Source organism: Heteronotia binoei, chromosome 13, assembly GCF_032191835.1.
Source record: "Heteronotia binoei isolate CCM8104 ecotype False Entrance Well chromosome 13, APGP_CSIRO_Hbin_v1, whole genome shotgun sequence".
Taxonomy (NCBI): domain Eukaryota; kingdom Metazoa; phylum Chordata; class Lepidosauria; order Squamata; family Gekkonidae; genus Heteronotia; species Heteronotia binoei.
In genome coordinates, this window is record NC_083235.1 from 18,484,832 (window position 1) to 18,606,727 (window position 121,896).

Genomic DNA, 121,896 nt, shown 5'->3' on the forward strand with positions numbered 1-121,896 from the left:
CAGGCCATGTCGGGTTCAGCCGAGCCATGTCGGGCTAGGCCATGTGTGTACCTATTTAAGATTAGGTAGCAGAGATATAAACTTTATAAAAGACACAAACACAATTAAATATTTTTTAAAAAAAACTTAAAACATGCTTAAAACGTTAGCACTCCTTGGTCTTAAAGGTGCTTTCTTTGTATTTCTTCCATGGGATCCAGGGAACTGGGCAAAGGAAGCTCTGGCTCTTTCCTTCCTTCCCTGGGGACTGGACGGGGGAGGGGAGCCTCAGCCAAAAGAAGGAAGAGTGTCTTGGCTCAGTAGCTCTGCTGTGCAATTGAGAGAGCCTGGCAAAGCAAGCTCTGCCTCCCCTCCTTCCTCCCCAAGGAGCCATAGCCAATGGAGAAAATAGAGGCTTTGCCCTGTAGCTCCTGTGCAATTGAGCAAGGCTTGCAAAGCAAGCTGTTATGCAGAAGGAAGCAAGATATAGTGAAAAGGAAGCAGATGACATCCAGTTGCTTTAGGGGCCTGACAGGAGCCCTCCAGGGGCCTGATTCAGCTCCTGGACTGCATGTTTGACACCCCTGTTCTATTGGGCACTGTTCAACTGGCATTCAGGAGGACAGAGACCAGGGAAGCCACCTGGGCAGGACTCTCCTTTTTGAGCCTGATATAGGCTGGTGAGTGCAGCAACAAAATAGCTGCCGAAAGAACAGGAGGCATCTCCAGCCAGCAAATGGCTATTGCCGCTTACCTTCACTCCCACACCGAAGTGTTGAAGAAGAAGATGATGATGATATTGGATTTATATCCCGCCCTCCACTCCGAAGAGTCTCAGAGCGGCTCACAATCTCCCTTACCTTCCTCCCCCACAACAGACACCCTGTGAGGTGGGTGGGGCTGGAGAGGGCTCTCCCAGAAGCTGCCCTTTCAAGGACAACCTCTGCCAGAGCTATGGCTGACCCAAGGCCATGCTAGTAGATGCAAGTGGAGGAGTGGGGAATCAAACCCGGTTCTCCCAGATAAGAGTCCGCACACTTAACCACTACACCAAACCAGCTCTCCACACCAAACCAGCTCGGGCACCCACAGGCACCATGTTGAGGACTCGTCTTCTTGATTCTTTCAAGCCAAAATCAAATCAGTGTTCCCAAAGCAAGCTGTGGTGGAGGGCTACATAAACCCGCTGGCGTGTTGTGCATCAAGGGGACACTGATTCGCTAATTCGTAGCGAATAGTTCACCCACACAGCGGAATCCAGAATGCAACATTTAGCATTTAGAGAAAAACCAAACACAGAAGAGGCGGGGTGGCAGGAGGGGGGGAATCACGGTGTTTGCAATTGTACATCTTTAATTGTGCATTCACTTGACACCACATTAGACCGTTCACATGATAAAAAGACTGTAACGCCGCTCCCTGCGATTCCCCTCGACGACTAGTAGCCGAACGCCAGTGTTCCCGTAACAACGCTTTGCCCCGGCGAAAGAAATTACCATATTTGTTAAACACAGTGCTCCACAAACGTACCACTTCTTAAAATTAAAGAGAGAGAAAGAGAGAGAGAAGGAAAAGACAAGTGTTAGTTTCGTGCCGCTCCTGAGCGCTACGACCGGACGTGGAGACTGTGACCTGGAATGTTAGCGGGACGGGCTCTACCCGCAGCCGCGCCTGCTGGACTTCCTCCAACCTGAAAGGTTGTGGAACGTGAGCCTTCCTACAAGATGGAGTGCTTCTCAAAGGGAATAGTCAGCTCCTTAGCTGCCGGCTCATCCAAAAACCAATACACCTTCCCGGTATGAGGCTGGACCAGAGCAGCAGGCAGGGGGTTTTCTTCATCGCCTTCCAGGATGCGCTGCCCCAAAAAACAGAATGTTAAAACCTTGTTGCTTAAAATCCAACACTTTGCACATTGCACTCAAAATACAGAAGGAATTGCAGAAGCTCTTCTGGCCCATCACTCCTTCCCATGTTTAAACAGGATAAACTTCCATTTCTTTTTCGTTTAGAGGAAAGCATGTTCGAAATCCAGTGAGTTGGTAGGTGTAACACACAGAGTTGTCAGGTACCCCGCTGACAACTGGGGTGGTTGGGTGAGGGCAGCAGCAAATGGAAGCCGAGGTCTCTGTTTCCAGCAACACGAAGATGTCACTTTCTGCGTGCACGTAACCGTGTTGCCAGCACTGCGGGAACACGCTGGTATTTGGGCAAAAACTCTACGGCAGAAGCTGTTTTTAATCATAGAGTGTTTTTCCCAAATACCAGAGCGTCCATGCCTCACTGGCAACATGATGATGTCATTTCCAGTGCATGCCGGAAGTGATGTCGCTGCATCTGCCAGGCTTCAGTTTGCTCCTAGTAAATCCCACTGACAGCCAATTGAACAGCCCTGGAAGGAAGTGCCCCAAAGCAGGGAATTCCCCACCCCCTATGGTGTTTGGGAACCACAGCAATGCACTAAGTGACTCTGTTCAGATGCAACAACAAAACCGCAGTTTGTTGTTACGGAAACAAACCCTGGAAGCAGAATCATAGAATCGCAGAGTTGGAAGGGACCTCCAGGCTCATCTAGTCTAACCCCCTGCACAATGCAGGAACTTCACAAATACCTTCCCCCCACCCACCCCCTTCCTGCCCTCCTTCTCGCAATCTGCCTAACTCACAGAATCAGCATTGCTGTCAGATGGCCATTTAGCTTCTGTTTCAAAATCTCCAATTTCAAGTAGTCGGACTTGAAATTCCCCTCAGTCCTGGTTCAGACGCTAAAGACTTCCTGGATCCAAAACCAACCCACTAGGATGAGACTGTCTCTCAGTGGCAGAGTATCCTATGTATTTACATGCAGACATTGGATCCAGGGCTTTTTTTTGTAGCAGGAACTCCTTTGCATATTAGGCCACACCCCTCTTATGTAGCCAATCCTCCAAGAGCTTACAGGGCTCAAACAACATGGTTGTATCCTCTTGCCTCTCAAGCAGACTTTCCAATACTCGATTCCAGGGCTTTTTTAAAAGTAGGAACGCACAGGAATGCAGTTCCAGCTGGTTTGGTGTCAGGAGGTGTGGCATAATATGTAAATGAGTCCCTGCTGGGCTTTTACTACAAAAAAGCCACGTGAAACAATGGTGACATCAGGAGGTGTGGCCTAATCTGCACATGAGTTCCTGCTGGGCTTCTTCTACCAAAAAAGCCCTGCTTAATTCAAACTTGGTTTGCAAGGATGAGAACAAACCACAGTTTGAGTCAGATACTGCCAGAAACCCACATGCTGAAAACCACAAAGTCTTCATTTTCTAAGAGAAGGTTGGGAAAAGATAAAAGGGAGCAATCTCTCTTTGGAACAAGGGGACCCATTTTGAACCAGCGATACCTCATTCGCTCTGGCAGCGGCTGCTCTTCCCTTATCAGGCAAAGGCAGCCAACGCCAGAGTAAGCGAAGGGCTGCTCTGCTGCCGAACAGCTGTGAGCTGCTGGTCTCAAAAGGTTCTTCCCCTTCCATGCTTGGGAAAGGCAATGGGGGTTAGCTGGTCCCAAAAATGCTGTCATCCCTCTGGATCAGACCCCAAAAGGCATATCTGCAGAGGGAAAGATAGCTCTACATAGAGCACAAATTTGTTGCTTGGGAAACCCCAACAGCATTTTAGGAGCATTTGGGGCCACAGAGGGAGGGAGGCAGTAAGATAATCATGCTTTGCCAGCAGAAATCCTTCCTACCCATGGAAATGCTCCAGTTAATCCAACCCTCTGTGTTTTTTTCCCTACAGCTTCTTGCACAAGGTTTTTTGCTGCTGCCTGTAAAGTTCATAAGGATATTTTAGATAATGCTTCAGTTTTTTAAAATTTATTCATCTAACTTATAACTCTCTATTTTAATTTGTTTTTATATCCCATTTAACTGATGGACCACTTTAAAAATTCTGAACGGTGTGTATAACGATCTGTGCTGGTTGTGGACCGTAAGAAATAATTTGAAATTGAAATCAAAATCAAGTTGAACCCTCTTTTTTACAGCAAAGGAAATCTGCTTCTTTCTTGGCCTTTCCAAAAGAAGCAATCAGAAGGGTAACGCAGACACAGCCAAAGATCCGATTTAACACCTAAGCAATATGGCTCAACCCAGCAAAGCAAAATATGCTAACCGGTGGGAGGTTTCTGGCATTTACCTTTATCACAGCAGCCTTGCTGTCCCCGGTGGCGACAAACACCACACTCCGGGCCGCATTCAGAACCGGCAGGGTCAGCGTGATCCGCTCGGGGGGCGGCTTTGGCGAATCGCTAACGGCAGCCACTGTCTTCTCTCGCTCCTACCAGGGGAAAAGAGGTCACGAAAGGGTAGGAGGGTTGGTTGGTTAGGGGGGCCTGCCTGGGGCAGCACCATGTAGGTCCTACGGGACCGATCCTCCCAAACGGTCGTCTCTGAGTTTCTGCTCAGTTTGTGCACAAAGGCTTATTCCGCAGGCGACCACCTCTCATTTGTTCTCTTAAAAAGACAAATCGCTTAAAATAATAACGCACAAAACCCAATATACAGGTTAACGTCATAGGCCACAGTTTGGCACAGTGGTTTAGTGCACGTACTCTTATCTGGGAGAATCGGGTTTGATTCCCCACTCCTCCACTTCCAGCTGCTGGAATGGCCTTGGGTTAGCCATAGCTATCTCAGGAGTTGTCCTTGAAAGGGCAGCTTCTGTCAGAGCTGTCTCAGGCCCACCTCCCTCACAGGTTGTCTGTTGTGGCGGGCGGGGGGGGGGGAGTAAAAGGAAATTGTGACTGCTCTGGGACTCTGAGTATAAGGCGGGATATAAATCCAATATCTTCTTCACAAATCATGCCAGCCCCTTAGGGTACAGATCATTGAGTTTGCAGTGGACTTGGGAAAGCATGGTGAGAAAAAGGCAGGAATATGGACACACAGGGGTCAGCAAATGATCTTTCAATAGTATGCACGGATTTATCAACATTCGAGTCCTGCCCTTCCCTCCACGGACAGAGCAACATCCTTTGCTCCCTCTCCTCTCCTGTTTTATCCTCCCAGCGCCGTTGATTGCACGGCTGGATAGTTGAGCCATTTACCTCTGCTTCAGTATTGGAATTAGGGTTGCCAGGTCCAAGTCAAGGAGTATGTGGGGGTTTTGAGGGTGGAGCCAGGAGACTTTGAGGGTGGAGCCAGGAGCAAGGTTGTGAAAAGCATGATTGAACTCCAAGGGAGTTTTGGCCATCACATTTAAAGGGACAGCACACCTTTTAAATACCTTCCCTCCATTGGAAATAATGAAGGATAAGGGCACCTTCTTTTGGGGCCCCCTTGTCCAATCTTTTTGAAACTTGGTGGGTGTTTTGAGGAGAGGCACTGGATGCTATGCTGCAAATGTGGTGCTTCTTCCTCAAAAAACAGCCTCCCCAGAACCTGAGATACCCACAGATCAATTCTCCATTATACCCTAAGGGAATTGGTCTCCACAGTGAATAATGGAGTGCCCAGCAGACATTTCCCTCCCCACCCACCCCCCCCGTTTTCCGGTGACCCTGAAGCAGGGGGAGGGCCTCCAAACCAGGGGATTCCCTGGCCCCACCTGGGGATTGGCAACCCTAATTGGAATGCAAAATACAGTTTTTAAAGTTGTAAAGTTCAGTTCTCTCACACTCGCTGTCAGTCATACGTGCTCCGTTGTTCTCATTGCACGGTCTTAAGTTGCACAATCTGCCTTTGAGTCCCAAACGAAGGAAGTGAAAACGCCAAATAAACATGACAAGGAACTAGGCTTGTGGAAATTAAAACAATCCAGGGACCTGAACAGAAGTGACCAGGGGTGGAATTCTAGCAGGAGCTCCTTTGCATATTAGGCCACACGCCCCTCATGTAGCCAATGCTCCAAGAGCTTATAAGGCTCTTTTATGTAAGCTCCAGGAGGTTTGACTACATCAGGAGGGTGCGGCCTAATATGCGAAGGAGCTCCTGCTAGAATTCCACCCCTGCTTCTAACAATGGCAATTTTGCTTATTTTTTCTTGGCCAGATCTTAAACCACCTTCCTTTACTGTAATTTAGGTGTCCTGCCAATGCATTTAATGTGATTAACTGATTAAGAGACTTATGGTTTAATCAACCAAGTGGTCTTTAAATCAGTTGCTGGCTTTTAAAAAAAAGAATCAATCCCCCCCAAACTTTCCGCTTTAGAGGAGAAAGACCTCACAGCAAGGGAAGCTAAATACATGGTAGAGAGGGAGGGATGAAGATGGTCAGTCAGAAGGTGCAAGGAGAAAGAGGGTGAGAGCAAACATCTGGTCAGTATCTGGCAGAAATGCTTTGACCCTATCCATCAGCATGCCCTGGCTTCTACAGCTCCCCCTAGTGGATCATGACGCTGGACTTTAAAACATCTTGCAGTGTAACCCTATGCAGTTATTCCAGTTAAGGTCAAGTATTTCAATTGACTCAAGATTGGAATAATTCTGCATTGGGTCGCACTGTCAGTTCCCTAGATGGCAATGGAGACAGGTGTGACAACGGCTAAGGGATGTTCTCATGCAGTACACTGACTGCTTAAATTTACCATGATTCTTTCCTGGAAGAGCTTTGGAGAGGGAGTTGGCAATGACGGTGCCACCAAAGAAAAGGCCCTGCTCCCAACCAAGAAGCTAATCCAAGCAGGGCCCTTTCCAATGACCCAAGCTTGTAGGGGAATTGCTCGTACCAGGAAGCTACATTCTCCACAGGGGAGTCAAACTCATTTGTTATGAGAGCCGGATCTGACATAAACGAGACCTTGTTGGGTCGGGCCATGTCAGGTTGGGCTGGGCCATGTGTGTACCTATTTAAGATTAGGTAGCAGAGATATAAACTTTATAAAGGACACAGACACAATTAAAGATCCCCTGGGCAAGGTAAGCTCTGGTTCTTTCCTTTCTTCCCCAGGGGACCAGGAGAGGGAGGAGCCTCAGCCAATAGAAGGATGAGAGGCTTGGCTCAGTAGCTCTGCTGTGCGATTGAGAGAGCTGGCAAAGCAAGCTCTGCCTCCCCCCCCTCCTCCCCAAGGGAGGAGCCTCAGCCAATGGAGAAAATAGAGGCTTTCCTAAGTAGTTTCTGTGTGATTGAGCAAGCCTTGAAAAGCAAGCTGTTATGCAGAAGGAAGCAAGAGGGAGGGAGAAGGAAGCAGATGACAGCCAGTTTTTCGGGGGTCGAAAGTCTGACACCCCCACTATAGGATAAACCGGCCCAAGACTGTTATAGGGCTCAGAAGGTTATGAACCAGAGCTCTGTTTTAAAACAAACTGGGAGCCAATGCAGCCTCTGCACACCTGTGAATGTCCTGCTGACAGAGCCATTCCTGTGCTGTGTGTTGGTTAAGCCGCCTCTTTCTAAACCTCAGGTTGTCTTAGGGCAGAGGTGTCAAACATGTGGCCCATGGGCCAGATTAGGCCCACAGAGGGCTCCAATCAGGTCCTCCAGCAACTGGCTGTCCTCTGCTTCGTTTTCCGTTGCCTGCTTTTTTTGGTCACCATTTTGTGTTTCTCCCCGGATAAGCCAGAGCAGCAAAGCAGCCTTTCCCTCTCCCCCCCACCACAACTTTTTTTAAAGGGAGGAGGAGGGAGGAGCAGCCTCAGCCAATGAGGGAGCTTGTCTCTATAGCTCTGCTGGGTGATTAAGTTTGCCAGACTCAATTAATCACCCTGCAGAGCTACTGAGACAAGCCTCTCTTCCATCTAATAAATGGCTGAGGCTCCTCCCCCTCCTCCTACCATGGGGAAGGAAAGAAAGAGCCAGAGCTTCCTTTGCCAGTCCCCACCATCACAGGAGAGCTACAAAGAAAGCTTTTACGACTAGCAACGTTTTAATGGAGGTATGAGTTTTTTGCCTTGCTACAGAGAGAGAGAGAGAGAGAGAGAGTTTTGTTGGGCTTGTTATGGGTATCACTGGGTTCCCCTCCTCTTTTTCACTGTACTCATGCCCTCCATTCTTTCTCAATAGGAAAACATGTGAACTATTTAGAAGAGAAATATCAGCATTAGGCTGAAAGTGTATTCCACCTCAGAATTACCCAGCAAATTTTCCTTAATTTTTCTTTCATGCTTTCCTTTGATTGGGGGTCTTGAATTTAGACTTCCCAGATAGTAGGCTGACACTGACCACTGTACATGGCTGTCTCTCTGTTCTTGTAGGGTTTTTTTTGTGGGGGGGGGGAAGTTGTAGTCATTTTTCTGGGGAAGATTATAGTTTTGTAGACAAGCACATAGCCCTCAGTCTGTGCCATGGTGCCCTCACATGTTCTTGACTGGTACATGAAGCAACTTCTGAACAAATGTTCACAATGCCCAGCTGCTTCATGTTCCTCTGGGTCTCAGGCTCAAAGCATTGACCATGAGATGTCTGTAATGAATTTCAATGAATCAAAAGTAGGTTTGCAACTTACAGATGTGCACACCTGAACAGCACAAACATTGTCTGCAGTTTTTGATGCAATAATTCATAGCAAGAGGTGACATTTATCAGAGACTGTAAAACAAAATATTGCAAGCGTGCTAATATGCTAAGCATGTTTTATTTTAAGTAAAAAAAAAATCTTTAATTGTGTGTCCGTGCCCTTTATAAAGTTTATATGTCCGCTATCTGGCATTACATTTTAGGATACACCCGGCCCAGCCCGACAAGGTCTCATTTATGTCAAATCCAGCCCGCATAACAAATGAGTTCGACACCGCTGTCTTAGCGTCAGACCGAGATAACCCTTACTTAATCCAATTCCATTCAGCCGCTTGGTAAATCCAGCTCTGGTTTCCTGGGTCACCGCTAGCCTGCCCCGCCCCTTCTTTACCCCTAGGAAGCGTGACCTCTAGTCAGACAGCAGAACGACAAGCAACCCTGGCCTCCCCTCCGGCCCTTGCCCTGACTTACCTGCAAGACGGGATGATCTGGAAAGAGAGAGCAAGTGTGTCCGTCAGGTCCAACTCCCAAGATCAAGAGGTCAAACACAGGCATATCTTCACCCTGAAAAGCCTGGCGGGGGGCAAAAGAAGAACCATCAGCGCACCAAGGGAGGGGACAGGGATTGTTCAAGAGATTGAAACAGGGGTGACCAGGGCTTTTTTTTTTAGCAGGAACGCACAGAAACACAGTTCTGGCTGGCTTGGCATCAGAAAGTGTGACCTAAAAGCCGCCAGGCTTTTAGTTGAGGCTGCGGGCGTCTATTCTTGATCTGGTTGGCCTCCCCTATCGGCACTGTCAGCCGTGCTATAAAACGGAATAACATCTGCCATCTCTATGAGACCTCATGACGTGAGACGGCCAGGCTGGGCAATAGGTGATGATACGGGAAAGTTTTCTGAGTGCTGTTGAGTTGTCTGTTTATAAAATGTTTTTTATTGTATTTTATTGTTTTATCATTCCCTACGAGGAATGGGCAGAATAGAGGTATGCTAAAATAAATAATAAAATGAGCACCTGCTGGGCTTTTTCTACAAAAGCCCTGTGTGAAACAATGGTGACATCAGGGGTGCGGCCTAATATGCAAATGAGTTCCTGCTGGGCTTTTTCTACCAAAAAAAGCCCTGGGGGTGACCTCACCTTGCCGACGTTTCCCCCCAAAGGCAGCATACCTAGTAAAGCCATAGCCCACTGGCTGTCCAAAGGGAGTTCTAAAACCGTCTGAAACTGTACCGCCACTTGCCCGTTGAAAGATGAGATCTTCCTGTTGCCTGCCCCCACCTTCTGACTGCTGCTTCTGTTGTGGTTATTTTGATGATGATATATCCCGCCCTCTACTCCGAATTTCAGAGTGTCAGGGCGGTTCACAATCTCCTTTATCTTCCTCCCCCACAACAGACACCTTGTGAGGTGGGTGGGGTTGAGAGGACTCTCACAGCAGGTGAGAGCAGGTGTCCTTTCAACAACAACTCCTACAAGAGCTATGGCTGACCCAAGGCCATTCCAGCAGCTGTAAGTGGAGGAGTGGGGAATCAAACCCTGTGGTGCTGAGAGAGCTCTGACAGAAGCTGCCCTTTCAAGGACAACTCCTATAAGAGCTATGGCTGTCCCAAGGCCATTCCAGCAACTGTAAATGGAGGAGTAGGGAATCAAACCCAGTGGTGCTGAGAGAGCTCTTACAGCAGCTGCCCTTTCAAGGACAACTCCTACAAGAGCTATGGCTAACCCAAGGCCATTCCAGCAGCGACAAGTGGAGGAGTGGGGAATCAAACCCTGTGGTGCTGAGAGAGCTCTGACAGAAGCTGCCCTTTTAAGGACAACTCCTGCGAGAGCTATGGCTGACCCAAGGCCATTCCAGCAGCTGCTCTCAACCCAATATTCCTTATTGCACATCTGGCTAGGCCCACTGAGATGGGAGTGCCAGATTCTGTTAAGATGTCATCAGCTGGGAAGAGTCCATGGTCTTGTCTCCCCTTTCAGAAACTGGTTCGCTTTGTCTGAAGATTCTCACGCCTCACAGTGCCACTCATTTGAGGATGCAGCATTGCTTAGGACAGCACTGTTGGACTACAGAACAGATAAAAGGAAGTCCTTCTTCATCAAAAGGGTAATTAACCCATGGAATTCACTGCTGCAGGAAGTTGTGGTGGCTGTAATCATAGCCAGCTTCAAGAGAGGACTGGATAAACATATGGAGCAGAGTTCCATCAGTGGCTATTAGCCACCAGGTAGAGGTGGAACATTATTCTATCTGGGGCACTGATACTCTGTATTCTTGCTGCTTGGGGGGCCAAAGAGGGAGGGCTTCAGGAGTTCTGGGCCCACTGGTGGACCTCCTGATGGGTTCTGAATTTTGGCCACTGTGTGACCCAAAGTGTTGGACTGGATGATCCAACATGGCTTCTCTTATGTTCTTAAGTAGGGATCTACATGGAATCACAGGAGAGGGAAAACTCTACCCCCAGACACAAACACTTTGCAGTTGATGTTCTTTGCCTCCCCCTGCCCACCAGTCTGTCATAGCAGGTTTCATCCCTCACCTCCCTGCTTTCCCCACACCCGCATCTGCCTTCCTGACTCCTTCCTGCCCATATACCTGCTTCCTCTTCCCTCTCCTTTCCAGCCCACCAACACAACTGGAGTGACTCAACCAACAGTTGCACCAATGTAGCAAAAAAGAGAGAAGTGGTGGTGATGGCTACAATCACCTTCCCCTCCTTGGCTGCTTCATGCAGAAATTGCCTCACATTTTCATGCAGAACAGTAAGTTACAGTGTAATTACAGTCCATGAATGGTGAAAAACCTTTTCAGTCCAAACGAGGTGTTCCATAGATGTAGTCCCAGCCCCATACCAAGAATGGAGTAGAGTTCTTTCCTCCTTTCTTCCACTAGCCAATGGGACTTCTCTTGAACAAGAGACAAGATTCTGAAAAGGAGACAAGGATCCCTGAGCCCGATTTGTTATTAGAATATGAGAAGTTTGGTGTCTTCCCCAAGAGCTCCGTCCTTTCTCATTAGTGTCTCCAGCAAGTTTTCTTCTGATGGAACCCAGTAGCCTCCGGCAGTGACACAGAGCATGAGCTTCACTGGTTTCTTGTTCAAGAGAAGTCCCATTGGCTAGTGGAGGAAAGGACTATTTCATTCTTGGTATCGTCTTCTGTCTGGTGCAGTGCTGCTCTGCATTCTTGGTGCTTGGGGGGCCAAAGAAGGAGGGCTTCTGGAGTTCTGGCCCCACTGGTGGACCTCCTGATGGGTTCTGTTGTGTTATTGCATCCTGATTTTAGATGAACCATTTTTTAAAAAAAAAAGCTGCCTCGAATCCTACTTTGCAGGAAAATAAAGTGATAAAAGTATTGAACGAAATTTTTTTTAAAAAAAGATCTGTCTTTGTGATTGTGTAGAACACCTCGTCTGGACTGAAAAGGTTTTTCATCGTTTGTGGACTGGAACTACACTAATATTTACTTACTGTTCTACAGTATAATATACTTATATGTATGCTTGTTGTAAATTGCTTGGTATCATCGTGGTATTATCATAGTAATATACGAGGATACTCAAGAAGGCTGAAGATATTGGAAATTTGACATTAGCACCAAACGGTTTTATTTTGTTATAATTGTTGTTCTAAAACATAATGTGGTTACTTGGACTTGCCCTCCGCTCTTGCCCAGTAGCATACTGGGCACCTTCTGACCTGAGGGGCTCGTCTTCCAGCGCCATAAAACATAGAACCGTTGTTGTTCTATGTCTTAATGGTTAATGTGCTGTATTGTAAATGTCTTTATTGATGTGAACCGTCCTGAGTCTGCTTCGGCAGGGAGGGCGGGACATGAATCCAATAAAATAAATAAATAAACTGGTTTTCGTCTCACATTTTCGTGTGACATTTTCCATTGTTCCTCAAGTTGACACCAGGCATGGAGGAAAAGGTCCCTTCTCTTATAATGTTTAGAATGTGTAGAAACGGGCAGTGAAAGCTTTTCATGGCATGGAGGTAAAGGACATCCCATAAAGGGATAGGATGTCCCCCCCCCCCCGAGCTTGTGGGTAAAGCTGGTTGTTACAGTAACTGCAAATGCCGCTGAAATTCCATTATTTCCTTTCAAGGACTAGCAGGTGCTGCTATTACTTGGGTGTGGCTCAGTGGAAGAGCCTCTGCTTGGCATGCAGAAGGTCCCAGGTTCAATCCCCGGCATCTCTAGTTTAAAAGACCAGCTAGTTTAAAAGACCCCTCAGCTGAAGAGCCGCTGCCAGTCTTGAGAAGACAACATAGCCTCAACAGACCAATGGTCCAGTCCAGAATAAAACTGCTTTATGTGTATCTCCCAAATTTTAAAAAAACTGTGCAAACTTGGGGGGGGTCTCCCAAGTTTGTAGAATTCTGTGTCTTAGCTATGACTGGCCCTACTGTGCGGATCTGCCTGTCAGCACAGCAGTTGGTTCTAGTCTAAAAGATACAGGAAATAACCTCAAAAATGAGGTTTCCCAGCAGGGATTCATTTGCATATTAGGCCACACCCCGACATCATCGTTTCACACTGGGCTTTTTTGGGGTAAAAAACCTCAACAGGACCTCATTTGCATATTAGGCCACATCTCCTGCCACCAAGCCAGCTGGAACGGCGTTCCTGCTTGTAAAAAGCCCTGAGGTTTCCATTTATATGGTCATTGTCAGGTGGCAGTTAGAGATCTGCTAGTTCTATAGTTGATCTCCAAACTGCAAGGATCGGTATCCCTGGAAAAAACGGTTGCTTCGTAGCAAATTCCACCCCCCCCCCCCAATTTTCAGGTATTTCTCAACTTAATCCTTCTGAGATAGGGGTGGCCAAACTTTCTTAACGGAAGAGCCACACAGAATAAATGTCAGATGTTTCAGAGCCTCGACACATAAACATCAGATGTTTGAGAGCAGAAGGAAGAAAGGAAGATGGGGGAGAGAGAGGTAGAAAGAAAGCAATTTTAACTTTAAAAGCATTTCAAGTGTTCAGTTGCCAGCTGCCTTGGCTTGGAAAAGTGATTTAAAGAGACAAATGTCTTCTCCAAGCCAGCCGACGGACTGGTAGGGGCTTCGAGAGCCACACAATATGCATGAAAGAGCCACATGTGGCTCCTGAGCCACAGTTTGGCCACCCCTGTTCTGAGAGAAGAGATTCTCCAGGAAGTCTGGGCACCTTCTGCTACGGACGTAACCAGGGCTTTCTTTGTAGCAGGAGCTCCTCTGCATATTAGGCCACACACCCCTGATGGAGCCACTCCTCCTGGAGCTTACAGTAGGCCCTGTACTAAGAGCCCTGTAAGCTCTTGGAGGATTGGCTACATTAGGGGTGTGTGGCCTAATATGCAAGGGAGTTCCTGCTACAAAAAAAAAAAAAAGCCCTGGACATAGCTGTATTTCAAATGTTGAGCTCTTGGTGCAAATCAACCCACAAACACGACAGTCCTGCAAGCCTACCAGTCCCAGGAATCTTTGCATACAATTAACAAACAAAAATGGGCTCAGCCTTTTCATACCCCCGTTAAGATGTGCTCGGGAAGGATGCTCAGTAGAAAATCGAAACTGGCCTTCCTCATTCAAGCTAATGCCACGCAGCCCATCTATTGTTGGTGGCAGGATCATCTACAAGGGAGTTCCCGACCACCCCGTGCTCACCCACACCTTCCAGGCCTACCTCTTTCAGCTTCGTCGCATAATCCGCAGCTGCCTCCTCGACAGGTAACGATGGGTTGATGACGACAATTTGGTCCTCGGGGATGGCGATTTTAGAGAAGAGATAAGTCTGAAGCAGAGAAAAGAAATACGCCCCCGTCACAACCTGCTTCGGCGGGGAGGGCGGGGGAGAGCCTGCTTTGGCGGGGAGGGCGGGATATAAATCCAATACAATAAATAAACCAACAAAGGACTGATCCATTGGGGAGGGGCTGCGGGTCATCGGTACAACCTCTGCTTGGCACGTGGAAGGTCCCAGGTTCAATTCCCGGCATCTCCCGTTAAAAAGGATCAGGAAGCAGGTGATGCGAAAGGCCTCTGCCTGAGATCCTGGAGAGCTGCTGCCAGCCTGAGTAAAGGGGAGGGATGGTGGCTCTGTGGTAAAGCATCTGCTTGGTAAGCAGAAGGTCCCAGGTTCAAACTCCAGCATTTCCAACTAAAAAGGGTCCAGGCAAATAGGTATGAAAAACCTCAGCTTGAGACCTTAAAGAGCCGCTGCCGGTCTGAGCAGACAATACTGACTTCGATGGACTGTGGGTCTGATTCAGTATAAGGCAGCTTCATATGTTCATATGACAATACTCACCTTGGTGGTCTGATTCAGTATTAGGGTGCTTGATGCATGGATGTGCATGTATGCCTTTGATGGTTTGCGCACGTTGGTTTATCTGTGCACGTGTGCCTTCGATAGTCTCTCAGGTTTGCCTAGCAAACAATGAGCTCGCTGTGCAAACATTTGCAGAAGCTTTTAAACTGGCAGTCTGGTAAACTTCAGCAGAGACACCAGGAGAGGTGTTTACGCCTTCCTCAGGACATGGATTAAAATTCTCTAACCTGAGAAATTATGCAAAAAGAAATCTGGCTCCCAAGAGCCATCGAGAGGAGCACAGAAGTCTGGCAGAGATCTGACCGTCGTCCTGAGATTTCCAGTTTAAAAGGACCAGGCAGTAGGAAATGTGTAAGAACTCCATCTGGGTCCCTGAAGAGCCACTGCCAGCCTGAGTAGACAATACTGACCTTGATAGACCAGTGGTCTGATTCGGTATAAGGCAGCTTCATGTGGTTCTCCATCGTCTTATCAGAAATCTAGCTTAGCCTAACTCCGACGAATTTGAGCACATTTCAATACAACCCAGTCTGCACTGCATCCTAATTTGTTGTCTCTTATGAATCCTGACCTTGAAATCTGGTGAGGTGAATCAGATGGAACAAATCACAAGGGTTCCAGTTGAAAAACCACCACCACCATCACATAAGACTGACTTATACATGCTCAAGGGCACTCAGCAGCAAGACTGAATGCAAGAACGGTCGGTATTCCCAACAGGTGGTTGAAGGCTGGCTCACCTAAGGACCACTAGTGGACCGACTAATACCGGTTAGTGTTCGTACTTGGTTAGTACTTGGATGGGAGACCACCATGGTTTTCCTGGCCGATCGGATCAGCTGATTGGCGGGGGGCATGGAGGTTGGTCTGGAAGGTGCTTCATCTTTCCTGGCCTTAAAGTGGTAAAAACGGGGCAGTGAGGCTGTGCGGGGGTGGGTGGCAAGGCTGCAGGGGCAGGGCAGAGGAGGGAGGAGGAAACAGGGGGAGGAGGAGGAGGTGCCATGGGGGGGCGGCCGCCGGCTCTGGGACAAAAAAGGTTGGGGGCCACTGCCCCAAAGAGCTTATCCATTCAAAAGAGTGCAGCTCAGTCTTCTTAACTCAGCATACAGGTGTAGTCCAGTCCCGATTTTCGATGGAAAAGCGCAACAGCAGACCGGTACCCACACTGTTTCCCACCGAGCTTCCTCAGGCACATATACGATACTGAGATGGTGAGCGTTCAGGGTAACAGCAGCATTATGCAGGACTCGAAATGAACCTGTGACTGTATCACCATCTCAACATCGTACACGCGCCTGACGAAGCTCGCTGGGAAACAGTGTGGATACTGCTGTCGCGCTTTTCTATCTATCTTCTCTAGATGGCTTCTTTGAATCTTTTTTCGGGTCTGCAGTTTGTAACTTGTAACTGTTTTTACAGTACACAAGTATACGAGTATTCAAATTTAATATCTGAAATACAGAAAACGTTTTGCAGCAATTGTCCGTGAGCTTAGCTTTTCCTTTTGATCCATTTACACGGTCTTCTCTCGTGTACACGTTAAAGCACAGACATCTTGCACGTATACACATACATCGGTTTTGAAGAAAGGGCCCTCGCACATTCATTTTAAGAATACAACTGGGGACCGGTGCCTGAAAAAAATATTTAAAATTGTATATTCAACCATATCTGAGTTGAATCCACCGTCAGAATTATTCAATACATGTAGAAAGATAAACTGTAGCTCTGACACATTCCAACGAATGCATATAATGCAATTATGCAAGGCAATAATTGCGGACACTGTAATGTAAACAATATACAGTAATATTACTGTTCTACTGTTTATTGTTTTATTTAATTTCTTAGATTCATACCCCGCCCTATCCTGCGAGCAGGCTCAGGGCGGCTCACGACAATAAAACTACAGAGTTAAAAGCAACATCATAAAAACAGACATTCCAAAACAGGAGCAGCACAGTAAACAGTCTTACAGACATAGGCGGTAAACAGCATGCGGCTGATAGCTAGAAGCACGACATAACACCATAATGGTGAAATGCTGGGGGAAGTGATGTCTTTCAGAGGACCCCTGCTGGATTAATTAAAAGCCTGGTGGAAGAGCTCATTCCACCAGGTAGGGGCCAAGACCGAAAAGGCCCTGGTCCTCATTGAAGCCAGCCGGGCATCCTTAGGACCAGGGACTATGAGGAGATGTTGAGCAGCAGACCTCAGAGCCTGGGGGTGGGGTGGTGGGGGTGGTGTTCATATGGGGAGAGGTGGTCCCGAAGGTATGCAGGCCCCTGGCCATAAAGGGCCTTAAAGGTAAGGACCAAATTATGTGCATACGTCTGTTGGGAAGTAACAGCCACTGCGCATTCCTTTAGAAATAAAACCAAGAACCAGTACTTATAAAATGCAATGTACGGTAATATTATACAGTAATATACAGTAGTAATTCATTAAGTCTAAGAAGACTCGGGAACTTGTTTCACACTTACTACCGGCCACAAGGTTGGTATTTGCCAAGCATTAGAAAACATCTCCTTATGCAAAGGAAACGAATGGGTACACAAGCTTCAAGTTTTGTTCAACAACAGAAGAATAAAAATATGAAGGGAAGTAATGGAAATGCACATATGTTGCAAGATATGTCAAATGATGATGGCAACAAACCAAGGGAGCATATGGGTAAGTCTGTAAAAAAAATTATGTGCATACGTCTATAGGGAAATAACAGCCATTGCGCATTCCTTTAGAAATAAAACCAAGAACTAGTACTTATAAAATGCAATGTTTACAGCCTTGTGTATGTTCCGGGGGATCTGCATGCATCTATGTACATTTTTATTTCTCTGTATACGTATGCTGAATAAATCTTAGTTACTGCCAATGCACATAGAAGAAGAAGAAGAAGAAGATGATGATGATGATGATGATGATACTGGATTTATATCCTGCCCTCCACGCCGAATCTGAGAGTCTCAGAGCGGCTCCCAATCTCCTTTATCTTCCTCTCCCACAACAGATACCCTGTGAGGTGGGTGGGGCTGAGAGGGCTCTCACAGCAGCTACCCTTTCAAGGACAACTCCTACTAGAGCTATGGCTGACCCAAGGCCATTCCAGCAGGTGCAAGTGGAGGAGTGGGGAATCAAACACGGTTCTCACAGATAAGAGTCCGCACACTTAACCACTACACCAAACATAGAATTATAGAATAAAAGAGTTGGAAGGTCATCTAGTCCAACCCCCTGCACAATGCAGGAAAATCACAAATACTCCCCCTAAATTCACAGGATCTTCATTGCTGTGAATTAGGGGGAGCATTTGTGAGTTTCCTGCATTGTGCAGAAGGATGGACTAAAAAAACCAGACATATAGCTGAATGTGTGATTCAAGCCACAAGGTTTATTCAGTAGCAGTGCCCCTGTTTTATTTAAAAAACAAACAAGCTCATGGTGGCCTTAGACCTTTTCAGATATTACAGTTGTTGTGCGACTGAACGACAACACACGGCAGGCGCATACCAGCCTTAGGTAACGGAAGCCACACACTGCTCACAATATTCACAACACATGCTGCAGAGGCAATGTATGTATTCACCATGTAGGTACAGCTTCAATACACGTGGAAAAACCCAGCGATCAGTTCATGCGTATGAGCCCTGCAATTGTTTACGCAACATGGTGACTGCGCAGAGCAAAAGGACGCAGGCAATGCACGCTCCCACTAGATGCTGTCGACAGGTTTCCTGGTAGGCGACTAACATCTGAAGAGCTCTCTTGTAAATATGTGTGCAGTCATGCGCAAACAGAACCTAACAGCACAGTTCAACTGCAGGTGTACTGACTCGCTCAACTTGCACACAGGTTGGAAACCGCATATGTGCTATGCATTCATATTAGGGTTGTTGTGACCCCCCCAGGAGATACCTGGAGATCTCCCACTTTTCCAACAGATCTCCAGACGACCAAGATCAGTTCCCCTGGAGAAAATGGCTGCTTTGGAGGGTGGACTGTTATACCCTGCTGTGGTCCCTCCTCTCCCCCGACTGCACCCTCAAAATCTCCAGGTATTTCTCTACCCAAAGCTGGCAACCCTATTCATTGTAACGTGCAAAGATTACACAGGCATTCATGGTAACGTGTGTCTAGAGTTTCACAGTCCTCAGATACAGGCACTGGGCGGGGGGGGGGGGGGGAACACAGCCAGAGTTCTTTCTTGAGGGAATTCTCCTAGAAAGCAACCCCACAGGAGGCAACAGCCCCGCCCTGCCCCTCCCCAATTCAGTTCCTCTCTTGAGCCTGTCTGTCATTTCCCTAGGGTTGCCAGTCTCCAGGTGGGGCCTGGAGATCTCCCACTTTTACAACTGATCTCCAGTTGGCAGAGATCAGCTCCCCTGGAGAAAACGAGTGCTTTGAAAGGGAGGACTCTATGGCATTTTACCATGCTGAGGTCCCTCCCAAACCTCCGCCCTCTCCCGGCTCCACCCCCAAAGTCTCCAGGTATTTTCCAAGTTAGACTTGGCATTTTATACGGTTCCCAGCCTCCAGGTGGGGACTGGAGATCGCCCACTTTTACAACTGATCTCCAATTGGCAGAGATCAGCTCCCCTGGAGAAAAGGGCTGCTTTTAAGGGTGGTCTCTATGGCATTGTGCCCTGCTGAGGCCCCTCCCCTCCCCAAACCCCACCCTCTTCTGGCTCCACCCCCAAAGCCTCCAGGAATCTCCCACGACAGACCTGGCAACCCTCCGTGCCTTCCCCGCCCCCACACACACACCTTGTAGGCGCCGTAGTTGCTCTCGGGGTCCTCCAAGGGGACGCGGCGCTCGTCCACGAAAGCCACGAGCCAGCGGGCAGGGGCGGCGGCGGCGGCCGGCAGCTCCTGGGCCAGGATCCGCACCAGGCTCCCCCCCGACAGGCCCAGCGAGAAACGCCCGGAGGGCCCGGACTGGGCCTCGCGCTGGGCCACCAGCTGCGCCAAGGCGGAGCCCAGCTCCTGCGGGGAAGGGAAGACCGAGACTTGAGGCGAAGAGGCGGGGGAGGCGGCCGGGCCGCGCCGGGGGACTGAGGAGCCGGGCATGGCGGGCCAGAGGGGGAAGGAGCCGACAGGGGGAACTGAAAGGCCCGGCCGCGGCGCCCGGGGGACCCCATAGAGCGGGGAAGAAGACCCGGGCGGAAGCGCAGGTTGTAATCCGGGACACGGGCGGAAAAGGGGAGGGGGTAACGTTCCTGTGCGCCGCGGGAAGTAAGTGAAGGGATAGCCAGGGCTGCGTGGTTCCGGGCGGAAAAGGCGAAGGCCGTGAATAGAGCAGAGAGTGAGGAGTACTGGAAACGACACCGGAAGTAAATAGGAAACGGTCACAGCGGAAGTTTATGCAATGTGTGTAACCCAGGCAACCATTTCTCTCCTGTCTTTGGGGCAGCCGCGGCTTTGTGGGAGCAAGGGTGTGACAAGCATAATTGAACTCCAAAGGGAATTCTGGCCATCACATTTAAAGTGACCGCACACCTTTTAAACGCCCTCTCTCCTTTGGAAATAATGAAGGACACCTTCTTTTGGGGCTTATAGAATTGGAGCCCTTGGTCCAATCCTTTTGAAACTTGGGTGGTATTTTGGGGAGAGGCACTGGATGCTATGTTGAAAATTCAGTACCTCTACCTCAAAAAACAGCCCCCCCCCCGGGAGACCTAGATACGTGTATTAATTCTCCATTATACCCTATGGGAATCAGTCTCCATGGGGAATGATGGAGTGCCCAGCAGACACTCCCCCCCCCCACACACTTTCTGATGACCCTGAAGCGGAGGAGGGCCTCCAAACCGGGATTGGCAACCCTACGCAGAAATGTAGCACCTCAGGCATTTGCGGGCCTTGTTTCAAATTCCTTTCTTGGCTCCCCACAACCACCAGATCATCCCTCCATCCTCACCACACGGAAACACCAGGCGGGTTTGCCAATGAAATAAATATACTGTCTTCAGTAACAAAAAACAAGGTAAAATATATTTGCAAACGAGGGAGTAGAAATTAAAGGCATCGTGAAGATAAGTCGTAAGTGCATCTGCTTTTAAGTGTGCTGCTATAGACCTGTATTTATTGAAATATATCTACCCTACTGTTCTCTATGGCAGACTGAAGGCAGCTAAAAAGGCATAGACAAAAGTGTAGACAGTCCAGGATCCACTGGGCTGACTCACTCGGGCCATAGATTTCAGGGGTCAAGGAAACAGGATCAGTCCTTAGTAGAGTTACATTGTAAGCCAAGGGTGGCCAAACTGAGTCTCAGGAGCGGCATGTGGCTCTTTCACACATATTGTGGCTCTCGAAGGCCCTAGCACCCTGTTGGCCAGCTTGGAGAAGGCATTTGTCTCCTTAAATCACTTCGCCAACCCAAGCCAGCTGGCACCTTGGAGAATGCATTTAAAGTTGCTTTCTTTCCACTTCCTCCCTCCCCATCTATTTGCCTTCCTTCCTTCAGCTCTCAAACGTTTATTCTATGTGGCTCTTACATTAAGCAAGTTTGGCCACCCCTGTTCTAAGCCCATTGATTTCAGTTAACTTAGAAAGGGTGCAAGTCTGTTTAGGAGGGCAGCTTCAGGAGTACAAACAAGGACTAGCCACCCTGTAGTTTAAAACTAAACCTCTGGTTTCCTGGACACAGGGCCTTCTCTGGGGTGGCACCCTGCATATGGAATTCCATCCCAAAAGTTTAGGAGGTACAACTTTTATTACTTTTTTAGACCTGGAGCAAAAGAAGATATTGGATTTAAACCCCGCCCTATACTCTGAATCTCAGAGTGGTCACAATCTCCTTTACCTTCTCCCCCCACAACCCACCTGTAAGGTAGGTGGGCCTGAGAGAGCTCTTACAGCAGCTGCCCTTTCAAGGACTACTACTACAAGAGCTATGGCTGACCCAAGGTCTTTCTAGCCAGGTGCATGTGGAAGAGTGGGGAATCAAACCCGGTTCTCCCAGATAAGAGTCCACTCACTTAACCACTACACCCAACTGGCTCTAGTTACTCCTTTTCCTAGCATTGGTTTTTATAAGTTTTTTTTTTAAAAAAAAATTGCTGCAAACAGTGCTTTTCTTTCATTTCTTTTGTAGTTATAAATTATTAACCCTCCTGAGTCTGCTGATCTGTCCACACCAATTCAGACTTCTGTAATCTCTAAAGTGGATTGCTATAATGTTATACGTAGGGCTTCCTTGAAGATGTCAGAACGTGGCAGCCCATCAGTCGATTGCAACCAGCGTTAATTTCAGGCTATTACTAAAAACACAGACACGGGCTTCTAAGACACCTCCTTCCTTAATTCACGGTGCTTTTTGAAGTTAAAACTTTCCATGGCCTGGGACCCATCTACCTGAGACTCAAATTTTCCCTGCCGTAGCTTGTGCATCAGTTGCACTCAGTCCAGCAAGTTCTGTTTGTGGGGCCTTCGTACCATTCCACCTGCAGTCCTGGTACTCACTCAAGATCCCTTTTTCCTTTCTGTCCTGGCTGTTACTCTCTAGAATGGGCCATGGCTCAGCGGGAGTGTGCTTGGCATGCAGAACATCCCAGATTGAGTCCCTGGCACCTGTCAAGAGTCACTCCATCTTGTTCCTCTTGTCATGTATATCCAATTGTATAATGCTAGGCTGTGCTTTCATGCTATGCTATTCTTGCTATACCTTTGATATAACTGTAACTTGTTGCTTATCTGGAGGGTGGATGGCAGGTCTGGGAATTGGGTAGTTGCTAGGTAACCAAGGGCAAGGGCTGGAGGAGATGCAAACCATGAACTGATAGCACCTGCAGTGATGAGAGCTTTGCAAAAACCCCGCGCAAAACCCCCGCTTTTGCTTGGCGTGCTTTGGCTTAAATTATAACGATCAGGGCAAAGGTTTATAAGTTGGGGGAACTGACAGAGAGGTCAGTTCCGACAACGCGTGTGTATGCCCATGAAGCTGGAATAAAGATCTTGAACTTCAACTGTCTTATCCTTGACTCTGGGTCTGACAGCGCCTCCCATTTAAAAGGCAGTAGGTGATGTGAAAGTCCCGAGACCCTGGAGAGCTGCTGCCAGTCTGAGTTGACAATACTGACTTTGATGGACCGAGGGACTGATTCAGTAGAATGCAGCTTCGTGTATCTTCTCATGTATGTTGAGAGAAAACAGGAAAAGAAATTAATTCAAGACACTCACTTTAAAGTATCTTTATTCTTTTAAGTTTTGAATTTCCAAAAGCAAAGTTATATTTCGACGACGATAGCGCCGTTTTGAAAATGTAACTTTGCTTCAAAGAACCGAGTTAGTCAGTGCATGATTTGCATTTAAAACCATGAAAGAGCTTTTAGTATTATTTTTTTTAAATCAAGGTCAACCATTTTCACCAGCAGTTCACTCGGCTGTAGGTACCTTTGTCTTCTCTGAGAATTAAAAATCACACCGTTAGGTTTATTGCAAATGTTAACTTCAGCTATGCCTGGTTCTGACACAAAGTTATGAAAAGGCACATTTTGGGGGGTCTTTAAGAAAAGAAGGAGGGGGGGGGGGAGAACAACCATCTGGTTTTTGAACTGTAACCAAGGTTAAGGTAGAACTAGAAGACGTGCTCAGCGAAATGACAGAACGTTATTCTGCACGAGTCCTTGTGACATTTGCTTTATGCAAAACTCTGTCCCTGCCAAAGAGAATAAAAGTTCCTCAAAGTCAAATGCTGGCCCCTCCAAAGGGTGCAGGGCAGAAAGAGAATGGCACAATGCCAGTAAGTTACTGTGAAATATTTCAATTTGGTAATCGGGCCTCCCAGGGGGAACCACATCGGTGTTGGCATAGAGTTCTTCCACCCTTATGATGATAAGAAAAACATAAAAGTGCTTCCTATCACATGGTCACCCTGAACACTTCACAGCCTTCCCCTTTCTTTCTTGGAATCGTTCCAAGACTAGATGATACATCCGGGGGCAGAGGGGAGGGGAAGCAGAACCGTTGGACACCAACATCATGCTGCCAATCGCCTTTGATCGGCTGTCTTGCGCTTCCTGCAGAAAGGAGACCCGGATCGGCTGGACAGGGCAAACGTCACAACAGAACTGCTCTTTAGTAATACTGAACCATTTTCCCCCCTGAAATTCCAGATCAGCAGAACTCTGTGACTTTTTAAACATCACGGCCACAGGCCAGGAACTGCCGTTGGCATTGGCAGGCCCTTAAGCCAGTGAAGTGAGGAGATACCAATGTCTTTCCCCCTGCAAATGCACGGTGCAGACATTTGCAGAAGTATGGAAGCTTTTGAGCATCACAGAGGTCTTGTTCAGGCAGGTCGTCAGGAGCAAAGGGCATTTCTTCTGTGCCTAATTTCCACTATTTTTTTTTTTGCTTTTCACAATAGCTTTCAAATTTTGAAATAAAAAAAAAGTAATTTTTTTTTAAAAAGACCAGATGAAGCCAGCGAGTCCCTGTAGAAATAGAACCGCTCTCCCGCTGTTGACAGTTGAAGGTCTACAATGTGTAAATTCGGAGTGTGGAAATCCCAGAGTGACTGGACGCTTTAACGGCACGCAGAACTGCCTCAGGACAGGGAACAAAGCTATTGCTAGCTCAATTAACTTGCATCGAGGGCTTTCAAGGTTAATAACGCAGTTCATCAATTCTTCCTGGTTTGTACGGAGTCCCTCGATACCATGGTTACGAACCATTCTAAAGACTGGACTGTTGAAATGGGTCCCACTCTCGTCCCAGGGAAGGGTTAATGTGCTTTTCGAAAAAAGGAAAGGGCAAGCCCAGCCTCACACCATGGCTGGTTTCGTCTCTGTGGCAGACGTCATGAGCAAAACCCTTGGATTGCCTCTTCTAGCCAAGTCTGTCTCTCTACCCAGGCAAGGTTTCCCAGCAGCCAGCTATTTCGGGGGTGAAATCACAGAGACACCTTCCCAGCCTGGATCCTCTCAAACGTACTCTCATCCAGTGGCAGGTACTTGCCAAGTTTTACATCCAAGAAGTATAACCGATCGGATGTCTGGTGTGGGTCGTAGTTTTCCCTTTGCAAGCGGGTCTTCTGGATTTTGAAAGTGCCTAGAGGCAAGAAAAGAAAGGTGAGGAAATTAAAAAGAGGTCGTTTACAGCAGGGCAAATTTCCCCAGTGTGGACCATAGCATCAGAAGAGCCCTGCTGGATCAGACCAGTGGTCTATCTAAGTCTAACATCCTGCCTCACACAGTAGCCAACCAGTTCCTCTGGAGGGCCAGCAACAGGGCAGAGAGGCCAAGGCCTTCATAAGAACATCAGAAGAGCCCTGCTGGATCAGACCAGTGGTCCATCTAGTCCAGCATCCTGTCTCACACAGTAGCCAACCAGTTCCTCTGGAGGGCCAGCAACAGGGCAGAGAGGCCAAGGCCTTCATAAGAACATCAGAAGAGCCCTGCTGGATCAGACCAGCGGTCCATCTACTCCAGCATCCTGTCTCACACAGTAGCCAACCAGTTCCTCTGGAGGGCCAGCAACAGGGCAGAGAGGCCAAGGCCTTCATAAGAACAGCAGAAGAGCCCTGCTGGATCAGATCAGTGGTCCATCTACTCCAGCATCCTGTCTCACACAGTAGCCAACCAGTTCCTCTGGAGGGCCAGCAACAGGGCAGAGAGGCCAAGGCCTTCGTAAGAACAGCAGAAGAGACCCGCTGGATCAGACCAGTGGTTCATCTAGTCCAGCATCCTGTCTCACACAGTGGCCAGCCAGTTCTTCTGGACGGCCAGCAACAGGGCACAGAGGCCAAGGCTTTCCACATTTTACAGAGCAACCCTGGAGAGCCTGGCAAATGAGAACAAGGAGCCAATTGACCTTTATGCCAGCTTAAGTGCATGATAGACCAGTGTAAGGGAGACTTACGCTGTCTGTGGCCAGAGGCAGCGCTGCACCGAAGGGTCACACCAGCACAGCTGTACGGTGCTCCCAGGCCGGTGGTTCAGCTGCTTGAACCCTGGTGCCGACAGAAATGTGGGTACGCGGACAGGAGTCGGTTGCCTCCATAAGCAAGTTCTGCCTAGGAATGCTCTCATGCTGTTAAAAATGGTAGTGCAGCCCATTGTCACCAGTGGAAATTCCCTGGTCACCCTTTCCCAGACACCTGCAGCCACGCCCCCCTAAGCACCCACGCCTAAGCAGCTCAGGAGCCTAAGAATTCACCCAATCACTGTGGCTCCCACATAGGGTCGCCACCCCAGGGATGGTCCCCGCCCTGCTAGTTCATACTACAACTTCAAAGATAGGCTGCGTGGCACGGGATGCTATCAGGCAGCTCTCAGCCATGCAGACTTTTATTGTGTGAGCATGCACCCACCTTGGTGGCCAGAAACATAGCACAGGGCGTCTGCCGTCCTTGGGCAAATACCTGGAAGGAAGGAAGGAAGGGAGCACGGGAAGGGCAACCTCCACACTCCGTGCCTGAGCTCTCCCCAGTATCGGAGGCTACAGGATCTGGGATTGCGAGGGGTGACAATGCACCAACAGGGAAGCTGTGAACCCTGTCTCCCCCCTTGGCCAACACCAGTAGCATGGGGGGATGGGGCGGCAGCCTCTTGTAACGCAGGGAGCTGGGCAGAGCCTCAGCACTCTGTGGGGCGCCAGCTTCAGGTGGTGCCAGGGTTCATGGATGTCACCTTCATGGTGGACAGGGCCCTCCTGGCCTCTGACAGGGGGTGGGTTGCCGAATCACAGTTGGGAGTCTCCAGGAGATCTGGGGATGGGGCCTGGGAATCACATGGTCCTCCGTGGGATGGGGACCCAGGGAGTCGTCCCTCCCTGCATCCTTTCCTGCAGCCTTCCCCCCACCCCTCACTCAGCCGCCATGTAACTAATTCCTTGGGGAGCTGACTAGCAGCACCGCAGCTGTGGTATTGGCCAGCTGGCGCAGCTCAGGATTGCACAATCCCTTATTTCCTTCTGCCTGTTCGGAATCTACTGCCCTTCAGCCTCAATTGATGCTTTTGAATTTTAGTAGGTCAAGGCAAATAGGCGTGAAAAACCTCCGCTTGAGACGCTGGAGAGCCGCTGCTAGTCTGAGAAGACAATACTGACTTTGATGGACCGAGGGTCTGATTCAGTATAAGGCAGCTTCATATGTTCACTACAGCTTCTGACTGGCTACTGCAGATCTGATTGGCTGTATAAAAAAATTAGTATTCAGAAAGACGGTGAGGGACAGTGGCTCAGTGGTAGAGCATCTGCTTGGGAAGCAGAAGGTCCCAGGTTCAATCCCTGGCCTCTCCAAAAAAGGGTCCAGGCAAATAGATGTGAAAAACCTCCGCTTGAGACCCTGGAGAGCCGCTGCCAGTCTGAGAAGACAACACTGACTTTGATGGACCAAGGGTCTGATTCAGTATAAGGCAGCTTCATATGTTCATATATGAGACGGAGAAAAAGTTCGCTTTGTCAAGTCTCTCCACCCTGTGCGTAATTTTAAAAACCTCTGTCATGCCCGCCGTTCTGTTGTCGTTTTCAAAACTGAAAAGTACCAGCCTCTTCAGGGACCACAAAAGAAATGGTTGTACCCAGGGGCTTTTTTTGAGCAGGAATGCACAGGAACACAGTTCTGGCTGGCTTGGTGTTAGGGGGAGTGGCCTAATATGCAAATGAGTTCCTGCTGGGCTTTTTCTACAAATAAAGCCCTGGTCGCCCCTGTACTACAGAGTTGGATGACCCAGGCTGGCTCGATCGCATCCAGTCTCGAAAGGTGGACCAGAGGAGACTGTGCCGCAGAGCACCATTACAAAATGCACCCGAAACTCATAATCAAGCAAGATTCAATGAAAAGCTCCACAGGGAAAGTTAAAGCATTTTAGGCTACTTTATACATTTGGGGGGCAGGGATATTTGAGATGCAGTTAATGCTTCTGTACTGTAAAATGTGGCGAACCATTTATCTGGCTCAGAGTATTAAGCAAACATGCAGCCAGACTCAACCAGGAAGCAGGCGATCCATGAAGGCTCCTGGGGACTCCCAAGCAGCTACTGCAGTCTTGGAAGCGTTTTACATAGCAAAAAAGATTTGTTGTTTTCCACCTATAAAGGGTTAAGGAACTCTTAAATATTTCACATTTGTCAATTTTATTGAGTGTGTGTAATCGGGGCTTTTTTGTTGGTTTTTTTGGCAGAAGCTCATTTTTTTCAGAAACTCATTTGCATATTAGGCCACGCCCCCTGACCTCACCAGTGTTTCACGCAGGGCTTTTGGGGTTATTAAAAAAATGGATTCTTTAGTAGCAAACTTGGAACGCCTGCCTGCTCGGAAATCTAGACCTCTTGAAGAAACCCACTCAAAACACATTCCGCCAGCAGGAACTCATTTGCACATTAGGCCACACCCCGATGCCAAGCCAGCCGGAATGGCGTGCGTGCTCAAAAAAAGCCCTGAGTGTAATTATAATATCACTAGCCTCAACCTGCCTAGACCCAGAGCTCAGGAAAAGCCGCATGACAGTCACATGACAGAAAGAGGAGAAGAAAGAGTCTCGGAACCTCCCTGTGAGAATGCCCCTTCACCTCTTTGATACAAAGCACAACCTCTACAGCCGTCTTTTGCTCTTAAACTTAGCCAAAGGTACCAGGAAAGGAGTGACCATCTATCTATGTGAATTCCACTTCCCAGTAAATTTTGGTTAATTAGGTCAATCTCCAAGGTTGCCATCAAGGATGTAACAACCCTTGGCGGCTGCTCTGGAAACGGCAGCCAGATTCTGTTTGAGCCTCATCCAATCCCCGCGTGCACCAGCTCAACAGTTGCTACTTTTGCAGCGGAAGATCAAACTACACTTCTTGCATTTTGTGTACGTAAGGCTTCCACCTGAAGCACCAATTCTCTCCATCAGGCAATCTGTGTCACATGCTGCTTCCCATTGTGTCAGTTTTGGATACAACTTTGTTTTTGTGCCATGGGAGTGGAAACTTCTCTTTTTCTGGAGGGAGAAAAAAAACAACGGAGGAGAGTTTCCAAAGCCAGTCCCAATTGCAAAAAAGGCTGTTAATTCCAGCGTGAGGGAGTGTAAGCAGGCATGCCAGTGTGCTAAAGCGAACAGGCAGTTTCTTTGTGGACGCAGACAATGGATTCTTTAGTAGCAAACTTGGAACACCCGCCTGCTTGGAAATCGGGACCTTTTGAAGAAACCCACTCCAAACACATCCTGTTTTCCCTTCAAGCAAAACTGAGAACTGAGCATTCCATGCAGACAGTTACCCGTCGACGAACGGGCTCGGATGTTGAGAGACGCACACATTATATCCACGCACACAAGGGCCAATTCCCACAATAAATTCTCCGCTTGTTTAAACATGTGTCTGCAGCCACTAGGCTGGTAGGTCAGCCACCCCCAAGAGCTGCTTTCTATAGATCAGGGGTGGCCAAACTGTGGCTCGGGAGCCACATGTGGTTCTTTCGCACATATTGTGTGACTCTCAAAGCCCCCATCAGCAGGCTTGGAGCAGGCATTTGTCTCCCTGAATCATTTCTCCAAGCCAAGCTAGCCAGCAACTTGGACAATGCATTTCAAGTTAAAGTTGCTTTCTTTCCACCTTTCCCCCCAAAGCCAGCTGATGGGGGCTTTGCCTTCCTGTCCTGCAGCTCTCAAACATCTGACACTGATGTCATGTCAGTGTCAGATGTTTGAGAGAAAGGTGGAAAGAAAGCAACTTTAACTTGAAATGCCTAAAAAATTAGCAAAGATGAATAACAAGATGCCAGACAGGTGTTGGAAATGTAAAAAGCATGAAGGTTCTTTCTACCATATGTGGTGGACTTGTGAAAGAGCTAAAATGTTTTGGCAGATGATTCAGCAAGAGATGTCTAATATCTTGGGATATGAGTTTAACAAAGTTGCAGAGACTTTTCTGTTGGGATTACAAATGGAAAAATTTCCAAAAGAAGATAGAACTTTAATCTGGTACTTGCTCTCAGCTGCTAGGACATTGTATGCGCAGTTGTGGAAGCAAGAAAAAATACCAGAGAAATGGGATTGGATTATAAAAGTCATGTCATGGAGTGAAATGGACAAATTAACAAGAATATTAAGAGACTATGATTTAGAAGTTTTTAAGATGGAGTGGAAGAAGTTCAGAAGATACATAGAAAAAGAGTGGAAAATAAGAGGACATTGGACAATCTTTGATAATGATTAAGTTTTTTTAAAAAAACAAGAATATAACTTGGTTTTTAAATAGTTAAGGGTACCTTTAATATTTGTTTTTCTTTAAGTAAATAACACTGGCGGGGGTCAAGTAACAGGGGGAGGGATGGGGGGAAAAGTAAGATATGGGGTAGGTAAAGCTTTCCTTTTTTAAGTTGTAAGATATAGATTTGCTACCATATGTTACCAATAAAATTGCTTTAAACTGAAAAAACATCTGACACTGATGTCTTGCAGCTCTCAAACATCTGAGGTTTATTCTATTTGGCTCTTACATTAAGCAAGTTTGGCTAGTTTTAAAGGTAAGTTGCTCTCATCCCGTTTCTTTCTGTTTTTCTTTTCTTTTCTTTTCTTTTTCTTTCTTTTCTCTTTCTTTCTTCCTTTTGTCCCTTTCTTTCATTCCTTCCCTCTCTTTTCCTTCCCTCCTGTTTGTTTTCTCTTTCTTTTTTCTCTATTTGTTTTCTTCTTTCTTTCTTTCTCTTTCTTTTTTCTCTATTTGTTTTCTTTCTTTCTTTCTTTCTTTCTTTCTTTCTTTCTTTCTTTCTTTCTTTCTTTCTTTCTTTCTTTCTTTCTTTCTTTCTTTCTTTCTCTCTCTCTCTCTCCCACCCACCCCCTCTCTCTTTTTCTCTCTTTCTGTTAGTCTTTTCCCCTGTCTTCCTTCCTTCCTTCCTTCCTTCCTTCCTTCCTTCCTTCCTTCCTTCCTTCCTTCCTTCCTTCCTTCCTTCCTTCCTTCCTTCCTTCCTTCCTTCCTTCCTTCCTTCCTTCCCATTGCCAATCTGAGTAGACTTGAGGCAGGGGAGAGGGGGAGAAGCTTGAAATGTCCTGCCATTTCATGTTTTCCCAGGCTGAGAGTATTTTATATTTTGTTTTCTGCTGTGTGATTGTTGTGCTTTTTCTTGATGTTTTAGTTTTAAAATTGTATTGCAAAATCCCACTATTCTCCTACCTTTCCTAAACAAAATATTGCAAGTGCTTTAAGCATGTTTGTACATCATTTGCTGTCTCCCAGCTGCACCTCTCAAATTTTAGTGGGCCACGAAGGAGAATTGTAAAAATAACCAGGCTACAGGGGGAAAAAAGTTTGGGAAACCCTGATTCAGAGGATAAGGTAGAGGTTTATTAAACTATGTGTAGGGTGTAGATATTTTTTCCTCCCTCATGAACACTAGAACAAGGGTGGCCAAACTGTGGCTCTTTCACACACAGGGGTAGGATTCTAGCAGGAGCTCCTTTGCATATTAGGCCACACCCACTGATGTAGCCAATCCTCCAAGAGCTTACAAGGCTCTTTTTTGTAAGCTCCTAGAGGATTGGCTACATCAGGGGTGTGTGGCCTAATATGCAAAGGAGCTCCTGCTAGAATTCCACCCCTGTTCACACATATTGTGTGGCTCTCAAAGCCCCCACTGCCCCCTCGGCCAACTTGGAGAAGGCGTTTGTCCTTTAAATCACTTCCCCAAGCCAGCCAACTGCTCGGAGAATGCATTTAAAGTTAAAGTTGCCAGGGTTGCCCTGCCTCCCTCCCTCCCTCCCTTCATGCCTTGCAGCTCTCAAACATCTGACATTCATGTCTTGTGGCTCTCAAACATCTGTCGTTTATTCTATGTGGCTCTTATGCAAAGCAAGTTGGGCCACCCCTGCACTAGAACTCAGGGGTATCCAATTAAGTTAATGGGCAGTTGATTTAAGAGTGACCAAAGGAAGTGTTTCTTCATTCAAAGGCACTTGCAGCTACATCAGTCTGTAGTAGCAGTGGATTCAGGACAGAACAAAGGAAGAATTCCTTCAGTCATGAGATGCTTTCAGAGAGTAGCCATGTTGGTCTGTAGTAGAACAGCTACATTCAAGTTCCTTTTACAGAGGGTGCTTTGACTCTCAGAAAGTCATACCCCCAAATCTTGTTGGTATCTAAGGCATTACCGGACTTAATTTTAGCCATTGTCTCAAAAGAGTAGAAGATGATATTGGATTTATATACCGCCCTTCACCCTGAATCTCAGAGCAGCTCACAATGTCCATTACCTTCCCCCCCCCTCTCACAACAGACACCCTGTGAAGTGGGTGGGGCTGAGAGAGCTCTCAGAGAAGCATCGCTTTCAAGGACAACTCCTACCAGAGCTATGGCTGACCCAAGGCCATTCCAGCAGCTGCAAGCAGAGGAGTGAGGAATCAAACCCGGTTCTCCCAGATAAGAGTCCGCACCCTTAACCAGTACGCTGAACAGGCTCTCATTAATACATGGCATGGGATGTGTAACAATAGCCATTATATTAGTTGGCTTTAAAAGGCATTCAGCCAAGTTCATGCAAGACAGGTCCATCAGTGGGTATCAGCTGTGATGACTGCATGGAACCTCCATGTTCAGAAGCAGCAGCCCTCCCCAAATACCAGCGCTGGGGGACATCAAGAGGGGTCGGCTTTTACTGACCGCATTCCTTCTTATTCCCTGTTTGCTGCTTCTGTAACCCTCTATGCCTGCTGTCTCGCCCTTTAAATTCAAATTACAAAGCTCAAACTGTACCTTTTTGTACCCTTATGAGCTGTACGTTCATGCTCTGCACTCAGCAGTATGCGAATTCAAGGTTATATGTGTTTGTGTGCCTAGCATACGCCTTCTATCGATGGTCTGTTATACTTTGATCGCATTTACGTTATTGTATGTTCTGCAAATCTTCAAGAAATAGATTATTTTGTTTTTAAAAAGAGGGGTTGGCTTTGACCTCTGTGCCTTTCCAGTGTCCTCTAGCTGGCCACTATGCGAAAAGAGGAAACTGGGCTAGATGGACCATCGGTCTCCTCTGGCTCACACATTTTTGTCTTAGCTCAGGAAAAACAGCCCCAGAGCAAACTGATTTATGCAGTAACTCACAATTTTAATGCCAGTAGCTCATAAAGTAGAATTTTTGCTCACAAGACTTCATGGCTTAGAGAGAACATTGGCCAAGGGTGGAATTCTAGCAGGAGCTCCTTTGCATATTAGGCCACACACCCCTGATGCAGCCAATCTGTCAAGAGTTTACAAGGCTCTTTTTTTGTAAGCTCTTGGAGGATTGGCTACATCTGGAGGGTAGAATTCTAGAAGCGGCAGTGAGGATGAAAGTTAAAGTTGAGGATGAAGAGAGGCTGCTGAGATCAGCTCTTCAGTTTAAGAACAGCGCAAAAAGGCAGTGACTTAAGACACCATGGGTTGGATCCTACCAGCTTTTCCAGCAGGCGAAAGCAAGGAAGAAGAGCCACATGGACAAAAGCCACACAGGACGGGGGTGGGGGGGGGAGGGCTGCAGCACGGAGGGGAACTGGGAGCGACACGGAGCAGAAAATCTGGTCAGATCCAACCCTTCCCTAAGCAAGACCTTGCTGCAAACATGCCAGTTACCTGTGGTGTCGACCTGAGGCAAGAGTCGAAGGAAGATGGGCCGCGCGTAAGGGGGCAGCACTTTCTGCATCTCCTGGTACAGCACGTTGGGGTTCAGTTTGGCTTCTGGGTCAGCAATGGCTGCCATTCCAGCTTTACCTTCCACACCTGCGTTTTTATTTTTTAAAAAAATCAACCAATCAAGAGTCCAGGAAAGATGTCCAGACTTCCTCCCCCGCCCCCCCCCAACAAAAAAAAGGCAATGAGCACCCATCTTGTCTAAATTTACAGCTGGCAGGTCACCCCCTCTCCCCCCCCAGGAAGGATGCCAGGAAAGGAAAGTTCATCCTGGCCCCGACTAGATACAAAATGCCGATGAACAACTCCTCGCTTAGCCAAGGCATGGTCAAGACTGAACTTTATATCCTTTGTAGCTGAAGAAGTGTGCCTGCACATGAAAGCTTATTCCCAGAATACAACTTTGTTGGTCTTTAAGGTGCCACTGGACTCCGACTTTGTTCTGAACTCCTTTAGTCTGCCTTTTCCTCGCACTGCCCCTTCCCTTTTCAGTTTGCCAGTCGGGGTCTTCCTGCAGTTGATGCACAGCATCCTTAAAGAGTACAGTGTTTTGCATTTTAATAGCTCAGACTGACTTCTACACGGCTGCCGTTGGCTTTCAGTCAGTGTTAGGCAGACCAGCAGGGTTCAGATATAATTACTGAAATGCCCAGAGGGACTGGAGGGTGTCTGACTAGGCGCCCTCCACTAGCCTGAAGTACAATCTCCACTCGAGGATACTTGCTACCCTGCTTTTCAATTTTTCATTCTGGCCCTGTTATGTCGACTGCTCTCCAGCGACTCAACATAAAGGAAGAGTCTGTTTGGTTTCAGCGGTTCGTGCCAGAAACCCAGGCTGTGCCACCGAGAAGTCCGTTGGCAGAAGGAATCGACTCCCAGCCTGTACGAACTAAGAGGGAAGTTTGAGTGCGCGCCACATCTCTATGAGAATGCTGTCTAAGTGAAAGCTGTGGGATCCTGGCTGCAGAATGGAGTAGCTTGAAAAATAATTTAATTTTCCATTTTATTAAAGGTTCAAAAGGCTGCTGAAGGAGGAAAAAAAGAAATCACTAGATTGTCTTTCTGAAATGCTTCTGTGATCTCAGAGGTTTTCAACTTTCTGTGGAACCATGGAACGGAAGACTGGCCTGATCTTGTCAGCTCTCGGAAGCGAAGCGGGGTCACAGACTCATAGGATAGAGTTGGAAGGGACCTCCAGGGACATCTAGCCAGGGGTGGCCAAAGTGCAGATTGGGAGTCACAAGTGGCTCTTTCACACATATTGTGTGGCTCTTGAAGCCCCTACTGTCCCGTCGGTCAGCCTGGAGAAGGCATTTGTCTCTTTAAATCACTTCTCCAAGCTAAAGTTCCTTTCTTTCCACCTCTCCCTCCCTCCCCTCCATCTTCCTTCCTCCCTCCCTCCAGCTCTCAATCATCTGATGTTCATGCCTTGTGGTTTTCAAACATCTGACGTTTATTCTATGTGGCTCTTATATTAAGCATGTTTGGCCATCCTGATCTAGTCCAACCCCTTGCACAATGCAGGAGATTCACAAATCGATTACAATCGATTACAAGATTATGCATGGGATGGAGAGAGTAGAGAAAGAAGTACTTTTCTCCCTTTCTCACAATACAAGAACTCATGGGCATTCGATGAAATTGCTGAGCAGACAGGTTAAAATGGATAAAAGGAAGTACTTCTTCACCCAAAGGGTGATTAACATGTGGAATTCACTGCCACAGGAGGTGGTGGCGGCCACAAGCATAGCCAGCTTCAAGAGGGGGTTAGATAAAAATATGGAGCAAAGGTCCATCAGTGGCTATTAGCCACAGTGTGCGGGTGTGTGTGTGTATATATATATAATTTTTTTTGGCCACTGTGTGACACAGAGTGTTGGACTGGATGGGCCATTGGCCTGATCTAACATGGCTTCTCTTATGTTCTTATGATCGGTACTTGGATTGTACAAGGAAGACTCTGCAGAAGAAGGCAACAGCAAACCACCTCTGCTTGTCACTTGCCTTGAAAGCCCCTTGCTGTGGTCACCGGATGTAATTTGTGACTAGATACATATGGGAACACTACTTAGACCGCTGGCAACATCTGGCCGACAACAGTTCTCCGGAAATCTCAGGCACATGTTCTTCCCTGGCTCTCCCTGCTTTTAGAGAATATTCGGGTGTTGTTCTTTTTCTTGCAACAAATTGCATCGTGTAAGTCGGTGTCCTTTGTGTGTACAACCTCTGAAATGGGAAGGGACATCTTTGCTGGATGTAGCTTTCTTCAATGTGATTCTACCTTCCCCACTCCACACTGTTCTGCTTGCCGGACCATGATTCCAAAAGAGGACAGGTGATATGTAACCACCTCAGACAGCTGGACACACCTTCTCGCTTCCCCCAGTGCCGTCCCTTTGTCTTACGGAAGAAATGAGATGCAATGGAAATTGTGGATTTCTGCTACTGTTATCTGAACTGGGTGCATTTCTGATTTTAGTTGCAACCAACTGGGGAAAGAAAAATGGGCTTCCACACACACAGTAACCAAAAACACTTCCTGCACTGCTATTAGGTTTTCAAAAGGGAAAAATAAGATGGCCACGCTTTTTTCTTTAAAGAGCTTTAAAAGCATGGGGGGCAGACAGTTTTACTTTTAAAAACTTGTGAAAAGGTTTTTTAAAAAACCCACTTTTCCTCTTCCTGCACAACCTGCTGCAAATTGGGATCCTATCCATCTGTATGGTTTAAAAGATTCCAGGAAGGTCCACTCAGGAACCTTCAAGTGTTTCGCCTGATCTCATCCTGTACCTTCCAAAATGGTTTCTATTACCTGGCACCTCCACCCCGTAAACTGCAACGTCTGTCTTGCTGAGGATGTGACTCAGGATCCCTTCAACTTCCGTGGTGGAAACGTTCTCCCCGCGCCACCGGAACGTGTCGCCACTCCGGTCCTTGAAGTACATATAGCCAAGCTCATCCATCACTAATACATCTCCTGGAAAGAAAGGACACTCTGAGTTAAACATTTAATCAAACGACTGTGCTGCCTGCTTGTCGGTACCAGTCCCTCTGCACAGCCGTGCTTTGTTTCTGACTGGGGGATTTAGCTACTGAAGAGTAAAGCAAACTTGTCGCTGCCCCACCATAAACAGAATGGAGTACAGACGAAGGAAAAAAGAAGGAAGAGGAGGAGGAGGAGAAGAAGAAGAAGAAGAAATTGGATTTATATCCCACCCTATACTATGAATCTCAGAGTCTCAGAGAGGTCACAATCTCCTTTACCTCCCCGCCACAACAGACACCCTGTGAGGCTGAGAGCTCTTACAGCAGCTGCCCTTTCAAGGACAACTCAATACAAGAACTCGTGGGCATTCGATGAAATTGCTGAGCAGACAGGTTAAAACGGATAAAAGGAAGTACTTCTTCACCCAAAGGGTGATTAACATGTGGCATTCACTGCCACAGGAGGTGGTGGTGGCCACAAGTATAGCCACCTTCAAGAAGGGTTTAGATAAAAATATGGAGAACAGGTCCATCAGTGGCTATTAGCCACAGTGTATGTGTGTATATAAAATTTTTTGCCACTGTGTGACACAGAGTGTTGGACTTGATGGGCCGTTGGCCTGATTCAACATGGCTTCTCTTATGTTCTTAACTCTGCAAGAGGAATGGTTGACGCAAGGCCATTTCAGCACATGCAAGTGCAGGAGTGGGGAATCGGTTCTCCCAGATAAGTCCACACACTTAACCTCTGCACCAAACTGGCTCCCAGTGCTCAGAAGATAGAAAAGAAGAATGGATTCCCACTATCCCACAATGATGGTTGTCAGAACAAAACCAGTAGCCCGTTTTAAGGACAGAAACCATGAAGCCGTAGTCTTATCTCAGGACAAAGGCAATAATCCTAGGAAAAAGTGAAGGTCTTAGGAAAAGAGATGGACTGACTCTATAAAGGAAGCCACGGCCCCCAACTTGCAAGACCTGAGGAAGGCTGTCAATGATAGGACATTCTGAAGGCCATTAATTATTAGGGTCACCATAAGTCAGCAGTGACTTTACAGCAAATAACAAAACATTTCAGGTAGACACTTGAAACCTCCATGTAGAATTACATTTGACTGGGCACATCCATGGTTAAGTATTGCTTCCCAGAGGCAATTACCATGCAAGAGATAATGCAGTTAATAACTCTCGTGCTTGAGGGAATCGCCACTTAGCAGCAATGTTTACAACCATGTCTACAAGCAGTGTTTGCAACCAAGCTAGGCATTTGCTTCCTGCAGATAACTGCACCCATGGAGCTAACCAGGCCCTGAATTCAGCAGAAGCACAGCTCCTGAACCTTTCTGAGGGTTCCCCCTCCTCCTCCCCACCTACCTTGTGCATTGAATAGTAGGTGCAGCTGCATAACAATACCTGGATTAGGAGAGTGGGCAGCCAGCCAGCCACCAGGGGCTTTGCCACACCCCCAGCAGTCCTCATTAACCCCTGGAGAAGCCCATGCTGCCCTTTCTCCACTTCCTATGTGATTTTGGGCAATGGGTGGCTTGCTGGCCTTTTGACTGGGGTGGGTGGCAGCCCAGGAGAGCCCCAGGTGAGCGAGGCCTGCTTGGGCTGGCTGGATCTCTAGCCAGCCCAAGCAGTCTTCGCTCACCCGGGGCTCTCCTTTCTTGCACTGGGTTGCTTTTGTCTGGGGGTGGTGGTGAGTTAGCTAATGAGTTATGCTAATGAACTCCCCCACCTGTTTTTCTACAAAATGACCCCTGGAGCTAACCATGGGAGAGTTTTCAGATACCTGCATATAACTTCAGTGGTGGAAGAACACATGATGGGGATGTGAATTGCCTTGCACACGTTAACGCTGTTCCTCCATTCCAGGAATGGAAAAGTCCATAACTGCTACAGAAAAAAAGAGGGGGCTGGCTATATTAATACCTGAAAGGTAGGCCTGGTCCCCTTTCTTGAAGACGTTGCAGGCGATCTTTTTGTTGGTGGCACTCTCGTTGACGTAGCCGTCAAACCGACGCAAGGGATCCTCCTGGTTTATTCGGCCCACAAGAAGCCCTGGCTCTCCTGGGAAAGGAGGGAAGAGAGGTTGGTGGAGAAGTATCATGTTAGTTCACGCCAATGATTTAGCATCCAGCTTCCAACAGCAGCCAGTTAAATAGCACAAGGACAGACAAGTGTGGCCTGCTGGCAACAACCTTCACTCTCCGGCAGAGAGTTCCACCAGGTGGGGGCCAGGGCTGAGGAAACCCTAGCCCTAGTTGAGGACAGCCGGATCTCTCACGGACCAGGGACCACAAGTAGGTTCCACGAGCATGAGAAATGGGACTGTGCTGTAACAGTGTGGTTCAGGAAAAAGCCTGGGGTAAAGGGTTAGAGATTATAGACTATACACTACTGTGTTTTAATTTGTACCACGAGTAGGTTCCTGTGTAATTTTTACATTTGCTTTGTGTGTCATGTTCATAAGAACATAAGAGAAGTGGCCCATCCAGTCTAACACTCTTGTCACTCAGTGGCCAAAAAAACACAGGTGCCATCAAGAGGTCCATCGGTGGGGCCAGGACACTAGAAGCCCTCCCACAGTTGCCCCCTCCCCAAGCACCTAGAATACAGAGCATCACTCAAGGTCACCTGGTGAAAATGACTGGCAGTAAATTTAGGCAGATCATGAAAGGGAGCGATCTACTCTTATATGGCCCTTTCTTACACTCCCAGGGTGATGCTGATCGTCGCTTTAGGCGTCAGCGGAGAACGGGACCACGGAGGTAAGGAAACTGTGAAATAACACTCTCACTCCGTGTAGAAAAACTATACAATTGTATTCAATATGTATTCAGTCTTCTCCAAAACATATCCTCTTGTAAATGTCTCAATGGTACAGACAAAAAAAACCCATCTCGTGCACAACACTACTACTGTCCAAACAAATCAAAATTAAATAAAGTCCAACTAATCGGGAAGAACCCTTCTTCAGGGGACCGCCTTTTATATTTATGGGTTCAGTAGTGTTGTAGTGCCGTATTTCATAATTCATTTGCCTTCCAAATTAATATTTTATATAGAATCTCTTATTGGAACGCCACTGCCAGTCTCTATCCTGCAGTCTCTACTGAACCCATAAATGTAAAAGACGAAACGGAATGGACCGGTTCTTTTTACGATTTGTTGGGCTTTAATAAATTTTGCTTTGTTTGGACAGTAGGAGTGTTGTGATGAGATGGTTTTTTTGTCTGTACCATTGAGATATTTACAAGAGGATATGTTTTGGAAAAGATTGAATACAATTGTATATTTTTTTCTACACGAAGTGAGAGTGTTATTTCACAAATTGTCGCTTTGGGGTTCGGAAGGAATTTTCCTCCAGTCCATATTGACCCCAAGGATCCTGGAGGGCTTTTTGCTTTCTTCTGGGCATAGGAGCAGAGTGGGAGGGGGTAGCTGTGAGTTTACTGCGTTGTGCATGGAGTTGGACTAGATGACCCTTGGTGTCCCTTCCAGCTCTATGTTCAAGAAGGGGGTGTGTGGAGAAGAAGTATTTCTTCATACAACTGATAAGCTGATTTGTACAACTCACTGCCAAAGGATGTGGAGATGGCCACTGGCTTAGATGAGTTTATAAAGGGGTTCTTGGCAGATTTAGCTCTGTCACTGGCTACCTGGATGGAATCTCCAGATTCAGAAGCAGAATAACTCTTGATTCAGAAGCAGAATAACTCGGAAGCAGCAGCAAATTTCATGCCCTGCAAGATTTACTACCCTTCCGCAGGGCAAGCAAAGCAGAAATGTTCTGCCAGGCATTTAGTTGAGGACAGCAACGGGACAGCACATCGTCTGCCACTCTCTTACTTTCCCCCCTTCTAGGGAGAAAACCCAGTAGGCCTAGAAACTGCATTTCTGCCATCTGCAACTGGGAAGTGGGAACCCTTTGTACTGGATCTGATTTTAATGTTGGTTTAACTTAGTTTTTTGTGTTGCAAATTGTAAGCCGCCCTGAGCCCTGTTTGCAAGGAACGGGTGGCCAGTAAATCCAATGAATCTGAATGAATGAATGAATGAATGAATGAATGAATGAATGCAAAAGGCAATCTGGAATAAACAATTTTGCACACTTTGCAGAAAGTGGGAGCTTTCTCAACATCACCAGGCAGGCCAGTCCATAAAGTCCGGGCCACAACAGAGAATGCAGATGTACAGGTAGCCTGAGCCTTAGAGAAAAAGAGGCTTGATGAGAGAAGTCTGCCCCGATGAAACCAGCCAGAATTCCAGAGAGGAGGGCATGGGCAGGCATCAGCTAGTGGGAATGAGGGTTGTTAGCCTCTGAATAGCCCCAGGAAGTGACAGCATCCTGCCAGACATGAGGTGGGACTTGGGTTGGTGAGGTGGGGAAGGGTCAGGAGCAAGAGAGTCCAGGCTCAGGAGTGGCCAAACTTGCTTAACATAAGAGCCACATAGAATAAACGGTAACCGTTTGACAGCCATAAATGGTAGATGTCTGAGAGCCACAAGACATGAAGATCAGATGTCTGAGAGCCAAGAGGAAGGAAGGGAGAGAGAAAGGAAATAAATACAAGGGGGAGGGGGATGGAGAGGTTGAAAGAAAGCAACTTTAAATGCATTCTCCAAGCTGCCAGCCAATGGGGCGGTAGGGGCTCCAAGAGCCACATGTGACTACTGAGCCATAGTTTGGCCACCCCTGGTCCAGCTCCTGGGAAAACCCTTAAAGGCCATAGACCAGCGGTGTTGAATTCATTTGTTATGAGGGCCAGATCTGACATAAATGAGACTTTATCCAGCTGGGCCATGTGTGTTGTAGAATGTAATGCCAAGCAGCGGAGACATAAACTTTATAAAGGACACTGACAAACGTAAAGGGTTTTTTTTGTTTTTTTTAAAAACTTTTTAAAAGCCTGCTTAAAAGATTAGCATTCTTGCAATATTTTATTTAACAGTCTCTGATAAGTAAAGGAAGCAAGAGAGAGGGAAAAGGAAGCAGACTTGCTCGTGGGCCTGACAGAAGCCCTCCAGGGGCCTGATTTGACCCCTGAGCCATACGTTTGACACCCCTGACCAGAGGAGCTTGGGGGCCAAAATGGTATAGTAAAGAACAGGGTGAAGGGACTGCCTGACGCCAAGGGTGGAAGGCAGCTCTGCAATGCAAGGAGGAAAGAAAGCTATTTGTCTCGCATGCCTGAACTCCTGTCTCATTTCTGGGGAAACCTGTGGCGAGACATCCCGCCCACCCACCCCCACCCCCCAGCCGCTGCACTTACAATTGGATTTGTACAAGTGCAAAAAAAGAGCCATTTGATGCAATGTGGAGGATGGGCTGAAATCTTGAGACAGATTAGGAAAGTAAATCAGATTACAAGACGACAAAGTAGCCCAAGTGCAGTTTCTACTCAAAGGCACTGCTGGGAAGGGCCATCATTCAGCGGCAGAGCACTGTGTGGTTTGCACACAGAAAGTCCAGCTATTGGCATCCCCAGTAATGTTCCCTCTAAGCTGCAGAGTCTTGTGAGCAAAAATTCTACTTTGTGAGCTCCTGGCGCTACTGCATAAATGATTGTGGTCTGGGGTCCTCCTTCCTGAGCTAAGACAAAAATGTGTGAGCTGGAGGCTAAAAATCTGTCAGCTAGCCCACACTAACTCAGCTTAGAGGGAACACTGGTCCCCAGCAAAACAGATTTGAAGTACGAGAAAGATCACTCTGCCCAAGCCCCTGGAAAGATGCCACCAGACAGAATAAATGGAACTTAAGAAGGTGGATTTCAGCATCAGGAAGCTTCGCATTGATATAATCCAGGAGACGTAGTTAGAAAAACGTCTTTTGAATGGGCGCACAAGTGCAATTTTATTTAATCACATCATTTGTGTCCTGTTCTTCTCTCCCCAGCTGGGGCCGAAAGCAGTTCACACCATTCTCCTCTTTCTCCTCACAACAGCCCTGTGAAGTAGATCAGGCTGAGAGTGTGTGACTGGCTCAGGGTCACCCCACAAGCTTAGAATGGATAAAAGGAAGTACTTTTTCACCCAAAGGGTGATTAACACATGGAATGCACTGCCACAGGAGGTGGTGGCAGCTGCAAGCACAGACCACTTCAAGAGGGGATTGGATAAACATATGGAGCAGAGGTCCATCAGTGGCTATTAGCCACAGCATATTGATGGAACTCTCTGTCTGGGGCAAGTGATGCTCTGTATTCTTGGTGCTGGGGGGGGGGGGGCAACAGTGTCCTGGCCTCATTGGTGGATCTCCTGATGGCACCTGATTTTTTGGCCACTGAGTGACACAGAACGTTGGACTGGATGGGCCATTGGCCTGATCCAACATGACTTCTTTTATGTTCCGTGGCAGAATGGTGATTTGAACCTGAGTCTCTAACTGCTATACCATACTGGCAGTGGTGCAGACTCACAAGACGAGAGTGAGTGAGAGAGAAGAGGTCTACCAGGAGAAAAGGACATTGGCTTGAAATACAGGGCAGCAAAGACCTGTCCAGACAGATCACACAGACGTGGAGTTGCTAACAAAATGCAAACTCTGGCAAGAGAAAAACAGAACTGGAACATAAACACTGACGTTGAAGAATGCATTGCCAGTGCCATAAACTCTTTACCCGATTTTCTGTACTGGATCACAAGACAAAACAGGACACCACTCGGCCATAACCTTAGAAGACCTGCAGGCTAGACAGACACGTATCTTAACACTGGGCACGTTGACTCAGAAGAAAGGCTCTCCGAGTTCAACGGAACTCACTCCCAACTAAATGCTGAAAGAAAGACTGCTGCTTTTGAGCTGATTTGCACTATGCACCCTCCCACAACTCTTGTGTGGTGTTCCCTTCACACTGTATTTGTCTGAAGGGGTTTCACATACACCACGCAGTAGTTCTGTTAGGAAACGAGTAGCAACGATGGCATCCCCCCCGCCAAAAAAAAAAAGATAGTAAGAACATAAGAGAAGCCATGTTGGATCAGGCCAATGGCCCATCCAGTCCAACACTCTGTGTCACACAGTGGCCAATATATGTACACACACATATACATACATACATATACACACATATACACACACACACATACACATATATATATATGTGTGTATAGTGTGAGAGACAAACCAAGGAGCACCAAAAGCAGCAGAGGACGGTCTGAAAACACATGATGTAGCCACCTTGCTCAATCCAAGCAAGTCTGGGGGCTAGTCGGTGTCTGGATGGGGGACCCCATACCTTGAAGGTTGGAATTTGCCATGTTCTAAGTTCCAGTCATTACGGGGTTAATACTGTTACCTGTTTCTCTATTGTCTGCCTGACCCAGGAAGAAGAACTGGGCTCCCAGCCAATAAAGAGAAAGCCCTGGAAAGATTGTTTCCTTATCTGCGTTAATTGGTCAGTCAGGTGACTTCGTCATCTAGGCAGTCAGAGGTCAAGGAGGAGGAGGAAGTATCCTCACTCTTAGCCGTGTGTCTTCCCTTGTGAGATGTAATCTTAGTGCTGTGTTGTTTTCTATCCCAGTTTCCCATTCCCTTGTAGCAATCAAGTTATGGTTTTCTGCTTTTACACTAAATGGCTCTCAAATCTCATTTGATCCACCGATGCATTGAACTGCTAGAGTCACAGAAACTGAATTTCAAACAGAAACCTCTAACACTGAATTCCATAATGGAAGAAAGGTGGGCTGTAAACGTAATCAAAGACAATTGGCTCCATAAAGGCAACAACATGGGGCTAAGCCGAACAAGAGCCAATGGGTCTGCTCAACTGTCTAACGTGTGATGCAGATGCTGCATGTGGATTACAGGCCAATAAACTCAAGGGACTGAGAAATCCAAGAATCTGGGTTCTACCTAGGTACTAAACTCTGATCCCCCTCAAGTCGTTCCTATGTCTGCAGGACCTTTCTGGTGGGCAGCTCAATTGTGCTGCTCAGAGCTTTTATTGTAGCAGGAATTCCTTTGTCTATTAAGCCACACACCCTGGATGTAGCCAATCCTCCAAGAACTTACAGGGCTCTTTGTACAGGACTGGCTACATCAGGGTGTGTGTGGCCTAATATACAAAGGAGTTCCTGCCACAAAAAAAAGCTCTGGTGCTGCTACTAGCAAAGAGGGAAGAGCTCCAAGAAGAAGAAAAAGAAGAAGACGACTGCAGATTTATACCCCGTCCTTCTCTCTGAATCAGAGACGCAGAGCGGCTTACAATCTCCCATATCTTCTCCCCACAACAACAGACACCCTGTGAGGTGGGTGGGGCTGAGAGGGCTCTCACAGCAGCTGCCCTTTCAAGGACAACTCCTGCAATAGCTATGGCTGACGCAAGGCCACTCCAGCAGCTGCAAGAGGAAGAGTGGGGAATCAAACCCGGTTCTCCCAGATAAGAGTCCGCACACTTAAGCACTACACTAAACTGGCTCCAAGACCTGGAAATGAAAGTCCATCTGTCTCTTGATACTGGGTTGGATCCAGGCTAAATTTTCCAAAGGCAGAAGGGGGCTTTCCTGCTCCCCACATCCCACTGCAGCCTGCTGACCTCGGTATGTTGTTCAGTTTCATTGGTTCGGTTTAAGCCAAGGGTGGCCAAACTTGGTTAAGGTAAGAGCCACACAGAAGAAATGTCAGATGCTTGAGAGCTGCAAGACATGAGTGTCAGATGTTTGAGAGAAGGGAGGGAGGGAGGAAGGAAGGAAGGAGGGTGGAAATAAAGCAACTTTAACTTTCAAAGCATTCTCCAACCTGCCATCTGGCTTGGCTTGGCTGATTTAAAGAGAGAAATGCCTTCTCCGAGCCGGCCGACGGGCTGGTGGGGGCATTGAGAGCCACACAATGTGCGTGAAAGAGCCACATGTGCTCCTGAGCCACAGTTTGGCCACCGCTGGTTTAAGCTGCAAATTCTGGCAGGCCCTTGTCCCGCCTGCTATTGAAATCAATGTGGCTTGCTTTTTAATTACATCCACCTGTGGGCCTTTTCCCTTTCAAGAGAACCGTCCTTGGGATCCTCCCTGATATTTTCATGCTAGCAGTGCCATAAGAACATAAGAGAAGCCATGTTGGATCAGGCCAATGGCCCATCCAGTCCAACACTCTGTCACACAGTGGCCCCAAAAACCCAGGTGCCATCAGGAGGTCCATCAGCGGGGCCAGGACACTAGAATCCCTCCACTATTGCCCCTCCCAAGCACCAAGAATACAAAGCATCACTTGCCCCAGACAGAGAGTTCCAACAATATACTGTGGCCAGTTAGCTAAGTGTGCCCTGGCTGGCTAATGGGGCTCATGGCCTGATGTGAGGAACTGAGGATATCTGAAAGGGTGGAGGGTTTTTTTTGTTTTTTTGCCTCTCATGGGGGCAGGGAGAGGGGCTCGCTGTTTAATATCACAGCTTGTGAGCACATTTTTTTGTTTGTTTCCATCCTCTTTTTCTGCTTGGATGACCAAAATTGTGTGGCATAGAATGAACTTTTCTTTCTTGAGCCTGCCATTAAGAATATCATGCTATGGAACTGCATCAAAGAAGCGAATTAGCAACCTTTTATGGTTTTAGTAGCTTAGCCTTCGGCTAGTACTGTATGCTTTCATTGCCCTGGCTTGTGATCATAGAGTGAATCCTGGGAAAATTGTATTTAAGTTTATCAAACTAGCTGTTCCCAACCTTTTTGGCAACAGGGACCGGTTTCCTGAAAGACCATTTTTCAAGGGACCGGAGGAGGGGGAGAGTAGAATGCAGATTTATACCCCGCAGATTTATATCAGAGACTCAGAGCGGCTTACAATCTTTTATATCTTCTCCCCGCACAACAGACACCCAGTGAGGTAGGTGGGGCTGAGAGAGCTCTTACAGCACCTGCCCTTTCAAGGACAACTCCTGCAATATTTATGGCTGACCCAAGGCCATTCCAGCAGCTGTAAGTGAAGAAGTGGGGAATCAAACCCGGTTCTCCCAGATAAGAGTCCACGCACTTAACCACTACATCAAATTGGCACCAAACTAGCGCTGGGCCCGTGTCCCTGCCCCCCTATGGGGATCTGTAAATGTGGGGGGGGGAGACTGGGGCTGATTCTGCCACCTCCCCACTAGGCGGCAAGGGGCAGAAGCAGCCAATCTGTCTCCCCCTCCCATTTAAAGGCCCCCACTGATCAGCTGATCGGTGGGGGTCTTTAAATGAGGGGTAGGGGAAGGTCGCTGCCATACTGCCCGTTCTGCCCGCCCAGACTGGGCAGACGAAAGAGGCGGTGTGGCCTCGCTCTGAGGCTGCCTCCCCGCGCAAGCACAGGCAGCTTTGGAGTGAGGCTGTGCTGCCTCTTTGGTGTGCAGAGCCAGTTTGGTGTAGTGGTTAAGTGTGCAGACTCTTATCTGGGAGAACCAGGTTTGATTCCCACTCCTCCACTTACAGCTGCTGGAATGGCCTTGGGTCAGCCATAGCTCTCATAGCAGTTGTCCTTGAAAGGGCAGCTGCTGTGAGAGCCCTCTCAGCCCACCCACCTCACAGGGTGTCTGTTGTGGGGGGAGAAGATATAGGAGACTGTAAGCCGCTCTGAGTCTCTGATTCAGAGAGAAGGGCGGGGTATAAATCTGCAGTCTTCTTCTTCTCCCTTTGTCTGCTTAGTTCCTGCGTTCGCAAAAGGGGTGGTGTGGTGCTTCTGCCATGCTCCGAGGCTGTGCAGCTCAGTTGCTAACAGGCCATGGGCTGGTACCGGTCTACAGCCTGGGGGTTGGAGACCCCTGTATTAAACTATTCAAATTATAAAGAGTGCTAAGCAGGAATCACTCTACGGTGGCCAAACTGTTGCTCCGGAGGCCTATAATAATTAAGTGGAAGAAGGCTGCCACTCTAAGCTGCTGAGCAATACCATCAGAAGGACCACTAATAGATAAAAAGAAGAACTGTGACATCAATGTAATCTGACCCGCCTACATTAAAATTCTGGTACAGCACCAAATATTTAGTTTAAATCGTTATTTGTTCAAGTTTTATCGCTTTTAAAATTGCAACTGAAATTGCTGTTTTTAACGTGACTGTTAGCCGCCCTGAGTCCACTTGTGGAGTGGGCGGGATATAAATCTAAGGTAAATAAAATAAATAAATAAACAAACACGTGGCTCTTTCACACCTATCGTGTGACTCTCAAAGCTGCCCCTCCTGTTAGCTGACTTGGAGAAGGGATTTCTCACTTCTCCAAGCCGAGCCAGTTGGCAGCTTGGAGTGTGGAATTCACTGCCACAGGAGGTAGTGGCGGCTACAAGCATAGCCAGCTTCAAGAGGGGGTTAGATAAAAATATGGAGCAGAGGTCCATCAGCATATTATTGGAACTGTCTGGGGCAGTGATGCTCTGTAGTCTTGGTGCTTGGGGGTGGGCAAAGTGGAAGGGCTTCTAGCCTCACTTGTGAACCTCCTGATGGCATTTTTTGGCCACTGTATGACACAGAGTGTTGGACTGGATGGGCCATTGGCCTGATCCAACATGGCTTCTCTTATGTTCGTAAAGTTAAAGCTGCTTTCTTTCTACCTCTCCTCCCTTCACCATCTATTTGCCTGCCTGCCTGCCTTCCTATAACAGAATTGGGTGTCCCTGAAAGCATCCACAGGGTGGATAAATGACATGGTGGGAAATGTGAGGCAGAAAGTGGGAATCGATGGGGAACGCCAACTTAGTCTAGATTCAACCCATTATACTGAAATCATTATAGCTAGTTAGGTTGCGAAGCCATTTGGAGACAGTGATACTCTAGGGAGGTCTCCTACAAGCTGCTCTGAGCCCACCAGACAGACAGGATACAAATCAAGTCAATAAATACTGTCTGTATCTTCCTCCAATATTGTTCTCATTCAGGGCGGCGGCAGTGAAAATTACCTGGGCGGCAGGTGATGCAGAGCCCATTTGAATCCCGTATCAGCTCCATGGTTTCCTCGTTTACTTTCACCAAGCGGATAGGATACACATTGGGCAGGATCCGGCTGTTGAAGCCACAGGCACCGACCTGCCAAGAGCCGGAGAGAGAGAGAAAACTTTTTTGAACAAAAGGTAACAAGAAGCTACTGCTAATCGTTTGCCAAATCGCTTCGTGCCGTGATTTTCCAACCTGCAGAACGGTCTGCCCAGAAAGAGAATTATTAACGTTCTAGCCAAGGTTCACAAAAGGCAAGCGAGTGCAGACAGACACCGGACGTTTGGGATGGAAAGGGTGATAATCCTGGCCAGTAAGATGAGTGGGTCAGTGGACATGGTCCTTTCTAACCCGTCTGTTCTCGTGACAAGCAGTGACCCTCTCGGTGAAGAAGGGTCCGGATTTTCCAGAGGCGAGTATCTGCTTTGGCAATTCAGGTCATTTTCTCATTCCCAGTACCTAGGAAGTAGGTTTTTCAGCAGCTTTTGTGCTGAGAGCCAGTTTGGTGTAGTGGTTAAGTGTGAGGACTCTTATCTGGGAGAACCGGGTTTGATTCCCCATTCCTTCGCTTGCAGCTGCTGGAATGGCCTTGGGTCAGCCATAGCTCTTGTAGGAGTTGTCCTTGAAAGGGCAGCTGCTGTAAGAGCTCTCTCAGCCCCACCCACCTAACAGGGTGTCTATTGTGGAGAGGGGGGAAGGTAAAGGAGATTGTGACTGCTCTGAGACTCTAAGATTCAGAGTATAGGGCAGGATATAAATCCAATATCTTCTTCTCCCCCTACCAGCCCAGTGTTGAAAATGGCAAGGTTTCTTGTTACAGAGGGTTGACAAAATATGGGTTCAATGGCAGGGTTTCTTGTTGCAGATTGTTGGCAAGACACAAAACACTAAATTGTTCAGGGTGGTGAGAACCAGAGAGGATGGTGAGGCACTCCAAAGGGATCTGTTGAGGCTGGGTGAGTGGGTGTCAACGTGGCAGATGAGGTTCAATGTGGCCAAGTGCAAAGTAATGCACATTGGGGCCAAGAATCCCAGCTACAAATACAAGTTGATGGGGTGTGAACTGGCAGAGACTGACCAAGAGAGAGATCTTGGGGTCGTGGTAGAAAACTCACTGAAAATGTCAAGACAGTGTGCGATTGCAATAAAAAAGGCCAACGCCATGCTGGGAATTATAAGGATGGGAATTGAAAACAAATCAGCCAGTATCATAATGCCCCTGTATAAATCAATGGTGCGGTCTCATTTGGAATACTGTATGCAATTCTGGTCACCGCACCTCAAAAAGGATATTATAGCATTGGAAAAAGTCCAGAAAAGAGCAACTAGAATGATTAAAGGGTTGGAACACTTTCCCTATGAAGAAAGGTTAAAACACTTGGGGCTCTTTAGCTTGGAGAAATGTCGACTGCGGGATGACATGATAGAGGTTTACAAGATAATTCATGGGATGGAGAAAGTAGAGAAAGAAGTCCTTTTCTCCTTTTCTCACATTACAAGAACTCATGGGCATTTGATGAAATTGCTGAGCAGTCAGGTTAAAAAGGATAAAAGGAAGTACTTCTTCACCCAAAGGGTGATTAACATGTGGAATTCACTGCCACAGGAGGTGGTGGCGGCTACGAGCATAGCCAGCTTCAAGAGGTTAGATAAAAATATGGAGCAGAGGTCCATCAGTGGCTATTAGCCACAGTGTGTGTGTATATATATATATGTGTGTGTGTGTGTAATTTTTTTTGGGCCACTGTGTGACACAGAGTGTTGGACTGGATGGGCCATTGGCCTGATCCAACATGGCTTCTCTTATGTTCTTATGGGCTCAGCAAGCCATGCATGCAACAGGTTCGGGGGATGCTCATCCCAACCTCTGCACTCGGTAGAATTTGTTCAGCCAACCTATTAGAAGAGATGCTCCCTGAAGCTCGCTGTCCTCGCCCCACCCCCCATGCAAACCCTGCCAGAGCAGCAATCCGCCGGCGCACCTTGCCGTCCAGATTAGCGATGCTGCAGTTGCATTCTGTAGCTCCGTAGAACTCCCCGATCTGCTTGATGCGGAAGCGCTGGGTGAAGTCTTCCCAGATGGTGGGCCTCAAGCCGTTCCCTATCGCCAGCCGCACCTGGTGCTGCATTTCCACCTCCCGTATCGGTTGATTCAGCAGATACCTGCAGATCTCCCCAATGTACTGGATAATCTGAAGGCAGGAAAGAGAAGCCAGATTGGAAGGAATCCCCTGCCAGAACCTCGCAGCAACAGGTCCTGAAGCTCCCCACCCAGGGAGAGGGGTCGGGGACAGGAAAGGAAAGAAAGTAGTACATTTTTGCCTATTTTTAAACACTGTATATATGGAGAAAAACGGCAGGAGGGGGATGAGCAAAAGGTATATGCATATCAAAACTATTTTATTAGTATAATTTCCTGTTACAAATTATGTGACCTAAATCAAAGCTATTTTTAAGTGCATTATCTAAATCTTTAAAATGCTGCATGTAATCTGACTTTGACTCAGATCAGGGGTGGCTAAACAATAGCTCAGGAGCCACAGGTGACTCTTGAAGCTCCCACCACCATGCTGGCTGGCTTGGAGAATGCATTTGAAGTTAAAGTTGCTTTCTTTCCACCTCTCTCCCCCCACCTATTTGTCTTCCTTCCTTCCTTCCCTCCTTCCTTCCTATCTTGTGGCTCTCAAGCATCTGATGCTTGTATCTTGTGGCTCTCAAACATCTGACATATATTCTATGTGGCTCTTACATTAATCAAGTTTGGCCACCTCTGACTCAGATATTAAGGAGCGGTGTAATTTTTTTGCATCTTGGAATTCAGGAAAAAGTGGTAGGGGAAAGTGCTGTCAAGTCACAGCTGACCCCATAGGGTTTTCAGGGCAAGAGGCTAACAAAGGTGGGTGTGCCATTGTCTGCCTCTGCATAGCAACCTTGGACTTCCTTGGTGGTCTCCCATCCAAATACTAACCAGGGCTGATCCTGCTTAGCTTCTAAGCTCAGGGAGTAGGGAAAAGAATGTATCCAAAATAGCATCGTTAGTACTGTACAAATCAATGGTGTGGCTTCATTTGGAGTACTGTGTTCAATTCTGGTCACCACACCTCAAAAAAGATATTATAGCATTGGGAAAAGTGCAGAAAAGGGCACCTAGAATGATTAAAGGGTTGGAACGCTTTCCCTAGGAAGAAAGATTAAAGCCCTTGGGGCTCTCTAGCTTGGAGAAACATCAACTGAGGAGTGATATTATAGAGGTTTACAAGATTATGCATGGGATAGAGAAGGTATAGAAAGAAGCACTTTTCTCCCTTTCTCACAATACAAGAACTCGTGGACACTCAAATTGCTCAGCAGTCAGGTTAGAACAGATAAAAGGAAGTCCTTCTTCACCCAAAGGGTGATTAACACATGGAATTCACTGCCACAGAAAGTGGTGACGGCTGCAAGCATAGACAGCTTCAAGAGGGGATTGGATAAACATATGGAGCAGAGGTCCACCAGTGGCTATTTGCCACAGGATATAGATCAGGGGTGGGGAACCTCTGACCAGAGGGCCATATACGGCTCTCGAGGTCACTTGGTGTGGCCCTCGGGGATTGTGGGGCCGAACCGAGCCATGTGGCAGCCTCACTGGGGCCTGGCTGGCCAGCCAGAATTGCTGCAGGGCCTGGAAAAGTTACTGTCACAGTTCAGTTTGCACTTGATTATCCCAGATAATCTGTGGCCTGATATGCGAATGAGTGGGTGACCTAATATGCTAATATTAGGGATTGTCGTCTAATTTGCTACTGAGTTCCTGCTGGGCTTTTTCTACAAAAAAGCCCTGGGCCTAGGCATTTGCTTAGGGTGGCGGGCCGGGTGTGTGTGTGCACCAGATTAGGCTCTCCCCACATGACTTCAAATAAAAAACCCAATTATTTGCATTAATTTTGCTGGCCTGAATCATTCTCCCTTGGTGGAGCACTGTTTTTTAAGTTGATAATTTTTACAGTCCGTGAATGATGTTATAAATATCCATATGGCCCTTGGCAGAAAAAAAGTTCCCCACCCCTGGTATAGATGGAACTCTCTGTCTGGGGGCAAGTGATGCTCCATATTCTTAGTGCTTGGGGAGAAGGGGAAAAGTGGGAGGGCTTCTAGTGTCCTGGCCCCACTGGTGGACCTCCTGATGGCACCTGTTTTTTTGCCATTGTGTAACAGAGTGTTGGACTAGATGGGCCACTGGCCTGATCGAACATGGCTTCTCGTCTGTTCTTACTACATCTTCACCTAACAATTCAGGCTCTTCCACCTGAATGCTTCTCCCTGTAATCTTAATGCTGAAACAAACAAACATTCTCCAATGTATTTTTCCACAGGAACGCTTTCCCTATGAAGAAAGGTTAAAGCGCTTGGGGCTCTTCAAGCTTGGAGAAACATCTGCTGAGGGGTGACATTGCTGAGGTTTACAAGATTCTGCACGGGATAGAGAAGGTAGAGAAAGAATGATTCTTATCTCCAAACAAATTGCCCTCCTCACACAGCCACATATACGCATTGAATCTTAGGCAGGATAGCCCCGAGGGGAGGACATTACTGCAGCGCTGAAAAACGAGTCCATGGAAATTTTTATTAAGCACCTGCCCACGTTAGCCGTTTGTTGTACAAAACGGAAGAAAACAGGAAGTCTTCCAGATCGCTAGCCCCCCCCACCCCAAAAAACCTTCCCCACTTTAATTTTTACACGTCAACACAAGCGAGTGGCTATTTATAAGCCTGATTCTTGCTTTGGATAATTCGCACTGCAGGGTGCTCATTTGCACCCTGCCCCTGTATGAGTTTACTCGGGGGTCATGTCCACTTTGCTGAATGAGACGTGCTCCTGGTCAATGTTCCATTTAAGCTGCAGAGTCTTGTGAGCAAAAATTCCATTTTGTGAGCTGCTGGCATTAAAGCTGTGAGCAACCGCATACATTATTGTGCTCTGGGGTCCTCCTTCCTGAGCTAAGACAAAAATGTGTGAGCTGCAGGCTAAAAAACTGTGAGCTGGCTCACTCTAACTCAGCTTAGAGGGAGCACTGCTCCCAGTGTGCACGGGGGGCTGGAGCCTGGAGCCTGAATCGGGTTTTTCAAAGAGGAAGGGAAGCCAGCAGCACTAACAGAAGGAGTAAAGGTCAACCCTAAGCCGCCAAGAGCAGGAAGAGAAACTGAAGCAATGTTTCCCTTGACCGGTGTCAAGCAAGACCCTGCCATGCTACCTAAAATAGCTGTGTCTGGCATGGGAGGGCAGGCTGCCAAGGGATTTCCTGCTGGAACCTTCCTTTGCAATAAAGATCTGTCCTCAGGAGACGGCCAGGAGGCTATTAAACTCATGGCATGCCATCTGTGTTTACCTGAACCCGATAGGAACAATCTCATCTGCTGACTCTACATCTTCCCCCAGAGGCATCAGTGCCAGGATTTTGGAAACAGATGCTAAGATGCTGATGGATCTGAATCCAATGCCCAGTTTTCTCTAGAGGGGGACGCCTTCTGGATGAACTGGGGTATCAAAATGGGCTTAGGCTGCCATTTATTTCAGAGTTAACTCAAACAGTTATTTCACTTCTAAAGCATCTGCTGACATTAATCATCCGGATTGTCATATTGAGGACGGTGTGGATTTGTTTTCTGCGGCCCCGGAAGGCAGGACCAGAACCAACAGGTTGAGATTAAATTAGAAGCGTTTCCGGCTCAACATTAGGAAGAACTTCCTGACACAGTTAGAGAAGTTCCTCAGTGGAACAGGCTTCCTCGGAGGTGGTGGGCTCTCCTTCCTTGGAGGTTTTAAAACAGAGGCGAGATGGCCATCTGACAGCAATGCGGATCCTGTGAATTTGGGGTAGGTCTTTGTGGGTTTCCTGCATTGTGCAGGGGGTTGGACTAGATGACCCTGGAGGCCCCTTCCAACTCTATGATTCTATGATTGCCTTCAAGCTTATTCCCAGTTATCCCTCGACTGGGCCCAAAAGCTCCCAAGTGCAGCAAGTTATCCAAATCAATAGCACAGAGTGAAAGGGCTGGACACCGTGACGTTTGTGAAACAAGTCTTTATCCAATGACTTCCACCCACCGAAGAGAATAAAAGTACTTTCAGCTTCAAGGAATGTTCCCAAGTTTCAGTGCCAACCAAAGAGGTAGTTTCTGTATGTTCTTGGCCTGGTCCATGGTTCATCCACCCACTGGCAGGAAGCTAGCCTAAGCCAGCCGTGGTTCATTCACCCACTGGCAAGGAGATAGGGCCAATTTAGCTTGTGGTAACCCAAAGAAGCCTTGGTGAGCTTTCATACCCGAAACCTCGGCCAGGTATTTCCTGCTCTTGTCTTTTCCACATTTAATTCCCTCCTTCACCAATCAGACTGGTCCTCTCACTCCTTTTGGTCCTCACCCATCTTGCCAAGTGGACTTTCCCTGCAAACGCCTCTTCTGCTCCCGCCTTCTACAAACTGTGATGCCTACAAGCCAACATCGGATCTCTCCTTACCGTGCACTTGTATTTCACGCAGTCATCCCAGAAGTTACTGGCGGAGAATTTCTTCCTGATCACCACAGTCAAGCCGTGGATTATACACTGCCCAACACCCATGATGTTCCCTAAGAGAAAAAAAAAGATAAAGTTTGTCAGCAGGAGAGGGCTGGGAGGGAGCAGACAGAAATCAGTGGGGTGGAACCTACACCCCTATACAACCGCTCCAATTGAACAAAGTTTATGTATTTATTCATTAAAATGTTTTCGCCTCACCTTTCCTTTTGGCTCAAGTTCGACGCCTTCCTCCAACTTAACTGGCTCTTCCCTTGGAGAAAATCTAGATTTGAGTCCAGTAGCATCCTAATGACCAACAGATTTCCAGGGTATAAGCTTTCAAAAAACCTCTTTGGGGTCAGAAAGCAATTTTTCTCCAGGCCAGTTTGATCAGGGATCCTGGAGGGTGGGGCCTTCCCCCCCCCATCTGCTAGCCATGGAGCTGGGGTCATTGAGAGTGTGTGTGTGTGGGGGGGGGGGGGTATTTGTGATTTTCCTGCATTGTGTAGGGCAGTGGTCTCCAATCTTTTTGGCACCAGGGACCAGTTTCATGGAAGACAATTTTTCCAGGGACCGGGGGGAGGGGCAATGGTTACGGATTGTGCACTGGTTTGGTGTAGTGGTTAAGTGTGCGGACTCTTATCTGGGAGAACCGGGTTTGATTCCCCACTCCTCCACTTGCACCTGCTAGCATGGCCTTGGGTCAGCCATAGCTCTGGCAGAGGTTGTCTTTGAAAGGGCAGCTGCTGTGAGAGCCCTCTCCAGCCCCACCCACCTCACAGGGTGACTGTTGTGGGGGAGGAAGGTAGAGGAGATTGTGAGCCGCTCTGAGACTCTTCGGAGTGGAGGGCGGGATATAAATCCAATATCTTCTTCTTCTTCTTCTTCTTTTTTTTACTATTATATTTGCAATATATAATGAAATATTATATAACTCACAGCCCAGTTGCTAATAGGCCACGGACCGGGACCGGTCCATGGCCCAGGGGTTGGGGACTCCTGCTGTAGGGGGTTGGACTAGATAACCCTGGAAGTCCCTTCCAACTCTAAGATTCTAAGAATCAAATGCTCCAAATTTATGCACTGGAAACCTTCTTGGTCCCTAAGACGTTACTGGACTCTTCTTTTGCTACCCACCTGAAACTATCTTCGCTGGAGAAAGAGTCACATGATTTGAAGGAAGGTTCTAGGGCTGGAGGATGACTACTGGAGGATGGTTGGAGATACACTCCAACATCTCAACACTGACACCAGCCCTAGTCAACAGACAGCTCTTGCTTACCTGCTGAATGGTACAGTGGCAGGCAGTTATAGATTATGTCATCAGGAGTCATTCTGTAGGCATAATATCCAAAAGCTGCTATTCGGTAATATCTGAAAGGAAGCAAGGAAAAACTGAAGAGTCTGGGTCTTCTCGGTTTTGAAAAGAGGCAACTTGGTGCTGGGGGGGGGGTGGCACAGTGGGAGGGCTTCTAGTGTCCTGACCCCACTAATGGACCTCCTGATGGCACCTGGTTTTTTGGCCACTTTGAGATACAGAGTGCTGGACTGGATGGGCCACTGGCCTGATCCAACATGGCTTCTCTTATGTTCTTAACTAAGCAGAGGGGGTGACAAAAGTTTATGAGCTGTGCGCAGGATGGAGGCGGTTTTATGAATTGTGCATGGGGCTTATGAATTGTCCATGGGGTAGAAAAAGAGAACTTATTCTCCTTTCCCAAAATACTAGAAACTCTAGGGCATAAGTTGGTTGGCAGTACATTCAGGATGGGCAAAAAAATAACTTCTTTACACAACGAGGGACTGAAGTGTGGAACTGGCTGTCAGAGGAGGCAGTGATGGTCACAGACACAGACAGTTTTAAAAGGAGGTTAGACAGATTTGTAGAGGATAGGTCTGTCAGTGGCTACTGGGCATGGTAGCTAAAGGAACCTTCATGTTCAGAAGCAGTAAACCTCTGAATGTCAGTGCCAGGAAGCAACGTCAGGGGAAGGCCTCAGCCTCTGTGCCCTGAGTTGCCCCTTTAGAGGAACTGGTTGGCCACTGCGTGAGACAGGATGCTGGGCTATGGACCATTGGTCTGATCCAACAGGACTCCTCCTGTTCAAAAAGCACAATGAATACAGGATGAATCGAGATCTTCCCAGAGACAAAATTTTGGTGAAAGCAGAGCTACTTCAAAGTAAAAACTTTTAAAAGAAACTGGGCTTGTGTGCGTGTTGTCAGATCTGGTCCCATATTGTTTCAGTTTATTCGCTGATTTTTTAATTAATTTCAATATCCTCCGATTTCTGATACATTTTTCTGCCTTTAGTTTTCACTTCAGTTTTTTGGTTCCCCCGCCTCACCAGCGTTTACGCCCGCTCCTTTGCGACCACTTTTACCCTGATGTTATTCTAGAAGCCAGTGCTGAGACAGTTGTTTCCTAGTCTATAATGTTTCTATCAGTTTTTGATGTCCCACTTATCTCAATCCCACTTTTCATTGATTGGCTGTCATCATTGTTAAACCACTCCCCCTCTCTGCCTTGCCCCAAATACAAGTGATTTTGTTTGCTTGTTTTTCAAAAAAAGCCCTAAGCTATCACTATATCACTGTAGTGTTGCGAGGATAGTTTAAGCAGGTTCTCTGAATTCCCAGCTTTCATTTTTTTTTTTAAAGTAAGCCTTTATCCTCTTCTCCACAGAGATACAAGGAAAATGGCATATCTCTGCAATGGAAGCTTTCCCTATGAAGAAACACTTGGAACACTTTCCCTATGAAGAAAGGCTGAAACACTTGGGGCTCTTTAGCTTGGAGAAACGTTGCCTGCGGGGTGACATGATAGAGGTTTACAAGATAATGCATGGGATGGAGAAAGTAGAGAAATAAGTCCTTTTCTCCCTTTCTCACAGTACAAGAACTCGTGGGCATTCGATGAAATTGCTGAGTAGTCAGGTTAAAATGGATAAAAGGAAGTAGTTCTTCACCCAAAGGGTGATTAACATGTGGAATTCACTGCCACAGGAGGTGGTGGTGGCTACAAGCATAGCCAGCTTCAAGGTGGGATTGGATAAAAATATGGAGCAGAGGTCCATCAGTGGCTATTAGCCACAGTGTGTGTATTTGTGTGTGTATATATATATATATATATATATATATATATATATATATATATATATATATATATATATATATATATATATAAAATTTTGGCCACTGTGTGACACAGAGTGTTGGACTGGATGGGCCATTTGCCTGATCCAACATGGCTTCTCTTATGTTCTTATGTTCTAAAGGAATGGACCAGAGACTTACTTTTATAAAAAAAAAAGAGTGAGAGAGCTGGAAATTCAGAGAACCTGCTTAAACTATCATTACAACACTATAGCCTGTATCGATATTTTAGGGCCTTTTTAAAACAAAACAAGGGGATCCTCTGACGTCACAAACAACAACACTGCTGATGAGAGCACTGTCCCTTGAAAATCCTCATTATTTAAGCCACATGCAGAAAAAAATAAACTGATTCCACAACTGTAAAAATGCACAGGGAGGGCAGGTGTGTGAAAGAACCCGTCCAGACCAATTCTGAGGTTTATGGATCAACTTTTAAGAAAATCAGGAGTCATTCATGCGTGCAGAAAAGGTCACATCATGATGAAAATGTTGTAGAGACACAGCAGGGTTTTCTTGACATCTCCTGGACCCAGGAAGATACGTAAGGTCCCATCTCAGAAAATGCACAGCTCAGAAAATGCAACCACAATACTAGAAGACAACTGCAGATTTATACCCCATCCTTCTCTCTGAATCAGAGACTCAGTGGCTTATAAGCTCCTATATCTTCTCCCCCCACAACAGATACCCTGTGAGGTGGGGGAGGCTGAGAGGGCTCTCCCAGCAGCTGCCCTTTCAAGGACACAGTAATTTCACACAGAAGCTTCCACATGATTCCTTGAAAGCATATATTCATGAGTTCCAAAATAGCCTCAAGAGACAGTGGGCACAGGAGACCATATTCTTAGGGCGAGAGAGAGAGATTATCTATGACCCCCTAAATTGGTGCGAGAGGGGGCTCTGGCCTCCTAAGTTGGGGAGAAAGAGCATTGCTTAATCCCCCCCCCCCGGTTGCAAATGGGATAAGAAATTAGAGGCGAGCCACTGACTCTTTCCCTGCTTTCTGCATGGCTTAAAGGTACAGGATTTGGATGAGGGAAAGGAAACCTTAGCAGAGGGGGGCCACCTGTTTACACAATGGGAGGCAAAGAAAAGTTACGCTTCACAGATGCAGCTGCCTAGGTAAACAGACCTAGGAAAATGGACCCCCTTGCTGGATCCGATTGGTGGTCTATGTACTCAGCATCATGTTTTCACAGAACAGCCAACAAGATGCCATTATGGGGAACAAGCAGGGCAGAGGCCAAGGTCTTCCCGGATGCTGCTTCCTAGTAGTGAGTTTTAAAAGAGCCAGTTTGGTGTAGTGGTTAAGTGCACAGACTCTTATCTGGGAGAGCCGGGTTTGATTCCCCCCTCCTCCACTTGCACCTGCTGGAATGGCCTTGGGTCAGCCATAGCTCTCGTAGGAGTTGTCCTCGAAAGGGCAGCTTCTGTCAGAGCTCTCTCAGCCCCACCGCCCTCACAGGGTGTCTGTTGTGGGAGAGGAAGGTAAAGGAGATTGTGACCGCTCAGAGACTCAGAATCTAGGGTGGGATATAAATAAAATAAATAAATAAAAAATAGAAGTTGACTGCCTTGAAATTTGCTAACTGAAACAAATTTCGTAACTGAAGTAAGAACGTTTAGGGTAATTAAAAATGCACATCTCGGTTTTATGATCGTAAATTGTACTGGTTGATTTTATGGTGTAATCTGTTTTTAATTTTTTTATGTGGTTTAATTTGCTGTTGTTAGCTGCCCTGAGCCCACCAGGGGAGGGAGGGATATAAATTTGATCAAATAAATAAATACAAGAAGAGTCCTGCTAGGTCAGACCAGTGACGCATTCATCAGAAGATCACATCAACAGAAGGTGCGTTACGTTACTTCTGCCAACAACTGCAAGGGACAGAGAGGAACCAGGATGGTCTCCTCTCCCAATACCTGGCTTTACAGAGGGGCTGTTCCCTACTCTGGTTCTCCAGTAACCCATGTACAGAGTAAAAATGTCCATGAACACTGGCAGGAAACACCCAGCGACCAGACCTTACACGCAGATGCCCCTCACCTGCTGTGCACCACGATGGCGGCCTTCGGCATTCCAGTGGTGCCCGAGGTGTAGATGTAGAACAGTCGATCTGAGGGAGAGAGACAAGAATCAGGTAGGAGCGGGCAGCATGCTCAGCTTGGCAGAGTGCCTATCTCCCAGGTAGCTGCTGTAACGGTGCAGGCCAAGACAATCAGCGGAGACGCTGCTGAGCCAGCAGACTCCACCGGGGACAGGTCCCAGCCCACGTTGCGAGAGGCAGTTCTCTTTGAACTGATAGCAGGGCCACCTGAAGGGACCGAAAACTAAAGGATTAGGTGCCTGACTGAGACATCTGAAACGTGAATCTGGAAGAAAGGTCACGTGGAACCCACGCCCAGGACAGGCAACCCTGAAGGAAGAATTGCTGACATCCCTGCCGGAGCCTGCAGTTAAATCTGTGAATCACTGGAGAAAAGGTGTATGACGTCTTCAAGGCAACCTACCATCCAATCCCTTCGCTGAAACCTGAGCCGGAGGAGATTTCGATGCCAAAGCCAGTAGAGGATCCAGATGCTTTGTGTCCGAAGGAATGGATTCGGGACTTATGTCTCCGGACCAGAACTTGACCATATTTTTCCCCAGCATGCCGTTCACCTCAGAGACCGCTGCAACAACAATAACAAAAATCAGGGTCTGTTACAAGGAGCTCTGAACTACAGACACCCGGCGACCATGTGGTTTCCTAACAGGGTTACCAACCTACAGGGGAGACCTGGAGTTCTCCTGGAATGACAACTGATCGTCAGGTGACAGAGATCGGTTCCCCCAGGGAATATGGTGGCTTTCAGAGGGCAGACTCTATGACATCACATGCCTTCTAAGCTCCCTTCCCCTCCATATACTCAGGGCCAGCTCACCCACTAGGCAAAACAGGCAATTGCCTAGGGCACCAGGAAGGGGGGTGGCAAATCGGGCTCCCCCCCCCCCACAAAGACAATTGCCTGTTTGTCTCCTCCCCTACCAAAGCCGCCACCACCTGCCCCCTCCCTTCTCTTCCCTTCCCTAGCACAGCACAAGGAGTTGACACTAAATGCCAGTTAACCATGGCTGATTATGATGATGATATTGGATTTAGATCCTGCCCTCCACTCCGGATCTCAGAATGGCTCGCAATCTCCTTTATCTCCCTCCCCCACAACAGACACCCTGTGAGGTGGGTGCGGCTGAGAGGGCTCTCACAGCAGCTGCCCTTTCAAGGACAACCTCTGCCAGAGCTATGGCTGACCCAAGGCCATTCCAGCAGGAGCAAGTGGAGGAGTGGTTCTCCCAGAAGAGCCCACGCACTTAGCCACTGCCCCAAACTGGGCATTTCCAATGCCCTGGAAACATTTTCCTCATAATAGATGCTGCTGGAAACCAGTTTCAAGTCACAGCTGACACGTCAACCCATAGCTGACGGAAGGCTTTTCAAGGCAAGAGACTTCAGTTCTGGAAGTGAGGGGGAGAAGCCTCTAGTGCGCTCTTCAAACTTAGAAGAAGCCCAGGCACTTGCGAAGCAGGTAGGGCCAAGCCTCGTCACTGCACTCCTCTGATTATGCCGGTGGGGGGGGGGGCAGGTGACGGAGTGCAGCGCCATAGTTCGGCACTGCAGAGAGCAGGCAGCGGGGGCAGTGGGGGGGGGGCAGCGGGCAGGTAGCCTGCCTGGGGCATCACACACCCTAGCACTGGCACTGCCTATACTCTGCCCTCCCAAAGGTCCTTCCACCAAATTTCCAGGAATTTCCAAAGCCTATAGAGGGCCACCCTATTTCTAAACGTCACTCTGAAGAATGCCCAAAAAATGGCACAGAAGGAAGGGGGTGGGGGACAATGTTAGAATAGTCACCCGGCAGAGTAAACAAAGCTGCCGTAAAGACATTCAATTGACACCAAATGCCAGTTAACCGTGGCTCATTATACCAAACTGGGCATTTCCAATGCCCTGGAAACATTTTCCTCATGATAGATGCTTCTGGAAACCAGCTTCAAGTCACAGCTGACACGTCAACCCATAGCTGACGGAAGGCTTTTCAAGGCAAGAGACTTCAGAGGTGGTTCTCCCAGATAAGAGTCTGCACACTTAACCACTACACCAAACTGGCTCTCATGGCAGAGAGTACTACCTCATCACTGTGTTTCAAGACTGCTGTGTACAAGATATATTGGATTTATTCAAACTTGAACTGCGACGTGGTTTCCTCAGGAATTGCAGGACCGAGGATTCCTCTGAAACTGAAGGACTATTGGATATACTTTAGGACTGTGTCTTTAAATGATTTCATTTATGTCCTTCCATTGCACTTATTATGGGTGTTCTGTACATAGAATTCTAAAGTTGGAAGGGACCTCCAGGGTCATCTAGTCCAACCCCCTGCACAATGCAGGAAACTCACAAAGACCTCCTTCTAAATTCACAAGATCTTCATTGCTGTCAGATGGCCATCTAGCTTCTGTTTGTTTAAAAACCTCCAAGGAAGGAGAGCCCACCACCTCTTGAGGAAGCCTGTTCCATTGAGGAACCGCTCTAACGGTCAGGAAGTTCTTCCTAATGTTGAGCCGCAAACTCTTTTAATTTCAACTCATGAGGATATGTTAATTGAGAAAAAAATTATATGAGAGTGTCTATAATTATAAATATTTTCCATTCTTTGTAAAAAAAAGAATTCTTTCTGAGGCTGGTTGTCACGGAACCTTTGGGTTTTCTCCTGTCACCCACCTGGAGGTTGGCAGCCTCAGGTACACTCCTCCCATTGCTCCCTCATAACAATCCTGTCAGGCTGAGAAAGAAAGAGAGGGAACGAGTGGCCCAAGGGACAGCCAAGTGGGGAACTGAACTTAGGCTGGTTGTATCTCTTACCAGGAGACCGCACTGGCTGTGCGTGAATCTTCTGGTTCGAGATCACAGGCACAGTCAACAAAGGAACAGAAGCATCACATCTTCTCACCACACAAAGGTTGTGTGAGCACTTCCTTGAAACATGCTGTTCAGGATCACCCTCTTCAAGATGCGGCATATATGGCCAAGAACCCATTTAACCCTCGCAGATCCCCAAATTAGGGCAATATGGGTAGTCGCGTCAGTCTGCAGTGGTAAAAAAAGAACTAGACTCGTCTTCAAGGTGCTACCAGGCTCTTGCTCTTTTCTACAGACCCCCAGCAGGGTGCCCAAAGGAACAAGTGGCTTTCAAGGGATTGGATAAACATCTGGAGCAGAGGTCCATCAGTGGCTATGAGCCACAGCGTATTGCTGGAACTCTCTGAGGCAACAGTGTTCTTGGTGCTTTGTTGGGGGGGGGCAACAGTGGGAGGGCTTCTAGTGTCCTGGCCCCACTGGTGGACCTCCTGATGGCACCTGTTTTTTTTTGCCACTGTGTGACACAGAATGTTGAACTGGATGGGCCACTGGCCTGATCCAGCAGGGCTTCTCTTATGTTCTTAACAACTATGCTCCACAATGCAGAGTACTACCACTATACAATGTTAGAAGATGGGATCTGCAACACTATGGTAGTATTTGAATGTATTATCAATGTTATCTATCAGTTTTGTTGAAACTACTTGTAGTAAGGGGGATCTGTATGTGTATGAGTGAAAGGGGGACAACCGTAAAATGAACACAATGGCAAACCTGCTTAACGTAAAAGCCACACAGAATCATCAGATGTTTGAGCCACGAAATATGAATGTCAGATGTTTGAGAGCCACAAGACAGGAAGGAAGGAAGCCAATGGAGTGGTGGGGGCTTCAAGAGCCACACAAATTTGTGTGAAAGAGCTACATGTGGTGCCTGAGCCACAGTTTGGCCACCCCTGGTCTGGAGGAAAAGGATAATAATGGTACTAAGGGGGAAATGTTACTAAATTACGTTTAAGAGAAATCAAAATGTTAGAAGACTAGACTTTCAATATTGTGACAATAATTGAATGCACTGTTAGCATTTTATATGAGTTGCACTGAAGTTGTAATTGAAGAAGGGGGATACTCGTGTATTTATATTTTGTTACTTTCTATTTTTCCTCCCCCCCCTTTATTTCTTTATCTTTGAGTTTTATTCTTCTTAAATGAAATAAAAAAAATTCTGAAAACAAAGGACTACGCTCCAAAGACGTTCCTCCTCATCACCTCTCACCGCTGAGGCTCTGCCTGAAAGCAAACAGACGAATGTCCCACCTGCTGACAGTTCTCCACCGAAGATGAGGGCTTTTGCGCCTGAGGTTTTCACGCAGTACAGCAGCGAATCGAGGCGCAAGTTGAAGTTGATCAGGGCAGCCTCGATGCCCACTTTGGCCATCCCTAGCCAGAGGCCCACAAACTCCGGGCGGCTCTCCATAAAGATGGCAACGACGTCACCCGGGAGAAAGCCCTCCTGGGAGAAGAAGTTGGCCACGGCGTTGGAGAACTCATCCAGGCGCCGGAAGGTCCACTTGTCGTCGGTGGCCTCGTAGATCAGGGCCAGTTTCTCTGGGTTCCGGCGGACAATGTCCCGGAAGATCTTGGGCACGTTGCTGTCGGCTTTCCGATGCCGCTGCAATTCATACTTGACTTGAATAAGCACTGTCAGACCCCTGCAACAAAAACAGGAAGGCCTCAGTAAGATCGTAAGGCTCCCAACCGGAGAAGAAACGGCTGCAGAGTAACCCAATACCAGAGGGATTGTCTCGTCCAAATGCTCGCCCTTTGAGAGGCAGAAGCTTCAGACACATTACTTCAACACAAGACAGGAAGGAAGGAAGCCAATGGAGTGGTGGGGGCTTATAATAATAATACTTTTTATTTATATCCTGCCCTCCCCGCCGAGGCAGGCTCAGGGCGGCTCACAACACATAAATACAATGTACAATATATCGCGATTGCACTGCAATCAGGTTTTCGTAGTCAAACCTTGCAAGTTTATTTATTTAAAACATCGTTAAGTTTCCTTTCCACCCAATTTTGGGTCTTCAATGTAATGAACAATAAAGCAAGATTAAAAGCATATATAAAAACAATTAGAGCCTGCAAAAAAACCCACACATACAACCATGGAAAAGGGTCGGTGAGAATTAGTGATGGAATGCCTAATAAAATGAAAAGGTCTTTACCCAGCGGCAGAAGACAAGGATGCGGGGAAGCAGACAAATCTGACTCCAGTAAATCCGAAGCTGATATTTTTATTTATAGACGTGATGTTAATTTGAACGGAGAGCAAAGGCAGCATGGAATAGCTCGATCCTGTCACATCTCAGAAGCTAAGCAAGGTCAGAATGCATCAGGGGTGGTCAAACGGTGGTTCGGGAGCCACACGTGGCTCTTTCACACATATTTGGCTCTCAAAGACCCACTGCCTTGGAGAAAGCAAACTGTCTTTTAAAATCACTTCTCCAAACCAAGCCAGTTGAGCCTCGCCTCCGTGACTCTGGAGTTCTAAACCAGGGGAGTCAAACATGCGGCCTGGGGGCCGAATCAGGCCCCCGAGCAACTGGCTGACATCTGCTTCCTTCTCCCTCTCTCTTGCTTCCTTCTGCATCACAGCTTGCTTTGCCAGGCTTGCTCAATTACACAGAAGCTGCAGAGTAAAGACTCTGTTTTCTCCATTGGCTGAGGCTCCTCCCTTGGGGAGGGAGAGCTTGCTTTGCCAGGCTCTCTCAATTGCACAGCAGAGCTACTGAGCCAAGCCTCTCTTCCTTCTATTGGCTGAGGCTCCTCCCCGTCCTGGCCCCATGGGGAAGGAAGGAAGGAAAGAGCCAGAGCTTCCTTTGCCCAGTTCCCTGGATCTCAGGGGGGAAACACAAAGAAAGCACCTTTAAGACCAACAAATGCCAATGTTTTAAGCATATTTCATTTTAAGGTTTAAAAAAAATATTTAATTGTGTTTGTCTGTGTCCTTTATAAAGTTTACATCTCTGTTACCAAATCTTAAATAGGTATATACACGGCCCGACCCAATATGGCTTGGCCCGACAAGGTCTCATTTATGTCAGATCCAGCCCTCATAACAAATGAGTTTGACACCCCTGTTCCAAACAGAACCAAGGAAGGAGGAGAAACAGAACCATTCGCATTGCAACCCACATCCCACAACCAGTCAACTCCTTGGCTCATTCCCCTCTATCCACGGCTTTTGTTTGTGCAACAAGAGAGAACGAGGCCTGCCAACTCCCCCTTTCCCCTGCAGAGAGACATACTATTTCCAAGAGAGAGGAAAGGAAGGGAGCCAAAGAACAATTCCTTGCAGTTGTTTGGATCCAGTGCTTTTGGGACAGCAGCAAATGACGACACAGCGCAGGGAGAATGAAATTGCAGAGATCCTCAGAAAGGCTACAGTCAAGAACCAACTTTCTCATCGTGCCTAGACCCAGATCCAGCAGAATGCCCTTTCCTTCAAGCTTTCAATTTGTCCTCAAGAGGACATAGATGCTAGCCCCTCCAGGTGGGACCTGTGGATGCCCTGGAATTACAGCTCATCTCCAGATGACAGAGATCAGTTCTCCTGGAAAAAATGGATGCTATGGAGGGTGGACTCTACGACACTGAAGCTCCCTGAGGTCCCTGTTCTCCTCAGTCTCCAACCCTTAATCTCCAGAAGTTTCCCAACCTGGATCTGCCAACCCTAGACCCCTTCCCCCATCCTTGCCGGTGCTACAAGACGACCATCAAGAGGGTGGGAAAAGAAGCAGCCAAACACCATCCACACAGAGGAAGAAGCCCTGCCAGTTTGGTGTAGTGGTTGCGTGTGTGGACTCTTATCTGGGAGAACTGGGTTTGATTCTCCATTCCTCCACTTGCATCTGCTGGAATGGCCTTGGGTCAGCCGTAGCTCTCACAGGAGTTGTCCTTGAAAGGGCAGCTGCTGCAAGAGCTCTCTCAGCCTCACCCACCTCACAGGGTGTCTGTTGTGTGTGTGTGGGGGGGGGGAGGAGAAGAAGAAGAAGATGATATTGGATTTATATCCCGCCTTCCACTCCGAAGAGTCTCAGAGCGGCTCACAATCTCCTTTACCTTCCTCCCCCACAACAGACACCCTGTGAGGTGGGTGGGGCTGGAGAGGGCTCTCCCAGCAGCTGCCCTTTCAAGGACAACCTCTGCCAGAGCTATGGCTGACCCAAGGCCATTCCAGCAGGTGCAAGTGGAGGAGTGGGGAATCAAACCCGGTTCTCCCAGATAAGAGTCCGCACACTCAACCACTACACCAAACTGGCTCTAGCGACCACTCTGTGATTCAGAGTATAGGGCAGGATATAAATCCAATATCATCTTCTTCTTCTGCCCACTGACAATGCCTGGCTGCCAAACCCTTGCCGGGGGGGTTTGGTTTCCTGCAACAATAGCTGTGACAAGAAGGCCTTGAAGGCTGGGAAGAGGATACTGGAATATGTGCCAGCCGGCTTCGGGCATGTTGGTAGTATGTTGTATTTTTGATGGAGGTTGCAAAATCCCTTCAGGGCCAAATATGGTGAGGTTAAAAAAAAAAACCCTTTTAACTAAAAATAATAAAATAGGAAGCCCAAGTTCTGCGCCCAGAGTAAGTAACACTAAAATTGCATGGACAACTTGCTTTTTTGGTTGGGGGGGGGGGGGCAGAGGGGCGAATGAACCTGCTCTCTTTGCATACTGCTGACAGTTTTGTAACCTGGAAGGGTTTTTTCTAGTAAGAAGCAACCCGCTGGCCAAACCGGCTCACCCAGGGCTTCAATCAGGCCCGGCCTCATTTGGAGTACTGTGTACAATTCTGGTCACCGCACCTCAAGAAAGATATTATAGCATTGGAAGAAGTGCAGAAAAGTGCAACTAGAATGATTAAAGGTTTAGAACACGTTCCCTATGAAGGAAGGTTGAAACGCTCGGGGCTCTTTAGCTTGGAGAAACGTCGACTGTGGGGTGACATGATAGAGGTTTACAAGATTATGCATGGGATGGAGAAGGTAGAGAAAGAAGTACTTTTCTCCCTTTCTCACAATACAAGAACTCGTGGCAATTCAATGAAATTGCTGAGCAGTCGGGTTAGAACGGATAAAAGGAAGTACTTCTTCACCCAAAGAGTAATTAACATGTGGAATTCACTGCCACAGAAGGTGGTGGCAGCTACAAGCACAGACAGCTTCAAGAGGAAAATGGATAAGTATATGGAGCAGAGGTCCATCAGTGGCTAGTAGCCACAGCTTTTTGTTGGAACTCTCTGTCTGGGGCAGTGATGCTCTGTATTCTTGTGCTGGTGGGGCACAGTGGAAGGGCTTCTAGCCCTACTGGTGGACCTCTTGATGGCACTTGGGTTTTTTTTTTTTTTTGGCCACTGTGTGACCCAGAGTGTTGGACTGGATAGGCCATTGGCCTGATCCAACATGGCTTCTCTTATGTTCTTATGATGACTGCAATGACATTCCCAGCCCCTTCTGCCTTCTCTTTGCAGGAGCTAAAGCTGAAAGCAAAGCTGCAAAGAAACTGTGGAATAGATTTTCCACTCAGGCTTATGGGCAGAGCAAATGTGAACGGAAAATCCACTCCACGTTTTCCTTCCAACTTTGTCTATGTGTTTCAATGGAGAGGTACTTCCCAGCATTCCTATGGCCAGCTGAAGCTTTCTGGAGTTGTGTCCTTGCAAACCAAGCATTGATGCCTTGAACCAGCTATGTCTCTTCTCAGTGGAGTAAAAACTATTGCCTAGTGAGTACTCTAACTTGGGAACCCACAGCCAAAGAGGGATATGACACTGGAGAGCTATTGCTAACCTGAGTAGACCTGGGGGAGGGGGTGGGGAGGAAGAAGCTTGCAATGCCTTGTCATTTCATGTTTTCCCAGGCTGAGAGCAGTTTTTTTAGTTTCTGCTGCGATCTTTGTGCTTTTTCTTGATGTTTTATTTTTAAAATTGCATTGCAAAATCCCACTATCCCCCTTTCTGTTTTAAACAAAAATATTGCAAGAACTTTAAGCAGGCTAGTATTTTAAGTTAAAAACTGATGTAATTAATTGTTGGCCTGTGTCCTCTATAACAGTGGTCCCCAACCTTTTCGGCACCAGGTACTGGTTTTGTGGAAGACAATTTTTCCATGGATCGGGGGTAGGGGGTCGCACAATGGTTTCAGGATGACACAATTGTGCACTTTATTTCTATTAGTTTGGTGTAGTGGCTAAGTGTGCACTCTTATCTGGGAGAACCGGGCTTGATTCCCCACTCCTCCACTTGCAGCTGCTGGAATGGCTGTGGGTCAGCCATAGCTCTCACAGAGCTGTCCTTGAAAGGGCAGCTTCTGTGAGAGCTCTCTCAGCCCCACCTACCTCACAGGGTATCTGTTGTGGGGGAGGATTGTGAGCCGCTCTGAGATTCGATTCGGAGTGGAGGGCAGGATATAAATCCAATGTCATCGTCATCTTCCATTGTAATATATAATGAAATAATTATACAACTCACGGCTAACAGGCCACAGACTGGTACCAGTCCATGGACCAGGGGCTGGGGACCTCTGCTCTAGATATCTCTGCTATCTGGCATTACATTTTAGGACACACAAGGCTCGGCCCCATAAAGTCCCATTTATGTCAGATCCGGCCCTCCTGACAAATTAGTTTGACACCCCTGGTCTAGAACCTCCCCCCACTTTTTTCTTTTTTGGCTTCCAGTGAAAGCTGAGAGGCTTAGGAATTCAGATTCTTCCCCGCATCCCCCTGTAATCTCAGGACTCACTCATGTGACCAACTGGGCTCCTGGTGATCACTTGAAACAGCTATCCATTTCAGCTTCCTGGCCCACAGCTCGCTGGCCGCCTGCAGCTGTCAGGCACAGACTTAAGCTTTGCATTCCACTGCAGATCTCCACGGGTGTAAGCGGTGGGTGGGGGTGGAATAAGGATATTGCAGATACTTGCGGGCTTTGTCCTAAAGAGTCTCATTCCTCCCCCGCTTTCAGTCAGGTCCACTTCGCAAGCCCCCCCCTCCATCTGTGGCCAGGACCTTTCTCTTTAAAGAATGAGGCCAACGGAATGCCCAAGAAAGTGATGCACATAGGGTGGCCGGTCCCCAGATGGGGGCATGGGATCCCCTGGTTTGGAGGCCCTTCCCGCACTTCATGGTCATCAGAAAGTGTGGGGGGGGACATGTCTGCTGGCCACTCCATTATTTCCTATGTAGACCGATTCCCTTACGGTACAATGGAGAATTGATCAATGGGTATCTGGGACTCTGCGGGGGGGGGGCTGGTTTTTGAGGTAGAGGCACCACATTTTCAGCATAGCATCTGATGCTTCTCCTCAAAACACCCTCCAAGTTTCAAAAAGATTGTACCATGGGGTCCAATTCTACAAGCCCCAAAAGAAGGTGCCCCTACCCTTCATTATTTCCAACGGAAGGAAGGCATTTAAGAGGTGTGCTGTCCCTTCAAAGGTGATGGCCAGAGCTCCCTTTGGAGTTCAATTATGCTGGCCACAACCTTGCTCCTGGCTCCACCTCCAAAGCCTCCAGATATTTCTTGAATTGGACCTGGCAACCCTAGATGCACACACCGCTCTTCACTGCTCTTCTCACCATAGCTCAGCCAGTAGAGTGCATGCTTTACATGCAGAGGGCCTTAAGTTCAAATCTAAGTTTGCCAGCCCAGCAAGGACTCATTTGCATATTAGGCCACACCCCCTGCTGCCAAGCCAGCCGGAACAGCGTTCCTGTGCATTCCTGCTCGGAAAAAAAATATTTTAAATAAGAAGTGTGTCATTTCTTCCAGTATCTTTGAGTGATATCGAGGCTGGGTGTCACGGAGCCTTCGGGTTGCATATTTACCATCTGGAGGCTGGCAACCCTAAATAAGTATGGAGGTCTGAGCTGGGTGGGAACCATGGACACCTTCGGGGTTTAAGAGGCTATCAGCAGGGCTGCCAACAGACTGCAGAAAAATGTCCTCCTGTCCCTGCAGAATGTGATGTGATCGACTTCCACGCCATGAAAAGCTTTTGCTACCCATTTTCGCATGTTTTAAAAAGATGCTGTCAAGCTGCGAGCAGCTCTCTACAGCCCCAAGTAGACAAACAAAAACCAGCTGCAGAGCACAGTGAAACCGAAAAAGTGGCACGATGCTATCTATAAAGGAAGGAATTCAATTATGCGCACAAAATGTAACATCGGTAATTTAATATTTAAACAAATCAAAACCAAAAAACAATTCTGAGTAGAAAATATGATAATGCACTCTGTCGAAGATAATAAAATGGAACCCCAAACGCCTTTTGGCACTAAAGTTTCAAAGTTCTATCCCATGGGATTTTCAATGTGAGAGCCGTTCAGAGGTCTCCATTGCATCTGGAGCTGGGGAAGGGAGGGGAGCAGGGAAAACTAACCCTGCTTCTGCTTTGTGACCCTAGACTTCCGTGGTGGTCTCCCACCCTAATACTGACCAGGACCTGCGCGGCTTAGCTACCAAGGTCTGATGAGATCAGGCTAGTCTGGTTAGGGGAGGGATGGTGGCTCAGTGGTAGAGCATGTGCTTGATAAGCAGAAGATCCCAGGTTCAATCCCTGGCATCTCCACTAAAAAAGGATCCAGGCAAATAGGCGTGAAAAACCTCAGCCTGAGACCCTGGAGAGCCGCTTGCCAGTCTGAGCAGACAATACTGACTTTGATGGACCGAGGGTCTGATTCAGTAGAAGGCAGCTTCATATGTTATTAGGCGTGCTCAGGGCTTGTTTGGTAGAAAAAGTCCAGCAGGAATTCATTTGCATTATTAGGCGGCACCCCCTGACATCAACATTGTTTCACATAGGGTTTTTCTGTAGAAAAAGTCTGGCAGTAACTTATTTGCCTATTACGCCACACCCCCTGATGCCAAGCCAGCCAGAACTGGGTTCCTGCTTAAAAAAAAAAACAACCCTGGGCATGTTACCTATTAAGCAAGACATCATTAAAGGGCAGCTCATTTTTCTCCAGGCCTGTTGGCAACCCAAGCTATCCCATGCCTGACTGCTGACATGTGGATCTGTTGAAGATACTTGATTTTGTAACCCTTTCTTCCCAACTTCCCTCAAATAAAAGCAAGCCGTTTCACAACCCAACTCTTCCAAAGCGTAAATACGCACTGGTCCTTTACACGTGAGCAAAGTCAGATGAAGACGGAACAGCCCTGGTCTTGGCGGCCAACCCCATTTCCTAAAACGCAGCAAGAGAACTATTTTTTTTGGCACAAACAGCATTTTGTGGGAAGAGGTATGTGTAATCCCCACATGATTGCATTTGCAGAGCATCGGCCTGACTGCGTGCCGCGCACATTGCAATGCATGTGAAAGGTGAAAAAGAAAGGAAACGGGGGGGGGGCGGGGAGAGAGAAGGGAGGAAGGGAGAGAGATGCAGTTTGCAACTTTTTCAGTCTCCATTGTATCTGGAGCTGGGGAAGGAGGAGGGGAGCTGGGAAAACTAACCCATTCATCAAGCACTCTGTGTCCTGAAATAACCCTACCACACACTCAAAGCTGAATGAAACTGCAGATTCTTCAGTCGGGTTTCACACTTACTATTGAGTCCCCCAGGATGTTTTTGAAAGTACTGCGGTGCCAACAGGAGCACAAAATGTGTAGATCAAGATGGGAAGCTGTGTTAGCCTGTGTGTAGCAGCAGCCTTGGAGTGCAAGAAGATCCAATCAGTCAGTCCTAAGGGAAATCAACCCTGACTGTTCCCTGGAAAGTCAGATGCTGAAGCTGAAGCTCAAATACTTTGGCCACCCAGTGAGAAGGGAGCACTCACTGGAGAAGACCCTGATGCTGGGAAAGACAGAAGGCAAAAAAAGAAGGGGATGGCAAAAGATGAGATGGCTGGACAGCATTACAGACGTACAGGGGTGCAATGCTAGCAGGAGCTCCTTTCCATATTAGGCCACACACTCCTGATGTAGCCAACCCTCCAAGAGCTTACAAAAAAGAGCCTTGTAAGCTCTCGGAAGATTGGCTACATCAGGGGTGTGTGGCCTAGTATGCAAAGGGGCTCCTGCTAGAATTCCAACCCTGCAGGTGTAACTAACATGAATCTGAGCAGACTTCGGAGGATGGTGGAAGACAGGGGGGCCTGGTGCGACTTGGTCCATGGGGTCGCAAAGCGTTGGACTCAGCTGTGCAACTGAACAACAACAAAGCAATAGAAAAGAACGAGAGATCAGCAACACCTTAAAAACTAACAACATTTGTGGCAGGGTACGAGCTTTCAAGCATCACTGCTCACTTCTTCAATTACTTATCTGAAGAAGTGAGCGGTGACTCACAAAAGCTCCTCCCCTGCCACAGATTTTGTTAGCTTTGAAGGTGCTCCTGGACTCTTGCCCTTTTCTACTGCTATGGAATGTTTAGAACAGGGGTGGCCAAACTGTGGCTTGGGAGCCACATGTGGCTCTTTCACACATATTGTGTGGCTCTTGAAGCCCCCACTGGCCAACTTGGAGAAGGCACTTCTCTCTTTAAATCACTTCTCCAAGCCAAGCCAGCTGGTAGCATGGAGAACACATTTAAATTTGCTTTCTTTCGACCTTCTCCCCCATCTATTTGCCCTTCCTTCCTCCCTCCCTCCTATGATGTTCATGTCTTGAGGTTCTCAGACATATGATGTTCACATATTGTGGCTCTCAGACATATGGCGTTTATTCTATGTGGCTCTTACATTAAGCAAGTTTGGCCACTCCTGGTTTAGAATCACTTCTACACTGTACATTTGGTCCACCTTTGCTGATGATGCGTTCTCTTGTGCACCCCTTTGAGCTTTTCTGTGATCTTCCCTAAACTTGTTTTATTATTATCTTTTAGGGGCAGAGCTGCCATGTGGACGGGAGAGCCTGGATCTTCCTGGACACCTTCCACACACACCGGTTCAGTTTCCCCAGCCCAAGTTCTCCATGGGAACCAATCCCTTCGTTTACCACTTGAAGGCTTTGTGGAGCAGGGAGACTTTAATAAGCAGCTGACAAATTGTTATAGCGTTATAACGATCTGTCTGCCATGTCCTCTGAATTCCCAGCATCCGTTAAAAACAAAATGAAGTCTCTAAGCCTTTCCACTGTGGACACATGCTTTCCCCTTTATATCTCCACAATGAAAGGGGCTACAGACTTCCTTTGTTTTTTTTCTGATGAATGCCAGGAATTCAGAGGATGTCACAGAAAAATTGGTATGATGTTATAATACCTCCAGTAACCGGGGGGGGGGGAGCACAATAATCATGGGGGACCTGGGAAGTGGGCCTGTCAAATCTGGCTTGGGAAATTCCCAGATACTTGGGGGGCAATGCCTTTAGAGGGAAGCTCAGTGGAGATGGGATGCCATAGACCCCACTCTCCAAAGCTGCCATTTCATCCTTGGGAACAGATCTCTGTAGTCCGGAAATCAGTGGTAATTCTGGCAGAAATCCAGCCCCCACCTGGAGGTTGGTAACCCTACTGAGCAGGGGAAATGGCCATGTGGAAGCCCTGTTGCCCCTGTTCCTGAGTCACCAGCAGCAACGAGTGAGTCACGAAGCACCGGCATCACACGGACGTCGCCTTGGTCCTCAGCAAAATGCTACAAACAGCCAGAAGCTTAGGTGTCTTTATGCAAATGCCCCACAGAGTTTACTGGGATATACTCCCAATTACACATAGAACTGCAGCCTCTCATTTACTTTTTGTAGACCTGAACTCTGTATCAGGGGTTTCCAGCCTTTTTGAGCCTGCAAGTACCTTCTGAATTCTGATATACGGTGGTGAGTGCAGCCTGAAAATGGCTGTCACAGAATAATTGTTTTTTACGCCCTGTTTTACTCTCCCCAAAAGAGTCTCAATGTGGCTTACTATCGTCTTCCCTTCCTCTCCCCACAACATGCACCTTGTGGGGTAGGAGGAGCTGAGAGAGTTCTGAGAGCACTGTGACTGGCCCATGGTCACCCAGCAGGCTTCATGTGGAAGAGGAGTGGGGAATCAAACCCAGTTCTCCAAATTAAAGTCCACTGCTCTTAACCACTACACCAAGCTGACTCTCTGTCACAGGAGGTGGAGCCAGTCACACAATAGCTGCCGAAGGTGATCTTCAGTCACGCAGTGAGGATCCTTTTGCTCTGGTGGCAGCTGCTGCTAAAACGACATTTAAAAAAAAAAATCTGAACAGCCAATCCACTCGCCAATGGCCAATCAGAAGCCCTGACTGAATGCCCCACTGGAACCCACCCACTTCCTAAAAACACTTGGTGGAACACCAGGAAAGGTGTTGGCGGGTGCTGTGTCTATCTCATACCCTCCAGGAAGCTCAATCCCTAACAACCTTCCAGGGCTGTTGTGTATGTGGACTTTATGTTTGTAGGTAGTTCCTGCCTGGCTCATTGGAGCCTTAAGGACTGAGCTTGGGAACTGGAAACAATGGGAAGCAATCGCCAGCCCCCTGCTGGTTCAAATGACCCAATATCATTCTAGCACAGGAACTTTGCAGTGTATATATTTGGCCCCGTTGGCCCAGTTCAGTAGTCTTAGTTTAACCGTTGCCATGCTGTAATCACAATAAAGAGCTTTGACCCCTGCAACTTTGCCTCTTCATGTATCGAGGAAAAGGAAGCAAGCACCAGTCGTTTCCAACTCCGGGGTGACGTTGCTTTCACAACGTTTTCACAGCAGACTTTTTATGGGGTGGTTTGCCATTGCCTTCCCCAGTCATCTACACTTCCCCCACAGCAAGCTGGGGACTCCTTTTACCAACCTCAGAAGGATGGAAGGCTGAGTCAACCTCGAGCCGGCTACCTGAACTCAGCTTCCACCAGGATCGAACTCAGGTCATGAGCGGAGGGCTCCAACAGCAGTACTGCAGCTTTAACACTCTGCGCCAGGGGGCTCTTCATGTATCAAACCCACTAGCGAACGAGGGCGATACTGTTTCAGCAGCTCCAGTGCTACTGACAAAATGCAGGCAAAAAATCCAAAGGAATTGTTCCAACAACATTTGGAGTGCAGGCAGCTGATCAGTTCACTGCTGTTTAAGTTATGTGTTACAGCCCTCATTTTAATGCATAGCCCTACTCAATTTAAATTCCAGCAACCCACCAAGACTCCAAAGGAAGATAATGTTCCTGCCCGGGAATTGAGATCAAAAGGAGAAGCCTTTCTGACTTTCCCATCAAGCAAAGAAGCTTATTTGGAGCATATATGAGACAGGGCCTTTTCAGTGGCAGCTCCACAAGTATGGAACAACCTCCCCAGGGAGGTGTGTCTGGTCCCCTCACTTTCAGTCTTTAGGAGGCAGCTGAAGATGGTCTTATTTAGGGCTGCATTTGATTAAAGGAGTCCTAAACTGTGGTTCTAAATGTTGGCTTTATGTATTTTTATGTACTCTATTTTATTTGTATTGTAAGCCACCTTAGGAACCCCATGGCGCAGAGTGGTAAAGCTGCAGTACTGCAGTCCTAAGCTTTGCTCACAACCTGAGTTCGATCCCAGCAGAAGCTGGGTTCAGGTAGCCGGCTCGAGGTTGACGCAACCTTCCATCCTTCCGAGGACGGTAAAATTAGTCCCCAGCTTGCTGGGGGGAAAGTGTAGATGACCGGGGAAGGCAATGGCAAACCACCCTGTAAAAAGTCTGCCATGAAAATGCTGTGAAAGCAACGTCACCCCAGAGCTGGAAACAACCAGTGCACAGGGGACTACTTTTACCTTTAAACCACCTTAGGGCAGGAAGGCAGTATGATATATCCCAGTCTCGTGAGAACTCGGAAGCTAAGCAGGGTCAGTACTTGGGACAGGAGACCATCAAGGAAGACTCTTCAGAGGAAGGCAAGGGCAAACCACCTCTGCTTCTCACTTGCCTTGGAAGCCCCTTGCTGGGGTTACCAGAAATTGGCTGCAACTTAACAGCACTCTAACCACACACAAAAGCCATCTTCAACTCCATAAGGAAGGAAAATGGCTAAGAAATGTTATGAATAAATTAATGTCATGGCACTGGGACAAAGACCAGCTGTACCACAATTGGCAGATTCCATCTCCCCAGATGCAGAGCAAATACATCGCTCTGCCTTCCTTTAGCAGTGGATCAAGACTCTCCCCCAGGATTAAACCACCCAAACAAATCAATAACCTTTTAAAAACTGACTTGAGTATCCAAAGCAGGAGCTTAGGAAAGCAGGGGGGGTGGGGGTACGGGAGAAGATGAAGATATTGGATTTATATCCCGCCCTCCATTCCGAATCTCAGAGTCTCAGAGCGGCTCACAATCTCCTTTATCTCCCCCCCCCCTCCACAACAGACACCCTGTGAGGTGGGTGAGGCTGAGAGAGCTCTCCCAGCAGCTGCCCTTTCAAGGACAACCTCTGCCAGAGCTATGGGTAACCCAAGGCCATTTCAGCAGCTGCAAGTGGAGGAGTAGGAAATCAAACCTGGTTCTCCCAGATAAGAGTCCACACACTTAACCACTACACCAAACTGGCTCTCTCAAATAAAGAGTGGCTCTAGAGAGTGGCTTTAGGAATCAGCTGGTGGCCTTTTGCCAAAGAAGGCTGGCCTGTCACCGGGACCTTACCCCCGAGCTCTGCCAGAAAGAGAACAGAAGAACCTTTTCAAGCACTAGCTGCGCTTTCCGTATTCTTCAGAGGGGCTTTAATCCCCGCCATCACTTCTCACTTGCCATGCACTTGGGAGGAAGCGGAAAACCAGAGGACAGTGACAGCCACTGTAAGAAGTAAAGCTTGCTTTTGTTAAGGTACGGCGGCCCCAAATCCTTTGACTAAAACAGAAAGGAACCCCCAGGATGCATGAGCTTGCAGGAAACAGGTGGCGATTTCAACTCAGGAAGTGCACAGGTTAAGAGAATGAGGAACGGTGGGTTGTACGTTTTGCATTTCTGACACAAAAATCTCGCCTGTGTAAGAAGTTGCATGCAATGGATACAAAGATCACCTAACAGGAATGCTCTAGCTGGATAAGAAAAAGCTGACAAGGGACATAGCTGCTCCCTTTAAGTACCTGAAAGGCTGTCGCTTACAGGAGGGCAGGGGAGCTGTTCCTGCTGGCAGCGGAGGAGAGAACTCACAATAACGAGTTCAAGTTATGGCAGAAAGGCACCATCTGGATATTAAGGAGGGAATTCTCTCACAATTAGAGTAGTTCAGCAGTGGAATCGGCTGCCTAGAGAGGTGGTGAGCTCCCCGTCACTGGCCATCTTCAAGCAGAGGCTAGACCAGGGGTGGGGAACAGTGGCTCTCCAGATGCTTTTTTCCCCCTACAACTTCCATCAGCCCCAGCCAGCATGGCCAATGGCTGGGGCTGATGGAAGTTGTAGGCAAAAAACATCTGGAGAGCCACTGTTCCCCACCCCTGGGCTAGACAAATGCTTGTCAGGGACGTTTTAAGGCCAATCCTGCATTGAGCACGGGGTTGGACTAGATGCCCCGTATGGCTCCCTCCAACTGTATGGTTCTACTTCCTGCTTGTAAATGATTTCCATGTAAGAAATGTGAAGACTTTGTGAACCTCAGTACGGCACTCTGTGGCATTCAGACAGGTTTCTCTCCGCCTGCCGTCGCAACAACCCTGTGGAGTGGGTCAGGCCCAGTTCACAACCATCCCAAGGTCACCTGGTGAGTTTCACAATCTAAGCAGGGATATGAAATCAACTTTCTCCAGTTCAAGTGCCAAAACTACAAGTTACATTTACAGCGTCATCCTAAGCAGAGTTATGCCCTTCCAAATCCACTGAGAAAGGTGCCAACTCTACTTAGGGTTGTTTTGTAGAAAACAGGGGTCATTTTGTAGAAAAATGGGTGGTGCAGCAATTAGCATATGCTGCCCCCCCTCACCAGCCAAAAGCAACCCTATGCAAGAAAGGACAGCCCCGAGCGAGCAAGGCCTGCTTGGGCTGGCTAGAGAGCCAGCCAGCCCAAGCAGGCCTCGCTCACCTGGGGCTCTCCTGGGCCGCCCCCCCCCCAGTCAAAAGGCCAGCAAGCCACCCACCACCACCTAAACTCACATAAGAAGTGGAGAAAGGGTGGCATGGGCTTCTCCAGGGCTTAATGAGGGCTGCTGGGGGCATGGCAAAGCCTCTGGTGGTTGGCTGGCTGGCTGGCCACTCTCCTAATCCAGGGATTGTTATGCAGCTGCACCTACTATTCAATGGACAAGGTAAGTGGGGAGGAAGAGGGGGAACCCTCAGAAAGGTTCAGGAGCTGTGCTCCTGTGAGTTCCTGCTGGATTCAAGGCCTGGTTGTACCCACAAGAAAGGAAAAATGTTCACAAGTGTCTGGGATTTTGAGGATGGGACTTGCAGGGGAAGAACAGATTCATTTCCCCCATATCTCCCCCCCCCCCCCACCGCAGCCTAGATAGCCCAGTTCAATCTCATCAGATCTCGGAAGCTAAGCAGGGTCGGCCCAGACTAGGATTTGAATGGGAGACCACCAAGGAATACCAGGGGCGTGTCTGTCCATTTCTTGCCTTGAAAACCCCCCAGAGTCACCGTAAGTCAGCCATGACTTGATGTCACTTTCTACCAACACCCCATAAGAACACAAGCTGTAAGAAGATGATTCTGAGCAGATAACTGACTGGCGGCAACGGAAGTCCTCTTTCCCTGGGTCTTTCCACTGACACCCTCATCTCTACTTGGGTGTTTTTTTTCCTTGACAGCCAGTTTGGCGTAGTGGTTAAGTGCATGGGCTCTTATCTGGGAGAACCGGGTTTGATTCCCCACTCCTCCACTTACAGCTGCTGATGTGACCTTGGGCCGGCCACAAGTTCTCTCAAGGCTGTTCTGCTCAAGAACAGTTCTGGGAGAGCTCTCTCAGCCCCACCTACTTCACAGAGAGTCTGTTGTGGGGAGGGGAAGGGAAAGGAGATTGTAAGCCGCTCTGAGACTCCTTTGGCTAGTAAAGAGTGGGGTATAAATCCAATCTCTTCTTCTCTTTTTCTTTAAAAAGAAAGGGGGGGGGACAGAACCATGCAACTACATACAGTGTGCAGGTTAGCTTTTGGACCAGACTCACATTCAGATCCACATTCAACCACAGAGCTGAGCAAGTGTCCTTGTGCAGTCCCTGGTTCTCAGTCTAACCTACCTCACAAAGTTTTTTTTTAAAAGTAAAGGCAGTCCCCTGTGCAAGCACCAGTCGTTTCCGACTCTGGAGTGACGTCACATCACGACGTTTTCATGGCAGACTTTTTACGGGGTGGTCCGCCATTGCCTTCCCCAGTCAGCTACACTTTCCCCCCAGCAAGCTGGGTACTCATTTTACCGACCTCAGAAGGATGGCTGAGTCAACCTTGAGCCAACTACCTGAACCCAGCTTCCGCCGGGATCAAACTCAGATCGTGAGCAGAGCTTGGGCTGCAATACTGCAGCTTACCACTCTGTGCCACGGAGCTCTTACTCACAGAGTTGCTGCAGGGCTAAAAGGAGAGGAAACTGGGTCTTGTAGAGTCTCACAGTTACAACGAACCTCATGTTTGAGATTGTATCTTCTAAGATATGACCGTACCTGCTCTAGCTACCAGGTTATATCAAAACAGAAACAAGGCTGGGGAATTAAGATTTTATCAGAGTTTCATTCCGGCAACATCTTTGATTCTTTTGGCTAGAGGAAGATGTTCCATCCCTTTACCAAAGGCTGAATGGAATGTTATATAACAGGTAGCGTTACTTACCTCTATGCTATTAAAGAGCTTTGAGCTGCTCATTTCCACAGATGAAGCCTGTTTAAGGCACAGGGTATTTTTATTCAGGCCTGTTGAGTAACTCTAATCTTCTAGAGGGGCTGTCTCCTTAAGATGCCTGGGCTAACCCTATCTCATCAGATCCCGGAAGCTAAGCAGGGTCAGCCTAGGTTAATACTTGGATGGGAGACCACCAAGGAAGTCAGGGTCACTACGTATGGAGTGGCAGGAAATGGCAACCCACCTCTGAATGTCTCTTGCCTACAGCAGGAGGTCCCCAACTATGGTGGTACTGGTGACATTTTTGGTGCCTGCCAAGTGTTTGTAGAAAGGGGGAGGGGGGGCTTCTGCTCCCAGCAAGCCTTCTGATTGGCCACTACAGATTTGATTGACTGTGCAAATTTTCAAAAACATTGCTTTTGGTAGCAGCTGCCACCAGAGCACAAAGATCTACGCTGTGTGACTGAAGGTAAGCTGTGGTAGCCAGTTTGCACCTGGCTCCGCCTCCTGCAGCAGCCATTTTGTGAGTCTGACTTTGGCATGCTGTTTCAGCATTCCAAAGGTGCCCGCAGGCTCATAAATGTTGGGGACCCTTGCCCTATGGCGGGGTGGCCAACGGTAGCTCTCCAGATGTTTTTTTTGCCTACAACTCCCATCAGCCCCAGCCAGCATGGCCAATAGCTGGGGCTGCTGGCAGTCGTAGGCAAAAACATCTGGAGAGCTACCGTTGGCCACCCCTGCCCTACGGGGTCACCGTAAGGTGGCTATGTCTTGATAGCAAAAAAGGGGCATATTACTTACTTTGTTCTGGGAGCACTTTTTGCCACACGCCCAGGGCTTTTTCTGTAGCAGGAATTCCTTTGCATATTAGGCCACACACCCCTGACGTAGCCAGTCCTCCTGGAGCTTACAGTAGGCCCTGTACTAAGAGCCCTATAAACTCTTAAGAGGACTGGGTACATCAGGGGTGTGTGGCCTAATATGCAAAGGAGTTCCTACTATGAAAAAAAAGCCATGCACACGCCATTTGCTACATTTCACGCTAAGAAAATTTCTTTTAGTGCAAGTGAGCCATCCAACTCTCCCTTGACCCCTGGTAAACCAAGCTTCAGAAACCATCTGCTTTTCCTCATAGACTTAGGAAACAGGAACAATATTTAGCACAAGTTCCATCTTGACACCTCCGGGACTTAACAGCAACAAATCCAATTTGGTACAAGCTTCTGTTCCAATCCACCCCTGCCCTGGACAGAGGAGAGTTCACACCCTAAGCCCCATTAAACTTCTTAACACTGAAACAAGGAACAGAGCCAGGGCGCTTTTTTTGTAGCAGGAACTCCTTTGCATATTAGGCCACACACCCCTGATGTAGCCAATCTTCCAAGAGCTTACAGGGCTCTTAGTTCAGGGCCTACTGTAAGCTCCAGGAGGATTGGCTACATCAAGGAGGTGTGGCTTAATATGCAAATGAGTCCTTGCTTCAAAAAAAGCCCTGGGTGTAGCCAATCCTCCAAGAGCTTACAGGGCTCTTCTTACAGGGCCTACTGCAAGCTCATGGAGGATTGGCTACATCAGGGGTGTGTGGCCTAATATGCAAAGGAGTTCCTGCTCCAAAAAAGGCCCTGAAAGGAGCCATTGGGTGAAAGAGCTTCTGGTTCACCATCCAGCACAAGGCGCTTGGTACTTACAGAAGGTCCCTCAAGGCCGTCTTGAAGATGATCCGGAGAAATCTCCAGCCGCCGCAGCCAATGTAGATGCCCAGAGCGGCCGCCACGCCCCAAGGCCAGGGCATGCCGAAAAACCGCATGAGGCCAAGCGTTCCAAATGCAGCAGTACAGACCCCAATCATGTACATTCTGGAGGGAAAAGAAAGAACATTCACTGCAGTCTTAACGACTGGAACAACAGAATGTTTGTCGGGCACCAACAGTGCATTAAGTAGGGGGGACAGAGTATGAACTGGATGGCCCAGGCTAATCTACTCTCATCAGATCTTGGTAATTAAGAAGGGTGGCCCTAGTTTTTTACTTGGATAAGAGACACGCCCATGAAGCTGCCTTATACTGAAAGGGACCCTCAGTCTAACAAGGTTGGTATTGTAGACAACAGTGACCCGGCAGACATTTTATACTTGAAACTTTCAAGAGGATGGGTTCTCTCATGGATTAAAAACTGGTTGAGTGACAGGAAGCCAAGAAAAAGAACAAACAGAGAGTTCTCACGATGGAAGTAGGCAGCGGGGTCCCACAAGAATCAGTATCCGGGTCGGTACTATTTAATTTATTCGTAAATGATCTGGAACTAGGAGAGAGTAGTGGAGTGGCCAAGTTTGCAGATGACACAAAATTATTCAGGATGGTGAAAGCCAAGGCTGACTATGAAGAGCACCAAGAGGATCTCCGCAAACCAGGTGAGCAATTGTAGTAAATCAAGTTTAGTGTTCATAAGAAGAGAGAATGCATTTAAAGTTAAAGTTGGGTTCTTTCCACCTCTCCATCCCTCCCCCATCTATTTTCCTTCCTTCCTTCCTTCCTTCCAAATATCTGATGTTCATGTCTTGCGGCTCTCAAGCATCTGATGTTTATTTTGTGTGGCTCTTATGTTACGCATGTTTGGCCACCTGTTATAGAATCTTGAAGGAAGAGATCGGGCTAGTGGGAAGCGTAGAATGTAAGGAGAGCTCAAAAGTTTGTTTTCCCCACCCTCTCTGCAATGCCTCATGGACTCCCAGCTTGTCAGAAACTAGCTGCGCATACAAAACATGCCAAACAAATTGCAGAGCTCACAATAGTTAGTGTACATAAACCAGGAGTACAAGAAGATGAAGATGAAGAAGATATTGGATTTATATCCCGCCCTCCACTCCGAAGAGTCTCAGAGCGGCTCACAATCTCCTTTACCTTCCTCCCCCACAACAAACACCCCGTGAGGTGGGTGGGGCTGAGAGGGTTCTCACAGCAGCTGCCCTTTCAAGGACAACCTCTGCCAGAGCTATGGCTGACCCAAGGCCATGCCAGCAGGTGCATCAAACCCGGTTCTCCCAGATAAGAGTCTGCACACTTAACCACTACACCAAACTGGCTCTCAGATCCATCAGGAGAGCCCAAGGAATACAGGCGGCCTACTGGAATCAAGAGGAGATCCTAAAGTGATGACAACTTATCAATCCCATCCCTGACCTGGATAGCCCAATCGCATCAGATCTCAGAAGCTTAAGCAGGGTCAGCCCTGTTCAGTATTTAGATGGGAGACCACCAAGGCAAACCAACTCTGAATGTCTCTTGCCTTGAAAACCCTACACACAGGATGTCAAACATGCAGTCCGGGGACTGAATCAGACCCCCAGAGGGCTCCTATTAGGCCCCCGAGCAACTGACTGTCATCTGCTTCCTTCTCCCTCTCTCTTGCTTCCTTCTGCATAACAACTTGCTTTGTAAAGCATGCTCAATTGCACAGGAGCTACAGAGCAAAACCTCTATTTTCTCCATTGGGTGAGGGAGGAAGGGGAGGGGAAGCAGAGCTTGTTTTCTCAGACTTTCTCAATCGCACAGCAGAGCTATTGAGCCAAGCCTCTCTTCCTTCTATTGGCTGAGGCTCCCCCCCCCAAGGTCTCCTGGGGAAGGAAGGAAAGTGCCAAAGCTTTCTTCGCCCAGCTCCATGGATCCCATGGGAGAAATACAAAGAAAGCACCTTTAAGACCAATGAGTGCTAATGTTTTAAACATGTTTTGCCTTTTAAAAATATATATATATTTAATTGTGATTGTCTGTGTCCTTTATAAAGTTGATATCTCTGCTACCTAATCTTAAATAGCTACACACATGGCTCAGCCCAACAAGGTCCCATTTATGTCAGATCCGGCCCTCATAACAAATGATTTTGACGCCCCTGCCCTACAGTCACCATAAATCAGCTGCAACTTGACCACACTTCCCACCGCCATCGATCCCACAAGAAATACTTCACAATGCTTCTTATTATATATTTATCAGTTGGAGATCTTGAATGTCAGACTTCCCCGCCACAGTTCTTTCTTGACTTTGTTGCTGTTTTTGCCCTCAACTCACAGCTGACTTATAGTAACCCCATAGGGTTTTCCAGGGCTTTTTCTGTAGTAGGAACTCCTTTGCATATTAGGCCACATACCCCTGAAGTAGCCTATCCTCCAAGAGCTCACAAGGCTCTTTTTTGTAAGCTCTTAAAGGATTGGCTACATAAGAGGGGTGTGGCCTAAAATGCAAAGGAGTTCTTGCTACCATCCACCCCCCCCCCGGGTTTTCTAGGCAAGAGAAGTTCAGAAAGAAGATATTGAAGAAGAAGATATTGGATTTATATCCCGCCCTCCACTCCGAAGAGTCTCCGAGCGGCTCACAATCTCCTTTACCTTCCTCCCCCACAACAGACACCCTGTGAGGTGGGTGGGGCTGGAGAGGGCTCTTACAGCTGCTGCCCTTTCAAGGACAACTTCTGCCAGAGCTATGGCTGACCCAAGGCCATTCCAGCAGGTGCAAGTGGAGGAGTGGGGAATCAAACCCGGTTCTCCCAGATAAGAGTCCACACACTTAACCACTACACCAAACTGAAATTATTTGCCATTGCCTGCCTCTTTATCATGACGGTGGTATTCCTTGGATGTCTCCCATCCAAGTCTAATGAGGGTCGACCCTGCTTAGCTTCCAAGATCTGATGAGACAGAGCTAGTCGGTGTTATCCAAGTCTCCTTCTTGACAGAGAGAGCCCTTTAACTCAATATACTTAATACCAAGTCATGTCTTTTAAGTTACAGATTAATGGGTTGGATACCACACAGCATTTCCACAAATGGAAGTGACCTCTATCTGCAGGGAGTGACTTTCTCTCCTCCACCGCACCTCCCCACACACACACTGCCACCCAAAATGCCCCTCCCAAAAATGCTGCTCCTACAAGGCAACGGACCCCCTCAAGAATCATGAGTGAAGGAATCAGAGTTCAACCAAGGGGAGGAAGGATTCAGTGACAATTGCTTCCACTTTTTTTAGGGGGGGGGTATTTTTTGGGCATGGAACAGGGGTCACTAGTGGGGAGGTATCTGTGAACCACCTGCATTGTGCAGGGGATTGGACTAGATGGCCCTGGAGGTCCCTTCCAACTCTATGATTGTACCCACAAAAGTCCTCTATTGTAACTTGTTGACCTTGTTTGCATCAATTTTGTTTTGAAGAGAGAAAGAAAGGTTAACAATACTTAACAGAGCCCAGCAGCTTTAGCTTCTAAGATTCCTGGACTTTAACCGACAGTGCTACCTGTTTTAAATTTATTTCGTTCTCTTAATTATTGGACTACTGTTTTTCTGTAGTATACTCTTGTTGTGATCTGCCCCGAGCCCACTTGCCGGGAGGGTGGAATAAAAATCAAAACAAACAATTTTAAAAAAAAAATTCTGAATCAACCATTCCAGTGGGGGTTTTTTGAGGGGAGGATTCTTCAGTTATTACCCACCATGTTCAAGCTTCAAAATATACAGCTCTGTAAGTAGAAAGCTGCATCACCAGCAATTAACTGGTTGGGAAGAAGTTGAAAGGTACACACATCCCATGAAATTATGCGATGGAGAGGAGATCCAATTATTAAATTAAACTGAGGAAATCCAAAGGGGAGGCTTTGACCTTTAAAGCTCTAAGCCAGGGGTGCCAAATGTCCAGCCTGTGAGCCAGAACAGGCCCACCCAGAGCTTTTTTGTTTCCACCCCCCCCCCTTCTTCCCCTCCTGTCCTCTTCCTTTGAAGCTCTGAGGCTGAGGAAGTTCTCTGCTCTTTCGGTTCCCTGCCTTGTCTTTGCAGGCTGAAGCAGGAAGCAAAACTGCAAGGAAAATGTAGAATGGATTTTCCATTAAGGTCTCTGTGCCCAAACAGAAAGGGCCCAGAGACCTTAATGGAAAACCCATTCCATGTTTCCCTTGCAACTTTGTCTGTGCAATGTGTTTCAATAGAAGAAGAAGAATTGCAGATTTATACCCTGCCCTTCTACCTGAATCAGAGACTCAGAGCAGCTTACAATCTCCTATGTCTTCTCCCCCCACAAAAGACACCGTGTGAGGTGGGTGGGGCTGAGAGGGCTCTCCAAACTAGAGTGGAGATAGTTTCACTTTCAGCATTCCCATAGCCAGCTGAAATGTATGCTTCCTGGAGTTGTGTCCTTGAAGATAAAGGGTTGATTCTTTGAGCCAGCTTGTCTCTGCTGAATGGACCTAACCTAGTGAGTACTCTAACCTGGGAACCCAGGTTACAATCTCCTATGTCTTCTCCCCCCTCAACAGACACCCTGTGAGGTGGGTATGGCTGAGAGGGTTCTAACAGCAGCTGCCCTTTCAAGGACAACTCCTGCGATAGCTATGGCTAACTCAAGGCCATTCCAGCAGGTACAAGTGGAGGAGTGGGGAATCAAACCCGGTTCTCCCAGATAAGAGTCTGCACACTTAACTACTACACCAAACTGGCTCACCAAACTAGAGTGGAGATAGTTTCACTTCAAGCATCCCCATAGCCAGCTGAAATGCATGCTTCCTGGAGTTGTGTCCTTGAAGATAAAGGGTTGATTCTTTGAGCCAGTTTGTCTCTGCTAAATGGACCTAACCTAGTGAGTACTCTAACCTGGGAACCCACAGCCAACATACTACACTGGAGAGTCATTGCCAATCTGAGTAGAACCTGGGGGCAGGGGAGAAGCTTGCAATGGCATTTCATTGTTTTCCCAGGCTCAAAGCATTTTATATTTTTAGTTTCTGTTGTGATCCTTGTGCTTTTTCATGATGTTTTATTTTAAAAACTGCATTGCCAAATCCCACTATTCCCCCACCTTTCCATTTTAAATAAATATTGCAAGAGTTTTAAGCGTGTTTGTATTTTAAGTTCAAAATATTGTCTGTGCCCTTTATAAAGTTTTTATGACACATGGTCCGGCCCCACAAAGTCTCATTTGTAGAGCCTTCCTAACAAATCCAGCCTTCCTAACAAATGAGTTCAACATCCCTGGGGCATTTGAAGGAATACCTCGCCTCTGTGAACACTAAGATCAAAGGAGGCATTTCCCAGAATAGTCTTCTAAGGATAAGAAGGTGGCTTCAAGGAATAACATTTCTCCATATAGAACAACATTTGTATAATATAGTGGGTTCAATGCAAGGAAGAGGCGAGGTGGTAGTGATCATAGCTCTTTTATTGTACAGCAGGGGTGGCCAACGGTAGCTCTCCAGATTTTTTTTGCCTACAACTCCCATCAGCCCCAGCCAGCATGGCTAATGGATAGGGCTGATGGGAGTTGTAGGCAAAAAACATCTGGAGAGCTACCATTGGCCACCCCTGGTGTACAGCATAGTATAGGGCTGCACTCTAAGACTGGAGAACTGGGCCAACTTATATACACTCAGGGTTCCTGCGCAAGCACGCTATTGGACCATTCAAACCAGCCGGGGGCCTGTGATTGGAGCAGGGCTCCTACTGTCCATTGTTCCTGAGTCCCCAAGCTCAGTCCTACAGGCTCCAATGAGCCAGGCTGGAACACCATTAAATATACACATTCCAGTTCACATACGCAACAATTTGAGTCCAGTGGCACCTTTAAGACCAACAAAGTTTTATTCAAGCTATAAGCTTTCGTGCGCATGCACATTTCTTCAGATACAGTGAAACCACTGCATACGGGAGGGGAGTTAGTTGATAGAAGAGCTAACAGATGTGAGAACAGAAGTTTGAGCCAGTGGCACTTTTTAAGACCAATAAAGTTCAATTCTGGGTATAAGTGAGAATGGAGGGGGAAAGCGGATACTTTTCTAAACATTTTCATTTCCAGGTTATATTTCCGTTGGTTTGCCCCTAGCACAGTCGACCTTGAGGCTTCGGACAAAGGCTGTTTTATTTCAGGAAAATCTACATGGCTCTTAGGTTTCTGATGCATAATTTAACTTATGATTAATGAGGCATCTTATTCCTGCAATTATTTTTAGCTATGCTTAGATCAATGTCATTAGCCACTGGGCCGGAACTATTTTAATTCATTTAATTATTTATACTCCACTTTTTTCTCCCATGGTGATGCAAATCAGCTTAAAAAATCATTTTCCTTGCCTCCATTTTATCCCTGAGAGGTAGGTTAAGCTGAGAGTATTGGGTAGGGTTGACAATCGCCAGTTGGCTATGACCATTTCAGGGTCATCAGAAAGTGAGGGGGGGAAATGTCTGCTGGGCACTCCATTATTCCCTATGGAAAATAATTCCCATAGAGTATAATGGAGAATTGATCTGTGGGTATCTGGGGGAGACTGGGTTTTTTTTGGTAGATGCACCAAAATTTCAGCCTAGCATCTGGTGCCTCTCCTCAAAATACTCCCCAAGTTTCAAAAAGATTGGGCCAGGGGGTCCAGTTCTATGAACCCCAAAAGAAGGTGCCCCTATCCTCATTATTTCCAAATGGAGGGAAGGCATTTAAAAGGCATGTGGTCCTTTTCAATGTGGTGGCCAGAACTCCCGTCAGAGTTCAATCATGCTTGTCACACCCTTGCTCCTGGCTCCACCCCTAAAGTCTCTGGCTCCACGCCCAAAGTCCCCGGATATTTCTTGAGTCAGATTCGGCAACCCTAAGTGTGGGTGTGGCCCAAGATCATCCATCAGTCCTCCATGGGCACAGTGGGGATTTGAACCAGCGTCTCCTAGATCCTAGCCTGACACTCCACATACTATACCACACCAGCTTTTAATGAACATATTTCTTAAAAGTTGAACAAAGCAGGAGTCAAGCTTCACCTTTAAGACCAACCAATTTTTATTTAGAACATAAGCTCTTAAACACACTTCATCAGATGAGGAATCCAGCACAGTAAGCAAAGCCATACATAGCTGGTAGGCAGTGGCCCAGAATGCAACATAGTACAGATTTAATAATGACAGTGAAGTAAAATTATCTGGTAGGCAGTGGTTTAGGATGTAAAATGGTACAATGACAGAATAGGAAAATTACTCAGATCAAAGGTCTGCTCAATTTGTTAATTTTACTGCATACTGCTATTTTGTTGCTTTCGCATGCTCATGCTACTCAGATCAAAGGTTTGCTCAATTTGTTAATTTTACTATTCTGTCATTGTACCATTTGGCATTCTAAAGCACTGCCTACCAGATAATTTTACTTCACTGTCATTGGTTCTTAAATCTGTACCATGTTGCATTCTGGGCCACTGCCTACCAGCTCTGTATGGCTTTGCTCACTGTGCTGGATTCCTCGTCTGACGAAGTGTGCTTAAGAGCACACGAAAGCTTATGTTCTAAATAAAAACTGGTTGGTCTTAAAGGTGCAACTTGACTCCTGCTTTGTTCAACTGCTTCAGACCGACACGGCTGCCCGCTTGGATATTTCTTAAAAGAAAGTATCTAGCCTTGATAACGGCAAAAAAAAAAAATTAATTAAGAGCCCAATCCTAAACAGGTCTACCCAGGCTCCCACCCAGGCTTAATCGTTGGGACTTACTCCCAGGAAAGTGCACAGAAAGAACATCTGCATGATACTGGTAAAGACTCTGAAACTTGAAGCAACTGGGCCGATCTCCAGGGGCCAATGCCCTGCAGTGCACCCTGAGTCACTTCTCACATAGGTGATATTCCCTGACACCGGATCTAATCCCAGTTCAGTGCTTTCTTCGGCACCCTTCCTGCTTTCCCCCAAAACAATCTCCCCTACTCTTTGGAAACCTCAATCGAAACGTAGCTATACAAAGTTACTGGATTCATACTATTCACTCGCAGAGCAGAATCTGGGCTCCCTGGCATAGAATTGTACATTTCACTGTGATATTCGTGCCATTTACTTAGATCCTCTTCTCTGAAAGCATGAGGGACAATCTAGTGGTGGTAAGACGCTCTTCCTATTGTCCTCTCATAACCCTGAGGTTATTGAGACTGTGGCTAAGTATCTGTTCTGTGCTTCGAAGAGGAGAGGAGTGTTTCAAATGTTGGGGTATGTTTCCTCCCTTGCTGACTGTGCACATCTATGCTGTTATGCCAATAAGAAGAAGAAGAAGGAGATATTGGATTTATATCCCGCCCTCCACTCCGAAGAGTCTCAGAGCGGCTCACAATCTCCTTTACCTTCCTCCCCCACAACAAACACCCTGTGAGGTGGGTGGGGCTGGAGAGGGCTCTCACAGCAGCTGCCCTTTCAAGGACAACCTCTGCCAGAGCTATGGCTGACCCAATAAACAATCATTGTTGTTGTAGAATTCAGACATTCCGGGGCAAAATTGGTTAGGGTTTCCTGGTTCCCTCTGGCCACTGGCAGGCAACTGCAAGGGGGGGGAGAGTTGCCAGATCCAGGCAAGGAAACTCTTGGAAATTTGGGGATGAAGCCTGGGGAGCCTCAGTGAGGTACAATGCCATCAAGTCTACCCTCCAAAGCATCCTTTTTTCCTCTATTTATTTACTTTCCATTTATATCCCGCCCATTCCAAACGGACTCAGGGCAGCTAACAATCGTATAAAAACCAACATCTCAGTTTCAAATATAAAGCAACAGGACAGTCAGTTATAATGTAAAACCATTTAAAACAAAGTACTGGTGCTATACAGAGTATGCAATTTATCTGTCGGTGGAGTTGCCCAGGAGCATAAAAGCGGCAGCCTTCTCCCCTAGTCGTTATAGGCCTGTTTAAAAAGTTCAGTTTTACAAGCTCTGCGGAATCGGGAGGGATCCCGCAGAACTCTTATGGCCTCAGGGAGGACTCCTAGGGGGACTGATCTCTGTAGTCTGGAAATGAGCTGTAATCCCAGGGGATCCTCCGGTCCCACCTGGAGGCTGCCATCCCTATTTTACTGGCACATGCCTACAGGCAGGCAGTAACTTGCCTTGTACTGCATTAAGTGCTTCATGATACTACCTGCCTACCACTCCACTGATACTCCCTACCACTGATACAGATACTACCACTGATACCTACACACTGATACTACCTACTGCTCCGCTGAGAAAAATGTCTTCATTTAAGTAGTTACACCCCTGTTTGGTGTAGTGGTTAAGTTTGCCAACTCTTATCTGGCAGAACCGGGTTTGATTCCCCGCTCCTCCACTTGCAGCTGCTGGAATGGCCATGGGTCAGCCATAGCTCTCGCAGAGGTGTCCTTGAAAGGGCAGCTTCTGGGAGAGCTCTCTCAGCCCCACCCACCTCACAGGCAGTGTTCCCTCAAAACTGAGTTAGCCATGAGCCAGCTCGCAGATTTTTAGCCTCCAGCTCGCACATTTTTGTCTTAGCTTTGGAAGGATGAGCCCAGAGCACAATAATTTATGCAGGAGCTCACCACTTTAATGCCAGTAGTTCACAACTTTAATACCGGTAGCTCACAAAGTAGAATTTTTGCTCACAAGGCTCTGCAGCTTAGAGGGAACATTGCTGGCTGGGTGTCTGTTGTGGGGGAGGAAGGTGAAGGAGACTGTGATGCCGCTCTGAGATCCAGGGTGGAGGGTGGGGCATAGATCCAATGCCGCCTTCTTCTTCTCCTCCCCTAAGAAGATCACAGAGCTGCTATGGTTGTGAGTAGGGGCAGCTGCCAGGCCCCAAGGCTTCTGCAGGCTACATCTCTTCTGATGCTTGCACTTCCCCCCTCCCCACGCTTGCCGGCTTGTGAGTGCTTCCCTCACCTCTGCTCCCAGTTGCATCTGCTGCCTAGTGCAGCTGGAAAAGGGCATGTGATGGCACACAAAACACCAGCGTTCCTGTGGCCGTGACAGGGGCATTCCTGGTTGCACCCAGCACCTATCAGGGAAAGGGGGGTGCAAGCAGCGTGGGCAGCTCTGCCATTGCAGGCAGAGGGACAGCCTGAGAGTAGGCTGAAGAAGGATGCACGAGGGACACACAAGTGGGCGGGGGAGAAGGAGGGCTCATAACAGACAGGGGGCGCTCTTGAGCAGTCTCTGCCCAGGACCACCACTGTATAATTTACTGCTCACCTTTCCCCTACATCAGGGGTGGCCAAACTGTGGCTCAGGAGCCACATGTGGCTCTTTCACTCATATTGTGTGGTTCTAGAAGCCTCCACTGCCCAATTGGCCAACCTGAAGAAGGCATTTCTCTCCTTAAATCACTTTGCCAAGTCAGCCAGCAGCCTGGAGAATGCATTTAAAGTTGCTTTCTTTCCAGCTTTCCCTCCCATTTGCCTTGCTTCCTTCCTTCCGATGCTCAAAACATCTGATGTTCATGTATTGCGGCTCTCAAACATCTGACATTTTTTTCTATGTGGCTCTTACATTAAGCAAGTTTGGCCACCCCTGGCCTAAATGTACAGATCGGTACTTTCCATTTTTGTTTCAGTCTTTGCAACTAACTCCACCCCTTCCTATATGTAATGGCTGCGGAAATTCTCCTTCACTGTATCTGAAGAAGTGTGCTTGCACACAAAAGTTTATACCTGGAACAAAACTTAATTGGACTTAAAGGTGCTGCTGGACTCAAACTTCGTTCTGCTGCTTCTGACCAGCATGATCGGCTACCCACCTGAATGCTACACCTTGATGCTGTGCTTTGAAAAGTTTTATATAAAGAACAAAGCAGGATTCAAGTCACCTTTAAGACCAACAAAGTTTTATTCGGAACGCAAGCTTTCGTGATCCATTTTGAGTCCAGTGGCACCTTTAAGACCCACAAAAGTTTATTCAAGGTATGAGCTTTCGTGTGCAGGCATGCTTCCTCAGATACATAGAAGTGGAAGTTAAGAGTTCATATATGTAGGCAGATGCCTATACAAAGGTGAACAGCAAATTAGCAGCTGCCCTGAGCCTGCTTCGGTGGGGACAGCGGGATATAAATCAAATCAAATATATATAAAATAAATAAATAAAAACTTAATTAAGATGTTTCAACACAGGCAAAGACTAGATGGCAATAAGATGATGAGGTTCTAGGCCACAGCAAGTTTGGATTTAATTAGAGCAATAAATTAAATTGCATCCAATAAAATAAATTACAGTGGAGCAATAGCTATTTCAAAGTAGGAGACTAATGTTTGTTAGTTCATTTAGATGACAAGTTTCTGATAAGTTAGAGCTTCGCTCAGCTCATGGATACATCAAAGTAAAATGTCACTGCTGAAACACACGTGCAGATTTTTTCTAGCTTCCCTAAATGCTCTCTAAGCCTTACTGCCTGCAGGTCCTGCACTCTAGACAACAGGGATCCTCTATAAATCCCCTTCCTCTATTTCCTTTTAAGGATGCATCTCTAAATTACAACAGTCACGAGCAGCACAGGCTACATGTTTGGTCAAGAAAAGATTCAGTCAACTGGCCAGTCAAACATTGGTCAAGCATTTTAAAGCTATGGCCTTGTTTATCTGTAGTTGCTCTGATAAGAATGTAAGAGAAGCCACATTGGATCAGGCCAACGGCCCATCCAATCCAACACTGTGTCACACAATGGTCAAAACCCAGGTGCCATCAGGAGGTTCACCAATGGAGCCAGAACCCCACAAGCCCTCCCAATGTTACTTTCCAAGCACCAAGAATACAGAGCATCACTGCCCTAGACAGAGTGTTCCATCTATAAAGGTAAAGGTAGTCCCCTGTGCAAGCACCAGTCGTTTCCAACTCTGGGGTGGTGTTGCATCACAACATTTTCACGGCAGACTTTTTAATAGGGTAGTTTGCCATTGCCTTTCCGCCCCCCAGCAAGCTGGGCACTCATTTTACTGACCTCGGAAGGATGGAAGGCTGAGTCAACCTTGAGCCGGCTACCTGAACCCAACTTCCACCGGGATTGAACTCAGGTCGTGAGCAGAGAGCTCAGACTGCAGTACTGCAGCTTTACCACTCTGCGCCACGGGGCTCCTTTATACGGGGTTCCATCTTTACCTTGTGGCTAACGGCCATTCATGGACCTCTGCTAACTAAGGTTAGATATTTGCAAGAATAGGCATTAAATTAATAAATAATAAAATCAATTTTTAAAAAAAAGTTTCAGCGATTTGTTATAATAGCTAAAGAACCTTTTGCAAGCTTTCTATAAAGAGTTCGCTAAGCAGTCCTTCCTTTTGGCTTTTCTCTTGGAATCACCAGGCCAGCAGACAAATTCAAATGAAAAAAAAAACACGAAAGCAGAAATAAAGCACAGTAACACCGATTACTGAAAACAAATGCTGAATTGTAAAGGCATTTGCACTGAGCAGGGTTCAGGACGAGTCTTCCTCTTTGAAGAAGTTGGCACAAACAGCAACTGTTCAGCGCAAGAAACTTCAGCAGGCTACTTCAGTACACCAGAGTGATGTAATGTGTTTAGAGCAGCAGACTCTAATCTGGAGAACTGGGTTCGATTCCCCCACTCCTCCTCCACATGAAGCCTGACGGGTGACCTGGCTTGGGCCAGTCACAGTTCTCTTGGCTCTCAGCCCCACCTACCTCACAGGAGCGCCTGCTGTGGGGAGAGCAAGGGAAGGCAATTGTAAGCTGCTTTGAGACTCCTCAGGGTAGAGAAAAGCAGGGTACAAAAACGAACTCTTCTTACAACTGCAGCGGCCCTTCCTATTACATTTTAAAAAATGGTTAAGTTGCCCTCAGTAGAATCGCATTCTTGGCTTCACCCAGTATTTGACCAAGGTCAAACAACTGCTGGGCAATGGGCGATATTTGACTGGTCAACTGATCAACATGCCAATCCTAGCTGTGAGCTGCTTCGAAGGCCCATTGGTAAAAGTATCAGGCACTAAATCTCACACATAAATAAATAAATACAGGAGTTCTCTTCAGCTTGCCAACTTCCGTTTGATCCTTGTTATATTTGAATTAGACCTTTCGTGTTTAAAACTGATCTTCTGCCATCCACAGATCTTGAAAGGAAACATTTTGCCCCAACTACAAACATTCTTTTGAACATTCGTCCCCTTTATCATGGTTGCTGCTTTGTTTTGGATTGGAAATGAAATACAATGTATGTGAGAGTGTCTAAATTCAGCCATTCCTGGACTGTTCTGCTGCTTAGGTTTCATTTGTTCTGCTCAAGTTTAATCTGGCTGTTTCATGTATACATTTTTACATGGGTTAGAGGGGCTTTTTTTAAACTAATTTGTTATTGATTGTGCCCTTGCTTTTGATCAGTTTCCCTGGGGGACCAGGCTGAGCTTTGATACATTTTTATATGTTCTTACATTGCAAATTGACCTGGTAACCTTTAGGTTGGGGAAAAGGATACAGAACTGTTTAATTAAATGTGTCTGCACACATAAGCAAATTATTAGACACCCGCTTCAAATGACTAAGCACTCCAGGAATCATAAAATTGCAAATGGTATGGAGAAAGCAGAGAGACATTTTTCACCCTCAGTTATAATCTTAGCATTTAGGATCACCCGAAGACACTGATGGGTAGTGGAATTAGGATAGAAGAAAGCACTTCCACACCAGAGATTCCCCAACATGGTGCCCAGAAGCGCCATTTAACCGCCAACACTTTTTCTGTCGCCTGCCAAATATTTCTAGGTAGTGGGTGGAGCCAGGTGACTCCTTCTCAGTAGGGTTTCTGATTGCTCACTGGAGATCTGATTGGCTGTGCAGACAGCTGCCTCTACGGTGTTAGTTTTATTTTGTGTCTGACTTTTCTTTCCCAGTATATTTTTAGCATTTACTCCTTTGGTCCCCTGCATTTCAGCTTCCTCTGTGATTGCGGCTGGCTCCGCCTCCCACAGTAGCCATTTTGTGGTTGCGTCCACCACATCAGAATTCCAAAGGTGCCCGCTGGATCCAAAATGCCAGGGACCCTTGTTCTACACACACACACACATGCACACAGAGGCTGCAGTCGTACATGCTAAATAATGCAGTTTCAATCCATTTTCAATGCACTTTGCAACTGGATTTTGCCAGTTCACACAGTAAAATCCAGTTGGAAAGTGCATTATTTAGCATGTGTGATCGCAGCCCTATATGATCTACTTAAGTCATTGCCCCAAGATGTGGTGGGGGGCCACTAAGTTTGGGCAACATTAGACAAATTCATGGAAGATAGGTCTAGGACTTGATATTTGTTACGATAGTTAAATGGAGCCTCCATATTCAGAAGTAGTATCTCTGGATAGAAGGTATTGTGAACAAACACCAGGGATGGCAGTTGCCTTCATGTTCTGCTTACAAGTTTCATAGATGCATCAGGCTGGCTAGGATGCACGGCTGGAGAGTTGTTTGTTCCAAGCTGACAAGACTCTTGTAATGGCCCTGATCAAATCAAGATGTGTTTTTTGTTTCCAGGCCTTAGGAATCCAAGAATCAAGTGTATAATCCTATTTCAAAAACGGGCTTGTTTCTGCGTCAGAAACACGAGCAGAATCAAATCTGACATTGATAGGTGGTAGACAAAAGCGCCTTCAAATCACAACCACAGAGCTTTCAAGGCAAGAGCCCTTCAGAGGTGGTTTGCCATTGCCTGCCTCTGCATAGCAACCCAGGACCTCCTATCCAGATACTAACTAGGGCCAAACCCTAGCTTCCGAGATGTGACAAAATTGGCCTCGCCTGGACCGGCCAGATTAGGGGTGGTATTAGGTATATTTTGGCCACTTCCAGTCACCACTTTTTTAAAACGTGAGAGAAGGGGAGAGACCTGGAGATTGTTCAGAACAGAGCAACATATAACAACAAAACACAGTACAGAGCACAGAACTTATGACATTAAAGGCAATGGGTTGAGGATTCAAGTTTCTTAGGCTTAGAGGAAAGAAGCCCCAAAGAGTATAGAACAAAGCAGGAGTCAAGTAGCGCCTTTAAGAACAACGAAGTTTTATTCAGAATGCAAGCTTTCGTGTGCATGCACACTTTGTACATTGCACACGACAGCTTCCATTCTGAATAAAACTTTGTCGGTCTTAAAGGTGCTACTGGACTCCTACTTTGTTCTATTGCTTCAGGCCAACACGGCTGCCCACTTGGATCTACCAAAAAGAGTATAGTACACGGTATCAGTTAACACCTATCTTGGCTGCAATAAAGACAACACGAAGCTATTTACTTGAGTCACAAGGCAAAGGACAAGAATTCAAGCAGATTCAGACAGGATAGTAGAAAACGACTTCTGAGACATGAGTCAGGTAATGGAATAGACTACTTAGTAGCAGGGAGCAAACACTGTATCAGGATATGTGGGATTTTAAAAGGAGAGCGAGAGGGGGAGAGATAAGCATCGGACAGAGACAACCCTGTGGCTAAGAAAATATAGCCCTTGGAACTGGCTTTACTGAACAAACCGAAAGTCTGTCTTCTAATCCCTGCAGGCAATTGGTTTGTCTCACACCTACACTGGCACCTGGGTGTCTTTTCCAACTCAGCATATTCCCAGACACAGCAAAATAAATAATTACGCTTGATGCTGCTGCCAATACTTGTCATGTCTCCGATGCATGAAAGCATACCAGTTCCTTGGGTCATGACAGTTTCTCAGAAATGACAGTTTCTCAGGTCCGAGAACCTTCTCACTGTTCGTTGTGTTCAATCTGGCAAGCTGACCAACTCTAGAAACTTGACTAAAGCTGGCAAGACAGCAAAGTCTCTCCTTGATAATAGGACTTTGGCACAGCCTGGCAGCACATTCAGTGCGGTGTCATGGTTAAGAGTGCTGGACTAGTCTCTGGAAGAGCCAGGTTCAAATCCCCACTTGTGCCATGGAAGTTCACTGGCTGACCTGGAGCCCGTCACGCGCTTTCTCAATCCAACTTTCCTCACAGGGCTGTTGTGAGGATAAAACAGGAGAGGAAAATGATGTAAGCTGCTTTGGGCTCCCGTTGGGGAGAAAGATCAGTTTGGTATAGTAATTAAGTGTGCAGACTCTTATCTGGGAGAACCGGGTTTGATTCCCCACTCCTCCACTTGCACCTGCTGGAATGGCCTTGGGTCAGCCATAGCTCTCGCAAGAGTTGTCCTTGAAAGGGCAGCTGCTGTGAGAGCCTTCTCAGCCTCACCCACCTCACAGGGTGTCTGTTGTGGGGGGAGAAAATACAGGAGATTGTAAGCTGCTCTGAGTCTCTGATTCAGAGAGAAGGGTGGGGTATAAATCTGCAGTCTTCTTATTCCAAAATAAATTCTCTGAACCCCTACGGCACACCACTACCCCCCCCCCCCAACACTGTGCCAGCCTCATCCTTTCTCATGGACTCAAATTCTGAAGACTGCAACATACGCACCCTCCAGTGTAAAGCCGTATCTACAGAGCAAAAACTTTTAATTGCAATAGACTTCCAAATCAGGGACCACACACGCAAGGACTGGTGATTGGAAGTCACTGGATGGTCACTTCCTAGAAGTCCCCAGCCTGTGTTTAATGAAGCACTGCTCTGTCAAGGTTAACACTGATTGCTCTAACTGGCAGCTCCTTTCCAGGATCTCAAACAGAGGTATTTCACATCAATCATTACCTGATAAAGGGACCTTTCTCTCTCCAAAGCGTATACTCTGAAAATCTTGATGCTCTAAGGTGCTACCGGACTCAAATCTCACTCCTCACTCATCAGTGTGGTGCAGTGGTGAGTGTCAGACAAGTATCCGGTAGACTCAGGTTCAAATCCCCACTTGTTCCATGGAAGGTCGCTGGGTGAGCTTGGGCCAGTCACACACTCTCTAGACTAGACCTCCCATGATTGATGCGACGGTGAAATGAAGGAATTTTTATATCCTGTCCTGACTTTCACCCTAATGGGGATGCAAAGCATTCTCCTCTCCTTCATTTTATCCTCGCAACAACCCTGTGAGGTAGGTTAGGCTGAGAGTCACCCCGAAAGCTTTCATGGCACAAGTGGTGGCGGGGGGGGGGGGGGGGTTGAACCTGGGTTTCCCAGATCCTGGTCTGACACTTCAACCACCATCAGACTTAATAGCACAGCTGGCAAAAGAAACAAACAACCTTCAAACCACCCAAAGAGGGGTTCAGGTGAGCCCATGCCTGGAAGATGACCCTCACACAGACCACCACCACCTAGGGTTGCCAAGTCCAATTCAAGAAATATCTGGGGACTTTGGGGGTAGACCAGGAGAAACTGGGGTGGAGCCAGGATCAAGATTGTGACAAGCATAATTGAATTCCAAAGGGAGTTCTGGCCATCACATTTAAAGGGACTACACACCTTTTGAATGCCTTCCCTCCATTAGAATAAGGAAGGATAGGGGTACCTTCTTTTGGAGCTCACAGAATTGGATCCCTTGGTCCAATCCCTTTGAAACTTAGAGGGTGTTTTGAGAAGAGGGAGTGGATGCTATGCTGAAGATTTGGTGCCTCTACCTCCAAAAACAGCGCCCCCCCCCCAACTCCAGATATCTGCAGATCAATTATCCATTATAACCTATGAGAATCCGTTTCCATAGGGAATGAGCGCCCAGCAGACATCCCCCCACCCCGCTTTCTGAGGACCCTGAAGCGGGAGGGGGAGCCTCCAAACCGGGGGGGTCTCATGTCCCCACCTGGGGATTGGCAACCCTACCACCACCACATATTTTTCCATCTTCAATAGCCCTCCCAGCCTTAAACCACCCCCTTTGGGAAGCCAGCTTCCAACACCAAAGTCCTAATAACTTTCCTATTGACACTATTAACAATTAGCCGTCGAGCAAAACAAAGTGCTCCCTTCACCCCCTGTGTCCTAGCCCCCGTTGCTAGGGCACTGCCATCACTCCCCCTTGTACTCCGTTGCCCAGGCAACGCCACAGACGCCCTCCCGTCCCCAGGGTTGCCAAGGCAACCAAGAGATTCCGTACCTTGGGCTTCTGCACCTGAGAGCTCCTCTAGTGCCTTCTCCTTCGCGCAAACTGCACACGGCCACTTGAGAAAACACCTCCCTCGGCGCGAGGGAGGGCGCGCGCCCGGGAGAGGCGTGGCCAAGGAAGCAAGCCCCGCCCCCTAACCCTGGAGGATCAGCCAAGACTAGGGGGGGGGGGTGGACACGCCGGGCCGTAGAGGAGCGGAGGGCTAGAAGGCCAGGGGAGGTGGGCGGCCGTCTGGACAAAGAGAAACAGAAATGACTTCGGCGGGCTGGCTCGATTCCCACTTCTTCCGGGTCAGAATCGACCTGTTTGTCGGGGTGGGTGAAAAAGGTTGCGTTGTAAGAAGACAGCGGTGCCACTCAGGGCTCCGATTGAGAGCCGGTTTTTGCTGGGAGCGCAGGCTGCACGTTACTCTTGACGGTCGCTGGGGAAATAGATAGATTGGCGTTCCGGTAACCAAGGCAACAGAACTCCTCCAGGGCGCCACCTGCAGTTGTCTGATCTCCTTTGTGGCGTCAGACAGATCGTGGGAAAGCTTTTAAAAATAATTCGAGGGAACTGTTTGTTTTATGGGTTGTTTTAATATTGGTAACTTTATGAGTTTTGTTTTATTATGTTTACATTATTATATTATACTTGTGAGCGGCCTCGTTCAGTCACGGCTGTCCCGTTGCCTTATAAATCTCAGCGCAAATTTAGAACCTGGGTCTCGCTGATCTCATTCCGACCTACTTGAATTAATTACCTGTTTCCTAATTCCGTGCTCCATGATTACATATGCGTGTGTTAAGTGCAGTTAAGTCGCTTCTGCTTTGTGGCGACCCTGAACGACCTCCAAAACGTATTATTAGAGCAGAACAACGCTGGAACCCAGTGGCACTTTGAAGACCAGTGAAGTTTATACCGAGCTAGTTTATAGTTTCTTGAGAGTCCCTTGGACCGCAAGAAGATCCAATCAGTCAGTCCTAAGGGAAATCAACCCTGACTGTTCCCTGGAAGGTCAGATGCTGAAGCTGGAGCTTTGGCCACCCAATGAGAAGGGAGCACTCGCTGGAGAAGACCCTGATGCTGGGAAAGGTAGAAGGGGTAGAAGGCAAAAGAAGAAGGGGAGGGCAAAAGATGAGATGGCTGGAGCTGGAAAGCATTACTGATGTGACTAACACGCATTTGAACAGGCTTCGGAGGATGGTAGAAGACAGGAGGGCCTGGTGTGACTTTGTCCAAGTTGATGGGGTGTGAACTGGCAGAGACTGACCAAGAGAGAGATCTTGGGGTCGTGATAGATAATTCACTGAAAATGTCAAGACAGTGTGCGTTTGCAATAAAAAAGGCCAACGCCATGCTGGGAATTACTAGGAAGGGAATTGAAAACAAATCAGCCAGTATCATAATGCCCCTGTATAAATCGATGGTGCGGTCTCATTTGGAGTACTGTGTGCAGTTCTGGTCGCCGCACCTCAAAAAGGATATTGTAGCATTGGAGAAAGTCCAGAGAAGGGGAACTAGAATGATTAAAGGGCTGGAGCACTTTCCCTATGAAGAAAGGTTGAAACGCTTGGGACTCTTTAGCTTGGAGAAACGTCGACTGCGGGGTGACATGATAGAGGTTTACAAGATAATGCATGGGATGGAGAAAGTAGAGAAAGAAGTACTTTTCTCCCTTTCTCACAATACAAGAACTCGTGGGCATTCGATGAAATTGCTGAGCAGACAGGTTAAAACGGATAAAAGGAAGTACTTCTTCACCCAAAGGGTGATTAACATGTGGAATTCACTGCCACAGGAGGTGGTGGCGGCCACAAGTATGGCCACCTTCAAGAGGGGTTTAGATAGAAATATGGAGCACAGGTCCATCAGTGGCTATTAGCCACAGTGTATGTGTGTATATAAAAATTTTTGCCACTGTGTGACACAGAGTGTTGGACTTGATGGGCCGTTGGCCTGATCCAACATGGCTTCTCTTATGTTCTTATGTCCATGGGGTTGCAAAGAAAGAATCAAACTCGACTGTGGGACTGAACAACAAAGTTTATACTGAGAATGAAATGTTGTTGGTCTTCAAGGTGCCACTGGACTCAGATTGTGTTCTGTTGCTTCAGACAAGGGGTGGCCAAACTATAGCGCGTGACTCTTGAAGCCCCCACCACCCTGTTGGCTGTCCTGGAGAAGGCATTTATCTCTTTAAACCACTTCTCCAACAAGCCAGCTGGCAGCTTTGAGAATGCATTTAAAGCTGCTTTCTTCCTTTCCCTTCTTCCCCCCTCCCCATCTATTTTCCTTCCTTCCTTCCCTTGCAGCTCTAAAACATCTGACATTTGTATCTTGCAGCTCTCAAACATCTGACGCTTATTCTATGTGGCTCTTACATTAAGCAAGTTTAGCCACCCTTGCTTCAGACCAACACAGCTACCCACCTGAATCTATTCCATGTTGTGTGGGTTCATTTAATAAAATTATGGAAATATGCCAGAGTTATTTGAGTGAATAGTTTGGCTCAAGGCTCTTTTTTTGTAGAAAAAGCCCTGTGGGAACTCATTTGCATATTAGGCCACACACCCTGAATCACCACTGTTTCACGTGGGGGGGGGGGTTGTAGAAAAGCCCAGCAGGAACTTATTAGGCCACATCCCCAGACACCAAAGCCAGCCGGAACTGCATTGCTGTGTGTTCCTGCTCAAAAAAAGCCCTGGTTTAGCTAATATTGCAGACCACTAGTTGGGAAAGGCTTTTATCAGATCTGTAGAGATCAGCTCCTCCAGAGGAGATTTACCAGAAGCTAAAGATGTAATAAGATTTCAGACTGTTACTGGGGGCCACTCAGTAACAGAGGCCCATTAGAACTGAATTGTAATTTCTGAGATGAGTATTGAGAAATTTTAGATTAAGTACTCGGAAATTTTGAGTATTGAGAAATTTTAAAGGTGGCTTTTATTTTAGTTCCTAAAACCTTTTGCCTGTACATATGTTTTAATTTGTAAAGGCCAATGGCCGCATAATACAATAATTTTTTCTACTACTACTGCTCTCTCTCTCGGCTTGGCTTCGCGAACGAAGATTTAAGAAGGGTGCAATAGTCCACGTCTGCTGCAGGCTCGCTGGTGGCTGACAAGACCAATGCGGGACAGGCAGGTCCGGCCACAGTGGCTGCAGGGAAAAGTCTGATTTAGGGTTGGTGCTGTAGCAGTGCGATTCTTCCTCAATCTCCTTTTGTCCTCAAGACCAGCTATGCGTGCGTTCTCAAAGGAAGAGACAGCCTGGTGGATGGTGTGCCTCCATGCTTTGCGATCTGAGGCTAGGTCAGACCACTGGTGATGGTCTGACCCTAACCCCCCCACCCCACCCCAACTACTACTGCTATTACTACTAAAATTACAGTATGTTACGTGCAAGATTGACCTAGTGAAAGTGTCTGGGGTTTCTATTTAGGGTCATCACATTCTGAAAAGCAAAAAAAGGGACATATTTCCCAACTGATTACTTCAAACAAGTGATCAAATGACAAATCTCATTTTAAGAGATACCCCAACTATTTAAGCTGTGATACTTGCTACTAACTAGGAATATTCCTAAACTTCCAACCCAAAAAGAGGATATTTTCATCAGCCCAATAGAGGATGGACACACATACACAAAAAAGGTTACATATCCTCTAAAAAGAGAACATCTGGTAACCTTAATTTAAAGAAATGACAATGTGGGGAAGCGTATGATGGATGTTTATAAACTACATGTGGAATAGAAAAGTTGGACAGGGAGGACCTTTTTGGCTTCTCTAAACTCAAGGGTACTCAATTAAGTCAATGAGCAATAGATTCTGGACAGGCAAAAAAACAAAAAGTAGTTATCCAGGGGCTGCACCAGCATTTCCTGAGGCAGGGCAACTGCCAGGAGCTAACGGTTCTAGGGTTGCCAACCTCCAGGGCTGGAGATTTCCCAAAATTATAACAGATCCCTACATGACAGAGATCAGTTCCCCTGGAGCAAATGGCTTCTTTGGAGGGTAGGCTGTATGGTGTTATACACCATACCCAGGCCTCAGATTCAGCAGGTGCTCACAGGAGCACAGCTCCTGAACCTTTCTGAGGGTTCCTCCTCCTCCTCCCCACCTTGTCCATTGAATAGAGGGTGCATCTGCATAACAATCCCTGGATGAGCTCCACCACCTATTTTACTACAAAATGACCCCCGACCTTACCCAATATAGTGTTATACCCCCCGTGCCCCACCCTTCCCGGGCCCAACCACCAAATCTCTAGGAATTTCCCAACCTGGAGTTGGCATCCCTAGGTCCTAGTGGGGCACTGCTGGTGACACATGCCCATGCCTTTCTCCTGCCCCTTGCCTGCATGCCCTTCCCCGTCTGTTTGCTTGAAATGCTCCGCTCACAGCTGCCCACCATCATTGGGGAAAGATGTATGGGACACAGAGACAAAGCCGCTAGCAGGCAGCAGGACTCTCCGCGGCATACACTGGCCAGTGTGGTCAGGGAAAGGGTGTACGGGTGGTGCAGGCATCTGAGTATAGCCAGAGCACCTCAAAATCTGGAATCAGCCCCTGTACTTGTTCATGCAACATGTAATTAAATCGAGGGATTCACTGCCCATGCATGTAGTAATGACCACCACCAGCATGACTGGTTTCAAAACGTTAGTTTCATGGCAGATGGGTTCATCAGTATCTACTGGCGAAGGTGAGTTAAGAAATAGCAGCTCTAGGAAGCAACATCAGCAAAAGGCTCTCTGTCCTGTTTATTGACCCTGCTGAGCAATTGGCGGATAATTATGTGAAATAGGTTACTATACTGGATTAGATGGGTCACTAGTCTGATCCAGCAGGGCACCTCTGATATTCTTAAGATTGTTCATTAGTACTAATCGTTTTGCTCCATATGATCCAAAAGATAGCAGCCCCGTGGTGCAGAGTGGTACAGCTGCAGTACTGCAGTTGGAGGCCTCTGCTCACAATTTGAGTTCGATCCCGGCGGAAGCTGGGTTCAGGTAGCCGGCTCAAGGTTGACTCAGCCTTCCATCCTTCCGAGGTCGGCAAATTGAGTACCCAGCTTGCTGGGGGGGAAGTGTAGATTACTGGGGAAGTCAATGGCAGACCACCCCATAAAAAGTCTGCCATGAAAATGCTGTGATGCGACGTCACCCCAGAGTTGGAAACGACTGGTGCTTTTCCCTTTCCAATCCATAATATGCCAGATGAAAAGATGCACATCCTATATGACAAATCAACTTTTGCTTATCACAGTGTTACTGAAATTCCACCAGGGTTGCCAACTCTGAGTTGAGAAATTCCTGGAGATTTGGGGGGGATGGAACCTGGAGAAGGCACGGTTTAGGGAAGGGAGGGACTTCAGCAGGGTAAGTGTCATAGAATCTACCTTCCAAAGCAGCCATTTTCCCCAGGAGAACATGTCTGTGTCGCCAAGAGGTTGGCAACCCTAAATCCTACTAACTGCAATTATAGAACATTGGCTGATGTTGGCACCATCAAGAGATGCAAACCACAATCGTAACCTTTGCCTCTGATGATTCAGTTCACATTGGAAGGAAGCGGACACAGGACACCATTGGGGAATTTACTGTCGAAACTTTAGATACGATGAGCAGCTTTCTTGTGAAATGTTCCTTATTTGGGGCAATCCCTCGGAAGGACTGGAAATGCCAACAAGACTATTTTTAAAGAACCTTTTGATTTGGCAACACACACAAAAAAGAGCCGTTGTAGACTTGCCAACTCACAAAATTGCAGAAGCAAGAAACCTTAATTTTAAAATTCTATTGCGACCAATGGAACGATGAGCTGTACTAAAAAAAAAGCACTCGATAATGAATGAATGACCTTTTCACTACAAGAAATACAATAGTTCCTTATTTATTTATTTATTTAGTAGGCTTATATTCCACCCTTCCCAGTAACTGGACTCACGGCTGATCAGAACATACAGTAATAACTATTAAAACCTACAATTCAGAGTTAGAACAATACATTAAAATTAAACAAACAGAAACAATAAATAAAGTGCACCGCAGGCGGGAAGGGCACATTGTACAGAATAAGCAATTACAGGCCCAGATTAAATGATGGTAGTAATAGCAGGATAGCACTGTAGTAAGACACAGTATCGGTACAAAGGAGGCCAACTGATGGAATAATAGCTGGCACCACTTGCTGCCTCAGCCAAAAGCCCGGCGGAGTAGCTCCGTCTTGCAGGCCCGACGAAATGGCAGTAGCTCAGGTAATTTCTGGATGCAATTCAAAGAGCTGGTTCTGATCTTAAAATATCTAAGCAGTTTGGGCCCAGGATATCTGCATAAATCTGTTCGTTCATTAAAACAAAAGTTCCCACCGTGGTGCCCAGGGCAGCCATGGCACTCACAGCACAGACACCTTTCCTGGCACCTGCCAGATGTTTTGAGAAAGTGGGCAAGGCCAGGTGGGGCTTTTGCCCAGAAAGGCCTCTTGGCCACTAGAGATTTGGTTGGCTGTACAGAGCTTTAGAGGAGCCCCGTGGCACAGAGTGGTAAAGCTGCAGTACTGCAGTCGAAGCTCTGCTCACTACCTGAGTTTGATCCCAGTAGAAGCTGGGTTCAGGTAGCCAACTCAAGGTTGACTCATCCCTCCTTCCTTCCAAGGTCGGTAAAATGAGTACTCAGCTTGCTGGGGGTAAAGTGTAGATCCCTGGGGAAGGCAATGGCAAACCACCCCATGAAAAAAAGTCTGCCGTGAAAACGTCATGATGTGATGTCATCCCATGTAGGGTTGCCAATCCCCAGGTGGGGGCAGGGGATCCCCCAGTTTGAGTTTGGAGGCCCTCTCCCCGTTTCAGGGTCATTAAAAAGTGGGGGGGGGGAGGGAAATGTCTGCTGGGTACTCCATTATTCCCTATGGAGACCAATTCCCATAGGGTATAATGGTGAATTGATCTGTGGGTATCTGGGGCTCTGGGAGGGCTGTTTTTGAGGTAGAGGCACCAAATATTTAGCATAGCATCCGGGGCCTCTCTACAACACACCTTCCAAGTTTCAAAAAGATTGGACCACAAAGTCCAATTCTATGAGCCCCAAAAGAAGGTGTCCCTATCCTTCATTATTTCCAATGGAGGGAAGGCACTTAAAAGGTGTGTGGTCCCTTTAAATGTGATGGCCAGACCTCCCTTTGGAGTTCAGTCCTGCTTGTCACATGCTACTGGACCCACCCCCAATGTCTCCTGGCTCCACCCCTAATGTTGCCAGATATCTCTTGAATTGGACTTGACAACCCTACCCCATGGGTCGGTTAAAACTTGGTGCTTGCACGGTGTGGGAATACCTTTAGCTTTGTTCTCTCTCTTTTTTTTAGAGTCTTAGAAACAATCCTTTGGAGACAGCTGCCACCAGAGCTCAAGGATGGGACAGAAGGGAAGGTGTAGCATCCATTTTGTGGCTGGCTCCACCTCCTTTGGCAGTCATTATGCTCTTCCTGGATTCCAAATGGCGAAACAAAGGGACATTCAAGTGTCTGGAACTGCATCTTCCCATAAGGTACACTGGTGCCTTTGTTACAGGAATTTAAGAAAGGTGATGTGGCCCTGGCCTGGATAGCCCAGGCAAGCTGCCCTGATCTTGTCAGATCTCGGGAGCTAAACCAGAGAGCAAGTTTGGTGTAGTGGCTAAGTGTGCGGACTCTTATCTGGGAGAACCAGGTTTGATTCCCCACTACTCCACTTGCACCTGCTGGAATGGCCTTGGGTCAGCCATAGCTTTGACAGAGGTTGTCCTTGAAAGGGCAGCTGCTGTGAGAGCCCTCTCAGCCCCACCCACCTCACAGAGTGTCTGTTGTGGGGGGAGAAGATATAGGAGATTGTAAGCCGCTTGGAGTCTCTGATTCAGAAAGAAGGGCAGGGTATAAATCTGCAGTCGTCTTCTTCTTTAAGCAGGGCTGACCTGGCAAGTACTTGGATGGGAGACCTCCTTGGAATACCAGCATTCAGGAGAACAGAGGCAGGCCTTATTCAGTCACCTCTCTGAATATCCTCCTGGCCCCCATTGGGAATCACTTGCAAGAGGTCGCCATGACTTCCAGGAGCAGATATATGCACCAAAAACATTAAGAAAAAAAAAGGGGGGGGGGGGGGAAGTGATGCAAAGCCTTTTCTGAAATAAAAAAAAAATCAGATCTTTGATTCTTTCTGATTTTCTCTCACATTTTAAAATTTTCCCTCATCTTTGATCTTGGGGATATTTACGCTATGATTTTATCGTGCTTTTATCTTCCCTCGTTTATTGTATTCCTAGTGCGTGTTTGAATTTTGTTACCTGCTTTGAGCAAAATTGCTGTTGTTATATGTGGAATGAAAATAAGGAGATTAAAAGGAAGATATACTAACCAGGGCTTTTTTTGAGCAGGAATGCACAGGAACACAGATCTGGCTGGCTTGGCGTCAGGGGGTGTGGCCTAATATGCAAACGATTCCCTGCTGGGCTTTTTCTATTAAAAAGCCCTGTGTGAAACAATTTCATTTTTTTTTTTCATTTCATTTTATTCGATTTATATCCCGCCCTCCCCCCTGAGGCGGCTCAGGGCGGCTATGGTGATGTCAGGGGTGTGTGGCCTAATGTGCAAATGAGCCCCTGCTGTGCTTATCTACCAAAAAAGCCCTGATTCTAACAGACTGGGGTATACAACAATCCTTTAAAAATAAGGCATTCTTATGAACATTATGTCTTGATAACAGGGTTGCCAAGTCCAATTTAAGAAATATCTGGGGACTTTGGGGGTGGAGCCAGGAGACATTGGGGCGGAGCCAAGAGCAAGGGTGTGACAAGCATAATTGAACTTCAAGGGAGTTCTGGCCATCACATTTAAGAGGACTGCACAAATTTTTAAATGCCTTCCTTCCATAGGAAATAATGAAGGATAGGGGCACCTTCTTTTGGGGCTCATAGAATTGGACCCCCTGGTCCAATCGTTTTGAAACTTGGGAGGTATTTTGGGGAGAGGCACAAGATGCTATACTGAAAATTTGGTGCCTCTATCTCAAAAAATAGCCCCCTCAGAGCCGCCGATACCTGCGGATCAATTCCCCATCATTCCCTATGGGAATCGTTCATGGAGGTGCATGATGGCTCTGGGGGAGGGGCTTCCCCTGCCGGCCGGCTGGCTGGGGGAGGGGGAAAGCCTGTAAAACCGGGGGATCCCCCTCTGGGACCTGGGGATTGGGAAGCCTACTTGATAAGCCACTTGGTTTGCCAGGTCACATGGCCACCAGTGGGGGATGGTGAGATGTGGTTTCCTGCTCCAGGTTAGGAAACTCATGAAGACTTGTGAGTGGAGCCCAAGGAGGACGTAGATAGTTCGGTGGGATACAGTACCATAGAGTTTCCCCTCCAAACCAGCCTTTTTCTCCATGAGAACAGATCTCTTTCGTCTGGAGATAAACTGTCGTTCCGGGGGAATCCCCAGGTCCCACCTGGAGGTTGGCATTCCTCCTCTGCATGCAGCTGCTGTGTTACCTTGGGTCAGTCACTGTTCTCTCGAGAGCAGTCCTCTCAGAACTCACTCAGCCCCACCTACCTCCCAGGGTGTCTGTTGTGAAGAGAGGAAGGGGATTGTAAGCCACTCTGAGACTGAGAGAAGGGGAGGAAGTATAAATCCAATTGCTTCTTCTTCTATAACACACTTGTTGCCAATTGAGTTGGATCATGCTTGCAAATTTTAAAGCAATATTTCGCCAGAACGGCTGTTTGCATCCAAAACCTTGAAAACAAATTGTCTTCTGTTTCTCTCTCCACTCTGTTCCAGATGTAGATTGTTCCATACACCATGTTCCAATGACCTTTCCTCTACTTCTAGATCAGCAACATTACTTCTGAGTCATTTAGTTAATGTAGTCCCGGCCTATTGTTTGAAATATCACGTGACTTGTTTGTTAGGGGAAGGGTTACTCATGCTTGGAGAATCATGTGATTCCAAACAAACTACCTCCTCCTCTAGGGTAGCCAACCTCCAGGTGGCCCCTGGAGAGTTCCCACGATTACAACTGACCAATTCCTCTGGAGAAAATGGCTGCTTTGAAGGGTGGACTGTATGGCACTATGCCCTGTGGAGGTCCATCCCCAAACCCTAAGCTCCATCCCCAAAATCTCCAGGTATTTCCCAACCCAGAGCTGGCAACCCTATCTTCTTCCCAGACCCATTCCACTATATGGGACTTACAGTGCAATCCTATGCAGAGTTACTGCAATCTAAATCCATTGAAACCAGTGGACTTAGACTGGGTTAACTCTCTGTAGCAGGGGTGGCCAAACTTGCTTAATGTATGAGCCAAACAGAATAAATGTCAGATGTTTGAGAGCCGCAAGACATGAACATCAGAGGAAGGAAGGAAGGAAGGAAGGAAGGAAGGAAGGAAGGAAGGAAGGAAGGAAGGAAGGAAGGAAGGAAGGGAGGGAGGGAGGGAGGGAGGGAGGGAGGGAGGGAGGAAGGAAGGAAGGAAGGAAGGAAGGAAGGAAGGAAGGAAGGAAGGAAGGAAGGAAGGAAGGAAGGAAGGAAGGAAGGAAGGAAGGAAGGAAGGAAGGAAGGTTGGTTCTACTGTGACCTCACAAAAGGTGTAGCAGCCGCCACTGGCAACAAACCTTTGCCACCCTATCAACAGCCCACATAGATGGCCTCCCAACACACAGCCTCCAAAGGCTGCCAAAATAGCCAGGGAGCCCTCTGCCACTGTAATGTGACTAGTTGGCAAGGAGCATTTCCTCAGAAGCCATGGCTGTCCCACCTTTCCTGTCTTTCCTGCCTTTTTCCTGTCATTCTCTCTCTCCCTCCTCCCCTCAGCTTCATCCCAGGTTGATTGGCTGAGAAGGCGATAGGATTGCCAACTCTAGGAAATTCCTGGAGATTTCAGGGATGGAGCCTGGAGAGGGTAGGGTTTGGGGAGGAGTGGTGCTTCAGAAAGTTACAATGCTAAAGACTCATCCCTTCAAACAAGCCATTTCCACTTGGGGAACCGCTATTGCCAATCTCCAGAAAAGCTGTGACACATTATTATCTATAGCCCTAATAAGTGTCTTCCAATCTTCAGTAAGGGCGAGCCACTTTTTATATTTTACCAGAGCCTTAAACTCTTTTTTCAGGTCCATAAACTTTGTCAGATGGCTTAGAGAGTTGGTACATTTGAATAATTGAAGTTTTTCTGATGTATCTTCTGCACTTCCCACCAAACCAAATATTTTTCTGTTCAGTTCTACAAAGTCTTGAAGGTTTTAAGCAAAGTGGCATGAAAAGATTTAAAATAGTAGATAAATGTTCCAACATATTCTGGGCATCTGTCTGGTTCATGAATTCATTAAGGATTAATGAATCTAAAAGTTCAAAGTCCAGGCTTTCAATTAAGTAAAGAGAAACAGTGTTGATAAGAGAATCCATGGAATGAAAATATCACAAAGGGAGAGAATGTGTCTTTCTGGAACTTTAAAATGATTTCGTATCTTCCTCAGCCCAATCCCTCTTAACAATAATAAACATCTTCGCAGAGCCACAGAAGAACATTAATACACAGATCAACACACCACATTCTAATCTCTGCACCCTGCTGAGGTTGCTTCCTTCCTGCTTTGGTCTCCACTGTGGAGAAAGACTGTACTTTTCCTAGGTAGAGGCCGCAAGGTAGGGAGAGGAGATGGAAAGCTAAAGTCAGATCAGTTCCCCTACAGGAAACAGCCACCTTGAGGAGCATACTCTATGGTATACCATAACGCAACCAAGCCAGACAAAAAAACCCAGATCACGCCACAAGCTCACGCTGATGCTAAAAGCTGCAAGGCTGAATATGACAGGGGAAAGTGGCAAAAATGCACTGCAAACAAAAGGAATGCTGAGTTTCAGCATCTGTGTGACAGTTGTCGTGTCCCCCACCCCCCCATGATTATTCTTTCTTGTCTCCATTGGGGGCCTCTTTCAGGGTTTTGAGGCACCACAGACAAACACACACTAATTTGGGGGGGGGAGCCAGAATCTGTTTCATCTGTGGCGGGAGGGAGGCAGCAAGGGTGGGGGGTGAGTGAATGCCAAGGGTTGGGAGTGGGTGGGAAGACAGCAAGGGTGTGGGTGAGTGAATGTCACAGGTATGGAGGGATAGTGGGGTGCCTAAGGTGTGGGGAGAGCTGAGAGGAAAAGGTGGTTGGGGATGTGTGATATTAAGACAGGGGAAGGGAAGTTGGGGGGTGGGAAGACACCAAGGGTTTGGAGGAGTGAATGCCTTGACTTGGGTGTGTGGATAGGAAGGGTGGGAGGGCATTCACCCAGAGCCACTTTCTAGAGCCCATTGTATTTTCCCTCACAACGGGCCTTATTCCTAGTTTTAATCATAATGCTCACTGACATCTTTGAAGAGCAATACTAGAATCACCCAGATAGTTTTAGGCGTCAGTTTCATCTCAGGTTCTTTTTTTTTTTTCTAAAGACCGGTTGCATCACAAAGGTTACATCCCTCACAGTCTCATAGCACAGCGCCACAGGTTGCCAGACTTTGGCGTTAGTGTAGCACAGGGTGCTCTAGCTGTTCAGTAATAAGAATTTCTATGAGGTGGTGCAGAGAAAAGAAGGAAACACCCCTTGCTGCAAGGTCACTGCCAGTTCGAGAAGCTGTCAGGGTCAACAGCAAATCCACGCAAGCACTGGCCATCTTATCTCCATAGGTCCACTAAGAAGATTAAAGCCTTGGCTATTAATTCTGTTAATAGATGAGGAGGCAAAACTTAGCAGAGGTTATTCACACCAAGCTGTGGAAGGGAAACAAGTAAACTGACTGTACTGGGGATCCCTCCTGGAATGAACAAAAATATATATATCTCCCTGAAGACATGAGACACCCAACTGGGTGGAGACCCTAGCTTTCCCCTTCTGGGCATGGAGGTATTTTCAAGGTGAACTGGATCAAAGCACAAACACCTTGTCCATTTAGCAAGGAGACTGTCAAGTTCCGTCCTTGGGAGGAGGCTGGATAACATCTGTCAGGTACAGAAAAATTGGCCGTAGTTCTGAGATGCGTAGAGTAGACTGCCTTGTTAGGACATTCCCAGGACCCCTCTAGTCCTTTATAGGTGTATAGTCGTTGACTTGTCCATGCTACTGTGTTTATTAAGATCTTCATAGAATGGCCTTGATTCAAACCAGAAATCATTTGCCTACCTGCTGCGGTCAATGTTCCCTTTAAGCTGAGTTAGCATGAGCTAGCTCACCGTTTTTTAGCCTCCGGCTCACACATTTTTGTCTTAGCTCAGGAAGAACAGCCCCAGAGCAAGCTAATTTACACAGTAGCATGCAATTTTAATACCAGTTGCTCACAAAGTAGAATTTTTGCTTACAAGACTCCACAGCTTAGAGGGAGTATTGGCTGCAGTATAATCCCTTGCCCCCCGCCCCCCCCCCGCAAATGTTCCCTCTAAGTTGAGTTAGTGTGAGTTAGCTCCACAGTTCTTTTAGCCTCTGGCTCACACATTTGTGCCTTACCTCAGGAAAAATGGCCCCAGAGCAAACTAATTTTTGCAGTAGCTCACAACTTGAATGCCTGTAGCTCACAACGTAAAAATTTTGCTCACAAGACGCCACAGCTTAGAGGGAGTATTGATCCCCCCCTTGCCATGTGACGGAAGAGATCAGGGCAATGGCCCCTTATTGGTCTCTGCCCCCACCCACCAGCAACCATCGCAGGTAGGTTTGGCTATGAAAAAGTGGCAGGTCCAAGGTCACCTGGTTTCCTTCACAGGTGAGCTGAAATTTTAACCTGGGTCTTTGTACTCTGGCCTCTGTACCACACTTTATCTCTGGAACAGCTTTTAGGCAAAACTGCAGAAATCCAATGTTTTAAACCTGTTCTCGGCCACGTTTCTGACCTACGATGTTCATTTATTTATTTATCACACAACATCTGACCAAAGAGAGATTGTACCTTTGCGCGCTATTCACTCCCAATGTATGGCCTTTCAAATAGGGATGCAGTCAGGCTGTACATGCGACCCAATCAGTGGTGGTGGAAAGTCCTAGGCAATGTTCCCTCTAAGCTGCAGTTTTGTGAGCAAAACTTGTACTTTGTGAGCTTCTGGCATTCAAATTGTGAGCTGCTGCATAAATTATTGTGCTCTGAGGTGTTCCTTCCCGAGCTAAGACAAAAATCTGTGAGTTGGAAGCTAAAAAATCTGTGAGCTAGCTCATGCTAACTCAACTTAGAAGGAACACTGGTCATGGCCACTGTAGGGAGACCCCAGTAGGGTTTTCAGAACAAGAAGATATTGGAAGATGAAGAAGAAGATATTGGATTTATATCCCGCCCTCCACTCCGAAGAGTCTCAGAGCGGCTCACAATCTCCTTTACCTTCCTCCCCCACAACAGACACCCTGTGAGGTGGGTGGGGCTGAGAGGGCTCTCCCAGCAGCTGCCCTTTCAAGGACAACCTCTGCCAGAGCTATGGCTGACCCAAGGCCATTCCAGCAGGTAAGTGGAGGAGTGGGGAATCAAACCCGGTTCTCCCAGATAAGAGTCCGCACACTTAACCACTACACCAAACTGGAGAGCCAAGAAGAGACAAGACGAATTTTGCTGTTGCTTGCCTCTCTATACCAACTCTGGACTCACCTGGGGGGTTTCCTATCCAAGTACTGATGATGGTTGACCCTGCTTAACTTCCAAGATCTGACAAGATCAGGCCAGCCTGGACCATCCAGGCCAGACAAGCCAATCATTACATTTTTAAAAACAAGTCTACATTATCAACAGTCTCTGTCTTGCAATAGTAATGGAGCAGATCTACTTTGAAACTTATATAGCTGTATTCAGTGAAGCCTTCTCCTAAGAATTCTTAGGATTTCGCTGTACATAATATTGCCAGGTCTCCCCTGGACACTGGTGGGGAGCAATGCTCTCTCCAGTTTGGTGTAGCCAGTTTGGTGTTGTGGTTAAGTGCGTGAACTCTTATCTGGGAGAACTGGGTTTGATTCCCCACTCCTCCACTTGCAGCTGCTGGAATGGCCTTGGGTCAGCCATAGCTCTCGCAAGAGTTGTCCTTGAAAGGGCAGCTTCTGGGAGAGATCTCTCGGCCCCACCCACCTCTTCTTCTCCTCTAAGCTGTAGAATCTTGTGAGCAAAAATTCTACTTTGTGAGCTACTGGCAGGCCTTGAATTCAGCAGGTGCTCACAGGAGCACAGCTCTTGAACCTTTCTAAGGGTTCTCCCCCACAGACACCTACCTACCTTGTCCATTGAATAGTAGGTGCAGCTGCATAACAATCCCAGGATGAGCTCCACCACCTATTTTTCTACAAAATGACCCCTGGCTACTGGTATTAAAGTTGTGAGCTACTGCATAAATTATTGTGCTCTGGGGGTCATCCTTCCTGACCTAAGACAAAAATGTGTGAGCTGGAGGCTAAAAATATGTGAGCTAGCTCACGCTAACTCAGCTTAGAGGAAACACTAGTGGGGAAGTAGGGTTACCAGCTAGAAATCATTTCCCAGCGGCATGCCTACCTTCTGTAGTCAATGTTCCCTCTAAGCTGAGTTAATATGAGCTAGCTCACAGTTTTTTAGACTCTGGCTCACGCATTTTTCTACAAAACCCCACCGGGGTGTTTAAATGGGGAGGGAAGCCTGGGAGCTGCCTTTGGCATCTCCCCGTCTTGTGCGGAGACTGCAAAGGCAGGCAATCTGCCTCCTCTCCCCATGAAAACACCCCACCGGTGACCCGGTATTGAGACCTCTGTGACCCAGGGCCGGGTCGCAACCCTACAAATGGGAAACACTGCTCTAAAGCATCCATTTTCTCCAGGGGAACTGATCTCCGTACTCTGGAGATGAGCTATAATTCCAGGGGATTCCCCACATCCCACCCGAAGACTGGCATCCCTAATTGTACAAGAGGTTTGTGGGCCTTTTTTGATTCCAATTATGATTCTTCTAGCTCAAAGCCCTCGGTTAAGGCTGCAGCGATGGTTTCCCTTTTTCTTGACAAGACCCTGATTAAGAACAACAGTGACAATGACGAATATGAACTGGAACGTGAGATCATCCGAGCCCTGGAGAATAAAGTGATTCTGCTGTATTTCGGCTCTGGAGAATGCCCTCAGTGCCAGGAGTTCGCGCCCATCCTGAAAAAGTTTTTTAGGAGACTCATGGATGAATTTTACGTGGTGCGCCCATCCCAGATGGTATTGATTTACGTGTCTATGGATGAGACGGAGGAACAGCAAGACGAGTTCCTGAAGAACATGCCCAAAAGATGGTTTTTCTTGCCCTTTCTGGATGAATTAAAAAAGTAAGAGCTTCACAGTTTGAACAGAAGTGTGTGTGTGTGTGTGTACGCATGGGACGGGGTGTGCACACATGTGTGTAGTGCCTTAAAGCAGAGGTCCCTAACTCCCGGTCCGTGCACCAGTACTGGTCCGTGACCTGTTAGCAACCGGGCCATGAGTTGTATAATTATTTCGTTATATATTACAATGACATGGGATTTATATCCTGCTCTCCACTTCGAATTTCAGAGTCTCAGAACGGCTCACAATCTCCTTTACCTTCCTCTCCCACAATAGACACCCTGTGAGGTGGTTAGGGCTGAGAGAGCTCTCCCCAGAAGCTGTCCTTTCAAGGGCAGCTCCTTTCAAGGACAGCTCTGCGAGAGCCATGGCTGATCCAAGGCCATTCCAGCAGCTGCAAGTGGAGGAGCGGGGAATGAAACCCGGTTCTCCCAGATAAGAGTCCGCACATTTAATCACCACACCAAACTAATAGAAATAAACCATCCCCTCCCTCCCCCAGTCCATGGAAAAATTGTCTTCCACAAAACCGGTCCCTGGTGCCAAAAAGTTTGGGGACCACTACCGTAAACTCACTTTTGACTTATGGGAAGGCTATGAATTAATTACCTCCCAAACATCCTATTGTTAGCAGCCTCGCTCATGTCTTGCAAACTGAGGGCCCTTGTGGCTTCCTCAGGACTCATTTTGGGCAGCAGCTCACAGGAGCAGAGCTCTGGAACCTCTAAATTTTATTACACCCCTTCCCCCCAAAAAATACTTGCTTCTGGGCTCCATTGTTCAACCCCCCACCCCATGAGAATTTTGCTAAACTCTTAAAATTTTGCAAACTTTCTAATATTTTTTCACACACAAAAAAAGAGAGAGAGAGAGAATAACCAAAACATATAAAACAAACGGATGGAAATTTTCATCATGCCACTATGGCCACATAGGAGAAAGTAATTTTAAAAGTATGATGGGAGAAGGGTTTTTTATTATGGCAACTATAATCCAAAAAGCATTTTAAGGTAGATGCTGAGCTGATATAATCTAGTACACCTTTTGGTGATGCCAGGGGGTGTGTGGCATATGCAAAATGGGTTGGGCTAATGAGCTCCAGCACCTCTTTTTCTACTAAACAATTGTAGAAAAAAGGGCTTCCTTGATTGACCCCGTCCATCTCTTGTTGGGTCTTCCTCTTTTCCTGCTACCTTGAAGTGTTCCTAGTATTGCTGTCTTTTACTTGATCATTTTAATTCTGTGGGGTTTTGAATTTGCAACCTGATCTTTTGGTGTGGTTTTAATCTGTGCTTTATTTTAAAAAATCTGGTGGATTGGATTACGACATTTGGTGTCCTCACTGTCTGGCGCTGCTCCATTAGCTGCTTTGAGTCTGAAGAGTCAAGATGGGATATAAATGCTAAAAATAAGCACATAATCAGGGCTTTTCTTGTAGCAGGAAGTCCTTTACATATTAGGCCACACACCCTTGATGTAGCTAGGGTTGCCAAGTCCAATTCAAGAAATATCTGGGGACTTTGGGGGTGGAGCCAGGAGCAAGGTAGTGACAGGCATAATTGAACTCCAAAGGGAGTTCTGGCCATCAGATTGAAAGGAACTGCATACCTTTTAAATGCCTTCCCTCCATTTGGAATACTGAAGGATAGGAGCACCTTCTTTGGGGGTTCATAGAATTGGACCCCCTGGTCCAATTTTTTTGAAATTTGGAGGGTGTTTTGAGAAGAGGCATCAGTTGCTATGCTGCACATTTGGTGTCTCTACCTCAAAAAACAGCTCCCCAGGGCCCCAGATACCCGCGGATCAATTTTCAATTATACCCTATGGGAATCGGTCTCCATAGGGAATAATAGAACGCCCAGCAGACAGCTCCCCTTCCACCCACTTTCTGATTACCCTGAAGCGGGGGGAGGGCCTCCAAACCGGGGATCCCCTGCCCCCACCTGGGGATTGGCAACCCTAGATGTAGCAAATCTTCCTGGAGCTTACAGTAGGCGCTGTACTAAAAGCCCTGTAAGCTCTTGGAGGATTGGCTACATCAGGGATGTGGGGCCTAATATGAAAAGGAGCTCCTGCTACAAAAAAAGCCCTGCAAGTAATTAATATTCCACTTTTCAATATAGGTTTCTCTATAAAAATTACAGCCGCAGCTTATTTTCCTCTCACGTATTCCTGAAATATTCGTTCTATGCTGCTTTATCTTCAATATTATTCCATTCCTGATTTCGGTATGTCTGTTGCTGGGTGGTATAAATGCCAGCCCCTTCCTTCCAGGGTGAGAGATCTAGGACTCCCAAGCCCACGGTCCAGGCAGGGGTTCTACCGCCCGGGAGGTTTCCAACCCGTTGGCCCATAATGGGTCAGCTGGGGGAAGCTCCCCCCACGTCGCTGGAGTGATGACGTCACCCATGAGTGATGTTATCGTGCTGCCGATGTCACACGCAGGCCACTCCAGGCGTTTCCAGGAAAACGCTATGGTTTTCCCAGACACTCTAGCAATTTGGGAGGGAAAACTAGAGGCTGGGGGGGACTTGGCAACCCTAGAGAGCTCCCTTTTGAAAAAATATTTCCAGTTGATATATCCAGGAGTTGTTTTGTAGAAAAATAGTTGGCAGAGCTCATTAGCATAACTCACTAGCATATGCCGCCCTCCCCAGCCAAAACCAACCCAATGCAAGAAAAGAGAGCCCTGAGTGAGTGATGCCTGCTTGGGATGGCTAGAGATCCAGCCAGCCCAAGCAGGCCTCGCTGACCTGGGGCTCTCCTGGGCTACCCCCTCCCCAACCAAAAGGCCAGCAAGTCACCCGCCACCCAAAATCACATAAGAAGTGAAGAAAGGGCGGCATGGGCTTCTCCAGGGGTTAATGAGGGCTGCTGGGGGCATGGCAAAGCTCCTGGTGGCTGGCTGGCTGCCCGCTCTCCTAATTCAGGGATTGTTATGCAGCTGCACCTACTATTCAATGGACAAGGTAGGTGGGGAGGAAGAAGGGGAACCCTCAGAATGGTTCAGAAGCTGTACTCCTGTGAGCTCCTGCTGAATCTGAGGCCTGGATAAATTCAATGATCTAATGATGGCCTTCATTGGTTATTTGCCTAGATGGGTAAAGGATAAGAGCCAATTTGAGGTAGTGGTTAAGTGCACGGACTCTTATCAGGGAGAACCAGGTTTGATTCCCCACTCTTCCACTTGCAGCTGCTGGAATGGGGTCAGTTATAAGCTCTCGCAGAGCTGTCCTTGAAATGCTTGAGAATTGATCCGCAGGTATCTGGGGCTTGGGGAGGGGGGCTGTTTTTTGAGGTAGATGCACCAAAGTTTCAGCATAGCATCCAGTACCTCTCCTCAAGACACTTCCCAAGCTTCAAAAAGATCGGACCAAGGGGCCCAATTCTATGAGCCCCCACAGAAGGTGCCCCTATCCTTCATTATTTCCGGTGGAGGGGAAGCATTTAAAAGGTGTGCGGTCCCTTTCAATGTGATGGCCAAAACTTATTTCGTAGATCAATAGTGCTTGTCACAACCTGGCTCCACCCGTCTCCTGGCTCCACCCTACAAAGTCCCCAGATATTTCTTGAATTGGATCTGGCAACCTTATTGGCAACTCTCCATTTCCAATCCCTGTTCCTCATCCTCAGCTGCCAATATGATGGGGACAGGGCAGGATAGAGTACATGATCCTAAACATTATGTGGGAGGGGAGAACTCCATGAGTGCGTGCCCTTAACTGTGTCTTTTGTTTGACAACAAGAAGAAGAAAACTGCAGACTTATACCCTGCCATTTCCTCTAAATCAGAGACTCAGAGTGGCTTACAATCTCCTATATCTTCTCCCCCCACAACAGACACCCTGTGAGGTGGGTGGGGCTGAGAGGGCTCTCACAGCAGCTGCCCTTTCAAGGACAACTCCTGCGATAGCTATGGCTGACCCAAGGCCATTCCAGCAGCTGCAAGGGGAGGAGTGGGGAATCAAACCCGGTTCTCCCAGATAAGAGTCCGCACACTTAACCACTTCACCAAACTGGCAGTGTTGTGTACTGGACTCAAGTGAAAACTGAATTGGGTGTTCCTGCCTGGTTCATTGGAGCCATACGAACGGAGCTTGGGAACAACGGGCAGCAGGATCCAAATCCCTGCTGTCCTGCACCAATCACAGGTGCCCTGCTGGTTTGAATGATCCAAAGCGGTTGCACAGGAACCGAGTTGTTTATAGTTGGCCCCGCTGGCCCAGTTCCCCAGTCTTTTAGTGCAGCCTTGTACCATGCTGTATCTAATAAAGAGCTGATTATCACTACCACTTCCCCTCTTCAGTGCATTGAACCCACTATATTACAACAAGCATCAGCTGTCATTTCATCCCAAGATGATTCCAGGGCAAAGGGAATAAATGAACACCAAACCAGCACTTATCTCTTTGTCATACCTGTCCTCTGCCTTAGTATTCTTCTTGCTCTCCAGAGCTTCATCTTTCATTCTTTATCGTTTCCCAGGGAACTGGAAATAAAATTCTCTGTGAAGGACCCCCCAGTGGTGGTGGTACTGAAGCCAAACGGAGAGGTCATTGTGGCCAACGCGGTGGAGGAGATCAAGGAACTGGGCCCAGCTTGCTTCCAAAACTGGCAGGAGGCCGCTGAACTGGTAGACAGGAACTTCCTCCTGGCCCAGGATTTCGACGATATACAGTGGAAGAGCGTCACGGATCCCGTCCGTAGGCTAAAGTACAAGGTGGAAAAGAAGAAAAGGAAACAAAGGAGTAACCAGAAAGACGATGAAGATGATGAAGATGATAAGTCCGCTTGATGGGTCATTTCCTTTCGTTTGAAATTCTGATGAAGTTGACCCTTCCCAAAGCAAAGATCTGTGAATGTCATGTGTCAAAGTCGCAGGATATCACAGTCAAAGTCGCAGAAACTGTAATCGGGCACAGAATTCTGCTTCCACAAAGCGTCAAGTTTCTTTCATTTCCTACTCCTGACGGTGAACATACCTCTGGACATGTGTAGGCAATGGACTTTTTCTCATTCTCATTTTTCTCCCCTGTAAGTTCCTGGGTTTTTTCCAATGTGTTTTTTCCCCGTTTTGCATGTGTTTTGCTACCTCTAGTGGTTAATTTGATATCACACCTGTTTATGTCCCATATAAAAAGCTGCGGTTTAAACCTTCAGAGAGCTATGCCAGATATAAACTTGTGTGATATTGTCAGGCCTCATTTTGGGCAGGAGCTCACAGGACCGGAGCTCCAGAACCTCTAATTTTTATTGTGCTCTTTCTTTCTTAAACCTGCCCCCGCAATACTTGCTTCCGCACTCCATTATTCAAACCCACCTCTGAGAGTTTTGCTGAATGCT

General features: G+C 47.4%; 3 protein-coding genes across 3 annotated transcripts; 1 reads left to right on the plus strand and 2 right to left on the minus strand.

Moving 5' to 3' along the window:
• Positions 1-1,314: 1,314 nt before the first annotated feature.
• On the minus strand, positions 1,315-19,839 carry PGLS (6-phosphogluconolactonase). Its single transcript, XM_060252876.1, has 5 exons — positions 19,483-19,839; positions 14,074-14,181; positions 8,872-8,973; positions 4,143-4,283; positions 1,315-1,834 (listed from the first exon to the last, which is right to left on the minus strand). Exons 1-5 carry the CDS (start codon positions 19,783-19,785, stop codon positions 1,697-1,699), a joined length of 792 nt encoding a protein of 263 aa, XP_060108859.1. The 5' UTR covers positions 19,786-19,839; the 3' UTR covers positions 1,315-1,696.
• Positions 19,840-22,895: 3,056 nt separating this feature from the next.
• SLC27A1 (solute carrier family 27 member 1) lies at positions 22,896-100,323 on the minus strand. The gene is made up of 13 exons (XM_060252637.1): positions 100,255-100,323; positions 82,207-82,374; positions 64,098-64,492; positions 60,392-60,553; positions 59,928-59,997; positions 56,004-56,095; positions 54,683-54,792; positions 50,166-50,375; positions 48,150-48,276; positions 38,221-38,358; positions 36,116-36,280; positions 33,247-33,393; positions 22,896-24,771 (listed from the first exon to the last, which is right to left on the minus strand). Exons 2-13 carry the CDS (start codon positions 82,371-82,373, stop codon positions 24,614-24,616), a joined length of 1,941 nt encoding a protein of 646 aa, XP_060108620.1. The 5' UTR covers position 82,374; positions 100,255-100,323; the 3' UTR covers positions 22,896-24,613.
• Positions 100,324-113,098: 12,775 nt separating this feature from the next.
• Positions 113,099-121,348, plus strand: NXNL1 (nucleoredoxin like 1). The gene is made up of 3 exons (XM_060252941.1): positions 113,099-113,262; positions 116,202-116,555; positions 121,039-121,348. Exons 2-3 carry the CDS (start codon positions 116,230-116,232, stop codon positions 121,346-121,348), a joined length of 636 nt encoding a protein of 211 aa, XP_060108924.1. The 5' UTR covers positions 113,099-113,262; positions 116,202-116,229.
• Positions 121,349-121,896: the final 548 nt, after the last annotated feature.

What these genes read in the sequence shown, in the direction of transcription:
- PGLS (XM_060252876.1), bottom strand. Translation starts at nt 19,785, where the DNA reads ATGCCCGGCTCCTCAGTCCCCCGGCGCGGCCCGGCCGCCTCCCCCGCC. An exon ending in GCAACTACGGCGCCTACAAG is followed by an intron (nt 14,182 to 19,482) that starts GTGTGTGTGTGG and finishes TCTCTGCTTCAG; the next exon opens with ACTTATCTCTTCTCTAAAAT. An exon ending in ATGCGACGAAGCTGAAAGAG is followed by an intron (nt 8,974 to 14,073) that starts GTAGGCCTGGAA and finishes GCCCCCCGCCAG; the next exon opens with GCTTTTCAGGGTGAAGATAT.
- SLC27A1 (XM_060252637.1), bottom strand. Translation starts at nt 82,373, where the DNA reads ATGTACATGATTGGGGTCTGTACTGCTGCATTTGGAACGCTTGGCCTC. An exon ending in TTCAGCGAAGGGATTGGATG is followed by an intron (nt 59,998 to 60,391) that starts GTAGGTTGCCTT and finishes TCTCTCCCTCAG; the next exon opens with ATCGACTGTTCTACATCTAC. An exon ending in CTGCATCACCTGCCGCCCAG is followed by an intron (nt 38,359 to 48,149) that starts GTAATTTTCACT and finishes CTCCTTTCCCAG; the next exon opens with GAGAGCCAGGGCTTCTTGTG.
- NXNL1 (XM_060252941.1), top strand. Translation starts at nt 116,230, where the DNA reads ATGGTTTCCCTTTTTCTTGACAAGACCCTGATTAAGAACAACAGTGAC. An exon ending in TTTCTGGATGAATTAAAAAA is followed by an intron (nt 116,556 to 121,038) that starts GTAAGAGCTTCA and finishes ATCGTTTCCCAG; the next exon opens with GGAACTGGAAATAAAATTCT.